Source organism: Mustela putorius, unplaced genomic scaffold (genome assembly GCF_011764305.1).
Source record: "Mustela putorius furo isolate JIRA1106 unplaced genomic scaffold, ASM1176430v1.1 tig00003937_pilon_pilon_pilon, whole genome shotgun sequence".
NCBI lineage: Eukaryota > Metazoa > Chordata > Mammalia > Carnivora > Mustelidae > Mustela > Mustela putorius.
Window position 1 is genome coordinate 2,403,261 of NW_025422082.1, and position 143,285 is coordinate 2,546,545.

The 143,285-nt window shown below is 52.7% G+C and overlaps 1 protein-coding gene across 1 annotated transcript; it reads right to left on the minus strand.

Annotated features, from left to right (window-relative positions):
- Positions 1 to 18,427: 18,427 nt before the first annotated feature.
- Positions 18,428 to 104,028, minus strand: GFRA2 (GDNF family receptor alpha 2). The gene is made up of 9 exons (XM_004763327.3): positions 103,255 to 104,028; positions 97,780 to 98,094; positions 91,472 to 91,555; positions 70,432 to 70,786; positions 32,837 to 32,946; positions 32,166 to 32,306; positions 30,159 to 30,331; positions 20,732 to 20,785; positions 18,428 to 19,844 (listed from the first exon to the last, which is right to left on the minus strand). Exons 1-9 carry the CDS (start codon positions 103,292 to 103,294, stop codon positions 19,722 to 19,724), a joined length of 1,395 nt encoding a protein of 464 aa, XP_004763384.1. The 5' UTR covers positions 103,295 to 104,028; the 3' UTR covers positions 18,428 to 19,721.
- Between the last annotated feature and the right edge of the window lie 39,257 nt (positions 104,029 to 143,285).

The window sequence follows — 143,285 nt, forward strand, 5'->3', positions numbered from 1 at the left end:
GAGATTTCCCTCTTTCTCACTGCTGCAGTTTTCCCCTGGGTCGACGTACCATAGTGTATTCCCCCCTTCCCCTGTTGTCAGATGTGGGTGTGTCCCCAGTGCCAGGGCAGCTGCAATGCCATCGTTGTACAAAATGACTTTGTTCATAGGTGACATCACACCTATGCAGCTGTGTCTGTGGGCTAGACCCCCACAAATGGGAAGGCTGGGTGGAAGGACAGATGCATTTGGGATGCGGGAAGACATTACCAGGGTCTCACCCAGGGAAGCACCCCACCTTACACCCCACCAGCGACAGCAGAGACTGCATGCTTCCCCACAATTAGGCCAGCACTGTGTTTTGTCAAGATTTGGGATTTTTGCCAGAGCTGAGAGGTGAAAACTGGTATCTCCTGGCATCATAGTCATTTGTATTCCTCCCATTATGAACAGGGTGTGCTTCTGTTGGAAGAGGAAAAGACCATTTGCATTTCTGTTTTGTGAACTCGGTGTTCATATGCCTTGTCCATTTTCCTACTGGGTTATGGAACTTCCTGATTTCTCATTCTTGTCATGTTAGAAGGATTAGCTCATTGTGAGATGCATTGCAAATACTTTTTCTCAGTTTGCCATTTGCCTTTTGACTCTACTTATGGTGTTTCAGGCATGCATAAACTTTTTTATTCTTACTTAATCAGATTTACCCATCTTTTCTTTTTTCATTTTATTTTTTCAGTGTTCCAAGATTCAGTGTTTATGCACCACACCCAGTGCTCCATGCAATACATGCCCTCCTTAATACCAACCACAAGGATTACCAATCCCCCCACCCACCTCCGTCCAAAACCCTCAGTTTGATTCTGAGTCCACAGTCTCTTATCTTTCATCGCCCCCTCTGATTTCCCCCAACTCACTTTTGCTTTCTTTCACCTAATGTCCTCTGTGTTATTCCTTAAGCTACCACAAGTAAGTGAAACCATATGATAATTGACTCTCTCTGCTTGACTTATTTCATTCAGCATAATCTCCTCCAGTCCTGCCCATGTTGATACAAAAGCTGGGTATTCATCCTTTCTGGTGGAGGCATAATACTCCATAGTGTATATGGACCATATCTTTATCCATTCGTCTGTTGAAGGGCATCTTGACTCTTTCCACAGTTTGGTGACTGTGGCCATGGCTGTTATGAACATTGGGGTACAGATGGCTCTTCTTTTCATTACATCTGTATCTTTGGGGTAGTGCAATTGCAGGGTCATAGGGTAGCTCTATTTTTAATTTCTTAAGGAATCTCCACAGTGTTTTCCAAAGTGGCTGCACCAACCTGCATTCCCATCAACAGTGTAAGAGGGTTCCCCTTTCTCCACATCTTCTCCAACACATGTTGTTTACTGTCTTCTTGATTTTGGCCATTCTAACTTGTGTAAGATGGTATCTAAATGTGGTTTTAATTTGAATCTCCCTGATGGCTAGTGATGATGAACATTTTTTCATGTGTCAGTTAGCCATTTGCATGTCTTCTTTGGAGAAGTGTCTGTTCATGTCTTCTGCCCATTTTCTGATGTGATTATCTGTTTTTTGAGTGTTGAGTTTGAGGAGTTCTTTATAGATCTTGGATATCAGCCCTTTATAGTGTCATTTGCAAATACCTCCTCCCATTCCGTGGGTTGCGTCTTTGTTTTGTTGACTGTTTCCTTTGCTGTGCAGAAGCTTTTGATCTTGATGAAATCCTAAGAGTTCATTTTCGCTTTTGTTTCCTTTCCCTTCGGAGACATGTCTTGAAAGAAGTTGCTGTGGCCAATGTTGAAGAGGTTACTGCTTATGTTCTCCTCTAGGATTTTGATAGATTCCTTACCCATCTTTTCCTTGGCTTCTAGATTTGAAATCATAGTTAGAAAGGCTGTCCTCATCCAAGGTGATCTCCGTGTTTCCTTAAAGCAATTTTATGTGTGTGTTTAACATTTAAATCTTTGTTCCACCTGGAGATTTTCCCAATGCATGGTATGAAGCACAGAACCAAACTCATCTTTTTCCAAGAATGGCTATTTTATGAAACCCATATCCTTTATTTAAAGTTGATCTTTGCCATATTGATTTGGTATCTGTATCACCTGTATCATTTATCATCTGATCTTTACCATATTGATTTGATATCAGCATCATCTGTATCATTTACTAATTTCTTATATATGTGCTTGGCCCATCTTAGAAGCATTCTGTCCCTTTGTCCCTTTGGTCTATTTTTCTATGCTGCTGCCACACCGTTCCAATTACGGAGGTTGTATCGTGTTTGCAAGTTGTCTGGTAGGACTAGTCTCCACTCCCTGCTATCTTTTTTTCTAGTTATTTTTTGGGGTTTAAATTTCCATATATACTTTAAAATACCTTGTCTAATTCTGGGGGGAAAAAAAAACTCATTGGTATGTTATTGAAATTACATTAAATATATACATTAACCCAGGGAGTACTGGCCTTTTCATGGTAGCGGAAACTTCCCATTCAAGAACACAGGTGGAGGTGGGGGCGGCAGAGATTGAGACTCAGCCTGAGGGTCTGGAAGCCGGTAAGGAAGGGGAGGATAAGCGTGGTGAGCGTGAAGCCTGAACTGACCATGTTTCCCCCACCCTTCCTGCTAGGATAGTGTTTTGTGGCCAGTGTTCATCCCAGCTGTCCCTAGTTTACTCCTATTACTTGAGATTTTTCTGAGAGGACGTAGGAGACACTGAAGAAGTTGAGCAGGACACACTAAATCCATAATCTCCTAAACATCCAGTTTAGGGTTGAGACAGCTCAGTATCACTGCAGTGATTGAGGGGCAGCGGGAAGGAGAGATGGAGACAAGTTACAAGTAATAAACTTATACAAGTACTAAACGCGCTTCCCATGTGCTAAGACTGGGGAGGAGGTTTTACAAGGAGGGAGAGATTCCCAGATGCTCCAGAGCACGCAGCTGGGTTCAGCAGCTTGCAATTTCTCAATGTGTGAGGTGAGAGGCTACAACACTGACACCAAAGGGGACCATATGTAAATGGGTTTTAAGTTTTAAAGGTGAAAAAGAAAGGCATTGATGGATAGCAGAAATGGGCTTCAGCACAACATTGGGATCCACGGACTTAAGTTTCCCCTTATCTTTCCCCTTATCTTTCCGTGTAGGCCCTCCCTTCCATCCATATAAGACTTCCTCCAGACATACGAGCCTGCCATTAGTTCTGGGCCTGTCACAGCCAGCCACACCAAACAACCCAGGGTGCTCCGAGGCAGCGCCAGCTCTCATCTCTGCGCATCCACACAGGCTGTTCCTCCTGCCGGGTGCCCTATTCCCCAGGGTTGCCTGGCATCTCTTGCCCACTCTTCCAGACTCAGCTCAAGCACCCCCTGCTTCCGTGAAGCCTGAGCCAACAGCTGCTGATGCTCAGCCTACCTTCGTGGGGCCCTCTGGGACTGTGTGCTCTGCACACCCTCTCCTGAGCACCTCCCCTTGGCTGTGCCCACATAGTGTGCTTTGAGGACGGCCTCCCTGCTTAGACTCTGAGCTTCTCCAGGGCAAGGTCTTCACCTGTATTTCAGAGCTGGATTTACCGAAAACATCCAGTCTGTGCATGCGCCAATGCACAAGCTAACAAGGCAATAAGCAGGAGGCCGCTGCTTCAAATCCTGGATCTGCCACCACCACTCACGACTAAGTGATGTCGGATGAGGTATTAAACGCGTCAGCCTCAGTTTCCATGCTCATGAGATGGAGAGAATGATGCCAACTCCTTATAGGAACATGAATAGGATTAAATAAGATAACACAGGTAAAATGCCTAAAAGGCACTCAATTAATGTTAGTTACAATCATTGCCATTAATGAGATCTTAGATAATGAGGTGTGAAGCTGGGGCTCTATGTTTAACAAAAGAGTGTGGGGCTAGCTTGGGCTGACATTTCCTGTAGGAGAACTCTTCCCACCATACTCCGACACTTGCCATAAATGTCCCTGCTCCCGCTGAGGCCTGAGCTAGGTGTGTTGGGCCCTGCCAACACAGACCCACTCAGGGGATTCCGAGGCTTGAAGAGGGGGCCCGCTGCTGTGGGGACACAGAGCACCACAAAGGTTCAGAAGCCTGACTTAGAGCCCCAGTGGCACACGGAGCCCAGCAGGCCAGAAGCACAATTACAGCATCATGGGCTTTCTGGAGCATTCCTCAGAAATGCTTACTGACGGGGCACCTGGGTGGCTCAGTGGGTTAAGCCGCTGCCTTCGGCTCAGGTCATGATCTCAGAGTCCCGGGATCGAGCCCCGCATCGGGCTCTCTGCTCAGCGGGGAGCCTGCTTCCTCCCCTCTCTCTGTCTGCCTCTCTGCCCGCTTGTAATCTCTTGTCTGTCAACTAAATAAATAAAATATTTAAAAAAAAAAAAAAAAAGAAATGCTTACTGAACAGCCAACCCCAACTTCACATAAGGTCCCATCAGAAAACCGCTGACAAAGGCCTAGTTATATAACTGAGACTGCAAATTATTAGCACAAATGTTCCCCAACAGAAGTAGCAGAAACTCCCCCTAAGGTCCAAGTCGTTCTCCAGAAGGACTCCACAGAGAAAGTCGCCCACATTAAGCCCAAGTATTAGGAAAGGGTTTCCTCCCTGGGACAGACTTAATCAAAAACCTTCAATGTACGGCCTGACCACCCGAAGGAGCTAAGCCAAAGCCTGGGGATCTTCCTGTGGGGCTGCCCCGTCTTTCTTCACTCCCCGGGAAGGTGTGTGTGGGGGGTGGGGGGGGTCTTAAGAATTCATAGCACCAGTCTCCCATGCATGCAAAGGGGGAGCCCACCTTGCAGGCTGGCCCATCAGGGACTTTTGAGGCTCGTCCTTCTTGGGCTCCCCCCTGGTCAGTCCAGAGTGGGCTCTAGATAAATAGTACTGAATGAAAACATTTTTCTACATATCAGGCTCCGGGCCCACAGGGATTTCCAGAGGACCAGGAGAAAAAACAGGTTATCAGGGCAAGGTAGAGGGTGCACGCAGATCACCTCCCCCTACTAGGTGCCCGTCTGCTCCTTGAAGGTGCACCGGCCCCTGGGCCTCCATTGTCTTGCAGGCCCCGGTTACTGAGACTGGCTGTGTCTGGGGAGAGAGGATTCTTCCACATAAGGGTTAACACCCAGCTCTCAGCAATGTGGAGTGAGTTACCGCATAGATTATAAATCGGTGAGGGCTTCATAAAGAGCCACTGAATAAATAGGCTATGCTTTAAAAGCCCTTAAATGTGGGTTTAATTTTATACTGCAGTTCGAATTTGGAAAGTTGCTAAATGCCAATCCGTGCGTGCGTCTGGGTGGCCATCCGATCGGAGGCCTGTGTGCATACACCACAGAGTTTCAGAGGCAAACCTCAGAGCCTCTGCTCCCCGTGCCACGCCACCCCCCAGCCCCTGCCACATTAATGCTGTCTTCGGCTACACTGCCTGTCAGAGCTCTTGACTTTGAACACAGCCCCAGAAACAAACCAAGGCCTTCAAAGCCAAGCCTCCTGTCTTTCCCTGACGCCATTAGCCCATGTAAACTACGGGCAGAGGTGGCCCTACCAGAAGGCCAGGCCCTCTCAGCTCCTGCAGGCTGGACTGGGATTCAGGCTCTGATCATCTTCAGAGCAAACTTCAGAGACCTTGCCAGCTGCTAGACGCAGCCCCTGGAGGCACTCCCACCAGGCGCAGGGCAAAGAGCCCTGAATCAGTCTCCTAGCTGCACTTTCTACTCCAGCCGTGCCGCTGGCTGGGTGGTAGATCTCCACCCCAGCACTTGACCTCTCTGGGCCTTAAGCTGCTTGCAGAGAATCCAGATGAAAACATCCACCAGCCTGCTTCCCGTAGTCCCCGCGAGGATGAAACAAGATCACGGCTGTGAAATAGCACTTCGGAAACATAGAGCTCTAAGCCTGTGCCACAGGTAATTGACATAGCTTCAGGATGGTACCCCGAAGCCATGACCTGGGAGGGCCAGTGTCCTCGGCCAGGTTCAGTCTATCCAGGCCAGGGGCCCAACAGAGGAGAAGCTGTTCTTGCCTGATGTCTGGAGCCCAGGGTCTGGGCTGGGCTGTCCACCCAGAAGTGTGGCCTGGTATACCTACCTGGACCCTGATTCTCCCACATAAAATGAGAGGTAGACTCCTGACTTCATGGACCCCTCCCAGGTCCACATGCCCCGAGTCCGAGAGCCAGACCAGTTATTTGTCTGCACGGTGTCTCCAATGGTGTTCAGTAGTTCATTTGGGGCTTTGTAGAACAAGTACGTCCGGCTTGCAGGAAAGGAGCGTCACCCAAAGTACGGCCTCAAGGAGCTTCCAGTGAAGTTAGAGGAGCAGGACACATCGGTGCTTCACATCCCCGCAAGGGGCTCCTTCATCACAAACCCTTGCTGAGTGCTCGCCACGGGCCAGACAGACACGCTTTTCCCACACGGTCTTAGTCTCCCACGGCCCTAGGAAGGAAATTGCTTCACCTCCACTTCTATAAATAAGACAACAGAAGGTCGGAGAGGCAGAGCCGTGCGCCCAAGAGCACACAGCAGTGAAGCGACAGAGCTGCAAAAATGCAAGTCCTTCTCCGCTCCAGAGTCTACGGGCTGGAGCCCAGGGCGCTCGCAGGCTAGAGCAGTGCACGAGGTGCTGTGGCCGAAAAGCAGGTTTTTCATGCATTCATTTATATACATTCCTGTCCCGACATTATTCCAAAAGCTTCAGAGTTGTGTTTACAATGAGAGGTGCGCAATAACTGTGGGAGATCGAAACATAAAATATCAAACCCCACTGAATACAAAAGATGAATCCGTCTGATGCCTGACGGAGATGTTTTATACAAGCACTTGTTTAATCATTTACCTTCAGTCGATGGGCATTTACTGAGTATCTCACAGATTTCAGATGCCAGGGGTTCTGTGCCCATGTACTGGGCTGAAAGACGTACTCTGGCCTCAAGGAACTTACAGCTGGGCATTGGGTGAGCACATGCGTGAGCCCGCACGCCTACCTGTGTGTGTGTGTGTGTGTGTGTGTGTGTGTGCGTGCACTCATGTGTGTACATGTATGTGTTGACTGCATTGTGCATGCGTGTGTGTGTGTGTGTGTACACGTGTGAGTGCTGAGAGAAAGGGAGGGAGGACATCAGCCTGACAGTGTTCTGTCTGAGGAAAGCCTGAACACCACAAGCACTAAACTGGGCCTCTTTCCCAGACTTGGGGAATCAGAGGTTTCCCTGAAGGATGTGTGAGAGAGGTCAGGTAGTACAAGCATTTCAAGCATTACAGCTCCTAAGCACAAAATTTAATTGAGTTTTCTGGCAACCAAGGCCAAAAGGGGAAATACGATCTGCTCCTTCGTGGTCTAACATAAAGGAGGACTTCATTTTTCCTGTACTAAAATCTAAGATAGTATATTTCAGGGACTTTGCCTGTAACGGGCAACGTCTTCCAGAATGGGCTTGCAGACAAAGCAAACCTCCTTCAAGCAGCTGTGACATACAGAGATCACCCAGGAGAGGCAAGAGTAGAATGCCAGAATATTCCTCAATGCACTTATCTACACAGGGACTCAAACTAATACGGGCGCCATACCTGGCTTTCCAATTCTCCAACCTGGTGCAGCAAGTGAGTGAAAAAAACTTGGGTGTGGACCATAAGGAAATAAGGACCCAAGAAGGCAACCTGTTCTGTTAAGAGCCTACTCGGTGCCAGGCCCTGCCCTACATTTACATTAGCTCACTCAAAATTGTCAACTCTTCAAAATAAGGGTGACTTAACCCCCTTTACAGGAGACAAATTGAGACTTACAGAGGTTTGGTGGCTTCCCAAGGTGACTTAGCGGGAGCTTGTCTTTGAAGGAGCTGGAAATGGACCTGGCCCACACTGAGACGGCCCATACGCTCCAGTGGGCCACCCACAGCTCTCACCCATTCGGCTCATTCTTGATTTGCCCGAGCACCTGCTCCAAACCACTCATTGACAGAAGAGGAAATTGAGGCAGACACAAGGAAGTCCCCTGGACCAGGACAAGAACCACAGCCTTGCCTTTCTGACTCCCAGATGGACACCGCCTTCCCCACACCTTTTCCTCCAGGCCCAGCAAAAACCCTTGCTCATCCTAGTGGAGCAGCCCGTCAAAAGCCCCCATCAGGGGCAGCTGGGTGGTGCAGTCGGCTAAGCATCTGATTCTTGGTTCCAGCTCAGGTCATGATCTTGCGGTCATGAGATCGAGAGCCCGGCATCAGATTCCATGCTCATCATAGAGTCTACTTGGGATTCTCTTTTCCTCTCCCTCGGCTCCTCCCCCTGCTCGTCCCCTCTCTCTTTCTCAAGTCCCCACCAATGACTACCCTCAGTGATGAGGACCTCATTGGAACCCCTCTGCCCTTTGCCTGTTGTCCATCTCAAGGACATTGCCCCTTCAATACCACCCTGAGGGCCATGCACAGAATTCCCTGAAGGGCAAATACTTCCTAGACTCCATTCAAAGGGATGCAGTGTCGAAATCCTACCCGTCTTTTATTGTGAGGCAATCTCCCCCATGTGCAGGGAAGCCAATTAAAGTGAAAGGGGAAACCCCTCTACAGCCTTCCTTCTGGATGCTTTTCTCCCTGTCCACTGTTCTTGTGATTTCTCTCTAAGGTCACGTGCAAATAGTCAATGACAGTTTTAAAAGCCAGATGAAGGCTTTAGCAAAATTCTTCACTAGTTGCCAATTATCGCAGGAAGAGGGCCATCACAGGGACCATTGAAAGAAATGCCCTGGACTGATGGGCTTTCAGTTGGGTTTGAGACAGGAAGTCAGATGGATAGGCAGCAGGACCCCTCTTGCTGCGTGCACTTCCCCCCTGCCCGCTGCCAGGCCCAACTGTGGTCCCCCTGGTCACCTGAGACCTGTGGTGGGTCTGGGTGGCTGCAGGGCTGGGTGGGTGAGCCGAGTCTCCATGGTCCCACCCTATCTCAGCCCACAGCCCTTCGACTTGTCAGTCAGTCGGCTTCCCACAAAGGAACTCAGGTACGGTTCAGAGAATTGTCAGAGTGAACGATTCCACCCACCCTCACTGTTCTGCAAGAAGAAATGTGTACGTATGTGCTTGTATATATACCCACTGGGGCACACACACCCATCCCCCGCTCACAGCAGAACAGGAGCACGGGGAAGAGAGACAGGGCCCTCCGGCAGCATGCAGCCTGCCTGACTCACCGTGCGTGGAGAGGAGAGCCTGGTATCATGCACACGAGGCATTTTTGGAAGTTGATTGCCAGTAAATTTCAAAAACTTAAGACCCAGGGTTTGCCGTTCCTGGTCCCTGACTTCTCCTTTGTCTTGAAAAGTCAGCAGCTTTGTGACCCCGACAGGAGGCCAGGGAGCTTTGTCTCTGACCCCTGACTTTGGGCCCCGACCGGCGCCCCTCACACCCTATCACCAGTGGCTGGGGGGATAATTATGATAAAGAGGCTGCTCACCCCAACAGACTTTGTATGAGGTTCTGTTTGTTCGCCAGGGCACTCAGAACCTTTCTGTTTTATCGCCTTCCAGAGATTATATCTATGTCCTCCCCACTTCAAGAGGCAGCTGTTGATCTCGGCTGTAATGGCCTGGTGATTTCTAATGAGCTCCTTGTCCCTCTGCCAACGGCCTTTCTCAATCACATACCTGAACAAGCAAGACTTAATTTTCCCCAGTATTATCAGTAGCTCCACAGAGCGAATAAGCCCCCTACCCCCTTTCTCTGTTTCTCCATTCCAGACCCCTCTTTAACCCTTCCCAGCTCAGCCTCCTACCCCGGGTGGGTTTTTCCTTACCAACCTCCCAATTTTTTAACTAGGAGAGTGAGGCTGGGTAAACCAGGACACACAGTGATTTGGAGGGACGGAATGGAGAAATCCAGATGTGTGCCAGCTTGATTATAAAATAAGCTTCCTGCAGAGGAACTCCCCTGAATTTGTTTAAAACAGATGTTCGCATCTCCATCGACGGCCAAAGGCTCTCTTTAGACACCCTCATCAAATCTGGCCAGCCGTAAATCTGCGCTCTTCACGCGCTCCATGGAAAGTTCCCTTTGTCCTACCCACCAGAAGAGTTTGCTAAGCAAATTAATTCTTTTAAATGAGATCGCAGGGTATATAGACAACCATCTGAGAGAAGAAGCCATTGCTTGGGATGGAAGGAGGGGGATCAGACTGACAGAGTCCTGAGCTCTAGGCTCAGCCCTGCTGTTAAGAATGCATGGTGTGGCCTTGGGAGAGAATACAGGTTCTGGACTTGTTGCTTTTCTTTTCTTTTCTTTTTAAGATTTATTTATTTGCAGAGAGAGAGAGAGCACAAGCCAGGGAAGCAGCAGGCAGAGGAAAAAGCAGACTTCCCACTGAGCAGAGAGCCCAAATCAGGACTCGATCCCAGGATCCTGGGATCATGACCTGAGCCAAAGGCAGACACTTAACCGACTGAGCCACCCAGGTGTCCCAGTTTCAACAATAAGGAAAAGCTGTCCCAGGACAGCACTCTCTGGAGACTTCTGCTTTGATATGCAAATTCAGGATTCTCTCTGTTCTTCCCACACCCTGTTTGCTCTCAGTGTGCCACCTGCACATTCTCTTGGGACCCACTGAAACTCCTGATCTACTTTCTTCCAGTCAATCAGCAAACCTTCGCTGAGGTTCTCCCTCTGCTAGGCTCTATTCCAGGGGCCTGGAGAAGGCAACAGAAAAACAACAGCCGAAGATGCTGCCCTCTTGGAATTGACATTGTAGTGGAAGGAGACAGGTCATAAATACCCAATACACATACACATACATGCACACATGAACACACATGTGTATGTATAGTCTGTCGGAAGGTGACGCGTGCTTGGAGAAGCAGAGTGGTAGGGAACAGGAAGTCCTGAAGGAGGGGGCTGAGAGAGGTGTCCTAGACAAGAAAGGACTCATGAACTGCATGACATGTGAGCGGGGACGTGAAGGAGGGAGCAGGGAAGGGAGCGATAATGATTGGGAGAAGAACAGTCCAGCCAAATGGAACAGCCACGGCACAGACACTGAGGGGGAGCCAGCCGGGCATGTCCAAGGAACAGCAAGGAGGCAGCATGGCTGGAGTGAATGAGCAGGGGAGAGCGGTTGGGAAGCATGGGGGAAGGCGGCCAGCTAGATCCTATGGGTCTCACAGGCCATTACAAGGGCTCTGTCCTACTACAAATAAATACTACAAAAAGAACTTTGTGGGGACACATCCCCCAAGATGCCGTTCAGGTGGGCCTGGCTGCTAAGAGGAAGAGCAACCTGACATGAAGGACAGGGCTTAGAGGAGGAAAGCCCTAACTTCCCCAGGGCCTACAGAGGCTGAACAAACAGCCTGGTGAGCAGGTGACACCAGAGAAAACCAGCCCAGTGGAAAACGGTGGAAAGGGGAAGGAGGAAAGACAGAATTGCGGGAAGAGAAATGACCGTGACAATAACCCCGAGTTGCTGGTGCCCCACAGCCCCTCAGACTCCTCTGACCTGCTGAGCCCCACCCAGAGTCAACATTTGCCTGCCCTAGGATAAGCTCTGGAGTGCCTTCCAAACAAGGACGTGTGCAAGGCCACAGCCCTGGCCCAACCACAGAGAGTGGAGTGAAGAGAAAAGGGGAGGGTCTTTGGGACATCAGCCCCCAGTGGAAGTTGGAGGGATCCCAGGGAGCCCCATCTTCTGCTCTCAGTGCCACAGCCCAGTTTGGAAGGAGGTAGGACCAGTCCTCCCACAGTCCTGATGCTATCAGATTTCATGTCACAGCTGCAAATCCCTGAGTCCACATGGAGACGCCCAGACCAGGCACATGGGGTCTTTGCCCAGCAAGCTCGGGGGCAGGTGCCAGGATGCATGGAGAAAGCCCTCAGCTAACACCCAGAGGAATGAGGGCCATGCATGGGCTCAGCCCCATACCCCCCGTGACAGGGACCAAGCAGTCCAGGCTGCCGCACAAGCTCTCTTCCCACTGCCTGGTGGTCTTTCTAGATGGGTCCTCTCCACGGTTGTGCAAGCCCCAGACACTGAGATGCACAGGCCTGGGTGGGTTTGAGGGGATGCTGAGGGGTCATCCCATCGCTGGAACAACAGCCCCTCCGGACCATTTTCAGGAGCTAATAAAATCACCTCCTCATTTGGAAGAGAAGATTATTTCAGCAGCTCCCCGGTCGAAATGCTATAAACGAAACTTCCAGGACGCAGGGATTTTGGACTCCTTCGTGTCCTGTGGCCTCACACTCGCCTGGCTTTCTAACACAAGGAGAATTAAGAGCGATTTCAGGTTGTAGAGGTCCCTGGAAAAAAGGCCTTTCATCTTCCACAGAGGATAAAAGTGAAGGATGGACCAGGCCAGAAGTGTCATCCCACAAGGATTTGTTCAGCCTGCCAGGCTGGACTCTGGTTTTTAAATGAAGTAGAGTGAGAGCAGCAGCCTTTATTTTAAATTGTCAACCTCATGCATGAGGCTGGGCAGGGAGGAGAGAAGGGGAGTCCACTGTGCACCTAGGGAAAATCACAGGGGAGGTTTCCCCAGATGCCTCTCTTCTGGCTGCAAGAGCTTCCTCACCCCCCGAATCACACTGGCCATGGTGGCTGGGCAAACTCATCCTGCGGAGATATTTGACAACGATGAGTCACTTCGGGCCTCAGTGGCCCAAGGGTAAACAGCTCCATGACCTCTGATGGCCAAGCAGCATCCAGGTTAGATGGGGACACAAGAGTGGCCTCCCCAGGAAGGGGAGGCAGGACCTGGTAGGCGTAGCTCCCTGTGGCCCAGCAGGTGTCAACTTTCTGGGAAACGCAGCCTTGAAAGGGGAAGAAATGGAGCAGAGCGTGAGGGATGTCACCACGGCCATACCCAGAACAAGCCCCACGGCAGCCGTCTAAAGCTCCGCACGAGACACTGGGTGAAAAATGGGAGCAACCAAGCGGGTGGCGGTGTTTATTGAGAGAGAGATGAATTCCGTCTCCTTCGAAGTCATTCTGTGCCGGGCTGGTGAGTTCAGAAATAGCCTGCAGTCATAAAAACCACAGAATCCCACTTGTGGAAAGGAGCCTTGGTGAGCCGTGCCTCTGACCCTTTCCTTTGTCGATGAGGAAAGGGGGCACCCCAAGCCAGGTAAGTGACTTGCCGACAGTCACACCAGGGCTCTCAGGGCCCCGGCTGCCACACCCCCCTTTCTCTGTGTGCCTGTGTGACTCTTCTCCCCTCCCGGCCCTGGAACGGCAGTTTCCCTTCATTGCTCTTGGCCACAGGTCAGCTGCAGCACATTCGGGAGCCCTTGTGCAAACCAGCAAGTGTGGCCCCCTGCTCAGGCCCATGGTGGGCCCACGGGTGGCTGAGTTGAGTGCAGGTGAGTATCAGCCCCATCTGCCGGCCTGGCCCAAAGCCCCTTCACGCCGGACCAGCCACTGTGAGCACAGCCCCAAAGGTTCCTGGTTTCCCTCCTCTTTCCCATCTAGTGCAGGGCCCTTCCTTCCCACCAATTTCGCCTCCTTGTCCTGGTTGCCCTTTGTCATCCTCCAACCCCAGGATGATTCCAGCCTTGCCTCCCCTCAGCACTCCCGCCACCGAAGTTCTGTGCTCAGGCTGCCAGGGATGGAGAGCTTGGTCTCAGAGATGAATGAGAGAAAGGAGTGGCAAACTAAGACCCCTAGGCTAAGTGCAGCCTGCGTCTGCTTTTGTAAATACAGTTTTATTAGAAGGCAGTCAGGACCTGTGATTTACATATTGTCATATGAAAGGCCAAGTTGGTAGTTGGCAGCCAAGACCCGCAGGACTTACAAAGCCTATGATCCTTACTGTCATGCTCTTTACAGAAAAAAAAGTTGGCTCAACTCTTATCTAGAGCAACCTTCCTGCAGCTCAGAGAAGTTCAGGGACTTGGCTGGTGGACGGCCAAGCAAACTTCACATGCAGGCCCCCTGACACCCTTCCAGATGTACCCTACATTTCTTGAGGAGAGCCTGTGAGGTTGAACATGGCCAGACTCACACCTCATTGCTAGCTAGCCTTGTTTCTACAGGGAAATTGCAAAGGAGAGCCAGTTCTGCTCAGCAAACCTGGAGGTGATTCAGACTTCATCTCAAAAGAGGAGCCTGGGGCTCCCTCCCCACAGGTTGTTCCCAAGAACCCATGGTAGCTAAGTAGCTCTGCTCTTGCCCTGGGCCACTGCCAGGACCCCTGTGGATGCTGACACTGCCCTCAGGCCCCATGATCAGTGCTTCCCGGTCTCCCTCAGAGCTCCCGGCCTCCCGGCCTCCCGTTTCCCTTTGGAGCTGGTGACCCGAGATTCATTTGCCCTGGTGTCCTTGAGCTGAGATGTCAGCACCTTCATGCATGGAGAGGGGGTGGCCAATCAAAGGACTCCAGAGAGCGTGACATTTGGCTGTTCTGTAGCTACTGTCCCAGTGACTCATAGATCAAGTCAACTCTGCTTTACAAATAACAAAGAAGTGCCCCCCCCCGTCCCCCCCCCCTCTCAATCCCAGCTGGCAACCATTCAAAGAGGGCAGTCCAGGGTCCTAATGACCACCATGTTCTTTGTTTGCCACCAGGAATCCAGCTGCTACGTGGAGGAGCCCTGGCGGGCTGGGCAGAGAATCTGCAGAGGTCCCGGGTGGTGTGCCCAGTAGTGAAGGGAGATGGCCCACCGTGGACCAAGCCCTTGGGCACGTAATCCCAACAAGTGCTGCTGAGGCAGGGACGGCCATCCCCATTCTACCGATGAGAAACCTGAGGCTTATGCTGGACGTGATCAGCCAGCCAGCCAGTGGCAGACCTGTCCTGCACACTCAGATCCACCTCACCCCCAGATGTACCCTCTTTCCTCTACACCACGGTGTCCCCGAGGCAAGAGCAGTCCAGCATCCAACAAGCAGCTTCCTAGATGGTGAAGCTCCTTCCTCAAGAGGCCCTCTTCCAGCCAAAGCTGTTTCCCCAAAGGTCCACACCCATCCCAGCACACAAAGAGGTGGACGGCTCCCTCCAAGGCAGACCTGGGACGAGCCGTGTCTGGAGCAGCCATGCCCGGGGAGCACGGTACTTGCAATTCTCCCCTTCTTGAGCCCACACGGTCCACACCTGGATCTCATGAGCTTTGTTCACAGAACTCCCTCACCGTGTGCCAGGTAGGCTGGAGAGAGAAGAATAGGCACGGCTATAAGCCCAGATTACCTAGAGCCCCCCAGGGAAGGGACTGCCTTCCTCAGGCCAGCCGTGGGCCAGCACCAAGCAGGGCACAAAGGAGGCAGCTCCGTTGGGCGGCAGCCTGGCCCCGCGCTCGAGCCCCGCCGACCCTCTGCCCGATCTGGGGCCGGCTCACCCCATCTGTGCTTCATTCTGCTCGTTGGCAGAATGGGGAGACAGAGCCAGCCTCGCTGCATCCGCGTGGAAATGAAATGAAGGCATGATCATGCAATTTTAGAACCGTGTCTGGCACACAGTGGGGGCTACGTAAGCATGCATAAATCTCACGTACATATCTTTTTAAATATCCACATTTTGTTTCAGTTTTGAGCAACGCTATTAAAATCCTCCTAAAATGTTAACTGCCCTTTCTCTGCTCTATAAGGTGCAGCCCAAAAAAGCACATTAGTTCAGAAATGGAACATGGCAAATCCATGTTCTGATTAACTGATGTCTCAGCCCTGAGTCTACAAACCACATCTTTGCGAAGGTTTCAAAGCCCTTTCCGTTCACTCACTTGTTTTAGGATAGGAGCGGAACAATGAAGTAGCATGGCCGGGTTTTTAGAAAACACATCTGAACTTAGAAATTCCAAATGGCCACGCGGGCAGATGGGGCTGGTCCCCCCTGCTCAGATCGCGGGGTGGCTCCCTGGGCAGGAAGAGCAGCTGGGTGTGGGCCTCTGTCTGTGTCTCTCTCCCTGTCCACAGCTGATGCAGCTGAAGGGCCTTCAGCCTCATCTAACAGAACTTTGCAGGTGAGATAACCCAGGCTGAACAAGAGGATAGCAACCAATCTTTTTAAACCCATTACTATGATATCAACTTTTTACCAGTTTTGGCTCCAAATGACTGGTTTTTCCTCAAAAAAATTAAATCTGTTTCTAAAAGATAAATATCTACTCCCCACTGAGACTTTAGGGCAACAGGCTATGAATACATTTACTGATATTAACACGGAGGGTGTGTCCAGTTTTATCCCCTGGTATCTTAGCCTACAAGAGAGGGAAGACCCAACTGCCACTCACTTCTCAAGTCAGAAAAGGCTGGCAGAGAAGTGGAGGGCAATACTGGGGTTTCGCGCTTACGTGCAAAAAGGCAGGTCTTTGTCTCCTGCAGGCATTAGGCAGTCTCTGGGACAAGGTTGGCAACTAGGGACGGGCACACGCACACACCATCCCCCATGAGGTCCTCGGGCATGAAGTTAAGCCATCACAGGTGGGCCATCAGACCCAGGGAGCCCAGGGACCAGAAGTTAAGCAGCATAGGGGTGGCTAACCAAGGGCCCCTGGGTGGGCAGGAGCCCAGACACAGGTGACAGCTGGTCACTCTGGCAGCCTGAAGAAGCCTGGCATCAAGAAGGTCTGATGAAGACGGCAGGACCCAGCTGGGGCCTGAGGATGGAGTCAGGGCTTATGTCTTAGAAGGATTTAGGAGAGCAGGGTTGGGCTCAGTCCTGCAACACCTGTGTTGGCAAACAGGTTAGGAAGATAGAAAGTGGGATGCAGGGAACTGATAATGATCCAGCGTCTGGTCTCTGAACAAGGCAGAGGTGCAGCTAGGCAGCCTGTCACTGAGGTCAGCTAGGCAGCCTGTCACTGAGATCAGCTCGGAACCTGGGCACAGATCACTTGATGTGGCGTCCTCTGTGATCCTGAACTGGCCTTCTTGGATCCACTGCCATTACAAGTCTCCACTGGGCCTGCAACCCAGTCTGAGTGCTCCCAGCTACGTTAGAGGAGGGCAGCCCAGTGTGAGCCAGGCAGGAGGCAGATGTCTGGGTTCTTAACTGAGCAAATTTGTCCCAGGCTGGGAGCTTCTCCAAGGAGGGGAAAAGTGTTCCTCTGTGGTCTCAGTCCTGACAAGGTCCTGGGGCCTCATTGCAGACTGATGCGTGCCCCAGACCCAGAATCCCCCAGGGTCAGTGACAAAGAAAGCACACTGTACAGACCATGCTGACTGGGGTAAAGGCACAGTGAGCCTACACTTCATGTAGCTGACTCTCCCCAGAATAACCCTAAAATGATCTCAGCTCTATCTCTGGAGCCCCCACCATGTTTCCCCTGATTCTGTTCCTGCTTCCCTTCACTGAACTGTCCCCCAAACCCAATCTCAATGTCTAGGTCCAAATGTCTAAATGTTAACTGAGATTCATTCCGACCATTAACCGACTTACCATTAAAGTAGTAGCATTTTTGCTCTTCCCAGTTTTATTTACATATTTTGAGAGGATCACGGAGAACAGGAATCATCCCAACCACAGGAATGAGTATTTAATAGTAAAATTCCAGCTATGTGATACCTGGAAAGGGAGAGGTTTTCAGGCAGAGTAAAGCTGTCCCACAACCGTTCCTCCTTCCTAATGGCACCTCCGTTTCATTTTGGGAGATTTCCTCTCCTTCGTTATGCAAGCCAAGAGCTTATATCACACTAGGAATGCCAGACATGACATATTCTCCTCTCCCACCAAAGTGCGGCAGGAGGTGGGCACAAGGCCCCAGTGCAGCCAGTTGGGCGACACTTGGTGATCCTTCATCCCAGAGGCAGCAGCATGCTGACCCCCCAGATCATGCCTCCTGTCCCTCCAGATGTCCTTTGGTTCCTGCCCTAGACTCCCCTGGTCCCCCCCCTTCCACTGATTCTGTGAGCCTTCTCCCCCCAAAGCTTTTTAAGTTAACCAGTCCTCGCTCTTCACAAAGAACATGGATTCCCAAGTAAACTTCACGGCCACCTCGACCCAGAGTAAGGCCAGCGGTGGCTGACCCAGAAGGCCGGATCCCTGACTTCACAATCACATACCCGTCATAAGCAAGAAGTCCCAGTGGAAAGATACCACCAACAGGACCACTTAATAGGACCACCCAGGCAGCCTTAAAACCCAGACTCACTCAGGGCATCAAGGTCAAGTTGTCCCCGGCCCTCCATCCTCCCCACTGCTTTCTTTCTCTTCAAGGCTAGGGCCAAAGCACATTGGCACTGACTGGTAAAGGGAGCAGGAGAGGACGGGTGAAGAAGGGCCCAGCAGGCTCAGCCTGGCCAGGATGCCAAGATCCACCAAGTGGAAAACTGTCTCCTAAAGGAGCTCCACCACCCACACCAAAGACACAGGACAGATGGAGACACGTGTGCACATGCACAGACATGCACACACCCTCCCCAAGGCCCGCCAAGGGCCCAGGTAAGTGGCCGAGGGGTGGCACTTGGCTAAGAACAAAACAGGGGGAGAAGGCACGCCCAGAGTGAGGCAGAAGGCAAACTGCTTCCTAGTATGTTTATTGGAGCCTTGGCTAAGTATGAATCCGGATCAGGAACCCCCTCCACAGCCCAGTCAGCCCGACGGGGGCAGAGACACGGGGAGTCGATCTTCTTTTTTTCCCCCCATTATAGACAACATTATTAAAAAAAATAAACTTTACAATAATACATTTTTGTTCATCTGTTGGGTATTATTTCCATAGTTTTGCTTCTTAAAAAAAGGAAAAAAAGGGGAAACCACACAATATATGTATATGGATGTGTATATACATATATGTTGAGAAAGGAGGCGTGTTATGTACACAGAGTTGGCGTTCGTCTGGGAAATGAGGAGAGAACGTGGAAAAGAGAGAGAGGGAGCCGAGAGGAGGAGAGAGCTGCAGCCACCAGAGCATGGGGCAGACAGGCGTCCCACCGGGCTCTTCTCTGCCCCTCTCAGGGCCCCCGCTCCCTAGGGTGGGGGAGGAGGGAGAAACCCACCAAATGGACCCACAAGAAACCAAAAGAGCCAACAAAGGATCATTTCTCTTTGATTTCAAATTCCTGCCACCGAGGAGGAAGCAGCAGCTTTGAGCTAGTGCCCAAGCTTTGCTCCCTCTGCCCCAGGAGATGTCCCAGGAGGGCTGAGTTCCCAAGCCCCCCGGAGCTTGGCCCTGGCCGCCCCCCTCCAGGTCACATCGGGGAGCCCAGTGCCACGCCCTCCCCAGGCCTTGCTGGGGGTTCCCACGTCAGATGCAGATCCACTCACCCCACAGACAAAGAAGCCCTTGGTACCCCATCCTCGAAGCCCGGTGGGGGTACCAAGGGACCCGGTGGGACCCCCAGTGGCCAGCTTCACTGCCCCACCCCCCAACACCCTCTGCCAGGCCCCCCGCAGGTCCCCGGAGTGGGTAGCTGGAGAAGGGCCGCCACCCTGCTCCCAGTTAGTATCAGCACAGCCACGAGTCCCTTGGGCTGCAGGGGTGTCATCTTGGTCTCTTACATCAGCAGGATCCAGAGAGGAAAACACCAGGAGAAAGTGAAGGGCTTTTCTAGACCCCCACGCCCTTCCTCAGCGCTGGGTTTCCCCTGCCAAGGGACCTCTGGGCCAGCTCTCAGGCTGCCCACCTGCTTGTCTGTTTGGTTTAGAAAAACTTCTCCAGAGAAGAAACCTGGGAGGAGACAGGTTCAGAGACAAGGTGGGGGAAAACATTTTTTTGCAAGGTGTGTATGTGTGTCTGTGTGTGTTTCCATTTTGCCTGGTGGGTGTTCTCATCTGTGCAGTTTCCAGAAATCTCCCGACTTGATTCCCAGAGCCTACAAGGCCAGCTTCAGCATCAGGAAGGAGACAGCGGTCAAGGCAGCCGACGGTGTGGCTCTGCAGGGGCCTGAGTTAGGTTTGATCACCTTGTTACTCCCTGGGATGATATTGGTCGTGAGCTACAGTCAGGTACATGGGAGGGGTGGGGGGACAGAAGCAAAGACACAACAGAGGACAGAAAAGCAAATGAGTCAGCAGGTCTGGGGTCAGGCAAAGAAAAGGACTCAAGAAGTAGAGTCCTCTATCCCCTGCTCTCCCGGGTCCACCCAGAGGCCCTGCTTTGTGCTCCCCTGGAGACGGAGCCGGGCTTCCACGGAGCTGACCTGAACCCTGGGCTCTGGGAGCCAGGGCAGCAGTGCCAGCAGTCCCCAGGAAAATGGGATGATGCTGCCAAGTGAAGCAGAGGTCTATGAACCAGAGAGGAGGGGGTATAGTACTAAGATCTCAAGAAGTTCCCAAGGTCCACAAGCACCCTGGAGAGGAGAGGAGAGGAGAGGGAATGGAGGAGAGAGGAAGGAGGGGAGGAGAGGGGAGTAGGATGGCAGGGGAGAGGGGAGGAGAGGGGAGTGGAGAGTGCAAAGGGGAAGGGATAGGTGGGGAAGCTCTGTTCTTCCTGATCCTAAATTTCTTTGAATCCCTCTTCTCCATGAAGCTTCCCTGCCCATCTCTGTCTGAGCTTTCCCCTCCTCTAGAAGCTGAAGCTTCCTTACCTCTCTAGCTCTTCAATATCACTAAAACCAGCAAAGAGCAGATGCAGACAATTGTCCTAAAGAGCCAGGAGGGCTTGAGAGGGCCTCTGCTCAGAGCAGCTGCTTGTGTCTCACCCAAGGAGATGGCCAAGGGCCCGGCTGCAGCCCTGCCTGCACCCCCAGCAGTGAGTGCCCACCCCAGCCTAGACCAAGAGCTCAACTAGCCCGGCCAATGCAAGTGAGTCTGAGACTCACCTGGGAAACATCCCACCTGCTTCTGGCCCCCACGCCCATCCCCCACTCTGCCCCTCACTCACCTCTGTGAAGCACATGCTTAACTCTTTGGAGTTATTGGCCTTCAGCCCCTGTTCCTGTGGAAGAGAAGGTACTAGTAAGGACAGACCACCAGAGCTGGCTCTCTGGCTGAGCTTTGCCCCAGCACTTGAACGAGACCAAATAACATATGGCTTTGCCTTCCACCATTGGCATCATTAAGCTCAGGGTGTGTGAGGAGATGCCAGCTGAATCCCAAGCAGCAAAAAGACCCTTATGCCTTTTTTCACACCATCAACACTTAGGTCCTGTCTCCCCTGGGCTCTTGGAGAAGAGATTCCTAACTCTGCTCCCCAACTTAAGGCATTATGTATTAATAAACCATTTGCATGTCTGTCAACTATACTCAGAGCTCTTTGATGAGGCAGGGACCACGGCTTCTTTTCCTTGCATTGGACAGTGCCTGGCTCATCACCCCAGCTCAGTGAATGCTCTCCTAGATACATGAAAGGATGAATCAATGAATGAATGTCATAAAGCAGAACAGGGATCCAAGTGCCAGCTCCAAGAAGATCATGAGCCCTTGTCTGGGCTTGTGGGAAACAGAACTGTAATTGATTAATGATGTCTGCCACTGGTGCAGGTGAGGAAGACATGGGCCACAGGGCCAGGTGTTGGCCATGCCACTCTAAACAGATGTGTGGCCTGGGGGAGCTCAGCATCCAAGGCAAGGAATGAGAAAGGAAGGCTGGCTTGCTGATGATTCCAGGATTCTCTGCTCCTGGCATAACCGCTTGGATGCAGGACCAGAGAGTGTGCAGGAGTAACCGTCCTTTGTTACCGTCATCATAATGATCCATGGGAACCAGCTGGGGGACATGGTGTTTCTACCCTGGCTTCGAACGGCTTGGTTCCCAAGGCCCTTGCCGAGAATCTCTGGCCACCAAAAGCACTGGGAAGCCCAAGAAATTATTCCTAAATTGCTGCTCTTGGCCAGAAGTATCAATAATCCCTTAAACATCACAGGCAATCTACCACCCAGGGCATCTGGTCAGCTAAACAGGACCCCAGCTGTCACACAGAGGCCAGCCAAAATCAAAGTCTCTACCAACAGTGGAGACGTGAGCACGGTGACGATGAGCAGGAAAGGAAAGGAACCAGGGACCTGACCCAGGAAGATCTCATTCAAGACTACAGTGTCAGTGACTTCAGCTGTCAAGATCTAGCCCGACCAAGCCCCCTACATTTGTGGGGCTCTTCGGAACCCAAGGACTGGATTCTACCACCCCCACCAAGTGGAGCTCCAGCCAGGGCGGTGGGAGGCCACTGAGGGACAGAGCCTGCCCATCCTGCCTAGGGGCTGTGCTGTCACCATAGTCTTCCATCCAACTGGCCTCCTCTTCAGCAATCTGCCCTCGGGCGCCAGCCTTGAGCAACTTGCAGCAGCACCTGTGGCATTTTGTGCCACATGGCCCAGCTGCCCCCCCCCGCCCCCCATCCCATGTTCTTTCTTGCTGTCACTGGTTCAGTGGTCTGGCAGGCCTCTGTCCCCTCCAGCACAAGTCCTCTCCAGTGCATCCCCTCCCCCAGTGTCCCTCACTATGCAACCTGCGTAGAATCAGTCAGTCAGAATCCACGTCCTCACCCCCCACGTCAACCAAACTAACTCTGTTTTGGTGTTAGGCGTTGGAGTTACATGCAAAACCGATCTTAAAAAATACTGCTTCAAAAAAAAAAATAAATAAGGTTTGAGAAAACAAGTGAACTACGTGACCTCTGAGGCTTCTGCAATGGGACGCCAGCTCTCAGGGTCCTTGGCACAGGTGCGGACCCCACTGGCTCTGGAGGGCAGCACCCCAGGTGACCCGGCAAACAAAGGAGCATGGGGACAGCACAGGCTCAGCCCAAGGAGAGGGGGTGAGATCTGAATGACAACCTGCAGCCAGCCATGGGCCTATGGCTGGGCTTCCCCTCAGAATGAGTGGACTCCACAGGCTCCTCTTAAAAGCAGAGAGGAGAGGGGGCTGGGCCTAAATATTTGAGGAAAACGGAGTGGGGGAGGAGCAGGAGGAAAGAAGTCAGGGAGAGAGGAAGAGAGTAGCAGCCTCGAAGGAGCCAAGGAGCACAGACAGCAGGGAAGGGGGCGGGGGAGGGCGGGGACAGGGAGGAGCAGGTGGAAGCAGCAGACGGATAACGGATAATGGAGGCAGTGAATGGACAGGAAGGGGGGGTGCAGCAGAGGAGAAGGAGGTAACAGAGGAGGAGAGGAAGCTGCCCAGGAAATGTTTCCATCCTCTCCTCATACCTGCATTAACAGGAGAAAGGGGCACAGCTCCCCGGGCCAGCCCCCAGGCAATCCAACCCCAGGGGGGGCCCTGGCAGGAGCCACAAGGACTTTGGTGTGAGAGGACTGGCTTCCATGAAGACCAGGGCTAGGACCTCTAGGCCTGCTCCCCATTACTCACTGGGCATCCATCATCCACAGCATGGACTTAAGTCCTTCTGAATCAATGACCAGTCAGTCCAGCAGGCTCCGGGCCCGCCGGCCACACACTGAACTGAACGTGTACTGAACGTGAGGGTGACATCCGGGGCTTTCGCCTGCTGTCCTCAAGTACTTCCTTCAGGTGCTCGGAGATCTGGCTCACAGACTTTTGTCCTCACAGACCCATCCAGCCTTTCCCTGTTAAGCCAAAGGGCCCTAATCCTTGGTGTTCATCCCCACAGGACCACTCCCGGATCCAAGGAAGGAAGAGCCTGAGAGGCCAGAGCCCCAGACTCAAGTTGTGTTCATCCGGTGACCCAGGCAAGTCACTTCATCTCCTGTGACATCAATTTCGCCATCTATAAAATAGGGCGAGATCAAAGCACCTCACTGACCCACGGTGACAATTACACGAGACAGAGCACACAGCCCAGCAAGACACCACACCGGTATAAGGGCCCCTTAATGCCACAAGGCATAAGGCTGAGCCAAGCTTGGTTCTGCGTCCTAAGGCAGGGCCTCAGGAAGGCAGGCCCGGCCCAGGATGGGGCCAGGAGGTGAGAGCCAGGGCCAGCTGGAGCCCGGGGCTACCCCTGCCCTACCTGACAGCCGGAGAAGCAAAACACAGGGGCTGGCCAGGAGCACCTGACTTCCAGCAGACACAGAGCAGACGCTGAAGGCTGCAGCAATCTTCCCAGGAGCCACCCCGAGACCCTCACCCAGCCCTGGCCACACAGAGCCATGTGGGGGTTTGCCCACCAGCTGACCTCTGAAAGCAGCCTGTGGGCAAGGTGCAGAGAGAAGGTTCCTCTACATAATAGCCAAATGACCGGTGGCTCAGATCCACTGCCTCTCTCACCCATCATTAACTTTCCCCCACGGCTCCCACAAGGGGTTCCAAAGATGAATGACTCACAGCACTGCTCACGCCCTAGTGAAAGAAATAAACATCCACACAAGTCACCTCAGGGCCAGCTCCGGAAAGGGGAGCGGAGAAGCTGCTCCCTCCCCGAATCTGCCAGCTATAGGCTGCCCTCAAAGGCTGGGCTCCACCCAGGCTGCCTGTGACACCCACTCATCCAGTTTTCCTGGACTCCTATGGAACAAGTTTAGGGGAACAGAGGTGAGTTGCTTCAACCCCTGCCCTGCCCCTGCTCCATCTCTGAGCCTTTTCTCTCCTCAAGGCCAGCTCAAGGGCTGTGGGGCTACTGTGTCCCAAAGGGCACAGGTCTGGGCTGCAAGGACAACAGGGGGCAGAGCCTTTGTGCCCTTGGCTATAGCGTGGGTTGCCTTCAGAGGATGAGAGCAGCAGGTGGCACTGGGGGACTAGAGCGGGGGTAGGGGCTCAGACACAGAGGGAGAATGGCATCAAAGGCAAAGCTGATCCTTCTAGAAATTTCTCCCAGAGGGGTTTTTCCCAGGCAGCTGAAAGAAATTACTGTCTTTCTCTTTCTCCCTGCCCACCTCTGTCCCCACTTCCAAAGCTGGGTCTGGCAGTCCCAGGGCCCTGCCAGCCTGGCCTAGGTGCCGGGGACCAAGTCCAGTGTTGCATCCATAGGAACACTGCATCTTCTGCTTCTGTTCCTGGCCCCGGCCCCAGATCTCAGTGTCTTTGGCCACCTCCCCTTTGATAGGCCCACCTGGTAACTCACGCCTCTTCCCCTCCTCTCCTCACCCCCTCCCCCCATCTAGCCCTACCATCTTGCCTATGACTATCAATGCTGACAAAAATCAGACAGGTCCACAGGTGTCTCCCCCTTACCAACCAATGTCTACCTTGGTCCCAGGTGGAGGTCTCAGACCACAGAGCTCATCCTCCCACCACCACACTCCCCAGTCAAAGGCCCTCAGAGCCCCCTCCACACTCCCCACTGCAGCTTGATCATCAGATTGTCTTCCCACCCATCCTTCCCATCTAAGTACCTGGTATTCTCCCCCAAACCAGGGCCCGTGGTTCTTCCAGACCAGGGGGCAATCAAACATTTTCTGCAAAGGGCCCAGTTCATGAGTATTTTTTTTTTAAAGATTTTATTTATTTATTTGACAGAGAGAGATTACAAGTAGGCAGAGAGAGAGAGGAGGAAGCAGGCTCCCTGCTGAGCAGACAGCCCGATGCGATGCGGGACTTGATCCCAGGACCCTGAGATCATGACCTGAGCCGAAGGCAGCGGCTTAACCCACTGAGCCACCCAGGCGCCCTCATGAGTATTTTAGACAGCTCTGCCCGTAGCACATGGATAATGTGTAAATAATGGGGTGTGGCTGTGTGCCAATAAAGCTTAATTTATCCAACAGGTAACAGGCCAGATTCCCTACTGGCCCCATCCTGCGCTATGCGGACCACGTGCCCTTGCTCCCACATGCCCCTCCGCCTGAACGCCCTCATCCACTCCACCCCAACTCCCCTCCAACACACTCAGCCCTCCCTGCTCTTCCAGGCCTAGCAGCGGGGTGAACTCAGCCTGTGAGTCCTCTGCATCCACTCCCAGTCCAGAGCAGTCCTCCCTCCTCCGGATCCCACGATCCCATTATCAGCCTCCCTGATGTGCCGATGGCCTCCTCCCCCAATTATCTGAGCAGGCCTTGTACCCATCCTACGTGTGGAACCAAGGCCCTGGCCCACTGAGCTGGGCAGCCTCAGAGCCTGGATCAGAGTAACACGCAGTGAGGATCCATGGTGAATAAGTGAATAAAGGTCCTGACGGACAAATAAATAAATGACCCTAAGGGAGTCAGAGCAAGGAAAGAAAAGCAGGAATGCATTCAAGTCTTTAAGCTCGGAAATGAGTTGTATTTGCACATCGGAGCTCTCAGACCACGGCCAGACCTCTCAGTCCTCCCACTCTGATGCCTGGGGAGCTGGGCACTGGCTGAGAGGTCCATCCTGACAGCCTGAGGAGACAAAAGCATCTGCAGGCTGCTGAGGCCCTTGTAAGTGTGTAGAGGGGGGCTTGGGTCACCCCCTCCAAATACATTTCTAACGCCCCCACATGTGATGGGAACTATCAAGGGTAAGAGCAAAAACTGGCTGGAAGAACCAAAAAGATCAGAGGAGACTTTGTTGTCAGGGCCCTGCAGCCCCAAAAAAGATGAGACTCCAGGGGATCTCATGGGTCCCTGCAAACTGGCCCAGAGAAAACCACAGGGAACACCAAAGACACTAGAAACAAACCATGAGCAGAGAAAGCCAGAACTGGTGGCCAATTTCCCCGCCTCCTCCATCCGCACAGCACCACCCTGGTTCAGGCCCCATCATGTGACAGAAGAGCCTTCTGGACACTCTTCACAAGTCCTCCACAAAAAGACTGCTTTACCTCCCTACCCTCATGGCAGGCACACAGATAGCCGCCATAAGGAGGTTAGCTAGACAGAGTGGCCTGCAAGCAGGAAAGCACACAGAGCCTGTTCTAGAATGGAGAGCGGGAAGTTCCACTAAGCCCAATGAACTGGGGACGCTGGGTTCTTTCCCTCAGCCTCTTTGGAGCACCTGCTCAACACCACGCACTGAGCGCTGGGGTACGCAGGGCAACGGAGAAGGTGAGAGGCAGCCTCTGTCCCTCAGGGATGCGTACCCGGGAGAGGGAGCAGAACACATCATAAGGGGGGCTCAAGGGAGGCAAGGCAGGAGCAGAGTCAGGGGAACACCCCAAAAGGTGAATCGAAGTAGGCATTTCGCTGCAAGGGACTGGCAAGTGCACGGGCCGGCATCTTGCTCACCACAGTCCTCAGGCTGACACCAGGGGACAGGCCGGCTCAGCTTCAGATCAAGGAGGGAACTCGTACAGGGGTGTGCGGAAGCACACATAGAGGCAAGGCCAGAAGGGACAGGGAGGAACCATTTTGTGGATCCTGCCATGCTCATAGAACATCCATGAGTTCTAGGATGGCAGGGCTGCCTGGAATGCGGCCACAGCCAGGAGGGGAAGCATATGAGAATAGGACTCAAAATAGCATCCAGGACACACAGACACAGGGCCAAGTTGGGGGCCTCCTAGTTCCTGGCTCTTCTGTGGCCACCCATGTTTTTGCTCAGTGGCACCCTGACATGGACAAGAGCTGTGGACGCCACTCCACACCATGGGAAAGCCCTCTGGGTAGCCAATCTGGAGGCGGAGCCCACACAATACAGCCAGGGGACACTGTCCAGGAGCTGCAGGTGGGGGGCTCTGGACATGTCACTGTCCTCCCCCAGTTGCCATCCTTTGGGGTTTGAGAAGGAGATCTCAAAAGGCCCTCTGGTCCTAACATCCAATCACTTATGTGGGTACCCAACTGGCTGCCATCTCTGTCAGTGAAGGGGGTCCCTAAGGCTTCCCCAAGGGCCTGCGCCTATTGATGGGAAGGAAGACGGAAACAGGTAAAGTGACCTTGCCTCTCCCTCTCCACAGGGTGTGTGCCACACACCCTGGCCTCTGCCTCTGCCGCCCTCACACAGGGACCCCCCTTCTGTAGCTATGGGTGGCTGTCATCCTCAAAGGCCCCACAAAGGCCACCATGGAGTCCTTCCAAGCCAGGAGAGCTGAGGGAAAGGGCATGAGCGGGGGACAGGAAAACCACCCACACCAGCCTCCGGCGGGAAGGAGGGCAGGGAGGGGGTTATTCACTCTGCCCTCCCAGCATCTGGCCCACAGCAGTAGGTGCTCACTGAAGACTGGTAAAAGCAGAAACAGGGCCCTCCTCCTTCAGGCTCCATGAGAAGGAACCAAGCGGGATGGTTAGTATCCCCCACCCCACCCCGAGGGTCTGCATCTCTTCCTTTCCTCCTGGAACCCCCATTCTCCGCTGTCTTGCCCACAGTGACTTAGTTACTGGACTGTGAGTGGGCGGTTACAGGGACCAGGGCTGGGGAGCCCCCCCACCAGTCAGCTTCCCCTGCCCAGCCCCCCCACCCCCAACATCCTTAACACCTTAACAGGCCTTGAGCTCCTCCATACCTACGGTGAGTCACAGCAAACATCCTGGGAAAGGTCAGCAGCCATCTGCTGAGTCAGCATCTCCCTGTGCAAGCTGGCCCCGTGGGGCTCAGGAAGGCTGACAGTGCCCCGACGGACATGGGTGTCATGGGCAAGGGTGGTGTCTGGTCATGTGACAGGGGGCCCAGCCCTGACCAAGGATCTGCTCGCCTCCATTCTAGCATGAAATTGAGCTAGGACTTCTGGGGCAGGCCCCCGAGCCCCCACCAGCAGCCACTCGAGCATGGCTAGTGTAATTAGGAGCTGCCCAAGGGTGACATGAACCCCTTAGCCCAGATCCAGAGGGGTGACCTCATGGACGGCCGCAGGGCACGGAAGGGCCCAGGCTGAGTCCCACACGTAGGTATTTGAAGGTCAGCTGTTACAGCACAGAGGAACCCACCAGGAGGGAAGCGGGTTGGGCTTCCCAATGAGGACAGGCACCCTCATCTGCTCCCACGGTTCAACAGGTCCCAGGGCACCGGAACGCCTCCCACAGGGCCACATCCTGATCAAGTCCTCATCCTGGCGCTGGGGGGTTTCCAGCTTTACTGAGGTTATGACTGACCAACAAAAACTATATATTTAAAGTGTACAACCCGATGACCGTATACACATACTGGGAAAGATACATATACACATATTGGGAAATATTTGCCACAAGCCAATCAACATAACCATCACTTCACATCTTTACCATTTGCCTTCTCTTTCCCTTTTTGTGGTGAGAACACCTGAGGTTTGCTCTCTTAGCACATTTCAAGTTCACAGTATGACACTGTCAGCTACGGTCCCACGTCTATACACCTGTCCTCCAGACCCGCCACGCCAGGCAGGACTGCTCCTTTGTAAGGAAGGGCAACTCGGGACCCAACTCCCCCACTATACCCCACCACCCTCAAGCTCACTGATGTCCTTCCTCTGCCCTGATATTCTGCACAAGGTCCTCTTGTACACCCTGCCCTAGTGGGATGTGTGTGTGTGTGTGTGTGTGTGTGTGTGAAAGAGAGAGAGAGAAAGAGAGAGAGAAAGCATATGTGTGTGTATGAGTATGTGGGAGAGAACGTGTATATGCAAGTTAAGTGTCTGAGAATGTGTGTGTGTGTGAGAGAGAGAGAGTGTGTGTGTGTGTGGGTGGGTGTGTTGTGTGAGTGTCCGTGAGTATGTATGTGCGTGTGTTGTGTAAGCATAAGTGATATATGTGTGAGTGTGTGTATTCTGACTGGAACCAACCTCCTAAGCAAAGAATCCACTGCAGCCACTGGCATGCAGGCCTGCGAGCAGACAGCAGCCAGGAGAACGGCTGAGTGGGGAGCCCTATGACATGCCCCCACAGTGCCACCTGTGTCCCCTGTTGTGGCACTGACCACAGTCCATGCCCAATGCTCACTGATTTGTTCGACCCCTGACGAGACTATAAGGGCCACAAAAGCCAGGACTGTGTCCTTTTCATTCATCAATGCCTCCCTTGCCTCTCCCATTAGTCCTGTTCACAACGTGTACATAACACATGCTAGGTGGATCGATGGACGGACATATGGACAAGCAAACGAACATCAAGGGTTCTGGAGTCTGACGTAAGTCTGAAATCTTATTCTACCGCTAACCAGCTGTGTGACCTTGGGTGTGCTACCTAACCCTTCTGGGCCATTTCCCGTGTGTAAAACAAGAAGCCCAACACCTCGCTGTATGAAAAGACAACGAAAGAGGTAGAGAATGCGCTAGCACAATACCTGGTCAGCAGCAGATGGCTTGGAACGGTAACCCTTACATCTCTCTGAGCCCCAGGGCATCTAGCACAATCCTCTGATAGGACAGGTGCTTCGCACTTGTAAAATGAATGCCCGGGGAACTTATGCACAAAAAACTAGCCCCAACAGTTCCACCCTGCCTCTTGGGTCCCAATCCAGAGGAAGGAACTCATGCGCCCGGGCCCCGGTCCCCGGTTCACTAACGTCTCACCCCCGCCTCTGGTGTTGTGGTGCTTCTCTAGGCCCTCAGCCTGCCCCCGGCTACAGAGCTGTACCCCCTCACCTGGACAGATGTGCAGGTGGTGATGACGCTGGTCCCCAGGCTGGTGCTGTCACTGAGGTCATCTGGCAAAGAAGGCGCTTTCTCCACCCGAGGGGCCTGTGTGGCCTGGAATGGGGGGTTCTTGGGGGACAGGTTCACATCTGTGCCATTGCCAAAGGCCTGGATGGCATTCCCTGTTGGGGGAGAGAGCAGGTAGGCGCAAAGGAATGGGGGCTGCTGCTCATATCCCAATGCTGCCTTCTCTAGAGCAACCCAGAGCCAGGCACAGGCTGTGGCTTGTCCAAACTTACCTTGTCCAGAGCTCGTATTCAGACACTACTGACATGTCCCATGTAGAGAAGAAAACAGCAAGAGGAAAAGACAAGAAACCACAAGAGAAGGAAATGTAGAAGAGGAAGGGAACAGGGTAAATGGATGTGGGGAGCCTAGACGGAGGCAGCAGGCCGGGCCAGGGGCGGCGAGTGCCAGCTTGTCTGGGGCACCACTCCCCTACACCAATCCCCCCTCCCCCAGAAGTCCCCCCCAGTACAGGTTCTCCTGGCTCCTTTACTACCTCAGATGGCTCTGAGTCCCACTGCTGGCATTCCAGGAGCCCCAGACTCAGTCCTCCTCCCGGGGTGGCCTCCCCCACTCCCACACCATTATCACCTGTGTACTGAGGACTGGTGGGCCCTCTCGGACAAACCTGTCCCCAAGACTTGACCCTCGAACGAAGTGCCTACAGACACCTCCACCTCCGAATTCTACACACACCTCAAGGTCATCACGTCCACAGCCCAACTAGTCATCACTCCCTCCTGTTGCATCACGACTTTCTGGCCCCTTTGAGGGGTCAACTCTCCCACCCAGGTCCCTCACTATGCCTCCCTAACTGCCCCCTTGCACTAGGGAAGCCCACCTCCTAAATATCCATCCACTCCCTCTCCCCCTCCTCCCCACCACTGTTCCAGTTCAATCATGCCGTCCTCTGTGAGCAGCATCTCCGCCCTCTGAGCACACTTGCAATGGGCCCCCTGTCAGATCAACATCCCCACCACACAGGGACTTCTGCAATGTGAGTCTGGAACAATGCTACCTTCTGACACCCCTTCAGTGGCCTGCACCACCATCTCTGCCACCGGCAGGACCACCAAACCCTAACATCGTCAGGACTGCAAGGCCCTTCCTGAGAAGGACTCCCCCTCCCTACCCAGGCAACTCCAGGCATCCTCACGCTCTCTAGCAAGACTAAGGGGTCTGCAGGTCCTATAACCACTTCTGCCTAAGGTGGACCAGCATGCCCCTGCCTCATAAGCAGACAGATGCCCACTGTCCCTCAATGGGCCAGACTCTGAGAAGCTTCCAGGGTCTGGAGAGCTCCTGAAGAGCCCGGCGCAAACCTCCACCCTAGCGTCATTCACCCCGTCCTGTGATCGCAGTGACCCCCTGATGGTGTGCCTCCATGAGACTGCGAGCTTCTCAATGACAGGCACTGTGACTCATCTCTTTGAATCCCCAGTGCTATAAAGAAAGGAAGGATGGACAGATGGAAGGAAGGAAGGACAGAGGAAAGGAGGGAGGGGATTTTCACGTGCACAGAAGGCAAGGCTGTCAGGCTAAGCAAATCCAAGCAGGCAGGACTTGTGGCTAACCTCCCTCTCTAGCCTTTTGAATAGCAGTCTGATGACTTGAAAAGAAAAGTCACCAATTCTAAAGGGGAGTGGATCCTTAAAGGGACAAGTGACAGATGCTGAAAAGAAACCCGGTTGAAGCTGTCAAGAAAACAGACCAGAAACTTTTGACCTTGACTTGACACAGGTTCAAGGCCTCCACTCCTAAACTGAGGCTGGCCTACTGACCATTCAGGAGGACGAGTCTCCAAGAGCACAAAACCCAAGGTCTCTATAGGTTGCTGGGGAAGCCCCAGCACTGAGCACCCCAGTGAAGAAAGAAGGGGATGGCTAAGGCAGCCATACACGGGGCCCCTCTGGGACGTCAGGGCCACAGGGAAGGACTGGGAGGACTTACGGAGGCACGGGTTCTCAGTGAAGTCCCTGAGGAACTTCTCACACTCCTCCTCCATGTTCCCACTCCCACGACAACTGCACCAGGGGGACACCACGATGCCTGTGGGGCTGGAGTCCACGTAGTTGGGTGTCATATCAAACCCTGGGCAGGGAGAAAGGGAAGGCAAAGGAGAGAGGAACAGTGAGCCTTCTCTTTGGGACCCAGGCCCCAGACACAACAGAGAGCTGCCTTCTCCAGCAAGCAGAGCGAGCATTCTAGAACCAGGGAGACTAAGGCTCGCATCCTGGGTTTAGATCCGAGGGACCACATTTATTAGCCAGGTGAACCTTCTCAAGTTACTTTAAGCCTCAGTTTCCCCATACGTAGAATGGGGATACTAACCCCTCCCTAGTAAGCCCTGTTGTGAGAATAAAAGTAAGACAATCTGCGTATACCGCTCAGTGCAGTACCTGGAATGTCTGAGCCATGCAATATATGTTACTTCCTCATTTCAAATGCCTTATAAGACCCCGAGGACCTCCCTGCCCCACACTAAAGGGCTGGCCTGGTTTCCCACAGCAGAGAAGCGCAAGCTCAGGCTGTCCACCCTCTGGCCCTGAGCCGGGCCCCCTGCCCATGGGGGACAGGCAGCCAGGAGCCCCAACGAGCCCAGGTGCACGGGGACGGCTTACCAATCATGCCAGCGTAGGAGCCCAGACACGCCTGGTAATTGTCGGCAGGGCAGCTGGTAAGCGTCTGGTAGGAAGCACGACAATTGGCGTGGAAGTCTGCCAGCCGGGACCTGGTGTCAGGAGAAGACCCAACAGAGAGAATGGTTTAGTCTGGCTGCCTTCCCACCTTTTCTGCGGCAAAGCAGCTCCTCCCTGCAGGTCCCCAGGGCAGGAGGAAGCTAGGAAGATGGAGAGGGCGAACATGGAGGGGAACACAAACCGCTGGGGGCTTCGGGCTGGGAGCTCCTTGAGGGCAGGACGTCCTGAAGAGCCAGGGACACAGCTGAGGCATGGCAGGCTCCTAATGGATCTTTCAGTCAGAGGAACACAGTCAGAACCCGGAGTGGGATTACCAAGAATGTCCGGGACCAAGGCAGGAAAGTGGGCTCGCTCTCTGCTTGGCCACACTCCCAGGTGACTTTGTTCTAGCCTTCTCATGGAGCAGGCTCCTCCTGCCTGCAAAACGCACACAGTCATCCCTGCCTTGCTCCCTCCCAGGATCTGTCCGAGGGTCACAGGAGCCAGCCCCCAGGCAGGTGAAAAGAAGAGTTCCCCTAGGGTTGAGACACCCATGGGCTTTCTTGACTGGCCTCTTCTGAATTGGGTCAGAGCAAAGCCTCCCCTGCTGGCTCTCCTCCTGCTTCTCTGTCCCACGAGGGCAGAATCAGCCCTTCCTTCCCCTGGTGGCATAAACCACTGTCACCCTTCCCCTCTGTTGGCACCTGTAATACTACTTCATAACTACCTGGGCACCTCCCTCCTCGACCCTGATCCCCCTGAAAGCAGATGCTCTCTGGTCCAGGTGTGTCTCTAGCACCTGATGTGCAAGGTCCCACAGAACCCAGAACACCCAAGTCTAACCTGCCCCAGCACCCTGGCTCCCATCAGCCTAGGCGAGGGGTGGCCATCCCACCTCCTGTCATCACTTCCTATAGGTGAGTGCCCTTTGCCATGGGTTCCTCCTGTATCGTACCATTTGTGCCTTGTAGCAGCTCTAAACAGGAAGGAATAAGGTCTTGTTCACTCGTATTTTCCCAATGGGTACACAGTAGGACCTCAACAAATACGTGCTCCATGAGAAGGCTATGGTAGCTACAGGAAGGGACAGAACACAGCCCTTGACGCCCTGCCCCCACTCTCTCCAGGCAATACCTCATGAAGCCATCCCAAAGGGTGCCCTAAATTTGGCCACCCTGGTCCTCCACTGGAGCTGTCGCACCTGAGAAAGGAGTGGGTAGACAGAGACAAGAGGTTGAGAGGAACTCCCTCAGAGCAGACAGCTAGATGTGTCTCATCACGGGACACATTCCAGTTTGTCCCGGGGGGGTGCAGTTTGGGGGAGAGAAAGCTCCCCAGAGGAATTCAACCCGGGGATGCTCAGACATCCCCAGATCCTGCAGCCCACAGAGGTGTAGGACACGGAAGACGAGCAACATACTCACTGGCCAGGGCCCCAGGTTCTCACTTCAGCTATGCCCCTAACTCATGGGGACTCAGGCAAACCCTTCCTTCTCTGGCACTCAGGCTCCTTAGTTATCCAGTGAATAGAAAGTGCTCTTCATAAAACATGTTTTCACTGTCTGGGCAGGTGAGAAAGCTCCGGAGGCAGAGGGACGCTGCTGCTGTTTGCACAACGTTGTAATATCCTTAATGCCAGGAAGCTGCACACTCAAAAATGGATAAAACAGTCCGCTTTATGTAATGTGTAATTTCCCACCATAAAAAAATGACTGACAGAAGGATACTTCGCACTCATCCGTTTATCATTCAATCCTCACCCGCACTGAGACTGAACTCCAAGACGGGACGCACGACTGTGGTTACTGCCCCACGTTATGGAGTTGGAAGCTGAGGCTCAGAGAAGCTATTACCTGAGATCACAGCTCCTGCACAGAAGCCCTTGACGGGTCCTTGCACAGACAACCTTTTGCGTCCCGGAGAAAGGGAAATCTGCAGGTGTCCTCCCTCTTGCTCCCACCCAGGAACACACTCTCTATTCCTCAACACCCAGCCCCCAAATAGGGAGAAGCAGCGTCTCTAACCAAGGCTTCAGGTTCTGCAGAGTAAGACTTGATCTGGAGCAGCAGGAGCAGCGTGTCCTACTGTGTGCCCTGCAGGTGTGCAAAGGTGCTCTGACCGTGTGAGCGGGATGGCCTCTGCCCACACCCCAGTCTCCCAGAGACCTGGGGATGGGGGCAGGGACTTTACTGGGTGGAGGGGATTTGGAGGTACATGTTGTGGGCTGAGGCGCGTCCTGACTCCCAGCACCCGTGATGGGACCTTACTTCGGAGTGAGCTCCCTGCAGGCGTGACTGAGGTGAAGGCACAGTGGTTAAGAGTGGGCCTCAAGCCAACGACAGCGGTCTTTATAAGAAGGCGGAAGGGACACAGACATAGCGAGAACGCATGTGAGGACGGAGGTAGAGACTGGAGGGACGCACCTGCAGGCCCCGGAAGGCAAGGACCACAGGCAACACCAGCAGTGAAGAGACCGGCCAGAGCAGAGTCTGTCCTTGAGCCTTTCGAGGGAGCAGGGCCCTGCCAGCTCCTCAATTTGAGACTACTGGCCCCCAGAACTGTGAGAGATTAAATTTCTCTTTTAACCCTCCCCGCCTGTGGGACTTTGTGACAGTGGCCCTGAGAAACTCCTAAAGCCCCTCTAGGGACATCACTGCTCACTTTGGCCAAGTGCCTCCCTCCAGAAGGAGCCAAGAGCACATAGTCAGGCCCAATGGTAAGGAGCTCTGCCAGGGGGGCAGGCAAAAAAATAAAGCCAGGATGAAGCCCCTGCATGGTGTGAGCAAGAAAGCCAGATAACAAGCAAAGCCCTAGTTTCCATCTCTTCCCTACCAAAGAGGAATGCAGGTCAACTCTTAGCCCAAATACAGGAGTGCATTGCTATGCCACTTGTTCATGCTAAGCCTGACTCCGTCTCAGTGCCTCCCCAAAGCCCCCCAGCAGCCCTTCCCCAGGAAGCCCTTTCTGGGAACATACATCCCCAGAGTGGCAGACTTCACCGATTTCTTCATCCTTCCTCTAAACACACACTGAGCCCCTGCCATTTGGCTGACAGACTACGGATGGGAAGGGTCTGTGGGTCAGTGCAACATCAGAAAGGAAAACCCAGCCCCTGCAGTCAGGACAGAATGGCCACCAGGCCAGGACCCAGGACTTGATGAGAGGTGTAATGCCCACCCCAGGAGACCTAAGGGGAGTCTCCCAGGCAGCTCCACTCCACATGGGCACACATGGCCTCCTTCCCTTCTGCAAGGTGAGTTTCCCACTCACGGGCACCGGGAGGCTCGAGGACGTTGCCTGACCCCACCATCCACAAAGCCTCTCAGAATGTCACGAGGCCCCAGAAGCTGGAGAAGGCACCAAACATGAGAAAGGAGAATGTGACTTGTCTACAAAGAGAAGAGACGAAAGAAAGAGAAGCCAGAGACTGGAAGGTAAAGGAGCCCCAAGTGGGTGGGGAAAAGACAGATCCAGCTGCCAGGAAAGGAGAGAGCATCTGCCCGTGGCCGTTCTCTCTCACTCATGGCTGTGTGACCTTGGGCAGCCCTGTCATGTCTCTGAGCACAGTGTCCTCAGTTATCTAACTGGGTGAGCTGTGCCTGCCTATCTCCCTCACAGGGCTACACTGGACAGCTGGGGCACTTAGAGGAGGCATCACATTATCTTCCTTCTCTATCCAGACATCTTGTCCCCAGCACTGTGCCTGTCAAGCACCAGCAAGTGAAAACAAGGAACAGCGTTTCCTGTGTCTGGGAGAAGAAGAAATATCTGTTCAGCCTGCTGAGGTGGGTCTGCCTCCCATAAAAAGCAACCCGGGAGAGATGGCCCCTCCCCCGTCCCTCACCATGAGGCTCCAGAGTCACCCTGCTGGCCCCAGGTGCATGACGGCCTCCCTACCCACTGCTACATTCCACATCACTCTGAGGACACAGGAAGAGGAACACAGGCCCCCGAAGCCAGACAACATGCACAAAACTCCTTCACCAGACCCCTTGAAGGCCATGGCCAACTTCCTGTAAGCAGGCTTACGGGCTCCATGCAGAGCTCATGGAGGAGAGGAGAAAGGCCCAGACCCCACAGCCAGCAGAGGGGCAGGTAAAGGGAAGGGCCGTGGCTAGGCCTTCTGTTCCCCCATTTCTCCGTTCCCAGCGTCAAAGTGGCCTTGGCAAGAGAGAGGGCCAAATGGGGCCCATTAGGAGGATGGCGTGTCCAAGTCTCCAGAAGGCCTCTGATTGCTCCAACTCTGTCTGCCCCTCAAGGCAGGCTGAAGTCCATGGCAGCGGCTCCCTCTGTCAGCATCAGAGACCAAGGCGTGTCAATTTCCTTCAAGCCAGCAACACGCAGGTTCCGAGCCCCATGCGAACCAGCCCCGGGAGGTGTGTTCTCCAAGGCAAATGTTATCCTCTTCCTAACACACCGCCAGCCAGTTGGGGCTCCCTGCCCCATCCTCGGGCCTGCCGCCGCATTTCCCTGCAGACACCATGAGGTGAGCTCTCTGGACTCTGCTCTCTTGGCTAGCAACAGACTTTGTCCTTGGCCCACCCCCAACACCCAGCAAACTTCTACCTTTAAGAATCCCCATAAGAAGGATGACATAAAAGGAAGCGCGAGAGAAAGAGACAAAGAAAAGCCCAGAGAGCCAGCAAGAGAACCAATATGAACACCAGCCAAGTCCCTCCCAGCAAGACCAAGTGAAGACGGCCAAATGAGCTGGGGGGCAGCAGGTGGCTCTGTCCGAAAAACACAGACCCTCCGTGGGCCGGTCACAGCAGCAGCTATAGCATATTCAATCACCGGCAAGCGGCAGGAGAAGCATGGAGAGACACTTGACCCGCAGCCTGATGAAACAGTTGCCAGATTAAATACAGGATGTCCGTTTAATTTGAAGTTCAGGTAAACAATGAATGTTTTAGTGTAAGTCTTTCGCAGGCAGTATCTGGGACATACTAATGTTAAGCCGAACACAACTAATAGTAACACTAAGCAGTTTTTCTTCGTTCATCTGGAATGCAAGGCCTGAATTTTTATTTGTTAGCTCTGGCAACCCTATTTGACAGGCAGATGTGTTCCCACAGAGGGAAAAAGAGGCAAGGCCGGATACGCAAAGATTAACCCACGCCAAGTGGTAATCACCCAGACCGGAGCAGTGGGGTCGACTCCCTGCAAGGGACTGGTTCTCAGAGTGTGGTCTACCAAACAACAGCATCAGCAACCACTGGGAACTTGGTAGAAATGCAGATTCTCCAGGCACAGCCCAGACATACAGCCACCCGTGCTTTCACCAGTCCTGCCGATGAACCTAGGGCAAGCTGACATTTGGGGGTGTGGCTGGCCATCGGCACAGGCTGCAGAGCGGGACTTCTGGGGCCCCTTCAGATCTCACTCCCTGTCTCAGCTGTAAATATCCCCACCTTCAGAGCGCCTACGTGGCTCTGTTGGTGAAGCGTCTGCCTTCCGCTCAGGTCATGATCCCAGAGTCCCGGGATGGAGCCCCACATAGGAATCCCTGCTCAATGGGGAGTCTGCCTCTAATCTCTGCCCCTCTCCCTATTCTCCTACTCACTCTCATTCTCTCAAATTTAAAAAAAAAAATTCTTTAAAAAATCTTTAAAAAAAATAAGTAAGCAAGTAAATAAAAAAATAAATATCCCCACTTTATAACCTAGTCAAGGAAGAAAGTAACGCTTCAGACCACGACCTGAGAAGGCTCTTGGTGACAAGGCAAAGAATGCTTGTGTACACACACACAGACACACACACATACACACACACACATCAATCCCTACACAGACATACACTTACACTTGGATATACTCTTCTCTGTACTTTGCTCTTAGCCAAGAAAAAGTACAGACACCTGTAGTGCCCTTGATCCAAAGTATAAATACCTTCCCAAACATATATGGTTTCTCAAACCTATCTACCCTAACACAATAAAAGGTGAATCACTCCACAGAATTCCAAAGCATTCCAATGCTGGCCAGTACATGGCTTTTTGGTCTGAAGTGCTTGTCAGCTGCCCAAAATTCCCATTTATCAGATTATACCTGTTATGCTGTTGCCATGGAAACCAGTGGGTTTCTCTTGGTCTTCTATAGAAGTGGAGAAGGAGAAAAGGAAGCTAATATTTATTGAGAACCTATTACGTGCCAGACACTGTTCCCTCAATTAATTTTCGAAACATTCCCGCAGAGTACACGTATTCCCCAGCAAGGCCACGGCAGCTCTGACACACAGGCCACACAGCTATATGCCCGCCAGCCCGCACACCAAGACCAGGCACCTGCTAACAAGGACACAGTCTTCCCTCCGGCTCTGCTGTCACAAGCCACCACTGCGGATGATGATTCCAGAGGCAGCCACCAGCCCTGCCTCATGCTAACGAATAGGACACTTGAATATTTCATGGAGGGGAAAAGGGGCTCCCAAGAAGTGCAAATTACTCATGATAGGCCTCATAGACAATTTATGGGAATGCAGAGAAAATGACTTTAATAGACCCAAGTGCTCTGGAATGGCTTTCTGAGGTCCCCTCCAGCAGTGCAGGGCTTGCCTAAGTGGGTTCAATGTTATGCGACACTGAGAAAGGGGAAAATGGATTTCACTCACGTGGCTGCTTTCTGACACCTCCGGGGCTCACCGTGGACAACCTGATCCTCCGTCCTTCCCAGGACACTGCCACCACTGATTTCATGAACTCAAGTCCCAACGTGGCTTCCTTCCCTTCTGTTTATTCTTCGAGTGTGCAGTGAATATTTATCTATCTGCCCAGAATAGCAGATAGGGGGTGGACTGAGGGAAGGGACTTCTTCCTCCAGCCGGGTAGTTCTAGTAAAAGCTGTCAACCATGGCACTCTATCATCCTGGGCCAAAGGTGGACACGTGACCCAGGCTGTCCCCAGCCACCCTGACTAGTGGTTTAGGGATAAGGAGGTAACACAAGCGAGGCTCAACAGGGTTCTTCTCTGAGGTTTTCCTAATGGAGCCAGCAAGGAAGAACATTCTTTTCTCTCCTGTTATGAGACACCACTGATGTGAGCCCAGAAAAATTGGGCCCACAGTTCTAGCCTCACAGTCACAATAAGAATAAACATTCAGCTAACCGCAGAGAGAAGCAGAAACAAGACAAGGAGAGATGGAGACAGGCCCCTGTGTAGCTGAGTGCTGGCATATACTCCCACCCTTTCTATACTTCACTGGAAGCCAATAAATTCCTTTGTAATTTTCTTAAGCTAGTTGGGGCTCTCTTACAACAGAAATATTCTTGACTAATGTTTAGCTTTAAACTAATGTTTAGCTTTACTCTCTGGTTTCATATGCTCTTCTCTGTCCAAGTTAAAAGCAACCAAAAAGGCATACACTGAAAAGGACAGAGATCAAAAACCAAACCCACAAAGGGTCTGGCTAACCCATATGAAAGGCCCAGGCTTTCAGGAGCACCTTAGCGAGAGCTTTGGAAAACAGATGCTAATAAAATTCACGAAGGAAAATGGACCTGGCCTTGGATCCTTTCCCCAGCTTCACTAGAGGGGAATGGCTCAGATGGATCCGCCACAGAAAGCTGCATTGCTATTAAAAATGACAAGGATGTAGATTGTGCCAACATATGAAAATTCAAACATGAAATCACGTGAAGGGATTAAAAATCAGGAGACAATACCGTCTGCTCACCCTGGTTGCAAAAACAGGGGGAAAATGGTAAATATACAAACTAATGAGATCCAGAAGCAAATTCCAAAGATGCTAATAGAAGACACTGTTCCTTATGTTCTCTTTTAATAAAGTTGCTTAAGATTGTAATTATTTCTTCAAGTTTAATTGAGTGAGGCCTCAGGAATCCTGAGTTATTATAAACAATGATGTTTCTAAGCCTTCATTTAGAGAAAGTATTACTGGTTCCAGGAGCATTAGCAAATTTAACTGACCCTCTGTCCCAAGACAAAGAGGCTGACAGAGAAAACCTACCACCTCAGAGAACCAGCTCCTCACTCCGGGGCATCTCCAACACTAGGAGCTTACAGGTCTGAGACAGAAGCTGGTGCCAGGCTGGGAAATGCAGAGCAGGCCCTTCTACACGAACATGACCCCAGTGCAGGTTGCCACAAGTAGAAATGTTGGCTCTCCCACCACAGGAGGTCCTGAATTCTGCAAGAGCCCTCGCCCCTCTCCACCCCAGCCAGAAGCACACTCGGCCCTAAGGTCCAATTTCTGACATCTCGCCTACCGACTGGGTTTGAGGCTTGGCTTTAGCCACTCACTAGCTGTGTAACCTTGAGTAGATCATTAAACCTCCATCTCTTCACTGGAAAATTGAGGTAATGATAGTATTTACCTCATATGGCCATGGCAAAGATTGAACGAGATGTCCAGCGAGCAAATTTACGTAAGGACTTGGATGGTGCCTGGCACGTAGCTTGCTGCCGCCGTTGTTGAAATCAGAAGACCCACGATTCACTCCCAAGCGTGCAACGTGGTGCGGCAGGCAGGAGCACTTTGCCTTCAGGCCCAGGCACGTAACATCTCTGATCTATTAACAAGCACCCCCCGTATTTGTACAGTGTCACACCAAGTACTTCTACTAACATCCCCACATTTTACCCTGACAACAATTCTCTGAAGCTGGCATTATTACCTCCGCTTCACAGATAAGGAAACAAAGACCTAGGGAGGTTAATTAACTCAGTTACTATCGCAGCAGCAAGGCCGGAAGACTGAGCTTCAAATCTCAGCTCCGAAGCCAATAGGTTTTCCCTTCCATCATGCAGCCCACCCCAACACCCTCCATCTTTTTCCCAACCTACCACCCCCTCCCCTTCTCCCAGCCTTCTGAAGCCACAGAACTCAGGTGTCACCCAAGGAAATCAGAGGCATGCCACCTTGCTCCTTGGCCCCCGCTTGCCATCCAGCCTGGAGATCCCACAGCACCCTCTTCTCCCCTCCAGGTGAACCCTGAGAGTATCCATAAGAAATGGCCTGGTGAGTGCTGTGGTAGGAGCCTCTGTACCTCCAACTGACCAGAAGCAATCAGCTAGACCCACGCCACCATCAAGAGACAGCAGTGACAACCACAATGGCCAACCCAAGCCTGCTTTGGGAGAGGATTGGGAGGGTCTGGATGGGTCTCCCACTTAGGGTCCAGAGATGGAAGCCAAGACCATATCCATCTTCCCAAGACCACCACTGGATATACTCCTTCATGTCCTCTGAAAACACAAGCAGATGGCCAGATATCCTTTTCTCCATTTTTCCCCCAATCCCTTCACCTAGGTTCCAAACCTATTATTACCCAGTAAGAAGAGAAAAGAATTAAACATATGCATCATTTGATTTTAATTGAAGGACTGTTCTATTTCATTGAACTGCTAAGTAAGCTGAACAAGAGATTGTGTTTACATAAGCAAAGCCCGAGTCACTATAGACTTGCTGTCACATTAAGTCAATACTTATGAAGGCTCTCTATTTAATTATTCAGTGAGGATTGACTTATTATTGTGTTAAGAGTGTGGTTAGCCTTGAGCTAGGTAGCCAGCCAGCGGAGAGATTTCTTTCAACTTTCTCTGAATGCTGATATGGTTCTTGTTGGTGGTATGAGGTTAGGTTTCCTCCCTCTCTCTCTCTTTCTCCCCACCACAGTCCTCTTCCCTCTTGCTCCAGAGCTCCAGATCCACCACCCTCCAGTTGGCGGTAGCGGGCGATCCTGCAGGGCCAAGCACTGGGCAAGGTCCCAGTTCTCAGTGGCCGGCCATTCACATGGTCTTCCTAGGGTTAGGAAGACCTAACATTCCTAACCTTCTAGGAATTAGTCCTGAGACGCTGACCCCCGAAGTCCCACTAGCTTACTTCCTCTGCTCTTGGTTCTAGCAGTTCCGACATTTTCTTCCCCTTCCTGATGATGAGGACCTCCTACTCAAAGACCTAGATCCCTCCCCGGCTTTGTTATTCTCAGCACTTCCCCTCCCTTCAACCTCCACAGAATGTGTTCCTCGGCCTTTGCAATCCATCCAAACCTTATTATTCCATGGCATATTGTTACAGAGATTCAGATAGATTCTTACATCAAATAACATTTCCTGAAACATAGCATACAAGAAAAATCTAGAGGTAGATGCTTAGCCTAAACTTCAGAGCAACAGAAGAGACAGAACAGCATTTAAGAGCAAAATCACCTTCAAACCCCAACTCTGCAAATTACAAGGGGTACGATCTTGCCTAAGTACTCACCCCTCTGTGAGCACCCTAATGCATTGAAAAGGTCTGGTAGTTTCTGAGAAGGTAATCGAGATTCCCATATTACACCTAGGATTGTGCCAGGCATGCTAGCATGCTAGGCTTTTATGAAGGGTTCATTGTGACCTTGTGGCCCCACTGATGCCCCAGGCTTCTTCAGCCCATCATGTACCACCTTGATCGCCACCCATAATCTGGACTCCACTAACATCTATCAACTCACCCCTCCTTATACTCCTCCTCTCTTTCACCCCAGACCTTGCAGCAATACCGAAGAGCACACATTCCCCAACCACGTTGCTTCACAGAACCTTATCCTATGGAGCTGCTTCCACCAGGAACACCATCCCCCAACCATGTCCTCCCTAAACTTCTCCCAGTTCACCCTTCTAAACCCAGTTCAGGTGTCAGCCCTTCCAGAACGCTTTCTGTGAATGTTCTGCTCCAACTCTGAACGTGTTTCACAAACTCCAATTCCTGAGCTTGCGCCACCAAGCATACCATAATTTATACTTTTCATATCTGTTTCTCCCATTAAAGTAGGAGTTCTTTCAGAATAGAAAGAGTCTTATTCATGTTTGAATCTTCAATGTCCAGAGTAATACCTGACATCAAATAGGGACTCAACAGCCACTAGATGGAAGGAGGAAGGGAAGGAGGGAGGAAAAGATGGATGGATGGATGGATGGATGGATGGTTAGGTGGGTGGGTGGAGGACTGGGTGGGTGGGTGGATAGATAAGAGAGTAGTTAGGTAGATGGATAGATGGATGGTTAGGTAGACAGATGGATGGTTAGATGGGTGAGTGGATGAATGGGTGGGTGAGTAAGATGAATGAATGTGAACTATTCTGGAAGCCTGGAAGACTTCCTCAAAGCAGGAGAAGAGCCAAGAACTCTCTTAATACCTCCTCTTGAAAAATAAAATTACTCCAGATTTCTAGCTGACAGCACGGCAAAATGCATCAACATTGCATTAACTTAGGAAACAAGAAAGATAGCCCTTTAGTGGGTCTGTCTTCCTCCTCCTCCAATCCTGGAGGCTGTTAGGAATTTGGAGAAGTATCTTCACTATCTCTGGTAATAGCCATCTGCTAAAAGAGGCCCCAGTGGCCTGCAAGAATTAACACACATCCTTAAGCACCACTTTAACATGAAGAAGTGCCTTGGGGCCCTAGAGAGAACAACACAATGGGTCCCTGTGGAGCAAGACTGGGCAAATTGTCCATTCTCAAACAAGCAGAAAGGCAAAAGGAATCCATGACGGGGTCGAGTTTTGGGGTCAAAATGCCGCTGCTCACTGTGCCATAAACTCTAGAACTATCACTGCCTCTCTGAGTTCCTAAGCGGCTCCGTGATACCTACACGGAAGAGTGGTTGGAATGAAACCACATACGCAAAAGTGCTTTGCAAAACAGAATTCACTCTATATATGTATACACTTATTTTTTTCCTTCGGCATAATAATAAGAACAAGGCAGGACTAAAGCACCCGAATTCTCTTCTTCAGCTGACTCAAAAAGACCAGGTCCCAATCAAAGCAGACAGCCAGACCCGGGGACAGGAGAGGGCTGGGGGGGCAGCATAGGGAAGAAGCCAGCATACCCCAGTCTGTACCCACCAGGAAGCAGGAAAGACCCCATATGCTTGGGGTCTGCTCTTCGAGAATGCTGGGAGATCACAGCCTCGGAGCCACAGAGCCTGCAGGGAGCCCTCAGCCCCTTCCCCGCTGCCCTTCATCCCAGGCCTTCTAGTGCAGACTGCATAGGCAAATATTCTTCCAATCAGGCAAATATCTGGGCAGCTCTGTCACCACTAAGAGTCTTTCTCATTATATAGACTAATGAGAACGCTATGCTTCTCGGGAGCAATTTATCAAGGCAACATCCATTATAAATGACGTTTTTCCTGAACTAACAAAGAATGTGAGGCTGGGGAAACTGGTTAAAAGGAAATGTTTAGCTGATTCCAGAAATCATTCGGAAATTAACGACCTACCCTCTTGCTGGTCAGTGTTCCCTCTGCTTCAGCTCCCACGTGGATCCCCTGCCCCGACCACCCATGTGCGCCCAGACCACCTGAGCCCGCAGGCTGGAGAAGGGGAGCGATGCTAGCTCCCAGGAACACCCTGCCGTAGGAGGGGCACGCCGTCTTGACCAGCAAGCATCACTGAAGCATGGAAGACCAGATTATTTGTGGTCCCAACTTGCTGAGGCAAGATGAAAAATACAGCAAAGTGCAGTTGCTGAACTCAGCTTTTTTTCTTTTTCTCCCTCCTTTCTCCTTCGCTGAGGTTAGTGTTTTACAAAAAGGGCTTTAAAAAAATAAAATCTATAAATGAGGGGGTTCCAACCTGTCAGCTTAAGGTCAAGCACACAGACTGCAGCATCCAGGGAAGAGAGAACACAGGCCCTTTGGTTCACCAGCATGTGGGACACTTAACAACACAATCCCCATGGGCAAGCCCACGGGAGGGCCCCGCCACCCGGACAGACACATGCCCCACACCCCTACACACAGGTCCTTCCCCTACGCCCTGACTTGTGTGGGTCCTCCCTGTTGCTACCCTCTAACGCCAAAGCAAGTGACAACTTCGTTTCCCTCTGATGTCAGAGGGCCAGGAGCCATGCCTCTTGCTGACCATAGGGAGCTGCGGTCTTTCAAAGGGTCAGTGCCTATCAGGGCCTCCCAAGGGAAGTGGGCAGGATGGAGATTAGAGGGACATGGCAAACCACTCAGAGAAGCAGATGGCCACTGGGTCCCACTGGGCCAGTCACTAGCCCCCCAAAAACCTCTACTGTAAGTCAATGAAACATCAAGACCCTCAAGTTTCTGAGAATTTGAACCAAAGTACATGGCCTCATCTGAGAAGGAGATAAAGGGGGCAGGTAGACATGCATACTTGGCGAGAAACAGATGGTGATTCCTATGTGAATATATAATGCCAGGTGAGGAGTAAGAAGACCCCTGTGAGCTCGTCAAGCATTTAAATGAATTTATCTTAGAATAAGCAGACTCTGGGGCCAAGTCAAGTTCCTCACTGCTTCTACTAAGGCTCTCACACATACCCTGCCTGGCTCTGCCAGGGCTTCGAAGGTTCAAAGGATGCAGGACAAGACACGGGAATACAAAATACCAAGGAAAGAAAAGCCTGAGTCAACAATGAGACCCAAGTAAGGGCAGCCCCAGGAGCAAAGGGAAGGCCATCATAGTCAATGGCAGGATGAGGAGTAGGAAGGGGATCCAGCAGTGAGTGGGAATGAGTGGATTCCTGAGGCAGTCTCTAGAGTGATGTCCCAGAGTCTGGATGCAACAGAGGACTTTCCAGAGCACCCATGCTCCAGCCCAAGCAGAAGGAAGTGCCTGAGGGGTCTGCTACAGACTGAATGTTTGTGTCATCACAAAACATGTATGTCGGAACTTAATCCCCAGTATGATAGCACTAGGAAGGTGGGGCACAGTGGGTGAGAAATCACAGACCACCACCCCAGGAAACAAGAAAGCCCAGGGGCAGTCAGTTTCCACTCAAAGAGAGCCACAAGAGAATTACAGCACAGGGACAGAAGCCGATCAGGCTGATACATCTGACCCCAGGCCCCAAGAAGCAGTCCTCCAGTTTCCTGCCCAGGAAAGTAGCCCAACCCAGCAGGAGAGACTGATGGGGTCCACCCACAGATGGTCTTCCAAGGGACATTGTGTTTCATGGTATTCTTCCTTGCTGTCCCTTGGCCTTCTGGACATCCTTATGGGCAACCTGTGTCTCATCTAGGTATTGCTGGTGATGTGGGTGTTCAGATAACAAAGGAGTAGAATCTACCACTGCACTGGAATAGGTCGTGATGAGTTTTGATATATACGAATCCATGGAAATGGGGAAGGTAGACCAGTTGTGTAGCTGACAAAGAGCTACTCTTTGAATATACAGTTGATATGTTCCTCTATAATAGTGGGTCTGCAGCTACTGGGTAGATACCGAGGCTATAGAAGAAGTAGATACCCAGGCCTTCTCAAACCAGGAGGTAAACTGGGAATGGCAATTTGAGATCAGGTGACTCGTGATCTGTAGGCCAAGGGTCTGCAAAGGGTGAAAGCTGCTCTTCTAATGAAGATGTCCAGGACCTCCAAACAATGGTAAGTTGACACTCACAGAACTGAATATATATGAAATAAAAAAAAATAACCATACCCTGGAAGGCATTCAGGAGCTCATAGGATGCACCAGACTCCTTAGCCTCCTGACCCACCTCTAGGCTCAGATACAGGTAGCATTTCTAATGCCATCACACAGAGCGTCACTCCTGGTAGAGGTCCCCATGGGACACATCCAACATCTTGACAAGGCTGCGACAGAGCTGTGGCCCACACATAACGTCTGGACGCCAGCCTTCCCACTCAGCTCCCTACAGCAGACCTTCTTAAAACCCATCCCTTTTGACCCTTCCTGCTCTGAAAGGGAGCAGAGGGGTGCAGCAATAGGCATAAGAGAGAATGAGATGCCACCCCAGCTTCCATCTTCAGAGCAGAGAGCCAGCCAGCCAAGAGAAGTTGAAGAGTCAAGGGTGAATACCAGTTAAGTACATCCCAAAGGAGACTTCTGAGCTTCTCCCAAAATTGAGACCTCAGAGCTGGGCCCCTCGAATCCAGTTCCTGACAAGGAGCTAGACTGGCAGCCACCCTGCTCCTCCTCCATGGATACAGGCTGCTGTCACAGCGGCAGGGGCCTAAAGAGGCTGAGAGGTTTTCAGGTCAAGGGCCAGAGCAGAAGTCCACTCCATGGAAGCCCAGCACCCAGCCCAAGGAGAGGGAGAGCTATGAGGGAGCTGAGCCAGCCCAGGCACTCAGGATCGGAAACCTAGACCTTTGAGAACCTACATTTTTATGCTGTTTCTGTTTTTTACAATTATTCCCTCTCAGTCTTGCCTTTGCATGTACTGAGGCCTACCCAAACTCGGACTAAATAGCAAGACACTATGTGTCCACTAAGCACCCCTGAAAGCATTACCTTGTTTACCCCTCACAACACCCTGAGACAGGGACCACGAAACTCCCACTTTCCAGAGAAGGAAATCCAGCCTTGGAGACAGGAAATGACCGGAGGCATGGCTGGGAAGTGCTGGGGCTGGGATACAAACCCAGGCAAACCCAAGGCTGCTGATCCTTTCAGGGTTTGGTGGGCTGCTCCCCTCTGGGATGGACCTTGCCCTTGGGGGTTGGCTATGATAGTGGTGGTGGTATCCAAGAAAGAAGCCCCAGGGCAGGGAATGGGTCACAAGGGCGGAGACAATGCCACCTGAGCTTGAACACACCCCACCTGCTTTCCACCTGCCCCCCCCCCGAGTCACACCCCAGCTCCACCCAGAGGGCCCTGGACTTCACTGCCAGGAAGAAGGTACACCCCCCACAGGCCTACTGCACACCTGCTCTTGGTCTCTGTCCTTGAAATCGTGGCCTTTCTCCAGCTCCCCTCTCTGCCTAGGAAGTCACAGTAACACCTCACCCCAAAACAGACCCAACCTCTGCTCTCCCAGCCAAGGATGGCACCCACCATCTCAATCCCACTCCCTCTCCTCAGAAAGCCCCCCTCGGGATTTCCTGGCCCTTCCTGAACAGCACCTGCCCATCTGAGCCCCCTCCTACCTGCCTCTCATGGGCTATGAACTGTCATGACCTTTGCCAGGGCCCCCAGCCCCTTGGGGCGGGTCACAGTGACAGCAGGAAGATGGCCTTTTCCTGGCTAATGACCACCCGCAGAGAAGTGTGGGAGACCCTGCCCCCATGCATGAGCATCCTAGGGCTGCCCAAATAGATTACCACAAACCGAGTGGCTTATAGTTAGAGAAATTAATTCCCTCCCAGTTCTGGAGGCTAGCCATCTGAGGTCAAAGGTCAGCACTATCTTGTGGGCCCTGGTGGCTCCCAGCAGCCTGTGTGTTCCTTGGCTTGCAGCCCCATCTCTCCAGCCTCTGCCGGTCTCCACTGGCTTCTTCCCAGCATGCACTTATGGTTATGTCACAAGGATGCCCTCATCCAGCATGGCCTCAGCTAATTACATCGGTAATGACCTTATTCAAACAAGCCCACATCCTATGTTCCCAGTGGATGTGGAATTTGGGAGGGATGTTCTTTGACCCACTTACACTCACCAATCTCCCTCCCCTTACAGCAGGTGCTTGGCTTCCCACCACCTCCCAGCTCGGTTCAGATGCAGGCTAAGACCCCAATGTGTGCCCAGCCTGGCTCACCACCCCTTCCAGGGCAGCTTTCACTCTCCAGGACATGACTCTGCTGTCCACCCAGGGATGGCCCAATCCCCCATCCCTGCTGGGGGCCTTCTCTGGGAACCGCCCTGGCGGGCCAGAACCCCTCCAGGACCAGGTCCCCAGGACACTCCAGGGAAGCAATTCTCACTGTGCTCTCCCTATTCCCTGGGTGCTGCCAGGAAAAGATAACTACAGGCCTTAGCCTCACTTCCTGCAAGTCCTCAAAGTCCAATCCTATGTCCCCTGAGGGCCAGGTACACCTCAGCACGGCAGTCAGAGAAGCCATTCAGGACACCATTTGGCTGCCAACTCGCAGTAACAGGCCAACCAGTGTCACCCGTCTTTGAGACAAGCACTAGTCTCCACACTGGGCCTAGCTCAGTCTCGGAGGCTCAGGCCATCCATCTGTCCCAGCCATGCCACAGTGTCTCTCTGCACTGACGTCCCACTTCCAGTGACCGTCTGGGCTCAAGCAAACACTCTGATTGTTTTCCAAAAGATGAACAAGCAGAGGTCATCTTCATAGTAAAAATGCCAGCTGGATATTAAAACAAAAGTTCTTGGATGCTCCATGCAAGTAAACAGCAGATACATCCAGGCCACTCTCCTGCCCGAACACACTCCATCTGCCACAGAAAGGGAGCTCTGGAGAACACAGAGAAGGCGAAGAGATGGGCACAAGAACAGCCCCTTGCAGGCGGATCTAGGAAGGAGATTCATCAGACCACACATCCCAGGACCTTCTCTTGAGCCCCCGTCCAGCACTGACCATGGGCACAGTGTGCCCGGGTGCTTCTATTCTTAACCCTCACTGCTGTGAGGACAATGATCCAGGGAGCCAGATGAAACTGGACTTCTGGGCCCCAAACCCAGAATTCTGTTTCCATAGGTTTTAGGAGGGACCCGGGAATCAGCATTTTCACCACAGCTAATAGAAACAGGGGCCACATCTGGGGAGACAAGGCAAAAAAAAAAAAAAAACAGTGAAAACACAGCCCTAGGAATCTGCCTGCTTCAGGCTTCTACCCGCCTTATTAGCTGTGTGCTCCCAGGCAAGTCACTGAAAATCTCTGGTCTGGGTGTCCTTCCCTGAGCATAGAGAAATGGTAACAGGGCCTGCCTCAAAGGGTCCTTAGAACATGTGAGGTTGGGGGTGAAAATTCCTAACACAGTAACACGGAGTCTAACACACAAGAGCTCCATCGATGTCACCTGCCTTCAAAGGCCACGTCCTGGGCAAGGCTGGCCTCCCTGAAGGGGTGGCAATCCTGCCTCAGTCCCGTTTGGCAGCCTTGCTCTCTGGGGTCTGAACAGCAGAGTCGGGCACTAAGGCCTGTGCCCGGGTAGTGGATTCCAAGTGGTGGGCACATGGGGCGGACAAGACCAGAGCAGGATGGGCTCTGGCGGCCCCAGAGAGCATGCTGGGCCCACAAAGCGGGTGACTCAGATGCACTCACTCCCCATGGTGTCTTCCTTTGCCTCCCCAAGGCTTTATTCAGTCCCTGAACATCTCAGCTGATCCCGACTGTGACTGGGGGTACCGGCAGGTGTGGACGCACCACCCAGCCCTGGAGCCTGCGTGCTGCCGAACCCTTCACACAGAGGGAGGAGGGCTGGCCCTCCATGGATGATCCCTGGGGAAGGGCCCCAGGAGACCAGGGTGGGATGTAGAGGCCCACCTGCCCCTCCTCCTCGCGTTGCAGATTTCCTCAGGGACAACGGTGGAGAGCGTGGGTTTCATTACGATGAAAGCAGGAGGCAATTCTGCCCAGAAGCGGCCCCTGCGGTTCAGAAACACTTTGGAGGAGCACGCTGACAAAATCCACAGACAACACACAGACCCACTCACAGAAGGATTCCCTCTTAATTGTGTATAGACGCATTCATTCCCTCACGCCCCTCCTGTGACCACATACTTCTCCTGCAGAGAACACACACCCTGAGTCTCCTTCCCTCCCACTGCCACTCCGAAGGGCACAGTGACCCAGGCAGAGTCACCAAGGAATGACTCTCTCTGGTGTGCTCTTCTGAGATTTAGGAGGCTACCTCCCACTCCGCCCTGCCTGGCCCTCATGTTTCTGAGTCTGGGAAGCCCAGATGCTACCAAGAATAGCCTCCAGGACTGCAGACACACGTTCATACCTAGAAAACCTAGACTCAGATATGGCGGCACCCACGTGGCCCCGGAGAGATGAGCCGTCATGGGCCACACCACCTGGAGGACTCAAGGACAGGATGGACCCATGGGCAGAACCTCCCTGGGCAGGAGGAGGAAGGATTGTAAAGGCATTTTCTCAGGCTGTCAGTGTTGTCACCGAAGAGGGACCATAGAGACAAGTGAGCGCACTCCTCTCACTCCAGAAATGAAGCTGTTGCCCAGAGGGGCAAGCAGCTAACCTAAGGCCCCTCTTTCAGCTCCTGTGCGGGGGCTAGCAAAGTTCGAGCCTCATAGATCAGGGCAAAACACAAGGCCCTCTCCTAATGGCTCAGAAGCTCCAGCGCAACCTCACATGCCCCGGGGATCTCTCTGTCCCCCACAGCTCACACATCCACACATGCACAGCACCCAGAAACACTCAGCACCCATGTCTTCTCACGCAAACTTACGGAATCAGAAGACAGATGTCAGTGAAAAACCCTCCATTGGTTTTTTTTTTTTTTACCTCACTGGATGGCAGAAACTTTACTGATGCTCTCAGCCTAGCGTTCTCCTCAGATAAACTATTCCCTCTCTCTGCCCCCAATTCTAGAAATAACACATACCAAATTATGAAAAACAAAAGCTGGGATGAGTGTCATTTCATTCAGCTCTGATGTTTTCTGTCAAAGGAGCAAAACCCCGACAGGTTCCCTAACATCCCTGAGGGTTCCCAGCAAGAAGGGCTGATATAGGGGTAAGGTCCCAGGCATTCCGGCCGAGGCCTTATTCCTTCCAGCAAGCCGCCCCCACCAGTCTAACTCGCACTGGCCTCCTATTTGAAATGAAGCTCTCACCTCGCCCCATTTCCATCTGGTCCTCACGGCACCCCTGCCTGACACGGGCATTGCTGTCACGGGAACTGACGCGGCGCTCACCGTCACGGGGTGGGGAAGCGACAGTGCCAGGAAGCCCTCGCGGCTGCGCAACCCCACCGGACACCAAAACTGCCCTCATCCCTATCCCTGGGCCCACGGGCAGTGACAAAAAGGGTAAAATCGTGCTGTTATCCAAGGTCATCACGAAGAACAGGACAATGAGGATTTGCTCACATTCTTTTGCAGAGAAAACAGAGGGTTTGCTTATCCTTATCCGTCTCAAGAGCCAACTCTAATTCCAAAAAGTCTTACTATGCTCTCTTGTCCCTTTTCCAAAGTCATCTCACAATATATATTTTTAATCTGAAAAGGCTCCAGCACAACAGCGTTTCTGTAGGTCACTCATCGGGCAGGCTGCCAGGAACACGGAAGCCGCCGGCACGGAGTGTAAAGTTTGCACACCGAAACAGAGATTTTACTCCTACGAAAATCCTTTCTCTCTTAGAGTCTAATGGCTCCTGGTGCATACGTAATTCTAATATATCGGTGATCCGGTTTTCTGTGCCACGGAAACCCCAAGAACGAGAAAGGATGACAGAAGGAACCTCCCAGGCAGACAAAGCCTTCAGCAGGAAATGACAGCAAACACCAAGAAGGAGACGGAACGCCTGGTAAAGCAAAACACGGTAACTCAAAGTTCACAGTTATCTGGGGCTAATTAGTGCAGGGCGAACAGTTCCCAGTCAGGGACACCTGAAGGCGTCACCGTGCGCTGTCCACACTACATCATTGGAAGTCACAGAGAGCACTGAGTGAAAAGGAGCAACCACCTTCTACAACCTCTATTTGAGGAGAGAAGGAGCTTTCGAGAACTCAAGTGCTCCCTGCCCCTTGCACTCTGCCAGGCCCTGGGCTAGATGCAGGGCTACATGAACAGGCCCCAGTGTGAGCTGGACAGACACATACCAGGAATGCGGTGGAAAAGGCAGCCGTGCCTCACACTCCTCAAGGTGCAGCAGAATATGAATAAAGATGATGAAAGGCATTTTCCTTTCCTCCCCGCACATGCATGTGCCCCTTCTAGAAGGGGAGCAGGATTCTGAGGCCTGGAGGCCTGGGCGTCCCCGCCACTGGAAGGCCTTATGTCCAGACACCTCATGCAAAGCAGGCCAAGAGCCAAAGCTGCCCAGGGCTTGGCAATCGGGGCAGGAGAGAAGGCCACCTTTCCTGGGCTGGACGAAGCTGGGGCCACTGCCCTGCAGCCCCGCGCAAGGAACACCCGGAGCAGTTAAACAGGGAGCCCCATGGCCTGGAAGGCCGTGCCCCTGGGCAAGACTGGAGTCAGTTGGGTTTACAGCTGTGGTGGCATGGAGGTACTGGGCAGATGCGGAAGGACCCAGGCCCATGGCACAGCCGGCAGGAGAAGCACCACCACAGGCTGAAGACAAGCTTCCGGCTTCCCCACCTGAGGCTGGGCTTCTGCGTGCCACAGACAGGGAAGCTCCATTAACTGGGACTGCATTTCCTGCTGGCCAGGATGGGGAGCGGGGAACTGTAGCTGGTTTAGAAATATCAGGAAATGTGATCTGACCCCAGAGTGTTGTGGAGTAACATCCACCCACTTTACAAATACAATGCATCCTAAGAATAGCTCTCACTGGTTGGGGACAAAGTCATGTTGGGAGCAAAGGCAACAGAACACGGCTTCCTGGAAGACGGAGAAGATTCAAAGAGGGGATGACCTCCAAGGGTCTGGAGGGCACTCTCCGTTTCACATAGAAACATAGCTTATTGAGGGTTGCGGGGGGGCTGTCCCTGCAAGATCCCAGAGACAAGGAAGGCTTGAGCACAGGTTGTCTGGAAAGAGTGCCGGGGAAGGGGGCACAGACCAGGTCTGAGGCAGAGGGCTCAAATCCCAGGCTCTTCAGGAACCTGAGGCAGGAGGGCCCCGGGGTTGAGTGCTTTGAAAAGTTCATTCTGAGGACTTATCTGATGGCTGCTCACTGCCAAGGTGTTTGATTGCAAAATCCATTTCCAAATAGCCTGCTCGTCTGTGAGAAGCTACAAGAGCTGTATATCAGGAGCAGCCGTCCTCCCAAGGTTCCACATCCCACCCCTCCCGCCGGCCTCCTCAGGCTGTGGCTGCCCAGGCCCCCCTTTGCCCTGCCCAGAATCTCCACAAATCACCAGGCCCCTGGCCTGCCCACTGCCCAAGATCAGGAGGGTCACTCCTCCTTAGAGTGAGATGACAAGCCCTGCATTTATCCACAGTATGTGGTTGGAACAGAGGGTTGAAGCCCACCGTCCCACCGCTGTGGGCCTCTGCCCAGCACCCCACACCTGAGGACATGCCCTCTCAATTCTCCAAGGAGAAAGACAAGGCAGAGAAGACCCCGTCTTCTCCCCCACACACCCCACCCCATTTGAACCACCTGGCAGGTTATCCCAGGCCCAGCAGGGCCCACAGCTGAGCTGGGGGGCCCCTTGGAAACCCTGCTCTAGTTAAAATACATCTATCTGCAGCATTCAGAAAATAGCTATCTACAGCATTGCTTTCAGCTATAATGGAAAACTGATGGCTTTTATCTCCCCAACTTTATGACTATTGATGGGATAGAGGCTGAGGTTTCATGACCATTTAATAGCCGACCCTGTGCAGTTAGAGGAGCATCAGAAAGCAATGAAAGCGCGAGATGATTGTCTGGCAGAGAATTCTCTGCTGAGGTCCAGGAAGCAAAACAACCACCCTCCCCAGGCTCCGACAGAAGAAAAAAAATCAAAGTCATCATCATTTCTGTTTCTCCCCTCTCCTTTCTGCCATTGACCTCTGGGAGGTTGATCCAAAGGGGAGAGAGGAGCGGGGGACAAGAGCAACGTAGGCGTGAGCCCTGATGAAGAAAGGGAGGGCGAGGGGGCCACTGACTGATGGACACTCCCCCTCCCCCCACCCCGTCCTGCCCAGCCTTTAGTCTGCCATGGACTGGCTGGGCTTCTGGCCGGACTGCAGGGGTTCCGGACTGTCTGATGGGCTCCCTGGGAAAGAACTGGAAGGAAAGGAAAGGAGTGCAAGTCTGGTCTAGCCCATGATCCAACTGGTCTTCAACCTTCTGTCCACGGCCAGAAGCCAAAAGCCATTTCAGGGCTCTGCAAGCACTCAAGCACCAAGCCTTCCCTGATGTTCCAGCCCTCCCCAGGTCTGAGGGGATCCACCCCGTAGGGCCATCAAGGCCTACCTTTCTCTCCAGGTTATGGCCAGGGCTCTCTCTAGGGGTAGGGGTGAACATATCACACTGTTTTTTTAAAGATGCATTTATGTGCGCCCACATGTGAGGGGGGAGGGGCAGAGGGAGAGGGAGACTTAAGCAGACTCCTCGCTGGGCATGAAGCCTGATGCAGGGCTTGATCTCCCAACCCTGAGATTGTGACCCAACCCGAAACCAAGAGTCAGTCACTCAACCACCTGTGCCACCCCAGCGCCCCAACATCACACTTTTTCAAATGTGCGAGGAGAGGATACTGGACCGGCTTCTTTGCAGCATTACAAGCACCTTGACTGATCTCTCCTTTTCTACAGCAGCCATGTAGGTGGACGGGAAAGATTTGATTCTGTATGCTCTTTTCAGTAAGTGAACAGAGGCTCAGAAACATTCCATGTCCCAAGTGTGGGACCCCAGTTTCTGACTCCCTGTCCAGTGCACCCACTGCCAGGCCAAGATGCTTTGCAGTGCTGGGGAGGTTCGACCTGACCTTCTGCCTGGGGTCTGCCCTTCCCTAGTTCTGTGGCTTCGGGCAGATGATTTTACCTCCCTGGACCCTGGAGTCTTCTTCTATAACTGAAATTTTGTTGGGATGAGTTTCAAGATCTCCTGCAGCTCTATTTCCAAGTGGACTCCTAGATCATTGGGGGCTCCACCCAAACACAATTTCGGGCACCAAGACTTGTTCTTCCCATAGCTGCCACCTTCTAGACAACATACTTTTCTTCCATCAATAGGCTGAGGAACACTAAAGACACAAAAACCAAGCCCCTACCCACCCCCGCCAGCCCCCCTTGCTCCACACCACCACACCAAGGTCCTTCCAAGCCACCCTTCCTTCAAGCAGCGCAGAAGAGAGGAGGGTGCTCAGGCCAGTGGACAGGGACCTCGAGGGCTCTCCCTTCCCTCCTTTAAGTTAAGGTGCTTAGGTTGGTTCTCTCTCTGAGGACCCCTCTCCCAGCCCAGCCTCCTCAAAGACACAGGCCTTAATTAAAGCAACCAGAACACAAAAGCAGGAACAGGCAGAAGAGGTAGCCAAAGTGCCTCCTCCCGGGGAGGAGCTTCTGGGGGCACGTTCCCAGCAGGGGGAAGGAGGAGGCAGGGGGCCCCCAGACCTGGCCAGCTTTCTCCCCACCCTGGCTACCTCTTGGGAGAGGAGAACCCACCTCTGCTCCAAGCACAGCTCTACACCTCGGTCCATTAGCAGGGAGAGCTGGCGGCTTAATCGCCTGGCTGCGGCAGCCCCCAGGTCTTCTGAGCTCACTGGTTACCACTCGGTAGCTACTAGTTGATTTCTCAGGGATTTCCAGTCATCCCTGCTGGAACTAGGGGAGAATTAGCAAGCAGCAGGCAATGATCCTTGCTTAGTTTACTTAAAACTCCCCCAGAGAAGCAAAGCACTTAGGAAAACCAAGTGGAGAAAATACACCACCCCCAGACCTTCCTTCCAGGCTCAGCCTGCCAGGACTCTCCAGGCCAAGCCTCTCTGATGAGCCCTATGGCCTCTTGCTCTCAACATCACCAGCCAGCTTATGTTTCAATGGTGCCCGTACCAATTCCTAAAATTTTCCACATTGGGCATCATCGTTCCTTGTCTTTGGATAGCTGCTGAAGAGGCCTCCACATATTCCGTTCTAAAATTCATGGGCTCTATTACAGTCCTCTCCCTGCATACTGCCTCTCAGAAGCTAGAGGAAACAGACCACACTCTCCTTAGGGACCTCCTCCAGCCAAGCAAACCCAAACCCACAAAGAGAAGCTAGCCACAAGCACGCATACCCACTGTAGAGACCCTATTCCATTCCAGTCCCCTGCCCTCCCCTCCACCTTGAGAAAGTCTTGAATTGGGCACCTGAGAGCTCTCTGGGGGTCTTGCTATCTGGTACCCCCCTCCCCTCCAAGGGCCTAGAATGTGTTGTCCCCTACCATCCCACAGGCTTGGATCCCGAAGAGGTTCTCCCACAAGAAGAGGGAACGCACACGTGTATGAAGAATGAGTGGAGCATGTCATCCCCAGGGACACAAAGCCATAGGGAAAACCAGACCTCCATCAAAATCCAGGAAACCTATACATACAGAGATGTTGACAAAGGTTGAATGTTAACAGTATATTTAGAGAAAAAAATAGTTTACAAAACAGCATGCACCGCATGACATCATTTTTTTAAAAATATGTGTATGCATATTTAAAAAGTCTGGAAGTGTATTTTCTCCAAAACGTTTGCCATGGCTTATTTCAGGGTGTTAAAGTTGAAGACGATCTCTACTTCTTTTACTATGCCTATCTTGCCTGAACGATGTGTTATAGTGAACACATATCACTTTTATAATCAGCAAAAATGGTAAAGTGAATTCCATTTTTAAAATCAGGGGAAAAAAGAAAGAGAGAAAGGCGAGGGGAGGGTCCCTGCTGGGTCCCACAACCCATTCTCTTCACTGGTCCCCAAGAGCCAAGAGCTGTGTCACACATGCTCAGAAGGAACCTACCAAGCCCATCCAACCTGACACTCATCTGAGGCCTGGTGAGGGGGCTCAAGCCTCTGCGTGGTACCTCTAAAGATGGGGAACTCACTACCTAAAAAAGCAGCCCATCCCAGTTTCCAGCAAGGTCTCACACAGTCCAGTAACAACAAAGGGTAGAACTAGGCCTGCAGCAATATTAAGATTTAGCATGACTCCTAATCCAGGACCCTTCTCACCTGATTCTGTTTCTTCAACTACTAAGCAACAAGTTTGGAAACTCCTGAGTCTGCTGGAATTAGGACCAACAGTGGGAGCCTGGGAGGGGATAGGGGAGACCCTCTCTGCTCTGTGTCTCCCCAGGGCATCTCAAAGCTCCTGCCTCACACATGTGTGTGTGCACATACACACACACACATGCACACGCACACTCACTCTCCACTCTCCACCTGTGGCACCTTCCACTGCTCCAGCAGGGCATTTCTCCCTGCCGGAAAAAGCCATGCCCGGTCCTGCTTCTCCCTCCCGCCCCCTCCCCAAGAAGCCTCTGCCCCCAAGGGCACCCTGCCCTCCCTTCCACCCCAGCCGCAGGACCCTGACTCCACACCACCTTTTCTGTGGCTCTTCAAGCCGCAGGGCTCCCCTCCTCTGAACGCCTGCAGCAAGCAACTTAATCCTTACAACACTTAATTAAGTGGGGCCTCCTCTTTTTGTATTTAAGGTTTTCACACATGTGAGCCTTGTCTCCCCAAATGAGCTTATATGCTCTTTGAAGGAACTAATGTTTACCTTGTGCCTATGTGCCAGGCCCCAAGCCCACTGCTCTTCCTGCCTTACTTCCCTTAATCCCATAATCTCGATCCCAGGCCGGCCTCCCGCATACACAAACTCTTCACTGGATTTCCACCTGCTTCCAACAACAGGTTTGAAACCCAGACGCCCTCCCTCTCTGCCTAGACCTCTTCCTCTTCCTCTCGTCTCTCAGGTGGTGCCTTCACCAATCAGCAGACATCCGAACCAGAGACCATGGCATCAATCTGGACCCTCCCTCCCTCTGGTCCCAGTCCTCTAAGTCTCCTGCAAGTGACCTCTGAAGGTCTCCAAAGCCCGTCTCTGACCCGGCTCCTCCCCACTAGCCCTTGGCCCAGGCCTGACCTCAGGGGACATCACCATGTGGTCCCAGCACAACTGTCTCCAGCCTCACTCTCCTCAGACTGCAATGTACACAGTAGCCCAAGAAATCTTTCCGAAACCCCCAGGACCATGTCATTCTCTTGCTTAAAAGACTTCACGATTTCCCACTGTCTTCTGGAGGAAATCAAACTGGTTCTCCCGGGCTTCCACAGGGGCCCCACTTAATAACACATACATTCTCTCTGCGAGGACCAGAGGCCTGCCTCCCCACGCAGGCCTATCCTTCCCTCATCCTCAGCTCAGCTATCCCCCCAAAGCTGTCTTCTGTAAGAGCCCCCCAGCAGCCTCGGTGGGAAGGCCTGGCCCTCAAAGCCAGTACCAGGGCGGGCGTACTGTTCACCTGAGCATCCGGGGCACCCAGCACCCACGGGAGCCCCGCTGACTGGTTACCAAGCCTCAGCCTGGTGTCATCACGCTACTGCCCTTATCTTGACAAGGAGCACAGAGGCTCTGTGATGTTGAAGAAACCACCCAGGCTCACACGACTGCAGAGGTGGGGGTCTGAAGCCGGGGCTGTGGCTTCAGCTGCTTCATTCTGCCCTTTGGAGAATACATCTGGGAAGTCTTTGCTCGAGCCAGTCACAGCGCTCAGACAGCCCCCACCGCCACGGGCCAAACACTGGAGAAGGGGCACACTCAGAAAGACCCCCGCCAGACTAAAGCCAGGCACCATGGGCAAGGCGGGCTGTGCAGAGCTACCCCCAAATTCCCTACTACTGCGTAATGAAGAGTGAGTATCTTAATCTTCCGTCATACCCAACTTGGTGTCCTGCTTCTACTCTAGGTGCGTACACCAACACTTATCAGTTTCCTCACCTCCAAGATGCTGGGAGAGCAGGGCCACTGGCACAAGGGCTGCGAGTCTTCCGTAAGAGCCCCCAAGAGGTCCTGAGGGGGACAGCCAGCTCCCAGATACCAGGAAGAAGGGGAAAAGGGCTGCCTCCCCGCTGGGGATACCCCCCCCCAAGAGGACAAAGCACAAATCCTGGCTGACCATGGAAAGTCCTGTCCCACCCCCTGAGCACCATGGAGAGGACTGCCCAGGCAGGTGGCCCCAGGGGCTCCTCTCAAACACTCCTCAGTGTTATAGTGTATGCCTCCTGGCTGAAGAAGCTGAAAAAGCAAGGCCCCTCGGGCAGCCCCAGGCTGTCTTCTCTGGGACGACAGATCATGTCCATTGATCAGAAAAGTATGGGGCTTGGGGCACCTGGGTGGCTCAGTGGATTAAGCCGCTGCCTTCGGCTCAGGTCAGGATCTCAGTGTCCTGGGATCGAGCCCCGCATCGGGCTCTTTGCTCAGCGGGAGCCTGCTTCTCTCTCTCTCTCTCTCTCTCTCTCTGGGTCTGCCTGACTCTCCACCGACTTGTGATCTCTCTCTGTCAAATAAATAAATAAAATCTTTAAAAAAAAAAAAAAGAAAGAAAGAAAGAAAAAGAAAAGTATGGGGCTTAACGAAAGATCTCTTCTGACATTTTAAGGACCCTTTCAGTCATGGTTAGAAAACCTGAGTCAATGGCAGCCATATCATGGCACCTCAGAGCCCAGGGAGAACACGGAAGGTGGGGCTGTTCAGGGTTCTAATCACAGCACAGTGCATGGGTCAGCATCAGAGACCACCAGGCAAATGGGGCCCACACCACGGGCTCTCCCCAGGGCTGAGAAGCCTCAGAATCACAGACTCCCCCTGGCCAAGGGTGTGGCCCCGGGCTGTGCAGAGTGTCATGGCAAAGCACCTGGGAGTGCCCATGGGGGAAATGACCCCCACCCCACACTTCTCAAAGCCAAGCCAGTGGGTAGGTGCCCCTTGGCTGCTGAACAGACAGATGAGCAAGTTCTCCACGCTGCACATATTTCCTCTCCTTGAGGAGCTATCCCAGGAAGCTCTGACCAGCCAACTGATGAATGTTTCCTTAGCTCTGATCAAGTTTCCATAAACTCCTTTTCCCCCAAACTGCTAGAAGTCACTAGTGCCTTCCATTTCCCCAAGTCCAATAAGGAGCTGTGTTTCTGTCCTCAGCTTTCTGGACCTTTCATGTGGCACAGACATCTATTCGCTGTTTCTCAAAAGTCTCCTTCTGACCCCTGGGGCACCATAGTACCACCACCAACCCCTTACCAGGCACTTACAGGTACCAGGCACATTCTCAGTGCCTCTGTCCAGGCCAGCCTCTCCCTAGGAGACCCTGCCCATTGTGCTGGCCTTGAATACCAGAAATATGCTAATGACCCCCAGAATTTATAACCCCTGTCAAGCTCCAGATAGGAATGTCTCAAAGGCATCTCAAAATTAACATGCCCAAAATGGAATCCCTGATTTATCTCCCTGCCCAAGCCTTTGCCATCTCAGAAAATGGCATGATCACACAGCAAGCTGCTCAAGCCAGAAGGCAGCAGGTTATCCTTGGATTCCCTCATCTCCTCACTCCCATCAAGGTATATCATTTCCATCTCCCAAATACCTCTCATTTGCTCACTTACCTCCCCACTCACGGCCACTTCCTGGCCCAAGAAGCCATCACCTCTGGTCTGGCGACACTAGGATAACTTCTTCCTAGGCTCTCTGAGGCCACTCTTGCCTCCTCCCTCGGCTCAAGTAATCTTTCCATATCATGATTTTAATAATGTCACTAGTGGGCTTCAAAGCTTCCTTCTAATTGTGCTCAGAAAATATCCAAACTCCTTGTTATAAAACAAATATGTCATGGGGATGTCATGTACAACACAAGGAACAGAGCCAATAATATCGTAATAACTTTGGTGACAGAGGGTGACTACACTTATCATGGCGAATGCTGTGTAACGTATAGAATTGTCAAATCACTGTCACGTTCCTGAAACCAATACAACATTGTATGTCAACTATACTTCAATCTACAACAAAATCCAAACTCCTTGCCGTAGCCTGCGAGGCCCTGCTTGACCCAGCCCTGCCTCTCTGCTCCCATCTCCCCCCGCTCCTCTCTCTCGGGTCCCCTCTGCTCCAGCCCCGCCAGCCTCCTGTCATTCCCCCAGCAATGCCAAGCCCCCTCCCTCCTCCAGACTTCTGCACAGGCTATTCTCTCTGTGTGAAATGTTCTCTCCCATCTGTCTTACCTCTGGCTGCTTCGTGCTTCAGGTCTTGGCTTAAATGTCATCTCCCCAGATAAACTTTTCCTGACCCCTGTCCAAGTAGCTCCCACTTCCTTCCCCATTATCCTCTATTTCTACATCCTGCTCATTTTGCAAACTTTTCCTCCTACCTCCGCCATCAGACTATATACTCCGGCGGGGGCAGGGACCATCTCTACTATGTTCTTCAGTAAGGACCTCATGTCTAGCACAGGGCCGGGCCCCTAATAAATATTTGTTAAATAAACAAGTCAACACCGTAGTAATATAAGAATGTAAGAAACCAGAGACCTCACTGGGAAGATAAAGTATTAAAGGAAAGTCATGTGATCACTGCCCCATGAAGGATACAGACAAGTTCGAGAAAGCATCAGTAGAAGATATAGCTAGGAGATGAGGACCAAGCAGGGCTGTGAATGAAGGATAAAGTCTTCATGCCTTAGACTGAATGTTCATGTCCCTCCAAACTGATGTGTTAAAATCTGGATCCCCACTGTGATGGCATTTGGAGCGGATTCTATCATGAGGGTAGAATCCCATGATGGAATGTGTGCCTTTATATAAAAAGGAGGAAAACCAGATCTCTCTCTAAGTACACATTCCAAGGGAAGCCACATGAGGACATGACCCCAAAGAGGGCCCTCTCCAAGAACCTATCCATGGCGGTACCTTGATCTCAGACCGCTAGCCTCCAGAACTATGAGAAGGAGATGTCTGCTGTTTCCGCCCCCCAGGCTGTGGTATTCTGTTCCGGCAGGAGCAGACTGAGACACTAATGAGCAAAGCAGGAGAGCGCCTGCGTCAATGAGTGCAAGTGGAAATAACCAAGGAGCCAGTAAATGGAGCAGGACAGGGGCAGCCAAAGTGTGCAATGGTCCTATGCCAGCAAACACACACACAAAACTGGAGTTTGATCCCTCTGGTGTGACCAAACCTGGGCTCCTCAAGAGGGAGCCTCAACTCAGCAGGGGGTGGGTGCGTCTCCACATCTCTGCGGGGTGGGAGCTTTATGGAGCCCAGATGCCTGGACAGCAAACCTGAAAGGGAAAGGGGAAAGGGAAAGGCACTCGGGGCCCAGCCATGCAAATACCCCTGGCGTGGGCAGAGCCAGAAGATGTAGACTAGACACGCAAGTGGCAGCTTCTCGCCCTGTTTATTTTCCCAGAGCCTTCAGCACAATAATGTTCAATATTCCAGCTGGGTCTTGAGGCCCACAGGAAATTCCAAAAGGAGTCATTTGGGCATCCTTAGCCCACAGCCCAAGGGCAAGCAGGACCCCTACTGAGGTCAGCCGCCAGGGCCAGGACGGGGTCCCTGGTGGGAAGATGGGTTTTGGGGTTGCCCGCAAGGCTGAAGATCCTAATGCTGCCCAGGTAAAGAGTCTTCCTCCACTGGCAAGGAAGATGGTGACCTCTCTACCCCACGGCACTCCTGGGCACAGCTTTGTTCTGGGAAGACAGGAATTTTCAGTGCTGAGCTCTCCTCAAGACCAGGCAGTTCCCTAAGCCAGGATCAGATGGGTGTGGCTCCTCTCCACAAAGGTTGCTCTCAGTGTAACCAAAGTGACCCAGGGAATATCTGGTAGGCAGCAGAGCAGAACTGGGATGGCAAGAGAACTGGCAGGAACTCGTAAGTGCCCGAGGGCAAAGACGTCCGTCTACTTCACTAACTCTCTAATCCCTGTACAAGACCTGGCCCACAGTGGGGAAACCAACAAATAGCTGTAAATGAACAAAGGAATGTCCCTACAACCCCCATTCCTCTGCTCTGAGTGACCCACTGGGCCCAGGCCTGCTGGCCGGAATCCATCAGGGCAGCCATTTTGTCCCACCCGGGCCTGTGGCCAGCATCTTGGATCAGTCACTCCAATCCTCCAGGGAGCCCATCCAAGCTGGCCATCCAGAGAAGGCAGAGGTTTGTAAGCTTTGAGAGGTCAAGAAACCCTTTGTGGATCTCATGAAGGTCACACATTTCTCTCTGGAACATACGCACAAAATTTTGTATATGATTTCAAGATAGTCAAGACCTTCTCCTCTGAGAGAAGGGAAGGCTTGGAAGCCCCAGAGCCCACACGCCCCCTACAAATAATCATTTGCTGCTATTTAGAGATAACCCACTAAAAACATCAGCCAACGGATTATTCTATAAAGAGTCCAGAGGACGCTGAGGAACCACTCCAGGGAGCCAAGAATCAAATGCGAACGTGTCCATATACACCGCCTACAGGCACCAGACATGCCTAAGCTAAGTAAGCGGGCGGGCTTGCCAGAAGGACTCCTCCCCACTCCCTGTGGACAGCCTTGGTGGAGAGGACCCCAAGCCCTCTGCCTTCAGCAGTCCTCCTGGACAAGGACAGTGGCCACTGCATGAAGAGACCCAGGCAGCCAGGGTAGCCCAGGGCTGGAGTCTATTTATACACATTCTCAGTCCCTGGAGGTGAAATTACAGCCTGGGATATGGCACAGCGCCAGCACCGAGTTATTTATGTCCTCTCCGTAGACCAAGAGGAACAGGGCATTTCAGAGAGCCTCTTCCAAACAAGGCCTGAAAGGGACACCGTTTACAGGACAACAGACTCATCCTCCCCACAGCTTCCCAGCCACACATACCCCGCCCCCATGCGCTCACACACACGCAATCCAGGCCATCCTTACAGTGAAGGTAAGCAGAGAGTAGCAATCAGAAGATTGTGTTTAAAGAAAAAAAAAAAAAAAGTAGGTCATGGCCCTTAGCGGGGCTGGGGTGAGAGAGAGAATTGAGCCAAATTCCATGGATTCATTCCAAGAGATTCTCTGGGCTTTTCAGACTCCATATCAGAACACTGTAAAAGGTCTCCTGGTCTGACGTTTACAGCTCTAGAAGCTCACAAGATAGGAACCAGACAAAGGCTAGAGACAGGGTATGCAACTTCTGAGTAGGAAGCTTCCACATTGATCCTGGTCCAAAGAACCAAGGGAGGGGGCGCCTGGGTGGCTCAGTGGGTTAAAGCCGCTGCCTTCGGCTCAGGTCATGATCCCGGGGTCCTGGGATTGAGTGCCACATCGGGCTCTCTGCAGGGAGCCTGCTTCCTCCTTTCTCTCTCCCTGCCTCTCTGCCTACTTGTGATCTCTTGTCTGTCAAATAAATAAGTAAAATCTTTAAAAAAAAAAAAAAAAAAAAAAAAAAAAGCTCCAAGGGAGGAGTCTGAAATGCCTCCATTACCCCTAGGCCTACAAGGAGATGTTCTTGTTTAACCAAAGGCTTCTTTAAACTCCAACACCTTGTGGTTACCAACATTTCATAAGATGGCACAGCAAAGTCTGTTAAATATCACCCTGGGGAGAGACAAGGCCTGCCTCTGGGTATGCCCCAGAGCAAACCAACAGGCCTGCTTTAACATAGTGCCAGGTGAGGTGGGCTCTGGCAGAGCTGCCCCCCAGGTATGCTGGGCCAATATTCACCCAGGGAGAAGCATAGCTGGGCCTGCTTTCCGTTTTCCTTGGCAATATAGTGAAGGGGGCTAGCCAGGCTTGGGTGCACAGCCCTGAAGCCCAGGGCAGGTTCTGAGAGATGCCTCCAGGCAAGGGTCCCATTCCCAAAATGTCAGCTCAAAGAAGCTTCCCCATGACCCCCATCAAAGCCAGCTTTGTCCATTAAAGTATCCAGGAAAGGAAGGCTTGGGGTCTCCACTTCCTGACCCAAACACCCCAGCACTGGGCTCTCCCATTTCATGGTAAAGATTGCCACCTGTTGTGTCTACCCTGGAGGACAGAAACCTAAAAGGATCCAGTGTCAGGAAGGGAAAGGAGGGTGCTCCTCCCTGGGTATAGAGGAAAATGAAGCCTGGGCTGCCTCTTTTCTACAAGCCCCCTCCAAGCCACCCATCCCCTCCTAGGCTCCTCCGCGGACGTGGAGAAAGCGTCCATAGGTCAGTAAGTCAGGCTTGCAGGTGCATGGAAAAACAATCCCTGCAGGCCTGCCCTGGAGTCCTTCAAATCTGCCCTCCCAGATCCTCTGCCCCAAGGAGGTGTCTCTGCCATGTCCTCCTGTGCCGAGAGCTCATCTCTCCAGATACAAAACCTCGAGAACAGCAGATGCGGTGGGAAAAGGCTGCCCCAGCAGACTGACTCACAGACCTGGAGGGGTCCCTGGAGCCAGGTGAGCATCCCTCGGTGATCAGTAAAGACAAGGAGAGCATAAGGAGGGAAACGGCCCATCCAAGACCACCCAGGAGACCAAGGGCAGGTCTTGCAGCTCAAGGGTGTCCACGATGACCACTTCTGTCCACCACCATCACTCTGTCTCACCCGAGGGCACCATTCCCACCCTGCCTCAAGCCTTGACACTGAGCAGTAAAGCTGCCCAGAGGACAACTGCCCAGGCCGGAACAATGTTCCAGGCCCTGTCCTTCCACTCGCAGGACCACACTTTACAACCATCCATGGCTGGGGGCTGGGCAGGGAGAGGTGGAAGTATGACCTGGTTCTAGACCAGGAGCTCACCCTGTCACACCCTGGAGCTCCTAGAACTTTTATCCTTGACCCAGTTCAAACATGCAGACCCACTATCCGTGGGTCCCACGGTGCCTGCTGTCTCAGTTTAGGTCCTGAAGCTCGGTCTCCCCCACCCGGCCCAGTGCCTCTCAGACACCATCAGGCCTTAGTTCCAGGGACGCTTCATTCCTGACCCTCCTGAAGCTTAAACCTGTTGAAACAGCCCCTGGTTCTATGATGTGAGGCTTACTCCCCAAATCCTTGTTCCTGGCTTCCCCCGCCCCTAGAAAAACAAATGAAAAGCCCCTCTAGCTCTTCAAATGACCCAGAGGTTCTGTGAGCCTGAAATCACCCTGCTCTAAAGTCTCCCCTCTCACACAAGGCTGCAGACCCCCCGGGAGCCACACATGTCGTCCTTCCATAACAGAGGACTCATGAAGGGGGTCCAGGGCTCCTCTGTTACCAGCCCCTCCTAGAGACAGCTGAGGGGGGCTTGCCCGCCGGCCACAGTTTCCCCAGCCCACAAGCAGGCACAGGCTCCTGAGGGCCCTTGCCTGTAGCTCCCGGGCTCAGACTCAGCGATGCTCCAGCTCCCTCCCAGGCCCAGCTCCTGGCACATCTGTCCCTGCACATACACTGTGTGAGACGGCCTGGCAGGCCATGTTAGCACCTAGAAGGAGGGAATCCATCTCCTTCTGAGAACCTCGATGCTCCCTTCCATCATGTTGTGGGACTCATAGGACCCATCAGGTCCCGCTCTATCCCAGCCACCACTGGGCTCAGAGCCCCAGCTCAGCAACTGCTAGACCTGCGGCATTCACTCCTGACTTCCTTGGTAGGGCCCTCACTTCCTTCTTCTAACCATGTTCCTGTTGTATGCACAGTTTCTTTTCTTTTTTAAGATTGATTTATTTATTTTAAGATTTTATTTATTTATTTGACAGACAGAGATCACCAGTAGGCAGAGAGACAGGCAGAGAGAGAGAGAGGAAGGGAAGCAGGCTCCCTGCTGAGCAGTCAGCCCAATGCAGGGCTCAATCCCAGGACCCTGGGATCATGACCTGAGCTGAAGGCAGAGGCTGTAACCCACTGAGCCACTGAGGCGCCCCTGATTTATTAATTTTAGAGAGGGAGGCAGAAAGCGTGTGTGTGAGCAGGAGGAGGGAGAGAGGGAAAGGGAGAAAGAATCCCCAGGCCAACTCCTGCTGAGCACAGAGTCCGATGTGGGCTTGATCCCAGGACCCTGAGATGTGACCTGAGCTGAAATCACTAGATAGCAGCCAAACCGATTGAGTCACCCAAGTGCCCTGCATAGTTTGTTTTAAATGGCCTCAATCAGTGTCTGTAGGTAATAAGGCCTATTTTTTTAAGAAAGCAAAAGAGAAAGGCCCCTCCTTCATAGCTCTCCAGAGCCCTGCAGCTGGCTCTGAGGATCAGGACCAGAGCCTTGGAACTCAGCATCTTGTTGTCCAAAGCCAACCAGCATTCCCCCTTCATCCAACATGGCCCCAGCACTCCCCTGGTACAAAGAGGCCTCCCTTCCCTCTGCAGCCTCCGCCTCAGTAAAATCCGCTTGTGCCTCCTGCCAGGCCCAGACCAACCACAACTGGCTTCAACCCTCCAACACACACTCACTCACTCACACGGATTCACATACTCCCTCACACATACACACCACGCACATACACTTTCCTACACTCTCACACTCTCACATACAGACACACTCCCTCTCATGTCCGCTCACAGCTATACATGCACATACACACCATGAGGCATCATATCTTAGTCACTCCCTCCCTCAGGAACCCCCTTCTCTTCTGCAATCTGGGCCACTCTCTCCTGGCTGTCCTTCCACATGTGAGCCTCCCTGTCACAAGCCCCCCATCCTCTGTCCCTCCCTGAAGAACCTGCATGTCCAGCAGAGCTCTAACTCACTATCCACACCAATGGCTTCTCCTATCTTCAGGCCTCTCCAGCCTAGACTCCCTCTTGGGCTCCACCAACCCACCCTGCACCATTCCACCCACTGCTGGAGCTCTATCCACCAATGAGGTGTCCAACAGTTCCCAAATCCACTTCTCCACTCTAGCCGCTTTACTGGGCATGCCCCCAAACATAGCCAAGAGGATGGCAATAGACCTCCAGGCACCACAAATGCTACGCATCCAACCCCGTTCCCCACACACACACTGAATGTCTCCTTCATCCCACAGTTACTTGACTAGGAAACATGGCGGTCATCATTCATTTATCCATTCCAGTGATGTTTGTGGAGTGCTCATCATGTGCCAGGCTCTCTGTGTAGGATGAGGTGTGGCATAAACAAAACAGAAATGACTTGTGCCTCCAGGAAACGAACATTCACCCAATCAACCAGTCCTGTCAAGTCTACTCACCAATCATATCTGAAATGGTACACTTCTCTCTGCTCCTACATCTGCTGGCAAACCAGCATCCAGTACATCATGAGCAAACTTCCGTCTCTCCCGCAGCCCCACTTGTGGCCTCCCCATCCCACCGCCCTCACTGTGAGCACCCACCATCTGTAGCGCCCCATAAGGCCAGGCTCTCTCCTACAGCCTCTGCACACGTTTTTCCAGCTGACAACACTCCAGGGCTTCCTCCTTCTCATTTTTCAAGTTTCAGCTCAAGACCCCCTTCCCTGGTCCCCCAGGCTGAGGCAGATGTCCCTCCTGATGCTGCCTCATCGGAGAGCCCACAGCCCTCACACCCTTGCACTGGGAAGGCTGCCTTGTCCGTCCTCCCTTCCAGACTGGCTGTTTCTCTCAGAGCACAATGTTCGCCTCTGCAGGCCCTGAGAACGGAGTGCTGGGTGCAACAGGGGCTAGATAAACACTTAACAGCAAGCAGAGAAGACAGAAGAACTGTGCAGAAGCACATTTCCACTCACCGTCACGACAACTGAAAAAAACCTTCCCGATCATTAGGCTACACTTACTAAGCATTTCCTCTAAGCCAGGCTCTGTGCTAGGCTTGGGGTACACATCCCATCATCTAATCTTCATGAGGACCCTGTGATATGGGCATTGTTAGTCCTGTTTGCAGGTGAAGGAGAGCCAACTGGACAAATGTTTACAACTTGCTCCCAGTCACACAGCGAGGGAGCAGAAAGTCAAACCCGGGCAGTCAGACTCAGACCCGCACTCCAGGGCCCCACCAGCCTGGCTCAGCCAGCCGGGCGGAGAGAGCTACCTCTGTGATGTAGAAGAGCCCCTTCCTGATGGCCACACCACGTCCCGGGGACATGAGGTGGGGACTTCCTTCAGAGGTGGGACTGAAATCACTGAGGGTCCCTTCTTAGTCCAGGCTCTAGGGGTCTCTGATTTGACATTCTACCCTCCTTGGCTTGTTCACCTTGGTTTGGCACGGTCCTAAGCACGCGCTGAGCACGGAGCTGGCAGACAAACCACAAGCCCGTGCACCAATGAATGAATGAATGAATGAGTGGCCGGCAGTTCGGTCTGCGCGTGTCCGCGTCCCCGGGGTCCCGCAAGTGCGGAGTCCCGACCCGCAGCGGCGTGCTTACCGGCACAGGTGGTCGGTCCGGCAGACGCTGCGGAGATCCAGGCAGTTGGGCTTCTCCTTGTCCTCGTACGAGCAGCTGGGCAGGATGGTCTGGCGACGGCGCTCGGCGCACGCCTGGTCCTGGCAGGAGCAGAAGAGCATGCGGTAGGTGTACTCGCTGGGCACGCGGTCGAAGAACTGGCGCAGGGCCTTGTGGCACTTGCGGCGGTTGCAGCGCTCGGTGGGCGAGATCTCGCGGTTGCAGATGGAGATGTAGGAGGAGCGCAGCTTCTTGCAGTTGTCGTTCAGGTTGCAGGCCTTGGCGGCGTCCAGGCAGTGGTTGCTCTTGGGGCTGACCGCGGGGTCTGCTCCTGTCCCTGGAGGGGGAGGAGAGAGCAGGTCACAGGCTGGCCAGGGGACGGAGGCCCACAGCCACCTGCTCCCGGGGGACACCTCCCAGCGGTCATGATGCCCTTCGCCTCAGTCTCCTCATCTGTGAAGTGGGGACACCTAACAGGCAGCTAGATTTAAATTAATGACTAAAGGGGTCCACCACAGGCTTAGGACAGCCCCTGGTACAGAGCAATTGTACCTGTGGGGAGCTCTGATGAGGAGGACTGTTCATTCTGTCTTGTTTAAAACTTACAACCAGGAGCACGCGGAGGGTTCAGTGGGTTAAAGCCTCCGCCTTCGGCTCAGGTCACAATCCCTAGGTCCTGGGATCAAGCCCCCGCATCGAGCTCCCTACTCAGCAGAGAGCCTGCTTCTTCCTCTCCTTTTGCCTGCTTCTCCCCCTACTTGTGCTCTCTCTCTCTGTCAAATAAATAAATAAAATCTTTAAAAAAAAAAAAAGTATCACAACCAAAATGGCAAGCAACTAGGGGTTTGCAGTCCTGTTCACCAACGCGGGTAACAGAAAATGAAGTGACTGGCTCTAGTCCGTACAACCGAATGGCAGCTGAGGCAGGACGGGCCCCCAGGCCCCCAGGCATCCAGCAGCTGCACATTTGAGCAGGCTTCTGATTGGGGTCCTGCTGGCGTTCAGGGAGGGACAGGTCCCATCACGGGATCTTCAGCAGCCACCACCACCACCATCAGGGCCACCACAGGACCACTGAAACTGTCCCTACACATTTCAGAAGGCGCCAGGGCAGGGGTGCTGCAGGGGCCAGTTGGTCCGGAGAACCATTACAAAGGATGGTGCCGGTGGGAGACCAGCAGGACGAGGGAGAGGCTAAAGGCCAGCTCGGACTCTAATAGGGCCGAGAGCATAGCCAGCCAAAGGGTAGGCATGCTGGATATGGCGACTTCGGCGTCGGTGCGCACCCTTGAGTTTGGGATCACTGCCCGTGGAGTGGAGCGTCTCGGACATGAAGCAGGAGTCTCGGGAATTCCCAGGCTCCCTTTGTGGTGGCTACCCTATCCCACAGGTCTCAGCTCTTCTAAGGACCACCTGACCCTCCCCTGCCAGCCCACCCCCACCACAGAGGGCCTCTTGGCCATCCTAATGACAGACAGTGGAGGGAGGCGGGAATCCAGTCCGTGAGTGCCCACCTGAGATGTTCGGACAGAGCCAGACGGCAGATCACCTAACCCTACCTCTTGATTTCGCAGATGAGGAAACTGAGGTACTATGTAGGCAAGGGCTTGGCTCGGGTCATCCAGCATATGGGGAGTAAACCAGAGCAGGGACCCAGTTGTGCCAGCACTGTGTACACCATCAGCTCAGCTTTTAGGATGGATGAGCTGCACCTTTTTCATTCATTCTTCATCTACCCAGTAAAGTCTTGCCAATATTTAGTGAGCACCACCCCTGTCGTGGTGTTGGGAAGGATGTAGGGTGAGGGAGGCTGACAGCATGCTCCTCTCCACACAAAGCCCCCCGCCCCCCGCCCTGGCCAGCATAGGTGCCTGAGCATTCCAGCACAGTTCCTGGTGTTCAGGTCTCTGGGTCATTAAAGATCTACTAAATGCCCCTCTGCACGCCCTCTCTCTGCTAGGTGCTATGTCAGATACAGATGTGTAAGAGCTGGTCCCAATTCTCAAAGAGCTCACAACTCTAGCTAGGAAACCAAGAGACAGAATAGCATAGCATAGTGGTTAAGACTGGGTGCTCTAAACCTTGGGCATCGTCACTGGACAGCCCTACTGTGTGGCTTTGGACAAGTAACTGAATCTTCCTTTGCCTCAGTCTACCCGTCTACAAAAGAGTGCCTCCCACATAGCATTGCTGTAAGCATGAATGAGCTGGCTCATTTTTTTCTCTTGCATGCATGGTAAATTTGCCCTGTCTATAAGATCATCCCCATCAGCTGTTACACCACCGGTCTTTAAGGGAAAAAAAGCCTCCTTGTGACCATACACCCACCGTTAAGGTAGCACCTTATTTTTCTGCTTCCTTGAAAGCAAAACCCCTCAAAGGAGTTGTCCATACCAACAGTCTCTTTCTCCCCTCCTGGTCTCACTTGGACCCACTGCAGCCTGGCATTGGCCTCCCGCTCTTGCCAGTGGTCAGGGATCCTGGGCCTTCCTCTTCCTCAGCCCATAAGGACACTGGACACAGCCAATGGCCCCCTCCAGCCCCCTTTCCTCACATCCTTCCCCTCTCTGCTGGTCTTCCTGTACTCACCTGAGCAGCCTTCGGCATTCTCCTCTAGGGTTCAGCCCCCTCTTCTCTCTGTGCACCCACTCATGGCTTGTCCCCACCCAGATCTCCCCCCAGTCCCCAGATTTGTATGTCCAACTACTTGCTTGCCCTCTCTACCTGAAAGGCTGACACCCGCATCTCAAACTTAGCCAAACCTACATGTTCCCCACGAGGCTGTTCCGCAGCCCCAGTCCTCCTCATCCCTCTGAAAACAACTCACCCTCCCAGTAGCTCAGGCCAAAAATCTTGGTACATCCATGACTCCTCTCACATTCACACACCACGTCAGAAAAACCAGGTAGTTTCACCTCCAAAATACATGCAGAATGCAAGCATTTCTCACCACTGCAACTGCTCCCAGCACTCTACATGCCATCCTCACCACATGCTGGCAAGAGCTTCGGTTCCTCATCTCCCTCTTCTGTCCTTATGCCCATCCCAACCCCTGCCTCAAAGCAATCTTCTCATCACATCTGGAGTGAACCTTCTAGAACCCAAGGCAGAGAGATAATGTTCCTGGGCTCCAACGCTTCTAGCGGCTTCCCCTCTCACTCAGGGTATGGTCTTCAAGGCTTTATACCTGTGCTGTCCAATATGGTAGCTGCTAGCCACACATGGCCATGGAACCTGAAATGTGGTTAACCCAAAATGAGAGGTCTACACCAGATTTTGAAAATATCCACAGGTTTTTAAGGCTTGCTAAGAAAAAAAAAAAAATAATGTAAAGCATTTCATTAATAATTTTTTAGATTAACTACATAGTAAAGCAATACTATTCTGGAAATATCTTAAACAAATATATTGTCAAAATTAATTTTACTTGCTTCTTTTTACTTTTTTAATGTGGCTACTAGAAAACCTAGAATTATATAGGTGACTTATATTTCTGTCAGCCTGCACTGTTCTGGATGACCTCACCTCCTACTCCTCCTGGTCACTTCCTCCATTCTAGCCACAAGGCAGAATGCTCTTCCTGGACTTGCTCTTCCTGGACTGTGCCCTGACCTCAGGGCCTTTGCACTTATTTCCTCCTCCTGGAAAGCTCTCCACCATCATCATTCCTCCCTTCTTTCAGGTGTCTGTTCAAATGCTACCTTATCTGTGAATCCTTCTGGACCACACTATACATAATAAGAAACCACTCCCCTTACCCCTGCTCTGATCTCTTTTTCCCACAACTCATCACTGTCTACCACAGTACACGCTTCCTTAGTCATTTGTTTGTGTCAAATACAAACTCCATAAAAGCAGGAGCTTTACTGGTTATACTCACTGCTGTATCCATATTTCCCAATGTCTGGTGCATGGTAGGTATTGAAGACAAATTTAACAAGTGAAAGAATAAATGTACCTAGAACAATATTTAATTCCTAACAAGTACTCAAAAGTTGTTGGCTAATGTTATTAAAGAAGCCAAACTGACGCAGAGTCAGCAATAGAGGTCAACATAAGACCACATGTAAGCAAGTATCCATGTGGCCCAGAAGGGTGCAGATGTGGAAGTTGGGGTGCGATAGACAAAGACGGGTCCTCACCCCAATACCCTGCCAACAACAGCACCACAAAGGCCGAAAGAGAAAAGTTCCCTCTCTTCTTCTCACAGAAACAAAAGGGGGATTAAAGCAGAAAGAGAATCGAGGTTGGTTTTCCCACTCACTGGATAAACAAATCTTTACTGAAGACCTACTGTGTGCCAAGGAGTTCCTCAGAGACCCAGCTGGAAACAAAGGGCCTGACCCGTGCACCGGGGAAGTCAGGGTGCTGTGGGAGCAGAGAGGAAAGCATCATACCCAGACCAGGGGTCACAGAAGCAGTGGTATCTGGACTGAACCTACAGCATGAGTCAGAGGAAGCAAAAAGGGTACAAAGCAGCTCCCGGTCTGAGTCAACAAGGAGCTGGGCAAAAGCTGGGAGGAGCTGACAGCAATTCAGGAAGCCTGGAGATGGAGACTGAAAGAGGGGCCCAGGAGAGCAGAAGAGGGGCTTGTCCACAGTGGGGTGCGGCCTCCCAAGCAGTCGCCCTGAGCTGAGGCCACACCATCCTGCCCGGGGCCAGGATCCAAGACGCCTGTCTGCACACGGGCTGTTCGGGGGGCACCCCGTCTACAAAGCCTTCTCTCCCCCCGCCAACCGGGCTCTGCTTCCATGTTCCCTGCACCTGTCAGGATGCCGGCAGGCAGAAGGGAAGAGCCAGCAAAGCAGCCTGGGGCGGAGGTGGAGGGGAGCGAGGACGTCTAGGGCCCCGGAGAGGAGCGGGGCAACTCGGCACATGGAGCAGCAGCTAATTCAGGCCTGCGGCTGCTTTTAGGTTCCCCAGGTGCTCTGCCCCTGCTCCTCTCAGCGTGTTCCTGAGCTAATGCCGGAGTAATTACAGCCTCAGTGCCTTCCATTTGGAGCTTGAATAGTGAAAGCTTGTGCTAGGGGGCGGGAAATGTAAACCCCTGGGCCAAAACTTGGTAAATTTCCTAGAAAAAACAATAAATGTGGCAACTGTAACAGCAATTGCTTAGTTGCAGGGAAGAGGCCCCTTCCGACCCTCCTGGAGCGGGTGCCCACCCTGGTAGAGAACGGGCCCCTTCAGACCCCCACTCAGAGCGGGTACTGGCCCTGGCGGAGAACGCCCCGGAGGCTGGCCTGGGCTCGGCTTTCCTTTCTAGCAAGGAGACACGTTCCTGGGGCAGGCAGGCCGACCAGACAGCCCCTTCCCACACGCCCTGCCTCTCTCTCCACCACTGAGCCACCTCTCCCCCGGCTCCAGAAGGCTTCTGTTTTCTCTTCCCACCAGTGGGGGAAGAAGGAGGGAGTGCTGGATTGCAAACACCAGCCTCCCCCAGTGTGGGGCTCAGCCCCTTGATTGAAATGTCCAAAGGGTAGGAAAGAGGGGCCCCTGCTACCCCTCCCCTCAGACCCCCTACAACCCTAGCAGAGACCACACAGGGCCTGCGAAGGCCTCAGGCGCTAGAAGGGGACATAGGTCTGGGCCAGCCTGCTCTCCACACTCACTCTGCTTACCCCACACACATCCAGGTCTCCCGGGCCTGCTGAGAGGAGCCCAGATGGGCCAAGGAGTCAAGGGAAACAGCTGCCCCAGGGAGAGCAAGGGGAAACCGAACCAGACCTGGCGCTTTCCAAAGCCTTGGTGAACACAGCCTCTGGGCTTCTGCCTCTGAGAGATACACCCTGGCTTCTTCCTGTCCTCCCTCCCTGTCCTTCCCTAAGGCCAGAGCCAGGGAAACTACCGTAGAGGGGCTCCCTCACCCCAGCCAAGCCTCACCTGCCTCCCCTCCTTCCTCCTGGGGAGCTGCCCTGAGCCGATGACCATCCGTCCCTAGAGCTTAAAACCAATATCCTTGAAATAAGTGTATGACCTTGTAAGGAGCCAAGTCTGCCTTGGTCCACCTCTGTCATTTCAGCCACGCTACCGGTACCACACGTACAAATATTTAATTAATTTCTCCTTTAAAGAATTCTCTTAATACATAAGTAAAATGTTTAAATTCTTTAATTGACTCACTTTTTAAATGTTTTAAAGATTTATTTATTTATTAGAGAGAGGGCAAGTGCCCGTACAAGAGGGAGCAGGGAGGGGCAGAGGGAGAGGGAGAGAATCTCAGGCAGATTCCACACCAAGCACAGAGCCCCACCCCAGGCTCAATCTCACAACCCTGAGATCATGACCCGAGTGGAAACCAAGAGTCGGACACTTAACTGACTGAGTCACCCGGGCACCCCTTTACATTTTTTAATACCTACCCAGATTTATCCTAAATGATAAAATCTATGTTAGTTCTGGACTTTTCTAATATGTGTTAAAATGCACTGCTATTAAAATAAAAATGTGCATTCCTCGCCCCTCTCCCATTCCAACAGCCTTGTGTGTGCAGTCGGAGGGAGGTCACTGACTGACAGCTGAAACTCTTCAACTTCTGTGCATTTGGGAGTCACCTGAAGTGTCCATTACATGCAAACGCATGGGCCCCCGCCTCCCCATCAAGAGCTCTGCGACGGTGCCTAAGACTCTGGATTTTGCAAGCTCCCCAGTGATTCTGAGGCTGCCTTCCGAACTTGCGGGACCACAGACTTGGAGCAGGGGCTGGGCTGGCAGCAGACTCAAACACGCAGACTCCCGATCCAACACACCGTTTACCAAACCCACCCTCAGCAGAAGGCAAAGCACTTTGCAGATTTCCCGCCCCCTAGCACTGACAGCCCTCTGACATCATCAGAGTATGCCCCCAACCCCACCAGGAGGCTCATCAAGGCTGACCTTCCAGGGGCCGACAGGCCTCTCCCTGTGGGAGCAGAAATCGTCAGAGCGAGTGTAGAAGGCGTTCTGTGATTCTTGCAAGCCATTGGGGCACCGGGTGCTTCTGTTCTGCTTCTAGCCTTCCAGGAAACTGCCAGCCTGTTGCTTACCCCTAATCTCATTTCTGACTGCAGTGTCCAGCCGCAAGCCCACCCCAGCTCCCTGGGCCTTACCCTGCAGCTCTGCCAGTAGAGCAGGAGTCCGAGGCCTGATTGTCTCTGCCTCTCCCAATGGGTCAATCCCCAGACAAAGCCCTGCCCTCTCTGGGTCTTAATGTCTCGCCTGGAAAAGGACAGTTTTTGAACTATATGGACTTCTACATTTTGTGATTCTCCTGCCTACCCTCACCCTCCATACACACACATACACACACACATACGATATGAGGGAGTGAGGAAGGGAGTACAGGGAGTGAGGAAGCTCCTGCCCCACCTCATTTAGAAACAGGCTTAAAGGAGTTCACCCTGGCCCCAGGCAAACCCAGCATGTATACTCATGGAAACGTGCTCACGTGTCCTAGGGCTCACAAGTGCCCCTGCCTCCTCCATGCCCAGACCCCAGGCCCCTGTCGCCTGGCAGTCAGTCACACAGCTGTCAGTCAACAAATATTTTCAGGTATTGACCACATGCCCTAGAAACCTAGCTGTGAACTGGGAAGACAGAGTCGCTTCCCTCCAGAGGCTTTCAGTCTAGTGAAAGACTGATAAATATATATATATATGAACAAATAAATAAGTGCCAATAAGTGCTGTGAAGAAAATAAACTAAGGGAATTCTGAAAAGAATAAATGGGGGATGGGAGGGCCTGTCCTAGGATACAACATCCAAGCTGAGAAAGCATGGTGGGCAGGAAGAGTGAAACATGCAAAAAAAAATCCAGAGTAAGAGAATCCCAAGCAAAAGGAAAAGCAGGTGCAAAGGTCCTAAGACAGGCATGAGCTTGGTGTGTTCACAGGCCAAAGGGAGGGTAAAGTGGCTGAGGTTTACCTTAATGAAGCAAAGTAAGAGAGAGAAGCCACTGGTAGCGTGGGTACTGTAGTGACTTCAAAGACATCACACACTGAGCCCACTGTGCATATAACTTGGAGAAAAAACCAACAGGGTCAGTTGGACACTGAACAGGAAGAAAGAAATCCAGGAAAACTCTTAGGTGTTGGGCCTGAGCACCAGGTGGATGGTGGAATCACTTGGGAAACAGAAAAGACCTGAAGGGGAGAAGGAGGGCAGAACTAAACACATCATGATGTTTTCACCTGAAGTGTGAGATGCCTACTAGCTGTCCAAGTGGAGATGTTGAAACTTCAGGAGGACAAATGAGTCCGGAGTGTAGGACGCAGGTCTGAGCTAGAGGCATAAAACAGCATGACTGATGTGGAGGCCACTTGCTGCTATAGGACTAAATGAGTTTGCCTAGGTTGAGGGGACACTAAAGTAGAAGAAAGGGCTCAGGACGGAGCTTCGGACACCATCATTCAGTGGACGCTGGGAAGGAGAGCACCACGTGGTGGTGGGAAGTCAGGGGTCCTGGGAACCAAGCCAAGAGCTTCGAAGAGAAGGACAGCTATTCAACTGAATCCAAATAATTAGGGACATAAGGGTGAACAGAGAGGCAGTCGACAAGGAGATACAGACAAAATGCACTCTAAATGGGGCTGGATAGAAGACAGGACCCGTGGGGAGCTAGAGGGAGCACACCTTCCCCACTGGGTTCCAGCCACCCACACCATCACCTCCACACCCCTCGGCCTCATGAGGCCATCCATGCCCAGCTGCCCCTCAAGATCCACTCACTCCCAACGTTGGCATACTGAGCACCCTTACATGCGGAGCACAGCTGGAGAAATGAACAAAAGCAACAAAGCCTCCTGCCCTCCTGGAGCTTACATGCCAGGGTAAATGAGATTATAATGAAGTAACTAACGGAAACTTACCCTTGGCCAGAGGCTTGCTCTGCAGGCTTAACCAGGGTCCCCCCGCATCCCTGCTCAGGGCTGGCTGGTGATTATGAGCAGGAGCTCTGGCCCAGCTGGGAGGCAGAGGACCTCGCTGGGCCACCCGCTAGCAGAGTGAGCATCACAGGTTACGCAACCTCTCTGAGCCTCGTTTATTTTCCTCATCTGCAAAATGAGGATGAAACCCCTAGCCTGCCAGTACACAGGACAGTGCTAAAGATCAGACAGGATAAGGTAGATAAAAAGTCCTCTCGTGGTTTCCGGGACACGGCACACACCCCATAAATGCTTGTTTACAAATGTGTTCCCCACCTGGAAAGATCTTCCCTCCTCCCATCTCTCCATGGTCACATAACCCTGCAGAAGAGACTCACCCCATGCACCTCTTGCTCCAGCCCCACACACCACACCCCACAAGATAGAAGGGTGCCCAGTCTCCTCACTGAGGAGCAGGGGGCAGAGTGCTCTCAGGTCATCCAGAAGCCTAAGAGAGTGGGAACTCCAGGCTCTTCCTCACCACTGGGAGTGGAAGCCAGGAGCCCCATACCATCTGCATGAAGTAGTACCTCAGCTTTCCCCAAGAGATGACCTTGCCAGTCCCAGTGCCTCGCCTGCCAGCCATCTGGCCTCACTCAAGGCCCAGGGATCCAGTGGGACCGCCACCTTCGTCCCCGCCACTGTGGGTGCTGCCCTCCTCAAACCAGCGGCAGTCCCAGGCTCCCCTGTATCCTCAACCTTTCCTGGGATCTCCCCCTCACCCCCAGCCCCACACAACACGCAGCCGCCCCAGCGCCCTCCAGGGTTGGCTGTGTTTTTGGAAGCAGGCCAACCCACCAAAAGTCCATTTGATGAATGGCAAATTCAAATCAATTCCAAAAATCGATTGCTCTTGAATATCATTTTATATTTTGTCAAATCTTAACCACTGTCAGAATTCTTTCCCATTCTTCAAAAGCCTTATTAGTCTTAATTTTGTGTTTTAAGCAATTAAAAATTAAAATTTCATTATTTCACATTGGAAGGGAATTTTTCAGCCACTTTCGAGGGCTCTGTGTCTTTTTAAATGTAGTTTGGATGGGTTTTTTTTTCAACTCAAATTTTTACCATACTCACACCAATTCCTGCAGTGGTGTGTTAGCTTTAATTTTGTATTTATAACAATTAAAAACCGAAATTGAAGCATTTCATAGTGATGTGATTCACCTAAATCCTTCATCAGCATTTTTTATTTGTGGTGAATGGATGCAGGATTAGATGCACCAACCACAAGCTAAAATTTTTTTACTAATTATGAAATACACTTTTCTCACCATGAGAAGCCCTTCTTCACCAAGAAATTCCAAAAAGCCACCTACCGCTGCTGTTTTAACCTTCGTACCTCACATCCTCTCTTCGATCCTGCCCAAGCCAAGCTTCCAACCCATGGCCCCACTGAGACATTCTGGTCAAGGTCATTAGTGACCTCTATGCTATCATATGTAAATGTAAACTTCTCTGACTTGACCTCTTGGCTACATTTGGCATAGCTGACCCCTTCCTCCCTCTTGAGACCAGCGCTTCTCTTGGCTTCCCCCCCACACCCCTGACTCCCCATCAGCCCTCATCTCAGCTTCTTCGCTGCTCTTCACCCCTGCATGGAGAGCCCAGCCTCGCTCGCTCTCTGTCCACACACTCTTGCTAGGTGACCTCATGGGTCCACAGCTTTAAATACCATCTATATGCTAACGACTCTCAACCTACATCTCAACCCCGATCTCTACTCAGAACTCCAGGCTTACATCCAAATGCCTACTTGGCATTTTCAGGCAGAGGTCTGACTAGAACTTCCACCCTACTGTGGCTGACAGAGGACTCCAGATTACTGTCCCCCAACCTCTCCTCCCCTGTTCCTTATCCTAATACGTGGGAGTACCATCGCGATTCAAGCCTAAATCGCCAGTTGTCCTGAGATCTGTCCCACACCAGATCCCAGATCACGCACCCTCTCCAGCCCCTCCTATCTTATAAGTCCAGCCAGTGCAACAGCCCCAAACTGCTCGCCAGCTTCCTCCCCTGCCCGTGCCCCTCCACTGCCCCACAATCCGATATCCCTAGCACAGGAGTAAGCTTTCCCGAGTAGAAATCATACTGTGCTACTCAAGTGATTAAAATCCTCCAACGTTTCTCACCACTCCTAAAATGAAACCCAGAGTCCTTAACTTGCCGGCCGCAGCCCAGGGAGCTGGCCCCTGCCTGCACCTGTGCCCACCTCCCAACCACCACCTCCCCCTCACTCACAAGGCCCCAGCCATATCGCCTTTCCAGGCCCCACCCTCCCGAAGGTCCTTGAGACCTTCTCCTAGATGTGCCCTCTGCCATTCCGAGATTCCATGGCTGGATCCTTCCTAGGAGTCCGATTTTTGGCCCTCCCCATTGGGAAGGGCCACCAGCCACCTCTGTCCTAGCCTCCTATTTAATCCTGAGTGGCATCTGTCACCATCTTTTTGTTGGTGGTGCTGTTCATTTGTTTGTTGGCTTGTCTTCTGTTTTTCTCTGTCTCGGACAAATAGAAATAAGCTCCATAAGAAGCAATGACTCCCTTGTCTTGTTCGCTGACATACCTCCAGCCCCTAGAACAGGGCACAGCACACACGGATGCTTCTGGAGTTTGAGGGATGAATTCACACACACCCCACATCTGCGAGATGGGACGGAAGCATCCAGAGTTCAATGATGTAACCTCCAGATTGTAGGAGGCCCCCAAACACACATATATAGGTTTATTCCATTAGTTATTTTTGTTGATCACGTGAAAATGGCCTTCCCATCTTCAAATGGGAAAATCTCCCATCCCTTCCCTCTGTATTCACCCTTACACCAGTGTTCCCAGGGCTCCCCTAGGAGGCAGGAAAGAGGGCTAAAGGCAGTGACTGTTCCACTGAGGGAAGGGCCACATCACCCCTCTCCACTTTCCCTCTCAGGACACACACACACACCGTAATGTGCACACCCTCATGTATATATACCACTCCACACGCCACACATATACGGCCCCCACATTCATATCATACATGCCACATGTACATACCACCTCACACACACACACACCAACTCATACACACACACTACTCCACACACAAACACATAACATGCTCACAACACACACCACCCCCACATATACATATACACCAAATCATATACACACACACTACCCCACACACACACCACCACCACCCCACACACACCAACTCATACATGCACACCACCCCCCACACACACCAACTCATACACATACACTACTCCACACACAAACACATAACATGCTTACAACCCACACACATACATATACCAACTGATACACACATACACCACCACTCCACACACACACATACACCAGCTCATACACATATACACCACCCCCACACACACATACAGCAACTCATACAAACACACACACCCCCACACACACATACACCCCAACTCATACACACACACCACTCCACACACAAACATATAACATGCTTACAACACACACACACCACCCTCCCACACATACACCAACTCATACACACACACATACACCAACTCATACGCACACATATTCCAACTCATACACACATACACCACCACTCCACACACATACACACCAACTCATACAGACTCACACCTCTCCACACACAAACATATAACATGCTTACAACATACATACACCACACACACACACACACCACCACCCCCACACACATACACACCAACTCATACACACACACACACCACCACTCCACACACACACATACACCAGCTCATACACACACACCACCCCCCACAAACACATACACCAACCCATACACACACACCACCACCCCCACACACATACATCAACTCATACACACACACACACCACCACCCTCACACACACAAACTCATACATACACACCATTCCACATGCAAACACATAACATGCTCACAGCACATACACACACACACGCACACGCACGCACGCACACACACCACCCTCCACACACTCTAACCTGACCCCCTTCAGACCCATTCCTTTCTCTCCACAGCCTTGGGATTAAAGGAGTCTATCAACAGATAGGACAATGAATCTTGGAACACTGAAAAAATAAAATAAAATATTTTTAAAAAGGAAAAAAATTCAACAGAAATGGTTGGAAGGGGCATTCCCAGGGCAGTTAACCAAACCCTGCCTTATACCGGGATAAGTAAGATGAACACAGTTCCTGACTAAACCAGGAGCATGCTTGGAGGGAGGGCGGTATGTGGAATCTTGTAGAATCATCTCAGGAGGCTCTAGAAAGCAGAGACCCAGCCCAGAACTCCCCCCACCCCCGTCCATCACCACTGCTGGCAGAACCTGTCTTACATACCTGAGAAGAAGCAAGTAGGTGCCCCTAAGAGATATCATTTTATTTTAAAGATTTTATTTATTTATTTGACAGAGATCACAAGTAGGCAGAGGCAGGCAGAGAGAGAGGAGGAAGCAGGATCCCCGCTGAGCAGAGAGCCTGATGTGGGGCTCGATCCCAGGACCCTGGGATCATGACCTGAGCTGAAGGCAGATGCTTTAACCCACTGAGCCACCCAGGCGCCCTGAGATATTATTTTAAAAGTACCAGGAGGGGCACCTGAGTGGCTCAGTCAGTTAGGGGTCTGACTCTTGATTTTGGCTCAGGGCGTGATCTCATGAGAGGTCATGAGATGGAGCCCCTCATCAGGCTCTGCCCTGGGTGTGGAGACTTAGGACTCTCTCTCTCTCCCTTTCCCTCTGCCCCACCCCCTTAAAAAGGGGGGGAAAATGTCTGCACTCTGAAAACCTCACCCCAACCATGACATCTCAAATCCTACCATTAAAAAGCCTTTCTTTGTTGTTAAACTTTGTTTTCTCCTATTCTTTCTTACTTCCTTCCTTTCTTTTTTCTCATAGCAATTTCTTCTTTAGACACAAAGGCAACAAAACATGATGTCACCAACACCCTGCTCACACCTGAGGGCAAGCAAATCCTCCCCCTGACTGACAGAAGCTGAGGTCACGGGCACTGATAGGAGAGAGCAGGAAGGGAAACGGAGAAAGAAACACCTCACCACCCCCCCTTGATGGCAGAGCCTGTCTCCTCCCAGTTTCTCCCAACTGCTGACCAGCACAGCAGGAGTCACTGGGCACCTGACTCCATCCACACCATCACCTCGCCTCCCCCGTCCCCACAGGCCCTATCCTGCCCACCCCAAACCCTCTCTCCCTGACCATGGGATGAGTTCTTCAGGAAAAGGGAGGGGTAAGAGGTGACAGAGCTGCAGCTAAAGCCCAATTTTCGTTGACACTCAGAGTCTCTGACAGCTGTTAGGAGAAGAATATGATTTTGAAATTTAAATAACACGCTTCTGCATTCGGCTCAGGGAGACAACCTGAGGATAAGCAGTTTATCGCCTAAGCCACCATGCAGGGGGGCAGGGAAAGAGGCTGCCTGCTTCCTCAGCTCCTCCCCTGCCCTCAGTCCCCAAACCTCCCCCACAGCCTCCTCAAAGGGACTGCCTCAGAGGGGGGCATCTGAGAGGCACCAGCCAACCTGCTGAGGCTGAGCCTATAAAGCCCCTTCTTGACAGCCTCCGCTAAGCGACCTGAGGGGAGGAGGGGCTGGGGGCACAAAGGCGCGAGCCAGGGAAAGGAAGGGGCCTCCTGAGGCATCTGGCAGAGCCAAGTCAGGCCCCGACTCCGGCCACTGAGGTGTCCTTCCCAGAGGCCTGGCTCTGGAGCCTAGGACCTGACCCTCTCCTGGACCCCTCCCCAGGGACCCAGGTCCCTGAGCCAGGCAGTCATGCTGAGCCCCGTCCTGGAGAAGTCCAAGGCAAGAGTCCCAAGCACAGAGATCCCAGAGAGGCCAAGCTCACCTCTGACCCAAGTATCTCTCTTCACTGTCCTCAGAGCCCACGGGGCCCAGAGGGTGTGTGGTTCCTCCATCACCCCAGCTGGGCCAGGCCTCTAAGCTATGATGCTGCCAGAAATGGCATTCCCAGAACCCTCTGTCCTCTTCTAATCTGCTCCTGATTTACCCAGGCTCCTTGATCTCGTAGGGCGGCCCTTGGTCTACATCACCACCACCAATAAGCCTCCTAGCAGGTGTCTAAGTGGGTGTCTGCTCACCCCACCAGACAGTGAGGACATGAGTCTATGTCACTCTAAAGCAGGGTCTGATGTAGTATCTAGAACACAGCAAGCTCAATGCTTACTCAACAGGTCGCCCCCACCATGAAGCACTTATGAGCACCCTGCCCTTCCCTAAGTCTCAGATACTCCAAAGATGTGGCACGCACAGGCCCCTCAGACTTGCTTGGACCTCTCTGCCACCTGCCTTGTGCAGTCTAACACCCCCCAGGAGCCAATAGCTCCCTCCCACCCTCAGCAGTGACACCCACAGCCTTCACCAGGGTGCCACCATGCCAATCCCAGCAGGGCAGACCCCAACTGCTCTGTTTGATGGGTCAGAGGGATCAGGTGCCCCACCTTGTGGTCACCCAGCTGATAGGGTAAGGCCAAGATGCAAACTAGCTCTAGCAGGCCCACCAAGTTCTCCAGAATCTTCTGTGGATTCGTATTAGGAGGCCAGCGCTGTACGAAGCACCCACAGGAACACGAGAAGCGTGGATGTGTAGACACAGACCAATACCCCCGATCACACTCGTGCCCCCAGCACATGAGAAGGCTGTGGTACCAAGGGGAAGGGTGGCTCTTCTCTGTCAGGCGCCACCTGCCAGGCTTCTTGGCAGGGATAGAGTCCCCTCCACTTCTAAGCGCCCAAAAAGGGGACCAGTGGAGCCCAAAACATCCTTAGGCCTTTCCTGCCCCTATCCAGGCAAGGCGGTCCCCCCACCCCAGAGGCTTATTGGTCAAACTGAGGCCGACGCCGCCCACTACATCTTCCTCCAGCCCACAAGAGTTCCCAGCCCAGACATTTCACTAGGCTCCATGTGTCCATCCCCACCCCTCCAAAGTGTGGCTCACCAAGGCCAGGATGCCTCAGCAGGAGCCCCTGCGACCTACTGTCCTATGAAAATTGCCCAGTCACCTCCCACTCCAGCCCCCACCAAGCCCTATCATGGGTGGGAGGCCGCCTCACATCACTGAAAGGCTTGCAACCATTTCCCAGATGCAAGCTTCCAGGCCAACCACTCCAGAATAAGTTTTTTTTTTTTTTTTTAAGATTTTATTTATTTATTTGACAGAGAGAGATCACAAGTAGGCAGAGAGGCAGGCAGAGAGAGAGAGAGGAGGAAGCAGACTCCCTGCTGAGCAGAGAGCCCGATGCGGGACTCGATCCCAGGACCCTGAGATCATGACCTGAGCCGAAGGCAGCGGCTTAACCCACTGAGCCACCCAGGCACCCCCGAATAAGTTTTAAATAGCTACACATTTCAGTGCAATATCCGCACACTGAGTCAAGCATTTACCTGCAGGATCTCATTTAGTCCCAACAAAAACACTAGAAGGTAGGTGTTTCTACTGCCGTGTAAGAGGAAACCAGGGCTTCCAGGCACCTGCCTGAGGCAGACCCTGGGCAGGGTGGTATCAAGGACCTGAATCCCAGTCTAGTCTGTCCCTGTTCTCAGGGTCTCCATTTCCTTCTCCTGCCAGGAGAAGAAGTGGGCCTAGGTGATCTCTAAGTCCCTTCAGAATGCAGAAAAGACATGTTTACATAAACATGCTCCAGGCCCAAGCACCTGGTAAGGCCCTCGGGGGATGCAGAGCCCCTTGGAGGCTCCCCACACTCACCAAGAATGCACAGCCCAGAAGAGGCGGCCACCGTCTATTCCTTCCCCCTGTTCCCCAGGCATGGCCCATGGTTACGAGGGAAACCATGGCCTGGGCCTCCCAGACCCTTCAGCCTCGGAACGGAGAACAGAACCCTTCCACCACCTCTCTCCGCCTGAACAGTCTCTCCCTTCCCTAACAAGACCTTCTTCTCACCTGTTCCATCCTCTCCTGCCTCCCCACGTGCGACAAGCTGGGGTGCGGTATTCACGGGGTCACGGACACCTGGGGATGGAGCGGCTCTCGACTTCAGCCTCCCCCCACCCAAGCCCCTGTTCCACTACTGAGCATCCTCAGCACAGGCTGGATAACTCTGTTACTCTACCTACATCCTTTCTCAGCGAATCCTCGGTAGCAGTCCTGCCCCTAGGGATCCTGTTCCCACTCTACAAACACAGGCACTATAGCTCGAGAAGGCCCAGTGAGACCCAAGGTCACGCTCCACTAAGTGGCCAGGTCAGGATTCAAACCCTGGACTGCCCACCTTAAGGCCCACACTCTTCTCATGCACTGGGCTACCTCCCTAAGCACACCACCCCCTGCTTACAAGTGCAGCGAATGGCTAGAAACAGGAAAAATCTCACTTCCCCATGAACTCTCCCTTTCCACCTGGACGCCTCCAACATCACTGCCACCATGGTTCAGGGCAGAGCCAGACTGCTCTACTCCCAGCCTTGGACTCAGGGCCAACGGGACACCAGTAATCCCGGCCCCAGTCACTGATCCTAGGGCCTGCCTTTGAACTAGGCAGAGAGGAGGGGAGGCTGGTCTCTGCCCCAGAGCCTCTGGCATCAGACAGTGCTGGAGGAATCCTGGCAGCTTTTTTTGCCAGCAGATTCCCAGTGGGACTTTCTGAGAACCCCAACAGAGAGAGGAGGCCAGAGATAAAGAACACATGTTCCAGGAGGCTCCAACAACAGGGACCCAAATTCTTAGACACTAGATGTGAAGGAGATAGTAGCAACTGAACCCCAAAGCTACAAGAGTATCCTTTTCCAAGTCCCAAGGGCCCTGACTGGGCATAGTGTGGCCCAGAGCGGGACCACAGAGACCCCATGCTCCCCACCTACAGCCTTTCCATGCAGAGATGATAGAGGAGGCAATGCACAGCCAACTCCAGGCCTGTGCACGAGTAGACGGGCTCCGCCCAGTTCTCGAGAGTGGCAGCCTCATCATGCCAGAGCCCCAGTACAGATCTTGGGTCCCGCAAGCCAGACCTTCTCAGCCAGCCAGCCACAGCTAGGTGACATGTGTGCCCAGATACTGACCCCACGGGGCAGCCACAGAGAGGCCCAGGTCCCCCTGAGCACCAAGATGCTCTGCTCACTTGAGCATGCCACCCGATACTGCCACTGTCTTTGTGCCTTGGTGGGAAAGATTGGGGAGCTCTACTCTAAGCTTCTGTCTTCCTTCTTCAGAAAAGAGACACAAGGTCTGGAGCAGGGAGGAGGACCTGCCCACAGCCCCTCAGGTGATCTGTGGCAGAGAACACACTGGCACTCGCCCCGGCCTCCCAGCTTGGCGTCCAGCCTTGTTTCTTCTCTGCGCCCCACAATGGCCCACTTGGTTTCTTGCTGGCCTGGCCAGGGCCCTCTTCCCAGCTCTGCACCCAAGCTTCCCAGACGGAGCCACCCATGCCCCAACTCTGGGGCTTCTCTGGATGGAGTTGGGTGAACTGAACAATGAGGGGGGGTTGTCACAGACCCTGAAGCTATGCCCTCTCCCTGACCCCAAGGATCCAGGGTCATGTGGAATCTAGTTTCATCTAGGCAGCAGGTAAATAAATCTGGCTCAGTGAAATGAGATCCAGTAACTTCCTCACTTGTCAATATCCTTACCCTGAGGAGTATCACGCCCATTACATAAAGATTTTCTGCTTGAGGGATGCCTGGGTGGCTCAGTCGGTTAAGTGTCTGCCTTCAGCTTGAGTTATGATCCCAGGGTCTTGGGATCGAGTCCCGAATCGGGCTCCCTCTCGACAGGGAGTCTGCCTCTCCCTCTGCCTGCTGCTCCCCCTGCTTGTGCTCTCTTACTCACTCACTCTCTCTCTAATAAATAAGTAAATAATTTTTTTTTTAAATCTAAAAAAAAAAAAAATTCTGCTCAAAAGAAGGAAAGATGTTTAGTGGAAGCCCGGGAAGCAGACCTCTGACCTTTACCCTTCAAGGAGCAAGCCTAAATGATTTCTTTGTTGGAGGGAAACCCAAAGGCTCCCACTCCTCCAACAGTACCAAACTGGCAGGGTGGGAACTGAGAACATCGGGGCTGGAGGGCATCCCCATGATAGCACCCCAGGCTGAGAATGTTCTTAACCTGTATCTGAGCCCCGAGGCCATCTCTAAAAGAGTGGCCTAAGGTGGAGTTCTAGCCAAAACCAATCGGGATTACCTCTGAAGTCTCCATTCCATCACTACCACCCCCAAACACCACCAGGGCTCAAGGGCAAATCTAGATGGCCACCCTTTTTGCCAATGCCTCCTTTCTCATGGGGTTCCAGAATTTCCCCCACCAAGTACCTATGTACTCTCACATATCAATCTCTTAGATATCACTCTCTTAGAAATTACCAGATTTCACATATTCTCAATGGAACCAAGGGTGCAAAAATTGGTTCTTGGGTAGGCAAAAAAAAAAAAAAAAGTAGCTATTCCTTGGTATTTGCTCCGCACTATATTGTACCCACCAAATTCATATGCTAAAGTCCTAATTTCCAATGTGACTATTTCCAGACAGAGCTTTAGGAGGTAATTAGGTTAGGTAAGGTCATAAAGGTGAGAAGGTAGGGCCATGACCAATAGAAATGGTGTCCTTATTTTAAAAAGAAGAAAAAGAAAAGAACCCTCTCACTCTCTCTCCCCTTCCCTCCCTCCTTGCCACCCCTCACTCCACTCTGTGAGGACACGTAAAAACGTGGCCATCTGCAAGCCAGGAAAAGGGCTCTCGCCAGAAACCAAGCCCCACCAGACCTTGATCTTCAACTTTCAGTCTCTATGAGACAATACATTTCTGTTGGTGAAGCTCCCCAACACAATATTCTGTTAGGGCAGCCCGAACAGACTAAGATGGTATTTCTCTACAGAGAATTGACTTTTCTCTTTAGGGGGGCAATAATGGAAAAAAGAAAGTTTGAGAAACAGTCTCCGAGAGAATTCTTCTTTTGAAAGGGTTTAGGGTCTCACTGGAGAGCCTTTCATTTCACAGTTTTAGAGCACTGTTTCTCAACTGGTGGCAGTCTTGTCCCCAAGAGACATTTGGGACATCTGGAGACATTTTCGGCTGTCACAACTCAGTGTGCTAGTCCTGGCATCCCATGGGTAGAGGCCAGAGATGCTGCTGAACATCCAGCGATGCATGGGCATGGGACAGCTCTGCCCACAGGAGAGCATTATCCAGGTCAAAATGCCAAGGGCGCTGCTGTTGTCAACCCATGGTTTAGAGCAAAAGAAACTTCAAAAGGCTTCACATACTGCCACGAAACTTCCTAGAATCCCGAGGTCTGGAGCCTTGAACCAGAACAAGCCCCCATGGCCACCTTGGAGCCCCAGTGATGGCTTCAGAAGGTGTTCATCCCCAGCAAGCCCGCCCCAGAGCGGTTCCCAAGACTGAAAGGCCCTCCCCAGGGCCCGAGCAGGAGCGGCTGCCCTGCGCCTGCAGGTCTCCCAGATGCCAGAGGGAACAGGCCAAGAAGAAGGAACCAACGGACTCATCAGACTCCTACACAAGGACCATGGCAAGCCAAGCTAGAGCTCCAGAGTCCTCTCACTTCCTGGGGCAGGCTGGGGCAGGAGTGGCCAGGGGACTCAGAGGCCTCTCAGTCATGCTCAAGAAGAAGAGCCCTCGGGGGAAGGGGAGTCCCAGAGCGGAGCGGGGAGAGATGACACTACTGCCAAGAGCCACAGCTAATGGTTCCTGGTTCGGGCCCTGAGCTGCACTGCCCAGCATCTCTCTGAGCCACTGACTCATCCAGACCTCATGCCAGTCCAAGGTATGTACTCTCCCACTGTGCAACTGAGGAAACCGAGGCACAACAAAGTTGAACAACTTGACCAAAGTAGAATTCCAAAGTGCAAGCATTGGGGACTGGAAAGAAGGAGGCCACAGGGCAAGAAAAACTCAGGGAGTGACACCAAGTTTCCAATTCAAGACCCACTGCAGGATAGATGCATTCTACGCAATTCCCATACATGCTCCACTCCACACACAGCCTCGGGACTAGGTGTACGGTTTCTTCTTTCATAGACGAGGACCCAGAGCTCAGAAACACAGAGGGGCTTGCTGGTGGAAGGCAGAACCGGATAAAGGCCTGGGCACCGGGGAGGACTGGGGAGGCCCTAGAAAGAGCCCACTTACCTGAGAAGATTGAAGCAAGCCTGAAGATGTCCGAGAGGCGGGAGGTCACCGGCTCATAGGGTGAGGCTTCGTAAAACTCCTCACCTGGAAGAGAGAATCAGCATCAGGCACTGGCTCACACCTCCCACAGTGCCAGACAAGAGGGAGCGATGCATGGGATGTTGAGTACTCCGCACACACAGGTGAGCTCTTTCTCTCCAACTGGAGTAGAGGTCCCCCACAGCAGGTCAGTACTGCTCACGCTTCCCTCTCCTGACCTCCCTGCATGTCCAGCCCTCTTCTAAGGACTTCCAAACGCTTCCAGAAATCAAGCACTGGGAAAGTGGACAGCCTGCGGAAGGCCAGGCATAAATTTGAAGCCAAAGGCCCTCCAAGGTTGTTCAGTACAGCTTCCTCATTTCACAGGAGAGGACTCTGAGTTGGCCCAGAGAGGTAAAGCAACCTGACTGAGATCACACAGCTCCCTGTGGCAGAGCTAAACTAGAATCCGGTCCCCTGGCTCTCACGCTTTGTCCATGCCACCTAAGGGCCCAGAACTTCCTCTTTGCTTCCGGTCATGTCACCAGAAGAGTCTGACTGGAGGGGCTGAAGGTCTGCTAAGTGAAGGCCACCCCCCCCACCCCCGCCAGCTTGTCTGACTGACTACCCACCTCCGCACTCCCTGCTGGGCCTCCCCACCCCCTCCTGGCTTCTCGGATTTCCCCTCAGGGCTTTGGGGTGCCTCAGAGCCTTGGTGAATGGGAAAAGCTAGCGAATGACAGGAGATAAATGGCACAGGGATGCCCTGGAGACCCAGCACCTTCTCGTCGGGACTCGTCGGGACTCCCGCCCCCTCCGCCAACACCTCGGCAGGAGAGGAAATATCCTCTTGAGACGTCACCGTGAGGAGAAATCAATGGGTAATCACTCAGACTATGTGTGTGCGCTGAAGGGGCGGAGGAGACCGGTGACGACCCGGAGTCTCACACATTGATTTCCCATCCACCCGGGTCTGGCACCTGAAGAAGAGCACACGTGCGGTGGCATCCATGGGGCCACTGGCAAGAAGGGGCCAGCCATCCAGAAGAGGGGACTTGCAATCTGCCTTTAAGGGGCTCATCCAGCCAGCCCCAGGAGGTCCCCCAGAGGCCAGCACTCCAGGCTTGCCAGTCCTCTGCTGGTTCACAGAGCAAGGCATCTGTCTGCTAGCAGATGCCCCCAAAATGGTGCGGACCCCAGATATTCATTTTCCCCTGGAGAACAGGCCCCCACCCTTCACTTCCCCTCATAGGAGCAAACACACCTCAGACCCTGTGACACACAGCGGAGCCTGAGTGCTATCTGCCCACTGACATCCTCTCAGGCCAGTCTCCAATCCCACCTTCCCTGGGACTGTCCAGGCCTGGACAACCTCAGCGTCCTCCTCTCTATCCACAGGCACCGGGGAAACCCCCAGCAGCTATTTGTCGGGGTCAAATAATGCAAGAGGTTAGAAAGCGTTTTTGTAATAAAAATGGTGTTATGCTGAGCCCTCTGTGTGCCGGCACCACTGAAAGCACTTTTGGTCTACAAACTCACTTCAGCCTCTTAATATCTCTATGAGTTAGGCACTCTTCCTCTCCCTGTTTTATTTCTAAAGAACTGGCCTGAAAACCAGTATGGAGGTTCCTCAAAAAGTTGAAAATAGAGTTACCCTACGACCCAGTAATCTCACTACTGGGTATTTACCCTAAAGATTCAAATGTAGGGATCTGAAAGGGCACGGGCACCCCAATGTTTATAGCAGCAATGTCCACAATAGCCAAACTATGGCAAGAACCTAGATGTCCACCAACAGATGAATGGATAAAGAAAATGTGGTATACACACACACACACACACACACACACACACACACAATGGAATACTATGCAGCCATCAAAAGAAAAATGAAACCTTGCCGTTTGCAATGATGTGGATGGAAGTAGAGGGTATTATGCTGAGCAAAATAAGTCAATCAGAAAAAGACAATTATCATAAATTATCATATGATCTCTCTGAAATGAAGAATTTGAGAGGCAAGGCAGGGGTTTGTGGGGTGTAGGGAGGGAAAATATAAAACAAGATGGACCAGGGAGGGAGACAAACCATAAAGACTCTTAATGTCAGGAAACAAACTGAGGGTTGCTGGGGAGTGGGGGGGAGGTAGGGATAGGGAGGGATAGGGTGGCTGGGGGATGGACATTGGGGAGTTTATGTGCTATGGTGAGTGCTGTGAATTGTGTAAGACTGACGATTCACAGACCTGTACCCCTGGGGCAAATAATACATTATATGTTAATAAATAAATAAATTAATTAATTATTGATGGGTTAAAAAAAAAAAAAATTGGCCTGAGACGGTACAGAGATAAGTAACTGGCCCAGTGTTCCACAACTGGTAAGTGGCAGAGCCAGGTTTTGAACCCAGGCAGCTGGCTCCAGAGTCCAAGCACTTAGCCAGATGTACTCAGTCTCCAAAATGAAAAGTGTTGATGAACCTAACTGTTCTTAAACAAGCACTGCTGCTGTTTGACTTTTCACGGGGTCAGCCTTATGCCAGCTGGATTGCTCCCCCAGCCCAGGGCCTGTCCTTCACTCCTGCACCTGGCACAGCAAGGGCCCTGGGTACGGATCCAGCTAGCATGAGTGACTGCAGAATTGGCGGGGGAGTGTCCAGGGGAAAAACAGCCCCTTCCAGGACTGGCTGACAGAGGCCCATCCTATTTAAGTCAACTCATGGGACCTGCTCCTGCAGCAGAATTCACAAGTAGGAAATCAGAGACCTGTCCCCTTGGGCATCCTAGCCACCAGAATGACCCAAATCTAGCATGTCAGATTCCTGGGCCATGACCTGTGGGAGGGGCCTGTGCTCTTCACATCTGAAGCACCAGAATGACCCTGAACTTCAGTGCCATCTCTGGAGAAGGCAAGAAGCCTGGTCACCAGTGCCCCATGGAACCATCAAGGGCAGCACCCCCCATGGAAATACTGGTGGTTATGGTGGTGGTGACAGAAGGGAAAGTTGAGCCCCAGGCCACAGCATCTCCCCAAAGCAGGTGGAAAGGGGGCTTAGAAAAGGAGTCAGAGCTCCTGATTCCACAAACCCTCTTCCCTGCACCTCAGCTTCCCCACCAAAGCGGGAGTGGGACAGAATGATCTCTAGGTCCTTTGCAATTGGGACTGTCCAGGAGCTCAGCAGAGGGCACATTCCTGCACCGCCACCTCTGTCTGCTGCTGAGGTTCTCAGACTCTGCAGAGTTCAGCCTCAGGTGGAGGGAGAAGGTGGGGCCCACCCTCCAGGGCAATCTCATCCGTGGGCAGGGGCCAAGGAGAAGCCGCAATCAGAGTCCAAACACAGATCTCTCCTCTCCACCATCCCCCACCCTGCCCCGGGCCCAAGCCAGGTTATAAAGTGTTATTAAGGAATAGGGAGGAAGTGCTTGCAGCCTCCCCCAGGGAGACCGCTCATCCCACACCGTGAATAATTAACTCTGGGGTGGATCCTGTCACTCACAGGAACATTACCTGCTGTTAAAAGGCCTCAGTCTCTCCTGGCCGGCTCTAGGCAGAAACTACCTCTGGCTCCCAAGAGCCAGGAATGGGGGCGGGGTGGGTTCTAAGGAATGAGAAAGCAGAGGCTCTACTTTTGGAGGATTGGCCCAGGGGAGGTTCTCCTAGCCCGGACACAGGCCAGCACAGGGACCATGGCTGAATCGGCACTCCCCCCAACACACACACTAATTCCGAAGCACACAGTCAGGGTTTCAGAGGTCTTTGCTGACTAAGAGAACCAGCAAGCCAGCTCACACCTCTCCAGTCCCCCATTCCTGGGTTGAGAGGGCCCTGAATTCAGACCACAGGGCATAAAGCCGGTGATGCGTACCATCGTCATCCAAACGCCCCACAGCCGGGCTTCCACCGGTAGGGGCCTCGGTGCTCTGGCCAGAGGAAGCCACTCCGGTGGCAAGGCTTTCAGCAGGCCCACCTGGCTCTTCCAGCTGGCAGTCCCTCTGTCCCCTCCCTGTGTGTCCTGCAGCCCTCCGCAAGCCCACCCCAAGGAAATGCCCCACCTCCCCTGGGTTGAAACTGAAGGCCTCAGGAAAGAAAACAAGAAACTAAACAACCCAGCCATGGGCTCAAGGACCTCAGTTTTCAGACCCTGCGAGGCATTCTCCCTCACCTCCCAGAGTAACAGACACCAGCTTTGTGGCACTGTTTCCCCCTCTTTCCTCACCTCTAGTTCCAGGGCTCGAGGTTGCTAGAAACAGGAGACTGATTAAGGGGAATTACTTTGCTATTCACGGTGGTGACACTGTTCATAATGACATGCCCACTTTACTCCCATATTCAGGGCATAATGGAACCATCGTGGTCCCTGATCGGAAATCACTCATTCTCTGGCCCCGTTTCCTCCTTCCCTCCAGCACCCTCCATCTCGGGCTAAGCAAGGGTGCGGCTCCACAGCGTACCCCTCTCTTCGCCTCCACACCTCCATCACTACTGGCCTAACCTTTGGATTCAAGCTGTTCTACCTTCTCACATCTTTAAAAACAGTTATCCTTTGTTCTCTCTCCTCTTCGTGGCAAAATTCTAGAAGTGGTCCACAGTCACCATTCCCAGCTCCCATTCACTCCCTAACCAGGCTTCTGCTCCCAGCAGCCATCTGCAGAGCTCACCCCAAGGGCACAGAGACACTGCCAGCCCCCTCCCGCTGGAGCCCAAGTACTGGAGACTGCCGAACCTGCTTCCTTCCCGGGTCATCTGCTGCCCCTCCCACCTCTCTCCCAGCTCCCCTGCAGGTGCCGCTCTGTGCTGGCCATCTTTAAATGTCAGTGATCCCCGAGGGCTCTGTCCCCGCCTCCTCTCAGTGTGCGCACACCCGCTATATGTGCAGTGCAGCTTCCCCACCTGTGCTCCAGCCTTACAAGGATGGCTGTGTGCAGGCCATGGCCAACCAAAGCCACATGCCCCAAAATTAAGGCATCATCTATCTCCCTAGCCTCCCCCTACAGGAAACCTTCACTGCCTCTTGTAAATGGCCTGATCACCCACCCTGTTGCCCAAAAGAGAAAAACTGCCCCCCTTGACTCCTCTCCCTTCACCAAGACCTGTTAGTTCTACCTCCCACGACCCCTGGCCTGGATCACAACAGCAGCCTCCAACCTACTCTCTCCCCTGGAACACAGGAGCACTGTCCTGAAGCCCAGATCACAGGGCCTCCCCTTGCGGGACTCCCTGAGGCCTAGTCAGTCCACACCCCTCCCCTCTCCTCACCCATCCCCACTTTCAACTCCCCACTTGACTATACTGAGTTACTTGAAGGTCTGCAGGTGAGTTTACCTCCCTCCTGGGGCCTTCGCCCAAGCTCCCCCTCCACCTCCCACACTTCCCGTATCCCTCCCAATGTAACCGCAGCTCACTCCTGGAAGAGGCAGAGGCTGCCTCTTCCAGGAAGGCTCTTCAGATTTTCTAAGATGCTGCCTTGGGGCTCCCACAGCACCAGTGCTTTCCGACAGCACTCATGCCACCAAATGACAGAAAGCCCCTCACTTCTCTGCACCATCCCCCCAACTATGAGCTCCTCTGAAGGCAGAGGCTATACCAGCTTATTCTCAAGTGTTCCCACAATGCCTTGCAGATAATACCCTCTCAATAAACAGTTGTTGCACCAATAAATGAACGTCTGACCAAGGTGTCCCATCCTCCGGCACTATATGCAAATTCTCCACACTGTGGTCCTGAGGGGGACACCATCCAGAGCCGGCTGTTAGGGGAGGGGCAGTTGCAGGTTCCACCTCCAGAGCTGCAGGGGCCTGCTGCCCACACACTACTCCAGGCCCTGTAGAAGGAGCCTAGGCCAGCCCCAGGGTCAGGAAGCCACCTGCAGAGCAAGCCTCCTGTCAGCAGGAAGAGCAAAAGTGGGGCTGCCCTCAGCTCAGAGCCCAGGGCTTGGCGGGGGCCAGTTTGCTTGGGGGCACAGCTCTGCCTGCACCTCATCTGCTGCCTACCCTTCTCTGTCACCGCTTCACAGTCCGTCCATCCGTCTGTCCATTCATCCATCCATCCATCCTCTCCCCGACCCTGACTCCCCTCCTTTCTCCGGCCTTTTTCTCCTTCTCCCACTTGCTCCCACTGTCACTCCACCTCCAACAGCCGCCCTCCCAAGTGGGCCAGCAGCTTCCTCTGGGTTCTAGGCTCCCCTGGCAGGGAGCGATGGAGCGGTTGCCAGCTCTCTCTGGTACCAAGTCTGCCCCTGAACCCAGGCCCCCACCCTCCTCGCCCCGCCCCGCCCCCCCAGGCCCCGCCTACCCTCGGTCAGCCCCAGGTGGATGCTCCAGTAGATCTGCAGACACTGCAGCTCCTTCTTCATGCCCCGCTTGCAGCGACAGTCATACAGCGGGCTCTCCTGCAGGACCTCCAGGGCCGCCTGGCACTCCTTGTTGGCCAGCATGGTGTTGCGGTCCCGGCCCGCCAGGCACTGCCGCAGTGTGCGGTAGCGGGAGCTGCAGTTGGATTCCGCGGCGCACAGCTCATTGGCCCGGACGCAGTCCACCGGGGGGCGCCAGCCGTGGAGCTCGGGGCCCTGCGGGGAGGAAGGGCTGGCCAAAGAGCGGAGGGTCTCGTCTGGGTGGTGGGGAGGGAAGACAAGCATGAATGAGGGCCGCCAAGACCTCCGACCCAAGATGCAGGCCTGGAGGCTGGGGCCCTTCTGGGAACTTCACACCCATCTCACGCCAAAGCACACCAAAGCCAACTCCATGCTGCCTTTCCCCACCACAGAGCAGGTCGGAGGAAGAGCCCGGAATGGATCCCCAAGACACCAACATCCCTCCTCAATCCCAAAGGAGACCTTGAGCTGTCACTGTGCCCTGACTCCACTAGATTCTCTTGGGATCCCACTTGGTCGCCTCTCAGCCCTGGGCCCAGAAGCTGACCACAGTAAAGCCGGAAGACCCTCGAGCAAGACCACAGAGGCCAGAGAAGAATGCCACAGCCTCAGAAGAAAGCTGGGGGGGGGGGGCTGCAGGGCCTCCCCGAGTGTGCAGAGTGGGACTCTCACTTTCCTGCTGCCCAAGCCTCCATCCACCTTGGTTCCAGCCAGAGGTCTGGCCAACATGCTGGGTCAAACGGGGAAAGTAGCAGGAAATAATTTTACTTTCCTAGTCTGTTAGGGCTTCAGAGACCACAGCATCCAGCTCCACCACCCCACCATTTTACCCTGGGGAAACTGAGGCCTAAAGAAGGGAGATGACAACTCAAGGTCACAAAGGACCCCTCGGACTACTGGCCTGTCCATTCTGAGTTTCCAGGCTCTAAAAGAAGACCCTGAGAGACAAGCCTGAACTGGTCCTGAGGCAAGCCCAGAAGGGGGCAGCCACTCCTTTCCAGTCCAGCCCTCCACACCTCCCAGTCCAATGCTACCCTGGCTGGACCCCTAAAAACATGCCTTCTGTGGCCAAGTTCTACCCCAACCCTGCAGAAAGAGTGCTGCAGGCATAGCTTTCCTCTGAGTGTGTGTGTGTGTGTGTGTGTGTGTGTGTGTGTGTTCATCCTGACAGGCTTTTCTCATCTCTCTCTCACACACTTCTCTCTCTGACTTCCTTCCTTCTGAGGTCTATTTCTGAGGTCTTGAATAGCCCTGTGCTGCTTGTGCTCTCTCTCTAGCACCACCTACTTCTTCTCTCTTCCCTTTCCTCTCCACCCTTCTCTGAAACCCTCCCCCCACTCCATCTCTCCTTTTTTTCTTCTTTCCAGAAGCCAAATAATAAGCCAATTTGCAGCTGCAAAAGGCAAGAGCTGCCCTCCCTGGGGTCTGGCCTTGCATGTGGAACCTCATCTCTCCAAAAGTGAACAGCCACCTTCTTACCCAGTACCCTCAAAGCATCTAAACCCGCAGTCCTCTGAAGGAAGGGGCTCAGGGGGAAAGACTCAGAAGTGAAGGGCAGGGAGGAGCCCACTGGTCCTGTCAAATCAAGCTCCCAAAATGGTTTCCTCTAGACAGGGACAGTCTCCCCTTCCCCTCCAGATCCTGCCCCAGAAAAAGCCCTTCCATATGCCAGAACCAAGACTGCCTTTTCCAAGACCCAGGAGTGACCTGGGAGGCTTCCTCCATTCCATCCAGCCCAAAGCATACTAAGATCTTGGGCCAGAAGTCCCCTCCTCAGAAGTCCACAGAATCTGCCCTTCCCCTCCCTTCATCCCTACCCACAAAGGCCACTTCTCACTCCTTCCCCCAGGAGGCCCTGCTCAGGGGGGGAGCTACCATAGAGAGACAGCGACACCTAGAGGCAGAGCCCTTCATCACGATCCTGTCACTCCAGACGGCTGCTGAGGGGAAAGGACTCCACCACTGGAGGGAGCCGACCTACCCCACAAGAAGAGGAAGTAGAAGAGCAAGGGGTAGGCCTGGAGTGGAAAAGCCCATAAGGGCCAGAGCAAAAGATACTCCTTCTCCCACTGACCATACCAATGGCTTAGGACAGGGAAGAGCTGAAGGCTGTGGCCAGGCTGAGAAAGCCCAGAGAAGAAGCCAGCTGTTGGGTGGCACCGGCTGGAGAGGCGTCCTCCGCCCAAGCAGAGGCAGCAGCTTTGTTTCTAGGTCCCCCGAGCAGGACTCAGTGCCTCTGGGCCACCCAGGAGCAACTGGGCTGACCCGGCCTCACTTGCACCTGCTACACCCACCTAGCCAGCCAGCCAGCCTGCCTTCTAGAGGCTCAAGAACGACCCAACCCGGGACTTCCACTGACTTCCCCCAGCATCCCAGCAACCTTCTCCCTTCCCACCTTGACTGTGCCTGAGGCTGCACTGTCTGTGACAAGTTAGGACACTGGCCTGGGGTATTGTGGTAAGAAGGACACTTACCCTGCCTGCCCTACAGGTGGGTTCTAGAGCCCCACAGGACAATCCTCGCAGTATCCTGGGCTCCTGGGCCAAAAGCAAGGGCCTTCCCCCATCTCCCCAGTGATGGGGGATGCTCTGTGGAGAGCCAGTGTATCCTCTCCCCAAACTCCCTGGCCGCACCCATCCTTGGCTCTTCTAGTTGGTATCATGACCCCCAGAACCAATCAAGTCCAGCCAGAGAAAGAAATAGCAACTGGGAGCCTTGGGCCAAGAATTCTAAAAGAGTAAAGGTCAGAAGGCATCCTGGTGTGTCCAAATTCTAAATCAGGAGAAAACTCAGATCCATCAAGAAAAGACAAGTGGAACAGCTGCTACAGAGACAAGGGGGGAGGGGGACAGAGAGACTGCACGGAGCTACAAACACCCTCCCACACTTGAGAGCCCCGCAAGAGCTAGAATGCACACTAGGATCCCAGTGGGAAGTGGGCCCTCTGACCAGCCCTGCCCCCAAGTGACTTGCCCCATCTCACTCTCTCCCTAGGTACGTCAGCCCTAGAGGTCAGGATGACTGGGCCAGAAAGGCCTTTCTACCTCCAGGCCTCTCTCGGAACCTTGAGGGGGGCACACTGAAGACCCATGTTCCTGGCACCACACTTCGCCATGCTCCCACACACATGCACTGAAGCTGCCTACCCAGGCTCAAGCTTCCCAAATCCTCTCCCCCCAAGTGGAATTTCCAACCAACTCCCAAACGGCGGGCTCCTTGCCAAGGAAAGTGGCCCTGAGGCTGAAGTTTCCTTGCTATCAACCCATCCCTTCCTCCTTGGCTGGCCTAACCCAGAGCCTTCTAATATCTGGTGGTCACTCCATTAACCCCGCCCCCCAGTTCTGGAAAGGGGCATCTCGAGGGAAGGGAGCTGAAGGGCTCTGACCAAAAGGACTGCTGTCCCTGGCTTTTCCTTCTCCTCTCACCTCTGTCCCCAGGGTCTCAGACTCCAGGTGCATCTCTGACACAAAAGACACACACACACACCCCTATACCATGAGAACAAAGTCAACTCCACAGCCCTCCCAGCTGAAAAAAGCCTGCCTGCAACATGGGGTTCTGGGCCTAGGAAGGACTAAGGGGCCCACACCACTCTTCTCCACCCCAGGACGTCAGAATTCACCTCTGGGGTATATACATACAGCTCAGCAGCAGACAATCTGGCTGCTTTTCCCGAAATACAATTTTCTTTTCTTCTTGGCCCCAGAAAGCTGGGTTTTCAAACCAGCAGTGGGAGAAAAGGTCAGGTTTTATAACAACCCCTCGAATGAAAGCCCACTTGCAGCGGGTTGCCAGGAAGGGCTGCAAGCTCACGGTGGGCCCCAGGGCACCTACCCAGTTTCCTCCTGCTGCTCCTTCCACCCTGGAGACAGCTGCCTCTGGCTTAGAGGGCAGGACCCGTGAAGGCCACACCCTAGAGCAAGGCCAGGCACCCAGGGGAATGGCAGTTTCTGAGAGGGGGTAGAGGCAGGGGGTGGACAAAGGGTCCAGGGCCCAACCAGTATTGACTCAAATCCCTTATTCAAGCCAGGAGAGCACTTACCAGACCACCCACATCTTTCTGTGATGGGCACCTACCCCCTCAGGCCTTCCCTTCGCTCCTCCTCCAGGAGAGAAAGAATACAGTCCTGACCCAGTCAGGCAGCCCGGCTCACCACAGGCTGTCCAGGCTGTTGACAGGCTGGGGGGGGGGGGGGGCGGACAGCACCCACACTCAAGTAGATGTGAGTACCCTCAACACACTCATTACCCAGCTCCCTCTCCAGAGCACCTACCCAGGACCAGCTGCCTCTCCAGAGCATCTACCCCAGGCATCAGCCTTGCCAGGGACTCAGGTCAGCACCAGGCCTTGCCAACACCTTCTTCCTCACCTCCACTCCCAGAATGCTCTCTCTATACCCACTTCCCAAGCAGCTGGGATTTCACACAGCACAAAAAGGCGAGAGGGGTTGGGGATTCTGGGTGGGAAAGAGCCTGCCCACGGTTCAGGGCACCAGGCAACCCCTCCTCCCTGCCCCTGGAGAAGGGGGCTTATAGAATAAGCAGGTGGTCTTGTTCAGATTCCTTTTTTTCCCAGCAACTCCTCTCTGTCTTCAGCCAAGGAAGCAAACTTTGACCTCCCTCCCTCCTTCTCCCACAAGCTACAGGGTCCCCAGGCGGCCAGAGGTGGTGAGGGATAGGTAGTGAAGGGTTGCCCACAACCCTCCACTCCTGCCCACGCATCTGGCTCGGAGGGCGGGCAAAGGGTGGGGAGAAACTTGAAAAGTATTCCAGGGAGCGGGGCCACTGGAAAGGGGTTCAGAGAGAGGGAAGTGGGATGCATTTCCCAAAGGTTGATTGGCAGGTGAGGGGATGGCTGCCAGCGCTGCCCCCACCAATGTCCAAGCTGGAGATCCTGGAGAAACCCACGCCGTCCACGGAGATCGATCCGGGAGCCGACCAGAAAGATGGAACTGGCATGATTTTTCTCTCCGTGACACAGAGCCTCTCCCCACCCTTCTCTCTTCCAGATCAAGAGTTGGAATTCTTTTTTCTTAAGTTGCCGCAATTTGAACCGAATATTTTGAGAGAAATGAGTGCTAGCATTGTGTGTGAGTAAGCGAGGGTGCGTGTGTGCGGCGATGGTTTGGGTGTTCCAAGTCTCCTTCCCAAGCCCCGCGCGTAACCAGCCAGCCGCGGTTCGCGTCCCTCCGCCCGCAGCCTCGCCGACCGGCCCCGCTCGGTTCGGCAGCGCCGGGCCCGGCTCGCTCCGCGGCGCGCTCTCCCCGCCGGTCTCCAGCCCGCGCCCCGCTCGCCCTCCGCGTTCCCGGCTTCTCGCCGGCGACCGAACGCGCGACCCCGCGCGGCCCCCCCAGGCTCCGGCGGACAAGCTGCCCTCCCCGCCCGCAGGTACTCACCTAAAAAGAAGAGGAGGCAGAAGGTGTTTGCCAAGATCATGTTAAATAAATCCCACAGTTTTGTGTGTGTGTCTTTCTCCCTTGGGTAAAAAATAACAATAACAACAACAATAATAATAGCCAAGCAGTGATAATCAGCCCCAAATCCAATGCGGAGATTCCAGCTAGTCCACCCGATAAGGATCCTGAGTCCTGCGATTCTCGCCTCTGGCCGAAGGGGGTGGGGGGGAAGGAGAGCGGTGGGCTACCTCTCGACGCCCCCCTTGCCCACTAAAATCAAATATACACGTAAATGAGGATATATCTGCTTTACAAGCCGACAGCTTGGTCCTCGCTCGGTCCTGCCCTCCGCTGGTCCGGGAAGGCTCGGGTCCCCACGGGTCCGATTCCCCTGCGCTTCCCAGGAGCGGACTGGGGAGGTGGGGAAGAGGCGATTTGAGAGTGAAGGGCTGGAAGGAAGCAGCGAGGGTGGGGGTCAGAATAAAATGCAAATAGGAGAGAAATCCACCGACGAGTGTTAGCGCCAGGAACAATCCAGTGGGAGCTTCGAAGACCAGAGCCCGGAGTCGCTTCTTTCGCACCCAGACGAAGAAAAGATTCAAAGAAAAAAAAAAAAAAATCTTCTCCTGCTAACCCCTGCTCGTCTCACTTTTTTCTAATGGAATTCCAGTGACCGTGTGTCTCTGCGTGCGTGTGTCTTTCTCTCTTCGCTCCCTCCCTCTCCTCTCCCTGGCTCTCGCTCTTTGCTCTCGCTCTCTCCAGCTCTCCCTAGCTCTCCGCTCTCCCTCCCCCTTCTCCCTCTCTCCCTGCTCCTCCCTCCGCCCGCCCCCTTCCCCTTCGCGGCTCCCTAGCCGCGGCTCTCGCGCCCGCGCCCCTCTTCTCCGCCCGGGGCTCGGCGCTCAGGCTCCCAGGCGGCCGGCGGCGCGGGGCGCGGGAGCGCGGCGGAGCAGCGACACTCTGCAGCGGCGGCGGCGACACGGCGGTGGCAGTGGCGCCGGGGAACGCTGGACGAGAGGAGTGCTTCGCCGCTGACTCCCTCTGCTCTGCCGCCCGCCCTTCCCGGGACTGACCTGCTGCCTTGGCCGGAAACTGACCGGCTCCCCGAGCTACCGTTCAAACCCATCAAAACCTCCGCACCCGCCTTCTCCACTCGAGGCGCAACACCGCCCTCCGCGCCCCCCCCCCACCCCGCGGCGGAGGGGCTCAGCCCTCCAGACCTCCAGCCCTCCAGCCCTTCAACCCCCACTGCCCCTGCCCCCGCCGCCTCGGCCCACGAGTCCCGAAAGCCTGGGGAAGCTCAGCAGAGGCCGAAGGGCGTGGAGTCCAGGACACCCCAGCCATCCCGGAGGCATGGGGGCGGGGGGGGGGGGGGGGGGGCTCGAAAATCCCCGGCTGGGTGGCCTGGGTCTAAAGAGGGGCTCCACCCTCCTTGGGCAGATGCGTCCTTGGGCGGGAGAGTGGAAGCAGAGCTTCTCCCCGAAGGCGCAAGAGAAAAGAAGGACCCCCCACCCCACCCCCACTCCACCTCCAGCGGCCAGCCCCCAGCGTCCCAAGCACCTGCCTGCCCAGGTCTAGCCCCTAGCACGCTTACGCGTGTGCTTTCCACGGGGAGCTCGAGAACTTTCCCCACGCGCCCCCAGCCCCCTCGGCCCCCTCACTCCCCGGCGTTGCAGCCCTTCGAGACACCCCTTCCCCATTCCTCTCCCCTGGCGCGGGAGGAAGGCCGCTGTGCCCGGGCGCCCTGACCGCCTCCTCCGAGGCCGGCTGACCTGCCCGAACTGCACGGGGAGGGATCTGTCGGGGGCTCGCACCCCGCCACGGCTGGCGGGAGCGCCCGAGACCGACCCGGCCCAGGGCTCCGTGCCAGGCAAGCTCCGCGGCCAGCGCTCGGCGGCGGGCTGGGCTCGGAGAGCTCTCCCAAGGCAGCCGGCAGCAAACCGCTTCGGAGGCTCCGGGTGGGGTCCCCCTCCCCCAGCCGAGAAGGGGGCGATTGATCCATCTGTCGATGGGCCGGGCTCACCGGCGTGCTTTAGTCACGGAATTTACAGTAAACGCCCAGAGGCACCAAAAAGGGAGCGTCTGGCTGGGAAAGGGCTGAAGGAGAGCTGAGGTTGCTGGCACGTTTCGGCAAGAGGGGGCGAGGCGGCGGGCCCGTGGACATGCGGGGGCACACGCCTACGCACGCTGGGCACCCCAGTTTCACTCTCACTCCCGGCACATCCTCTGCAACGTTAGAGCTGCCAGGGTCCCTCGGCTTTGGTGCACACATTCTTGCATTCTGCTCCGCGAGCACCCCGTGTGCTGGGGTGGGGTACATCTAGCGCCTTGTAAACTTTCTGTGCTACGCAAAACCGGGTCTGGGCCCGAATCTAAGGGGTATTTGGTAGTGTCTTTTACCATGCATTTTTAAATGAACAAGACTCTAGAAAATAGTAAATGTTAAAAGTCGACCCGCGCGAGAAGGGAGGGGTCACTCTCAAAACCAATACGCTGCGCTAGCGGAAAAGCTAGAGGGAGCAACTTCCATCTTGCGGATTTAGGCGGGAACTCGGCTTCTCCAGCCCTGCTTGCACAGCGCGCGGGTCTCCTCCGAATGCCTCTCTTATTTGGCTGATCCTGGCGCGTTGGCCGCAGCCCTATCTCCTCCTCACGCCACTGAATTATGCCCCATGAAGCCGCAGTCCTAGGCAGTTAGTGGAAGATCAGCACCAAGAAAGCTTGGGGATCGAAGCTGGGGAAAGCCTCCTCGGGGCAGCCCTCCCTGCCTTTACTCCGGGCCTCTCTAGTTCTAGAAACAGACTTCACATCTGACAAGGTCTCCCGGCTTCTTCTCCAAAATTTGGAAACTTAAGGAACCAGCTTCAGAAAAGTACAGATGAAAGGATGACAGGCCAATAGGAATTATACTGCTGGGGAGTCTTGGACTGGAGGCCAGAGGTTGGGAGCCCGCTATAAATAAAACTATAAATAACCTTTCTCCAGTGGCTCCCCCACTTCAGGGCCCTCTGGTGGCCCAAATACCCTCCACCATCGCCACACCACGTTATCTGATGCAGCTTGTCCCTCTTTCAAGGGCTCTATTCAATGCTCCCAAATTAGCACATCTTTCTTTCTCCTCCAAAAATGTGTTAAACTGTCTTTTAACCCCAGTGGGTATATGAAGGATAACTCCGAAACTTATGTCGAAGCTTTGCCTGGCCCCCGTTTCTGTGAAGGGGGCTGAGAAAGCAGCAATGGACACCCAAGAGTGGCTCCCACTGACATCTCTAGTTGGGGGGGGGGGGTGTAGCAAGAGGTGAGTGGCTGAGGCCCTTTATGGACTTGAGGTTACCATGCTTTCACAAGGACAGTGGACAACACCAGCCAGATTAACGTTCAGCTTGTTGGGGCTGTGGGGCACTCTGACCTTGGGCCCTCTCTTCCTCCCTATCTGTATAAGCCTCTTCCACTACAGCCCACCCTCTGCTGACCCCAGCCCTCAATTATTCCCTGAACATATGCTGTATGTAAGGCTCCCCTCAGCCAGGATCTACAGAGGAAATACAGATGAACACATACTAGTCATGGGCGATTTAATCTAGAAAATCTCTACTCTATAAAATGGGAATTAAAAAAAAAAAACCTTGAAGAAATTAGATGAGACGATATAGACAGAACAGCTAGTCAAATACCTGGTTCATAGAAAGTTGTTCATAAAATGTCACCCTTTTCCTCTGGGATCCAGGGAAAGGATTGGGAACCAATGACAAGACATAAAATTTAGTGGGAAATGAGAAGATAAAAGGCTGTGGGGATCCAAAGACCACTTTGTAGAGTATGAGGGGTAGGCGATTTTGCAAGAGGGAGTCATGGGAGAAAGGAGAGTGAGTAGGTGTGAACAAAAGCCCCAGGGGCTTATTGACACATTTTCACACTCAGGTACTATATCCTTCAGACCACCTGCAAGGGCCCATCCCAGCTATCCTGAGCTACCCAGGCAGGTAAGCCTCCTGCCTGCCCACCCACCCAGCCTGCCTGTCACTCCACCATCAAAGATGGACAAGTTATGATATGCAAAGGGGAGGGAAAGAGAACACTTAGACCTTTAGTTTCTTCCCTTTGCCTCATCTCTCTAGACCTACTTGTCTTGTAGAGTGGATTCTCTGGAGGGCAAGAGCAGTAGCAGGGAGGGAAGAAGGACTGGGGGGGGTTGCAGCCCCACCTCGGTGCACACACGTGCAGTGCACACACATGCATGTACATATACACACATAGGCATGTGCACACACACATTAGCCACAGAGCTCAGCTGACCAGACTTGGGCTGCCCTTAGCAGAAACTCATCCTTTCCTTTCCTTCAGTGGAGGGAAGAAGGCTGAGTGAGTGTTCCCTTGTCCTGGAGATAAAACCAACCAAGAATAAAAAGGTGCCAGCTAAGACATTTCAAAAACCAGTATGAGACAGCCAGAGACCCACCAGAGTCTCCTGCAGTCAACCAACCAGCACAGACTTACCTGACCCCTTTTCTGTCCCCAGCACAGCATCAGACTGCCCCTGCCACGGAAACATTTACAGATAGAGTTAGGGCATATACCATAAAAAGAGTGAGCAACCCAAAGTCATACTGGGCCAAGTAAGAGAAAAGAAGAGCACCACTGGATTTCAGGACTTTCTGGGGAGGCAGGATGCCAGCTGGACCTGGAATGATGGGTAGAATTTGGCTGCACACAAAGGAGAGAGCTCTGGGAAGGGGGCAGCATAGGTAAAAACACAGTGGTAAGAAAGGTTTGAGAAACACTCCAAGAGTAAGGGGCAACCATGGGCACAGGTCGGGACGGGCTAATGGAAGAGGATCTAGAAGGTCGCATCGGTATGGACAATGGAGGACCAAACTAGTGAAGGCTTCGGACTTGCTCCCCCTAGAAGCCAACAAAAGTTTCTGAACAGGCAAATGACATAACGAAAATGGTATTTTCGGAAGATTGATCTGACAACTCTGTGAAGGATGGAGACAGGAGAACAGTTAGGAGGCAATTATAACAGTCTCACCCGAAGTAACGAGGGTTACCCAAAACCCGAGGAGGTGGTGGGTGTGGAGAAGGAGGTGGTTGTGGACAGAAAGCAGTGGGGGTCGGGGTTAGGAGAATGTGGGCGTGGAGGAGGTGATGGTGCGAGTGACAGCAGATGACAGAAGGAGTGGACAAGGTGGTAGTGGTGGGAGTGATGGAAGGAGACAATAGGCGTAAACAGAAAGCAGTGGTGGGCAGGAATAGGAAGAGGTGGGCCTGGAGAAGGAAGTGGTGGTGGGCTTGGCAGGAGGTGAAGGTAGGAGTGGACAAGGAGGTGGTGTGGACGTGACAGGCATTGACAAGCTCCAGACAGAAAGCAGTGGTGGGCAGGGAGAGGAGCAGGTGGGTGTGGAGAAGAAGGTGGTGGTGGACAGCAGAAGGTGACGGTGGGCATGGACAGGAAGTGTCAGAGGCAAATATCAAGAAAACCTTCAAGCTCTTGGTAACAGATTTTCCATCACAGAGGGCCGGACGACCAGCACTGACTTTTCAGGATTTGTCACTGGAAAAAAATAGTTAAAGTAACCTGCTTTATGGCAAGATACATGTTGTTATTTAATTCTCTTTTTTAAAGATTTTATGTATTTATTTGACAGACAGAGATCTCAAGTAGGCAGAGAGGCAGGAGGGTAGGGGGGGTGGGGGGGGGGGGGAAGCAGACTCCCTGCTGAGCAGAGAGCCAGATATGGGGCTTGATCCCAGGGCTCGATCCCAGGACTGAATCCCAGGACCCTGGGATCATGACCTGAGCCGAAGGCGGAGGCTTAACCCACTGAGCCACCCAGGCACCCCAAAATTCTTATAAGAACTCTGTGGGGTAGGTACCATTAATAGCCCCATTTATGAGTAAGAAAACTGAGGCAAGAAAAGTGATTTAACTCTGCTGAAGTCCTATTTTAAGTGGCAGAATCATGATTTGGACTCTGGCAGCTGGGCTCCAGGGTTCCTCCCTGGTAATCTATGTGCCCTAAATAAATAAAGAAAGTGATGGCTCTCCAGCCTGTAAGTTTTCATGTCCCAATACAGAGCATCTTAAATATTCCCTTTCTCCCTGCCCTGCCCAGGAGGGACATTGTGAGGACATTGTAAGAACTGAAATTTCTTTTTTCTTTTTCCTGTGGTCCTTGCCTGGCCTCATCCTTGGAATTCAAGTAGGGAGCCTAGCAAGGATCCTGTCCAACATGGTGAACCTGCACAATGCCCAGCTCAACCATGGGCATTCCCAGCCCTGATCCAGCCCTCTGTCTCCCTGTTAATGGAAGGCTGAGCACCCTTACCAGCATTCCCTCCCCTACTCCAGATCCCTGAGGCCCAGCCTAGGAGAGAACTAGTGGGAATGGAGACCAGCAGGGATTCAACTAAACCATCTGATCCCCAAGGGTGAACAGGGCTGCTGGGCAAGGTGGGTGGGTCCAAAGTAGGAGAGAAGAAGGGCATACTGCACTGGGGAGGTGGGCATTGATTTCTCTAATTGATTTCGGTCAGTGTTCTTTGTGCTTCATCATTGTCTTTAGAGGTAGGCACCAAAGGGGGTGGGAATCTGGCTTTACTTATCCTCTCCTCAGGGCATCAGAGACTTCTGTGCAGCCCCACCCATGCCAGGGAGTCCCCAAGCTCCAGGCTAGCCCACCAGAGGAGGAGAAAGCTGCTGCTGCTACTGCAGCAGGGATGCAGGAAGGCAGATGGGATGTTACTCCATGACTCTCAGCAGGGAGCTGTCAGAACCACCTTATGTGGGTATAGGACCTCAGAGTTTCATGGCTTTCTCTTCCCTGATCTTGAAGCCCTTACAGCATCTCTGAGAAGGGAGTGTGGCAGGATTAGCCTCCCTTCCAAGTGAACCAACTCAGGGTTGATGATGTCCCACGATGTGGCCAAGGTCACAATGCAGTCTGCAAGTGGCAGAGCCGGGACTCAAAAGTAGGTCCTCCCACACTCTGGTCTAGTGAGTTTTCCCCTTGTAACAAGGAAACCAAGCACTCATCCCACCAGGGTGCCTCACCTCTCTGCTGCTTTCTCCCACATAGGAGATCATGGAGAAGAGGGAGAAGGCACCCAATATTTTTTGGCAGTGACTTTCTTTCATCTGGGACAAATGTAGGAAGGACTTTCTCTAAACTCCTCTTTCACCTGAAGTCACAGATATCCTGAGAAAACTGCAAAACCCCCTTTCTCCTCTGCCCCCTTCACAACTCCCTAATGGCAGCAGGAGTGGAGCTGGTAAATGGCCCCTCTATAGAAGCTACTGTCAGCTTAAAATATCCCAGCTCACTGTCAAGCCTCCTCCCCAACAGCTCTGACTGCGAAGCTTGCCGCCCATGTTGGCACCATCCAGGCCACGCCCCCCAGGATTGTCCTGGTGCCAGCACTGTGCTTGGCAGACCCCAGCTGCCTGGAACAACCCCACAGCCTCTCCTGAACATGCACACCCTCCCCAGCTCTCAGGCACTGGCGATCCGCCAGGTTACCCAAGGTCAGAGACAGAATCCAGGGAGAGGGGCAGGGATTGCTCCTGCTAAGCTGTGGGGAGCCGGCTCCTGCTGCCTGGTGCCCCCCAGGAGAGCTCTCAGACCCAGCAGCTCCCCACAGGGACTGTGTCTTTATTTAGCCAAGCCTGGCAAAGTGGGTGGGGCACCAGAGCTAGGTCTGAGATGGACTGTCACCTGAAAGTCTCCAGCGAGCTGGAAGGCAATTCACAGGGAGCTCTGGACAGAAAACGGGAGCAGAATGTCCTTCTTTGAGCAGAAATGCCTTCCCTGGACCCAACCTAGAGTTTAGACAGATGATCACATTTATCAGCCCACCTTCCTCAGCCCGACATCTCATCCTGGAAACTTCTTTTCCCATCATCCAAAATATTCTCTCCTTACCTCCACTGTCCCTGTGCACTGTGCTTTCCTACTATCCTCTCTCTTGCCCCAGCAGGAAAGTCTGAACCGATGCTGCTCCCAAGGGGAGGGGGAATGCTTAACCCAAAAGAATGAAGCACTAATGGTAGAATTTCAATCATCATGGGCCCTCGGGTTCTCAGGGTTGAAGGAAACTTGCAGGACAAGAATAAAGAGCCAACACATGGGGCACCTGGGTGGCTCAGTGGGCTAAGCCTCTGCCTTCAGCTCAGGTCACGATCTCAGGGTCCTGGGATCGAGTCCCCCATCGGGCTCTCTGCTTAGCAGGGAGCCTGCTTCCATCTCTCTCTCCCTCTCTCTCTGCCTACTTGTGATCTCTCTCTGTCAAATAAATAAATAAAATCTTAAAAAAAAAAAAAAAAAAGAGCCAACACATGCAGAACACTCAACAGCTTACAAAGTTTTTTTCTGTAAATTCAACTCCTTTGGGCTCCCGCAAACAGCCTCTGAGGTAGGCATTTCCCAGATTAAAAAAAAACTGGAAATCAGAACATCAGGTGACTTATCCCTGATCACATAGTGAGTTGCTGACCTTGGACTTGAACCCAGACTGAACTGATTCCAAATTGCCTATGTGTGAGGTAGCTTCTGCTCAAACACTTCAGTAAAATAAAAATGAAATACTTTTCAATTGTAAAAAAGTAAGACAGTTTCGCAGAAAAAGTCACGATGCTTTGGGGCAGCCCCCATCCCATGGTGAGTTCTGGAGGCCCCTCCCTGTCGGCTTCCAGATGAACCACCCACACCTGGTGCATGGCTTGAGACAGCTCTGGCTACTCCAGTGGCTTGGAGCTCCGTGGTAAAGAGGAATAGCCCCTCTTCACAGATGTGAAAACCAAGGCCTCCAAAGCTCAGCACTTACCACTCTACTGAGAATGCATGTTTTCTTGTCTATACTCCTCACCGCACTCAAAGCTCTAGGCAGACTAGACTTATATCTTCTTCATCCCCATATGGTCAGATGCTGGTACATAATCAGTGTTCAGGTAAGTGCTTGTTGAATGGATGGATAGATGGATGGATGGTTCCCCTTTCCTGACCTGACCCAGGCTCAGACCTGGGATCGCCCACCTGGGTCAAAGCTCTTCTTTTACTGGACTAGGCTTCTCTTTCCTCCCATTCTGTTCTCCTTAGGAAAAACTGATACATCTGACCAAAGGATTTTTTTGCCATTTAAGTTCTTTTAATTCAAGCTAGATTGGCTTATACTCTTCACTTTAAAGTCTAATTCTATAAAGACTTAGTACATTAACGGTTCATTAGAATTCCCGATCGACACAATGAACTGCCTGGCTTACTTGTTAGCATGTAATGCCCCACACCCAGCACTTCAGCCTAGCGACCCCAATAATATTTACTTGGAAGAAATGAAGTGGCTACAAAACTCATTCTCCCCAAACCTGCCCCCCCTCAAAGTGGGTGATAAAGACACAGCCCTCAGAGAATGGGCGATGGTGCCAGGAACACACAGTCTCCCAAAAAAGGGTTTCTGAACAGAAGGAGTAGAGCTGGTCTGTGCCCTCCCACAGGTCATGTTTCCATACTTCTGACCCCCAGTGTGCACCCCAGCAGGCTGACCTGCTCTCCCATTTTCTTTCAGCCCACTGCCACTTCAGAAGGCGGTTGATAAACAGATCCTAAGCCAAGTGATAATCCATGCATTTTAAGGTTGTCAGTGTGTTACATTTTCCAGAACTAGCAAAACTGGTAAGCGTCCTTTCTTCGTGATCAATCCTGATCAATCAATCATTGAATTCTTCAATACCTTCTTGGTACTCCTCTCTGACACATATGCATTTTAAAGAAATATGAACAGAGAGAGAAGGCCTTAATGCAAGGTAATGGTTCTCTAATGGTAGAAATCAGGCACCAAGAGAAAGGGATTCAAATGAGATCCGAGAAGGCAAATCTGCTGCATTCATGCACACTGCCCTCTTGTAACCACCGCAGATACTGTTAATTGACCGCAGCCAAGACTGCTCAGTGCAGCGCTCCAGGCAGCCATAACCAGTCCCTTGCAGTGGGCATGCAAGTTCATCTAATCCATTTGCAAGGGGCACTTGATGAATTCTGAGTGCCCTCTGGTCCTCAGGTCTGGGGTTCTGGGAGGTGTCTGAGAAGCTGTTCTCTTCACCCCTCAAATCACACTATGGCTGACCTCACGGTACCCAGCCATGCCAGGAGTGTCCAGTGGGGGGGTCAAAGGGCTTTTCAAAAGAGAAAGATCTTTCTGCTCCCCAAAGGAGGACAGGGAATGGGCCTTTTGGAAGAGAACTACTGTGCCAAGAAAAGCAACCAGCCCCTGTTGGAATCTGATGACTAATTAAGACCAATCTCTGCCACAGAAGAGCTCCCACATACCGTCAGCCCTGAGGGAGCAGGCATTTCTTCCCCAGGCACTGCTCGCAGCCCTCGCTGGACCACCACACCCGGATGCTCCATCCATCTGCTCCTTGGATGGGATTCAGGCCACCAGGTGTGAGAAAGGGACTCCCTTCCGCCCCCCTACCCTGATGAGGAACTAGGAATAGGGGAAGCCCCATGGCTGATGTTGTGTTTGTTAATGGGCGTTCTGGGAGCATTTAAACGGACGGCACAGGTGCAACAGTAAGCCGTCCACACATAATATCACCTGCTTGGCGGCCAACCCAGTCCCGGCATTTCCAGGGGCAGGAGACAGATGCCACCTGAGCTGCCGGGGATGCACTCAGTTGGAGGGTGGGCAGGAGGGAGCCTGCGCACCTTCCCCACCCTGCACACCCCGTCACAGATCTGTCCCTTCAGAATTCAAGTTGCAGCTTCCTTCTCAAACTCCCTTCACCTGTGGGTTCCTTCCCATTTGTTCAAGGGGGCACTGAACTGAGTGCCAACTATGCTCCAGGCCCCATTGTCCTGCCGAGGATATGGCAGACAAGGCCTCCTCCCCAGGGAGCTCCTGCCCCCATCCTCGAAACAGCCCTCTTTAGTCAACCCAGCTCTTCTCCAGCTTCTAACTTCCCCCTGCCCCACCGCCCCAACCTGGGACTCCCAACTTTCCTTTAGAAATAGAAAATGCAAACATAATGGGAATGCTTCACAAGACACCTTGGCAATATCTCATTTGGGTCTCGAATGAGTCAACAGGCTGTGGTTCTTAGTCAGGAAGCTGGCGCCCACTGCTGGCTGGACTACTTGGTAGCTGCGTGACCATGGGCCAGTCCCCTAACCTGGCTGCCCCTCCACAAAACAATGACGATAGGCCCACAGGGCTCACACACAGCTGTGGATCGCTCAGCCAACATCTGAGCACCTGCCATTGGAGACACTGACACGCAAAATGGACAAACACGGTCTTGAATAAGACAGAATCGAGGAGCTGCTAACCTGGCTGGATGTAAGAACAAAGAAGTATAACACCGTTGGGAAGCAAAACACTGGTAGAATTCGAGCATAGTAGGGAGAGGGATTGATTAAAACCTGGATGTGCGTAGCAGTGGGGATTTACGGAAGTCATTGCATAAAGAATTAACATTTCCTGAGCTCTCGCCAGGGACCGATTCCCATATATATGTAATTGCTCCTAGGATTGAAATGATGGTATGAACCTGCTCTCTAATAAGCTAGGGAAAGCTGTCCAGTGAAAGCTGTTAGGTTTACTGTTAAATAGAAGGTCAGACCTCAGTCTACCGAAATGGGTTGTTTTAGTTAAACTAGGCTACGCTAGGGCAGAGAACACCTCCAGGGTCTCCGAGGGTTACACCACCACAAAACAAAGATTTCTTTCTTCTTCACGCAACATGCTCGCCTCTAGGTCGCAGGGAGCTCTGCTCCACACGGTAGTTCAGGGATTCAGACCGAGGGACGCCCTCTCCCTTTGTGGTCGCTCCTCCTGGAACAAAAGTCCCCTCAGCCACTGAGGCAGGAGCAGAGAGGGCTGGCCAGAGCGATCCGTGTCACTTTCATCCATGGCCCGTTGGCCAGACAGGGACGTGGTCCCGTCTGACGCAGTGAAGCTGGTAGACATGTGGTGAGCCTCTCTGTCTTCGACATGGGAGCCAAAGAAAAACTACCTCCCACAAAACCCTTTGAAGTATCTCGTCGGACTTTTGCCAACTTAACGCTGTTATGAGACAGAAACTATCTGTGGATTAAATGTCTCCTAGGATGGGCGAGGGTCTGAGGGGAGGTCTCCCCTGCCAGGTGGAAGGCAAAGCAGGACAAGTTCCTGTGTCCCCTGAGGAGACTTGGCGTCACAGCCGGAACAGCCCCAGCCAGTCCCACTAGACGCAGCCTCCTTCAACTCATCCTCCAGTCCCGCACTCCTTTTGGCAGCTCTGCCACAGCTTTGTATTTGTTTATTTTTCCTGCCGGGGCTTTTGCAGTATTTCTCCTAAGTGGGACAGCTACATCAATAAGTTCCATTGCATCACGAGCGTGATTGAAGAGCGGAGGGCTGGCTTGCTGGCTGGGGCTTCTGGTCTGATGCACAAGGCGCTCTCTCACACACACTCCCCCTCGACCGCAGCTGTCTGGCCCCCTCTGCCCTCTCCAGCCCTTTATCCTACCTCCGGGCCACCAATTCCCTTCTGCTCCAGGACCCCTGCTCCAGCCTGCCCGGTCCACACCTCCATCTCCCGGAACCCCCACCCCAGGTCCTACCCTCCTCCAGCCCAGAGCTTTCACTCAAGGCATCGCTTCCACCTAGAATATCCTTTTGCCATCTTTGTCTGTCAAAATCCTCCCCAGATACACACAAAAATGTCAACAGCAGTTATCTCGGGCTGATGAGATTACAGATTATCTTTATCTTCTTCTTTCCAATTTTCTCTATTTGGAGATTTGGGGGAAGGAGTGCATGTTATTTTTACAATCAGAAAAACACAATGAAGTCATGCTTCAAGTCCCTGCCTTCCTGGAAGGCTCCCCCATCCCTCGGTTTACACTTCTTTTTCTCCTCTGAAATTCTGTGGCTCTTGGCCCCATCAAAGACTGCTTCGTAAACCAGTGAGTTTGCTGTGTTTGAATGCCTGATATTGGCAAATGGTAAGCACCAGCAGAGCAGGGACCCACCATTCACATCGGCCCTACCCTACATAGTCCTCGCATACACTAGGGCTCCAGGCAGATACTAAGCTGTGAGTGACATTCCCCCATTCCCGGGGTTCTAGGGACGGTCCTGGTGTGCCTTACATCGGTTTGGGGAGGTACAATCATAGGGAGTTAGAATGAAGGGGCCTTGGAGTGGAAACCTGCATTTATACAGACCGTTTCTGACATTTTATTTGCCCACTAATAGGGTTTTATTACTCCCACCCCCACTCCCATGTGAGCAGCCAGACTAAGGCCTAGAGAGGCGGAGAGATTTGGCCCAAAAGTCCAGAACCCACATTTCCTATTGCCCAGCCCTTGCCTTCACCACTAAACCGCAGCTGCCACTGCAAGACCTTATTAATAGCCATTTCTCCCCCAGTCAGCGGCTGGACATGGCTTGCCAGGTTAATAATTTGTTCATTAGGCGCCTAATGAATTACTTGTTAATTGCTAACTTGATGAACAGCCAGCAGTCCCCATCTGCCTGGAGAAACGGCAGCGACCAACCAACCACACAAGGGCCAGCCAAGCCCCAGCCTCCCGAGAGCAGGGGCTTTCGGCTGGAGGATGGTGGTGGCGGCTCCCAGGAGACAAGACTGGCCTGGCTGGCACCCTGATCATGGGCATGACACCCGCAGGAAGTTCGCTGCAAATGTCCAGAGCAGCCCAGATTGATATCCCCTGAACCGTTCTAGCCCCCCACCCCCACAAAACCTCCCCTTGTGATTCCCTTTCGGTTTTATTTTCTCTGTGCACCCACCACTGGAAGTCAGCACCACTCAATTTAAACTCCACCTATACACACAGAATTAGATGCCAATGTGCTTTCTCTGAGTGCCGGTCTTCAGTCCCCATCCTGAAGGCAGCAACGCTATCCTCTCAGACACTAACCTTGGTGAGAGTGCAAACCACCTCTTTTTTCTTCATGCTGGTGTCTCCTGTCCACCCAGTGCCCACCTCACTGAGTGGTCACTGAAGGCATGAATGCTTTGTACTTTTCTCTGTAAGTCTACCTGAGTCTGCTCAGGCTGCCAGAACAAAATGCAAACCTTAAGCAACAGGCATTGATTGTCTCACAGCTCTGGAGGCTGCAAGTTCAAGATCAAGGTGCTGGCTGGGTTGGCTCCTGCCCAGACCACCCTGCTTGATCTGCAGGTGGCCACCTTCTCCCTCGGTCCTCATACGGTATCCTCTCTAGTGCCTCTGTGTGGGACTAAATGTCCTCTTCTTATTAGGACACCCTTAAAAAATTGGATGAGGGCCCACCCTAATGGCCTCATTTTAATTAACTACCTCTTTAAAGATTTATTTCCAAATACAGTTACATTTTGAAGCCCTGAGTGTTAAGACTTCACCCAGGAAGTTGGGGGGTGGGGCCATGACACAATTCGGCTCATAACAACCCTCCCCTCAGAATGCCTACCTCCGTGCCAGGCACATATTAAATATTCCCTACATGCCCCAGAATTGATAGGCATTTCTGTTTTCTCCAGAGAAGGGCTCCTCTCTGTGGCTTGGGCTCCCAGTCCTGCAGAGGTCCCTGAAAGATTCTAGGACGGAGCATTCAAGGCGAGCCCCTTTGGTCATGTCGGCTCTGAAATCCTCACAGCTCTGTCATTTTCGGAATCATTTCAGAGCAGCATTGAACAGAAAGGATGACTTTTTACATTTGCATAGCAATTTTGTTTTATCAGAGCATGTTCCCATTTCTTCCTTCCAGCACTGCTGCGAGGGAGGAAGTGGAAGGTTATGGTGTCCATCCTAGAAACGAAGAATTGAATCAATGACTTTCCCAATCAAGCTAAGCCCCTGTGACTTTCCCTCCCAGAGTCCTTCCTCTTGAGCCCCCGGGTAGGACCCGCCTTGGTCATTTTCTTCTCTGTGTCTGCACAGCCAGGCCAGGGCCAAGTCACAGAGGAGATGCTCAAGGAAGGTTTGACGTGAATGATAACAGAGCTGCCAGGAAAGCCTCCATGCAGAGTAGCAAGAGGCTGAAGAGTCAGAACTGACCGCCTCACCACCCCCCTCACCCCCACCAAGCACCCCCAGGCAAAACCAGCCTTAGGGCCCAGCAGATGGCTGGCTTTGGTGTCTGAGGATCTCCCCCCTCCCCAACCCCACAGCCCAGCTTTTCAGTTAAGGCCCTGAAGGCCAAGGTTAAATTGAAAATGAGTCTGGGAAATAATATATCTATTATCACTTTCACACTGCTCCCAGGAACGATAAGGAAAACGTGTTTACAGTACAATCGCAAAATGATTTCACATATTATTTATTTTTATCCTTTATATCACAGGTATTTTTAGAAGCTGCCTCAAATCCACTGTGGAATGAAACAGGGTATGAATTTTAAAAATACACTATTTCATTTCATCCTCAGAACAATGCTTCGAAGCGGATTTAGAAGGATATCATTATACCCATTTGACAGATGAGTAAAGCAAGATAAGAGAGAGGTCAACTATTTGCCCCAAGTCATTCAGGGAGCAGATTAATGAACCAGACCTTCACTCACACACCAGGCCACTTTCCTGGAGCGACTGGATTGGGGTGGGAAGAACCCTGAGGAATAGACAAGGAGAGCTCCCTTCTCAGGGCAAGACAGAAGAGAAAGGTCAGCATGAGCTGCTGCCAGACTCTAGCTGCAGATCTATCTTCTTTGGCAGATGCCATTCTTAAACAACTTGTATCTGAATGACTTCCGCTGCAGTACGGACTCCCCAGCCCCCACAGGCCCCACCGTGCCCTGATGCACCCACCCCCAGCTGTCCCAGTCCACGTGGCCATCAGGACACTCAAGGTCTTTGGAATTGGCAACCCCTTTGGCCTATGACCAGCATCTTTGCAATGGGCTTCCTGGAGCAGCCTCCCGAATGTCAGGGGTGGGAGAGAACTTCAGGGATGACACAGAGCTCGGGAAGGGGATTGGAGGAGCAGCACATGCAAACCGCTTGCCCCTTCTCACTCAGCAACATGATTCTGCTAAGGTCAGACAGACCCTGCACCCCATGCCCTAAGCCCCAGATGCTGCTTCTCCTATAGTCCTGGGCATAAGCAGACCCCACATTTTTTATCTTCCTGATCATCTTCTAATATGTGGTATGCAATAGGCACAGAATTAACAAACCATGATCTGTCACCAGCTCAGCTCAAAAAGGAGAATTTGTGAGCCCTGTGGTCTCCCTCAAAAGCCAAATAAGAAAGGCACGTAGCAGATGGCACACCCCTCCGCTGATGAGCACAGGTCCCCAAACCCAAACAGGTCCCTGTTGCTGTCCTAACTCTGGACTTCAGGGGGTGGAAATGAGCCACAACATAGGTCTTCTCCACACCTCCTCACCAGGTATGTCGGTCTCTAGCTTGGGGAGAGTCACGCTCCTTTTTCCTCCGCCTCCCCTAATTGTTCTAGAACCTTTAAATGGCTCCTTTATCCCATACTGATGTCCCTAGTCTCTTCAAGTCCCTCCCTCCCCAGGCAGAGTCCTTCCTGGGTATGTGCTGCCCGCATAGATCAAAATCTACAAGCCCTTGGTGCCAGCTCCTTAGCACAATGAGGATATAAAAGGAATGGGCTCTGGGGTGCAGGAATATGGCACATTCCAACGGGGCTGGGGAACAGAACCATCAGAGGAGCTGTCACTCAGAGACCCAGTCTCAGCTGGACAAGAGCAGTGTCAAGGACCCAGGAGAATGTCATCCAAGGAGTGGGGCTCTGCGCCCTCGACAGAGCGATACCATTGGTGGGAGTGTCAGCTGCAGAGGCCTGATTCGCAGAGACTCTGGCGAAAAGAGGAGGTGGTTTGGGACCTGGTTCTTGGAAAGAAGCCATGGGAATGATGTGAGAGATGCACTGAGGGGCATCTAGTGCAGCTCATGCCCTAGGTACCAGTCTTGGGGGCTAGGAGGAGCCCCAGCAAACAAGCAACCCATGGGAGAGAAGAGGGCCCTGGAAAGCTACCAGGCCCCTCCTTCTCTGGACATCAGGGGAGAGGGCTGCCTCTTAATAGCCTGGCCAAAATACTTGACACTCCTGTCCTCTCTGGAAAATCCATTTCTAGATCCCACTGGCTTTGGGGGCAGGACTATGACTAGCTTCTGCTGGGCCCCAAAAGAGGGGTGGAACAGCATGCCGAGAGCAGTACAGTCCTAAGCCCTCAGCAGGGACAGGACAGAGGACACACTTGCAGCCACATCCTTGGAAGTCATTAGGGCCCCCAAGGAGGGTCGTCCTGGCAATGTCCTCCAGGGCAGTGCACACTCTGCCTCTCCCCTCCCCCAGAGCAGAAACTAGAGCTGGCCTCCCTCAGAGGTGGCCTCACAGAGCCCTACGCACAGCTGGTCATCACCTCAGCCTGCTCTGCAGGAGGTCTGGGCTGAGGTTGGCCCAGGGCAGGTCTCCCTAGGGCTCCAATCCTGTCTAAGTTCTCAAGCCAGGAGACCTTTACTTTCTGCTTTTCCAGCTCTTAGAGAACTTGGGGCAGGTTTTCCCAGGCTGGATCTTACCAATCGTTGAGTGTCCTCCAGGGATAAAATCCCCAAACACCTCTCCCTAGCAACCATTAACCAAACTCATTGTCAAGGACCCAGGAAGGGGGAGTGCCTCCGGTCCTCCACCCAACTGGAGCATCTGTGGGGTTGGGGAGGAGCTCTTATCTCCATCGTGCATAAGCTTTATATTCCCAAAGCCCTGGGCCTTGCCAAGGGCTCTTCAAATGCCAGTGACCCGGAGGACCTCCTGGATGGGAGCCTCCCCTCCCTCCCCACAGGCTGTCCTAACAGCTAGTTTCTGCAGGACTGAATGGAGATCTGCTCCTCTACCCCCATCCGAGGGTGTTCATCGCAGAGTCTGGCTTAGTTTTTCTCCTATTTTGTTTTCTTTCACTTTTTAAAAAAATAATTACAGATTCAAAGGAAATTGTAAAAAGTACAGATTCACCTCCTAGACTCTCCATGCAGTTTCCCTGAATGGTTACAATTTACATAACTATAGGACAATAACAAAACCAGGAAACTGACCAGGTACCACGGACACAATGTGTGTGTGCCGTTCCCTGCCTTTTTCTCTCACGGGTGTTGATTCATGGAACCAGCACTGCAATCAAGATACAGAACTGTTCCATCACCACAAAGGTCACCTCCTCTACCTCCTCCCCCTCAAATACCATGCCCCTCCTTCCCTCCCTACTCTCAGGCTGTCACTCATCTGTTTTCCATCTTGAGAATCGTGTCATTTCCAGTCTGTGCTCCCCACGGGGTTAGTGGGCATGGAAAGCCCCTTCAGAGACTGGGCAAAACCCAGCTGAGAAAAGGACTGATGAGGGCGGCGGCCTGGGACAGAAGTGACTCAAGGCACCAGGAGCCCAGCCTCACTTGGATTCAGACAGCCCACACACGTGGAGCCGGTGTGCTGCAGATCAGTCCTCCCCCCCCCATTCAGGGCCCCCTTGTCTCCTTGTGCTTCTGTGCCTCTTGCTGCCCAAACAGGCACCCCATACCTGCCTGGTCCACACTCCCTAGTGAGCTCCAAAAAGCAGCTGCTCTCTGCTGCCCCCATCAGGCAATTTCTGCTCAATGTGTCCCAGCCACCCAATTTTAATTTGAAATCCTGCTTCCCCATACTGTACCTACATAATTCATTTTTATTACCTAAATATAGGGCTTAATATTTGTCCCTATTAAATTTCATCTTGTTTGTTTCAGGCATCATTTCAGCTTATCAGGTTGTTTTCAAGCCCTCAGCTCTTTCGCCGGACCTCAATTATCCTTTCTAACTGTCATCTAAAAATTTAATAATCCTGCTCTCTGTGTCTTCACCTGCATCATCAATGAAATCATTGAGCTGAGGAGAGTTTAGGGCTGAGTGTTATGGCTCCATACTTGGAGTCTCCCTTCTAGACCGAGATTTGAGATTTAAGCCATCTCCTTTAGGGACACTATGGGCCCACCCAAGGGCACTACCAACGAAAGATCATCTTTTGTCATTTCTTCACAAGGCTGTCATGAGCGATTTTAACTTGTGAGTTCAAAGATTGACCCGCCCAAGTAGCTAGGTCTCATCAGCCTCTACATATAAAATGTGGTGACATTTCCTTTCATGCCCAAGTTAGTACGGCCCACCCACTTAACCAAGGATCTGATCACCAAAAATTCCCAGGAATTCCTAGGGTTGTATAAACTTGTCTAAAACTGTTGCTATCTGCAAAGAAAGCAGAAACTTGGAGGCTAGGTCCCCTCACTGGCCTTGCCATAGAGGTCAGTCTGACTTGCAGGGACTACGATGGCCCTCCAGGGTGAGAGAGAGGATACCACATCTACTCGGGACCCCAAGTTTTGCGGTATTAATGGGAAGTCTAAAGCTTTTCCCAGGCCCCCAGTGTTCTAAATTTGCCCTGGGCCCCTATGGAATCCAGAGCCACTTCCCCACCCCACCCACACATACATCCCCCTGCCTCGTACTAATGGTCTCAGAGGTCTGGGCCCCGGGGTCCCACTGCCCTTTATTTACTGGTGAGGTGCCCCCAGGGAGCCATGCTGCTCCTGCCTGCCCATGTGCCTTAGATGCAGCCATCCAATGTGGCAATGTGGCCATGGGGTCCGCTTCCCCAGTCTCTCTGGGGACCACCCCATTTCTACATGTTTTCAGGATAAAAATAGAGACTTGTGAGAGGGACAGTCCACAAGGCCACCCACCATGCAGTACCTAAGTCCCACGGGCACATGGACAATATGGGGAGAAGGAGAACTCTCAACTGCCACCCCCACTCTCCGCTGAGCAAAAGCGCCCCACCACACTGATTATCAATCCAACAGCTGTCAAAAGGAAGGAAAGGAGGTGGGTTGATCTGCTTTGTTCTAAGTGAACTCATGCTGGCTTCTAGCAATCACCTTTCTTTTCCAAGAACTCACAAATCATCAGTTTTAGTCATCTGTTTTGGGATTTTGCCAAGAATCAACACTGAAATTACTGAATAATCATTTCCAGAATCAGGAAAGGTTCCAGGCTTTCTGGGCCTGATGAATGAGTAAGATCCTTACGTGGGAGCCAGGCTTCTCCAAGCCCTGCCAGCTATGGCTTGCCTCTCACTCACCATCATGGTCACATGTGTGCACACACAAGCAAGGCATCCCCCCACACACCCAGAACTACACAGAGAGGACCCCGCAACCCCTATAACATGGACCTGACATCCAGTACAAAGACCCCAGCGTCAACGTCCCTGACTCTTCCCCACCTTTTCTTCTGTTTGCCTCATTCAGAATGGCTCTGTCCCCTCATGCCTCCCCACCAGGTAATAGACGTCTTCATAGCTCTGTAATTGTGGCCGACTGAGTAGCCATGTGATCGCAGGGAAAGGGGAGCCAGGCCTGCGGAAGGCGCTCGGCAGGCTCTGACCCATGCCGCAAACACACCTCCATCTGTCAGCGGCGGCCCTCCCTGCATGGGGAGTTGATGGAGCGTTGACTGCCAGTTTGCTAACGTCCTTGTCTGCGGACGCTGCAAAGACACGGTTTTCCGTGGAGGAATTCTGAGGCTTAGACTCAAGTCTTCTCAGAATTATAGTAATTAAAGTTGAGACAAGCAGCACGCCAGAGCCCTTCCTTAACCTATCATTTCTGGGCTAACGACAGGACTTCAGCTTCAAGGTCACGCTGTCCTCCTCTCAGATGCCCTCCCTTTTTCCTGCCTGCCCATTCTCTCTGCTCCAAGCCAGGCCTCACACAGGCAAGAGCCCAAGCTTCCCTAGTTACAAAGGAGAGGCCAACCACGTTCCCTGGGAAAGCAGACACCTTCGAAATTCAGCTCATGGGAACCAGTTGAGTCCTACTGGGCTCATTGATCTAGGCCTTGTTGGCGGGGGTGGGGGCTGCGGGGGAAGCTGGGTCAGAGACAACATCAGAACTAGAAGAGAGGTAACCCAAGAAACAGACTCTTAACTACTGGGAACAAGCTCATAGTAACCGAAGGGGAGGTGGTGGGGGATGGGTGAAACAAGGCACAGGCGTCAGGGAGCCCTTGTGATGAGCACGGGGTCTTGGACAGAGGTGAGGAATCACTAGCTTCTACGCCTGAAGCTAATATAACTCAATATGTTAACCAGCCGGAATTTAAATAAAAACTGCAGTGTAGGGAAGGAAAGAACAGCAGTTGTGAGCTGTAGGAAACCAGGCACATATCCTAGCCTGACCTGACCCTGACCCTCAACACTAACCCTTAACCCTAACCGGGACCCTAACCCTAACCCTAAACCTCACACTCTGGAGAGAACTCTTAGCTGCAGGTCACTGGGCACACAACTTCACCCTGACCCTGACCCTCACGGTAACCCCACTCCCAGCCCCCACCCTCACCCTAACCACCCCCCCACTTTGGCCCTCACCCTGACCCTAACCCAAACTCTAATCCTAAATCTGAGGTGGGAAAAGGAACTTGTGAGATATATATATAGAGAGAGATAGATTAGATATAGATAGAGATAGAGAGATATAGATATAATACATATGTGTATAAAACGGAATATTACTCAGCCATAAAAAGCTACAAAATCTCCCATTTCCGATGGCATAGGTGGGGCCAGAGAGTATTTTGTTAAGTGAAATAAGTCAGTCAGAGAAAGACAAATACTATATGATTTCACTCATGAGTGGAAATTAAGAAATGAAACAAATGACAAAGGGGAAAAAAGAGAGAGAGAGAGAAGGAAATAGACAAACCAAGAAACAGACTCTTAACTCTAAATAAGAAACTGATGGTCACAGAGGGGAAGCGGAGGGGGGACAGGTGGTGAGGATGAAGGAGGGCACATGTGAGGAGCAACAGGTGTAATATCAAAGGGTTGATCACCATATTGTACACCTGAAATAAATATTATTACACTGTATGTTCACTGGAATTTACATACATACATATATACATACATACATACTTGAAAAGAGAGAAACTGGAAGAGACCTCAAATATCATCCAGACCTGCTAATTCCACAAATGAGGAAACCAAGGCTCCAAAGATAGATCTGTCTTGTTCAAGTTCAGTTTGAACGGTCACAGAGTCAGGATGCAATCTCCGTTCTCCCACTCCTGGTTTATTCCCCTATCCCAGGGCTGTTTATTGAAACCAGCATTGTGCTGGGTGCTCTACCTAATCCTTTCTACTTTTCACAGCCACTCTTTGAGGTATCATTATCCTCATTCATGGGTTGAGAAAAGGGACTGGTTTGCCCAACAGCACACAGATAGAAAGTGGCGGATGAGGAATTCAAGCTCGTGAAGCCATCATCTCTCATAAAAATCTATCAAGGGTGGACAGAAGCAAGTCTAAGTAGGTTTGTGAACACATTAGAGTGTCCCAATGGGAGAAACCCTAAAAACTACCTCGTGGAACGTCAACTCAACGTGTTCTTCACAATACGGACAAGTAAGGATCCTACATGGCCAAATGTCGACAGACAGGGTGCCAAGAAGGAAAGATGCACCTGAGTACAAAAGACAAAGCAAAGTTTCATGGAGGAGGTGTGCCTGGAGCTCGATCTCCATGGTCAGGTAGCAGGGGCCTGGGTGGGGGGCGGGGAGCATGTCGGGGGCAGGGGTCATGGGCAGGATCTGGAAAAGCTGATGAAAACAGGGAGGACCCGGGAATTCATGGCATCTCAGGGAAGACCTAGTAAGGCTCACAAGCTTGATGGGTATTGATGACTATGTGTATGGGAAAGAGAAGGAACGCAGACTCCCAACGCAGCTCGCAGATGGCTGCCAGCCCCTCCCCTTCTCCAGGCCGTGTTTTGGATTAACTGGAGGATGGTGCAGACCTCAGAGAAAGTGACAGGATTACTCTGTTCCTAGGGCACTTGCTCCAGACACCACACTCCTACCCAAGGTCTTGGGTACTTAAGAGGCTTGACGGAGAGACACCAGAGGAGCGGGGGTGTGGGGTGGGAGCAGAATGTGGCTGTGCTTGTAGGGAAGATGGCCCAAGACAGCTGGGGGATGGGGCAGAGGCGGGACCTCACATTTGTGCCCTTAGGCCAGCAAGACAACGCCTGCCTGCAGGTGGAAAGGCACTGCACGAGGTGACAATTGCCATGTCCTCATCAGTTGAGTTATACCAGCTTTTTAGCCGTTTTTCTTTGTGAAACGAAGATGATAATAGTATGCACTGTACAGGTAGGTTGTGAGAATTAAATGAGATGCAAAGTACCTGGTCGAGTTGCTGGCACATAATCAACACACAATAAATGTTAGATTTTTATTATTGTTTTTATTTCTAATCTTGATGAAAAATGTATTATTTTCACACTGTTCTAAAACTACAAGAACCGTGAGTTAGGTCCCACCAATTTCCTTGCAGAAATCATGTACTTTGGACAATTCTATTACATTTGTGTTATTCAAACAAAAATTTCCCTTCTTAGGCAAGTCGGGAGGAAAGTGCTTCCTCTGCCACCTCAAGGCCGTGTTCCTGTTCGTAAACCACTTTTTCATTTCAAGGTGATTTCTGACTTCTCCTTGTCACATGCTCATGGTATAATTCTGAGGTCAGCGGGGCAGATGTTGTTATACTTCCTTTATTAGACCCTGAAACTCATGGCAAAGGAAGTGTGTTGTCTGGACCTAAATCCAGATCCCCAATGCCTCCCTCAGCCCTCAGTCCGGCAACACCGAACACAGTTGTCTCAGCAGGCTGTCTCCCGGTCTGCCCCAACATGCACAGGTGTTCCTGTTTGTGACCTGCCCCTGACCTTCACTGAATCCTAATCTCTCCCAGGCTTCAGCCAGACAGGATCCTCACCTGGGAATGAGATGTTCAGAATCCCGAGGGGGTTATAATCATATAAAAAGCTAATAAGATTATTCTTTAGAAAGGAGCATAATGCAGAGATGTTTTTCCATCCCACAAGGGCTTCTGGTCCCCAAACCTGCTATTTCCAGCTCCACCACCATCCCCAAGCCCTGTTCAAAACCAACTCCTTTCCTTGCATGTCCTATTTCCAGAAAGACAGTCAGGCTAACCTTGGTACCATCGCTCTGGCAGGAGGGTGCCCAGCTGGTGATGTTCTGATTGGTCAAAGCCTGTGTTCATCCAGGGGTCAGAGATATTCCAAATCGGAGCTATTTGGAGTATCACTCCCACCTGTTTCCTATTTCCCATTACCCACATAGGGCCCCTCTGCACAGGTAGGCTAACCCTAACATGTAGGCTTATCCGCCAAGGTCTTGCTCAGGCTTCTCTCCTAGGATGACTTTCCCTTACTGATCCAGCTCCTACCCCTCCTCCAGGACCCTGGTCAAGGGGCTCTTCCTACAGGTAGCACCCCTAGACCCATCCCTGGGCCACAGTGTTTACCACCACTTTCTAGCTCCCTAAAGTCCTACCATATAGACTCATTTTTTTTTTTTAAACTGCAGACTCATTAGAGGGTCATGGAAATCAATTTAGTGGGCCACCATGAGCATTCTTCAACAGAATTAAATAGAATACGAAATACCAGAATATATTTCCAGTGATATTGATTCCATCCCTGCACATACATGTTGCATTCTAATGAAATGTAAACTGTATTTTTCACTCTGAGTTGCAATCAAAACTTTTTGAAAAACATTGCATATTAGTGCTTTCAAGCCTCAATCGCCCCACAAACTTATAATCTGCCTAATTTCTCCACCAAAGAGTCAGGAGGGAGGTGGCCAAGAGTGAGAGCGGAGTCACGCTAGAACCACTCCTACCTGGGAGAGAAGGCTCTTGTCCCCCATCTGGGGTAGGTAAGGAGAGGACAAGACCCTGAGGACAGGGACTCAGCCTCTCCACTTGCCTCTCTCCCCAGCACCAGGAACCAAATAGCAGGAGCTCAAAAGTAAGTGTTGGTGAATGAATCATGCAGGTCAGCCTAGATGACTCTGTAATAACAAAAAAAGAAACTCCCCATGGCTTAACATGGCTTGCTTCCCACTCATACAAAGTTCACCCTGGGTCAGGTACCCTCCAGGCAGGAGTTCAGACATCTAGGCTACTTGCATCATGTCACACTGCCTGCTGGGTCGATGCAGGGATTTCAGGTAACCATGGAAGGAAATACAGAGCTAGAATGCTGTACGCAGGGCAGTGTTTCAGGCGTCCTCCCGGCCATTGGCCAGGGCTGACCACATAAATCCCCCCAGCTACAAGGAGGGTGGGAAATGCGGAGAAGCACACAGATATCTGAGGGGAAGTCAATGTCTCTACCACAGTGCTGCATGAGACAAGTCGCCTTGTGACGATGCTTAACTCTGTGTATTACCTCCCCTCCCTGGCTACCCAGTGCTTCATTCCACAGAACTTGTGGGGGTCTGCTCTAAAGTCAGTACTATGCTGACCTTTGGAAATACCCAGATGACTAGAACCATGTCCTAGTTTGGATCACCCTGGAAGCGCACCCTGGGCCAGGGACCAATGTGGCTAACCGGGGAGGTCCCAGGAACACCAGCGAGGTAGAGGGCAGTGGTCCAGAAGTGTGTCTTACTAGGCCTGCGACCTCAGTGTGTGTCTGAAGCTCAAGCCCACAGAGAAGCTCTGGGAAACAGTGTGAATCACACCTCCAAATTACCCCCACTTAAGGGCTGGGGGAGTGAAGGTACCAGCCCACTGCCGTGAGCCACTCCCTAGCCAGATTCTTGCTTTTCAGGCTCTCGTATCCAGCAGTGGCCACATAACCCAGTTCTGGCCAGCGAGAAGGGAGAGGAGGTCTGTTGGAGAAGGTTCTGGGCCAGCATTTGCTTTCCCGAGTGAAAGAACAGATGGATTTGTGGCTGTCCCTTTCCTTCCTCTTGCCCTGAATGCAAATGCGATGCCTAAAGCCACCACAGCCATCTTGCGACCACCCTGTGGGAAGCCAGACAACAGAATGCCAACCAGCTAAGCATGGCAGAGTGGGAAGGGAGAGCAGACCTGGGATTCCAACGATGCTGCTGAATAGCCGAATGTCTGGCAGTGGCCTGTCTTCCTCTTGCAGGAGAAATAGAAGGTCCCAGAGATGGAGGCTGTGCTTGCATCAGTGTCCTACACATGCCGCTCAACGCCATCCTAACCCACCCAAGTGGGAGGTTGGACGAAGGCAGCTCTGCACTGGAAATCACGCCCACGGCTGGGGGGTGGTCTGGTCTGGCCAGAGTTCGGAGGCGCCCTATGGATTGGCAAGAAGGAGGCTGCGGAGGATGGTCTGGACAGGACTGTAAAAGGCCTTCTTTGTCACGCAAAGGAGAGGTTTACGGAGCTCCGAACAAGAAAGAAACAGCACTGTGCTGGAAAACAACATCGATCCTGTAAAGGAAGAGCCTGTCACCCCCAAGAGACAGAGACGATCTCCTCAAACGCCCAGGACGATTTGGCTCCCCAGCTCCCACTGCTACATTCACATGTCATACGTGTTGACTTGGATGGCAGTGAAGTTAGCCCAGTTATTTTTGTGATACACACTGCTTCAAACAACGGCTAGGGGGTTCAGAAAGGTCTCAACCATGCCTCTGGCTCTGCCCCTAACCCAGCCGTCAGCCTCAGCCACGTCCATCCCCGGTCACCTGCACAAGGCAAGTGGAGACACGGCTTTCACTCTTGGCAGTGATCCTGGGGACTGTGGCTTATAGCATCCGGCAGCTGGGAGAGGGCTCCAGGGCTCCCTCCTCTTTGCTCCCACAAAACGGGCAGGGGAAGTTGCTGGGACAACTTTATCAAGCAGATAAAATGGGGCCGTAGCTATGCCACCCAAGCCTGACTGGAGAGAGAAAAACCACAGAACAAATACACATATTTCTGCAGAGGCCTCAAATCACCCAGGTCCTAACCTAGATCTTTCTCTACGTGTAACATATATGCAAGTTTCTGGTTTTGTGTTTGATTTTGACTCTTCCAACTACTTTTTTTCAAAACCAAGGATGAGAGGAGAAGGGAAATCAAATGCTTTCTCCTGTCACATTCAAATAAAGAATGATCAATTAAACCCCCAAACTGGGTATGACGTGAAGAGACCCACAAAGAGGAGACTCTAGACTCCATGTTCATACACCCATCAGGACTGCAGTCTTAAATTATATTTGACATTTAATTAAAACTCCAAGGCAGTGAAGTCAAGAGCTGAACTGCTACATTTCTAGAAAAGGAGCTGCTCTTTAGGATGGATTCATTTATCTCCTGTCACCAAAGGCATCAACACCCACCCCCTACCACCACCCCCTACACCCCGGCCCAGGCCCACTCATGACTGCCAGGAGAAAAACAATAGAGGCAGTGGCTGACCGAAGGGACCCTCCTCGGCTGCTCTCCCCTCACGGGCTCACCCTTCCTCCGACTCTATGATGGCAGAAGAGAGCTGATCCATCCCATGTTCCAAGTCACCTAGAGCCAAGGCCCTTCCTGGCCTCCCGCCGTGCCCTACCCCCTGTTCCCACTCATGGCCTTTCCTAAACATAGCGCTTTTACCTGTCCAAAGACAGGAAGGTTTTCACCACTGAGCATTTCTTCCTTCTTCCCTTCCAACCATCCTTCCCCTCTTCCCTCCCTCTTTCCTTCCTCCCTGAAGAAGTTCTGCCTTCAGAACCCCCTGAACAGTCTCCATCTTTTAGGGGCGCCTAGGTGACTCAGTCAGTTAAGCAGGCGACTCTTGGTTTCAGCTCAGGTCATGATTTTAGTGTTGTGGGATCGAGCTGGTGATGGGCTCCATGCTTAGCCGGAAGCCTGCTTGGGAGTCTCTCTCCCTCTGCCCCTCCCCCACTGTCTAAAATAAATCATCTTTAAAAAAACACTCCACGTTTTAGGGCTGTGCTCAGTCTGATGGGGACACGAAGACCTATAGGACTTAACTCCTGACCTGGTGATCCTTGGGTAGAAACCACAGAACTCATGAAATGCTGACTGTGGGCACTAGATGTAATGCAACTGTGTAGTTCCCCCTGGCGAGGGCTCGAGACAGCAGAAATTTTGGGGTGGGAGGAAGGAGAGACTCAAGTGTGTAGGAAGGGTTTCGGGGAGGAACTAAGACTTGTGCTGGGCCCCAGATACTGACAGGATCTAGAAAGATAGGAGGAGAGGAATTCCAAGAGAGAACAGCATGTGCAAAGGTCTGGAAATGGGAAATAGTGAGACGGCTTTCTGCTGGAGGCTCCGTTAGAAGAGTTCTAGAACGCACAGGGTGGGAGAAGCCCGGCGACAGGAGCTAGTGCATGCCGGCTGTGGGGTCCATGCTTCCTCTAGGATCCTGGAACCCTGCAGGCCCTGGTGGGAATCTGGGGTGTTGGTGACTGGAACCCCGCAGTAGACTGAGACTGCGTTGCCTTCTGATGTGGCGGGAGCAGGACTGTGTAGCCTTGGGCAGTTTGCCTCTGCTCAGAGCCAGATTGTCTTCCCTCTGTGAAACAGGGAAGAGTTCCCCCAGCCTACCTTTCAGGACCAGGTCGGTGCCAAATGAAACCATGTACCAGGTTTGGGGAGACAGGGAGTGTCCCCGGATGCTTCCTCTGCTTTGAGGTATCAGATCACATGGTGCTTTCCTAATACAGACCACAGCCCCAGGACAGGATCGAGACCCAGTAGCAATGACTCAAATACACATAAATCTCATTCTGCTAAACACAGAACATTTCATAGCCTCCAGACTCGCCTGTTCGCAATTTCATCCCCAGAAGGTTTAGGCGACAACAAAGGCAATAGCCCGTTCAGGCTTATGTCTGACCCAGCAGGAAGAAATTACTGAGCACTGGAAGAGACAGAAACTGTAGACAGAGGGACAAGAGCTTAGGAGAAAGTAAGCATGTCATCTTAGAGTTCAGAATAGCCCAGAAAGAGAACAATAGTACAGTCCCTTAGAGAAAAGGTGGCTACAACCGTATGACCAGACGCTCCAGAGGGGAGACAGCTGGAGAAAGACGACTCGCAGTTCCTGGAGACACGATTCTCACTATGTGATTGCAAAGTATTCCAGCAGAGAACAGAGAGGAGAGAAAGCTAAAGAACACAGGAACAATCTCGGCCATACTAGCAGGGCTTCCACAAGAAAGCAGCCTTACCAAGCTCTGTCTCCGTCTACGTCATGTAGAGTGACTTCTGCCCTAAAAGTCCAGTTTCAGTAATATCACTCCCCAGCTCTAGAATGTTCGTGGCTTCCTCTTTCACTGTGAACGGCCTGTCCAACAGGGCCCTAGCTCACCCTCCCAGCCATAGCCCCATGCTCACTCCCGTCACATCGGATGCCCTAGCTGGGTACGGACGGGCTACAGTCCACAGGCCATGTGCAGCTCACCACCTGCCTTTGTACCTCCCACAAGAAAGGAATGGTTTTTGCATTTTTAAATGAGGGCGGTGGAGTGAAATCAAGAGAATAATATTTCGTGACACACACACAAAAAATACATGTTCAAATCTCAGTGTTCACAAATCAAGTTTTATTGGCACAGAGCCACACTCATTTGCATACATACTGGCTTACTGGGGCCGCCGTAACAAAGAACAAAATACCACAGTCTGGAGGGCTTCGTCAATGGGCACTCATTTTCTCACAGTTCTGCGGGCTGGAAGTCCAAGATCAATGTTCTGGCAGGGTTGTATTTCCTGAGGCCTCTCTCCTTGGCCAGTAGACAGCCATCTTCTCACTGTGTCTTCACGTGGCCTTCCCTCTGTACATGTCTGGGTCCAGATTTCCTCTTCTTACAATGACACCAGTCATATTGGATCAAGGCCCACCCTACAGACCTCATTTTAACTTAATCCCCTCTTTAAAGACCCTATCTCCAAATGCATTCATACTCTGAGATACTGGGGGTTAGGACTTCGATACAGATTTCGGGGGAGACAGCACGGTCCATATTACTGCCTACGGCTGCTTTCGCGCTATGACGACAGAATTCAGTCAGTGCAACAGAAACCACATGGTCCACGAGGACTATTACACATAGATTTGACTATCTGTAGACTAGTTACTTCTGGTCCTTTACAAAAAAAGTTGGCAGACCCCTGTCCTAGACAATGTGTACTTGCTACAGATTCCCGAATGGTATGCCTTGTTTCTGTATTCTGAACTGATGCTAACATTAAATGCCCTCTCATTCTCACTAATAAAGCCCTTCCTGCTCCTCAAGACGCCCACACTGGCAATGGCCTTGTGTGTGAGCACTCCGGGGGGCATTTGCATTTAAGCCAAAGAAATGAGTGTGTGGTGAGAAACTCCCAAGTTGTCAGACACTCTGAACAGAAGTGTGATAGCCTCAGACACACTCCGCATGGTCCCCACAAGGGTAGGCGTCAGGATTGGAGGTGGTGGCCCCAGAACAAGCATGGGGCAATAGGAAACATGGCTGACACTTAGATGTGGACGTGGCTGTCACCACCGTGGAAATGAGTAGGTCTGAAGAATGAGCTTTGGAGACGCAAGAGGGAAGAAAACATGGCAGAAGCTTCTAGTCCAGAGAGCTCTAAGAGGTGAGTAAGTTTCAGAGTTGAAAGGAGAGGGGTGGGGAGGGGCAGCCAGAAGAGCAGGGACTAGGGAGGGAGCTTGAAAGCAGCACAGGGTCGTCTTGGCATCCCCTAGGGACAGGAGGCTTTGCCGCATCCAGTGTCCTGGCACCTAGGCTGAGATGTTGGCATTTAATGGGAGGGTGGGCTGGAGAAGTGACGCAGGAACCTGGGGTTCTCCCAGGTCCACTGGGCATGAATCCGTAAAGAGCATATCCATGGGATGAAGAAGTAAAACCATGCCAAAGAACTCTGGTCCCTCCACACGGCTTCTTCCATAACTCGACCCCCGCTCCTACTGCAGCGGACGAGGCTCAGAGGGGGCAATCCCTCAACCCTTCTCTCCGCACCACCTCCGACCCCACTACAAACAGCAGGGGACAGGTATGTCACAAGGTCCATCTCAAGGGCACCGAAATAGAACCCACCCAGGTACACACAGGACCGGCCCAGGCCCCGACCTCAACCCCACCAAGCCTTAGCTCTGGAGCTTCGGACAACAGTGTCCCTCCCTCAGCCTCAACATCTTCATCCGAAACACAAGGGGCTGTGCCAGCTCCTTCCCGGCCCTTCCAGCAGTAATGTCACAGGAAGGGATGGTTGTAAGGGACTGGGCACAATGTGGGCCTTGCAGAGGCCTGCCAGTTGCAGGAGAGGCCTGAGGAGAGCAAGAGAGAAGGCTGGCTGGCTGCGGCCCAGAAACTGTCCCTGTGTCTTATCTGCTCTGAAAGCCTGAAGACGGTCCGCAGCAAAGAAGGAGAGTGATCTCGCAAATGGGGACCCCTGGCAGAAACATGGTATGCTTAGCACACTGAGCTCCATGTGAATGCACACACAAACGCAGCTGTGTCCCCCTGTCTGGAGCGTGCCTGCCCAGCCCAGGAGGAAGGAGGGGCTTAGCAAGGAGATAGAGTTAGATAAGGAAAGGACAGAGGGAGACCGGAGGATCTCGTCCTGCTGTATAACTTTCTCTGTTTTATCAAGAGAGAAACTGAGGTTATCCTCAGTGAGAGTATTCCCTGGAAGAATAAACTGGAAACAGGAGAGAGGCCTCCAGCCCCGAAGAAGGTCTGGATCTCACTTTGACCGGCAGGGAGTGCCTGTGGTAGATGAAGATGGTTCTGATAGCAGGTGTGCTGGAAAACATCTCATTCTTCATAGAGGAAAAAGCCACAACCAAACAGAGCAGCCATCAGCACGGAGGAAAGAGAGGAACGTTCTGGGCACAGAGGTTGTGGTCAAATAAATGGCCCCACAGCCTCATCCAGATGCCCAGCCATTTCCCCTCTCCGAGAGGAGCAGGAGTCGAGGGTAACTCAAGCCCAAGGTTTCTGTATCCTACCCTTCATGTTAAGATACTACACCCTTCACCCCCGACATGGCCAGCCTGGACCCCCACAGAGATTTCTCAGTCTGTCACAGACCTCTCTCAAAACAAAACTCATGCCTGTCTCGTTCACCGGAGTCCACGAGCCATGGGAGAAACCGGTGTGAACACTTGTAGATGCGGGTCCCTTTCCTGGGGTCGTGGAGGGGCAGGTGCATCTGGGGAGACCCTTCACTCCTCCAGGACCACTGGCCTGGATTCACAGCAGTGTGGGAACAGCCACCAGAGGGGACAGCCACCTTCGCCCGCCCAGACTCTCCATCAGGAGGGGGTCCTGCGGGCTGAGTCTGGGAAGGAGCTCACGGAGGCCAGTGTTGCCTCATCCTCAATATCCTCCCATACCCATCTGTGGCGCCACCACCCACGACGTGAGCAAAACACACTTACATCTTCCCAGTACATGGGTTCCACTCTTCAGGGTGAACTGCTCCATGTCTGCACTGCCCACAGTATCCAGGGGTCTGCTTTCCCTGTGGCCTAAAACCGCCTCCCTCATGCTCCCTGGGACCCCTTGTTCTGAGATCCGTCTCGCCCTCTCCACCAAAGGCAAGGGGCGGGGGACTGAATTCTCTGTCCATCCGGGTGCTGTGAAGCATGTGGGGGAAGAGGGTGGAGCCCACTTGGTCTCAGGGTTCTCCAGTGGGGAGTGTGAGGGCCCCAAACAGCACTGGAAGAAGCAGCTCCCGTGCCTTTGCGGGTTGCCACTCCCGTGCTGGACAGATGCTTTCCCGCCTCTGTCAGGATCCTGCAGTTGCTGAAACAAATTACCTCAGGCTGAGTGGCAGAAAACAAAAGAAATTTGTTCGCTCATAGTTCCAGGGGCCAGAAGTCCAAAATCAAGGTGTTTGAGGTGCTATGCTCCCCGCAAAGGCTCTAGGAGGAGATCTTTTTTTGCCTCTCCCAACTCCTGAGGGCTCCTGTATTCCTTGGTGTGTGGCTGCATCCCTCTGGTCTCTCTGCCTCTGAGGTCTCTGGGTCTCAGATCTCCCTGTTCTTTCTCCTATAAAGACCCCAATCCTAAATCTAGAATGATCGCATCTCGAGATCGCTAATTACACCTACGAAGTCCCTATTTCCAAGCAAGGCCATGTTCCTGGATACTGGGGGTTAGGACTTGACCTGTCTTTTGCGGGGACATGATTCATCCCATTACACTGGTCTACTGGTCATTATCTTGAAACTGATCCCATCATCTTGGAGGTCCAAACTCCCCCCGTGAGTTCTAGGAGGGCCCATCTTACTCAGGGGCTTGGCAAGGAGATAGAGCTACTGGGACGGGGGAGATGGAGGGAGGAGGGAGAGCCAGTCCCACTGCAGCTCTACACAAAGCCCATTTCCCAGGGGCCCCAGAGCTTGCCCCACAGCAGTCCTCCCGTGTGCCCCTTTCAGCATCCTCGTTCATACTACCAAACCCTGCTCAACCTGAGGTGACCTCCCTCCTTCCCTCTGTCCACTAGGTCCTGCCTCAGAGCCTTCCCTGACCACCCAAGCCCTGAGAGTGAGGAAGGAAGGGCTTGGCCCCAAGGCCCTAACTACTGGCTCTGTCACCTGCCGGCTGCTTGAGCTCAGGTAAGCTTCTCAATGTCTCTGGACCTCAGTTTCCCCATCTGAGAGTGTAGACAATCCCTTCCTTACAGATTAGTGAGGAAAAAACAGCACAACACACAAGAAAGAATTTCCCAAGAAATGTTTGTTCTTCAGTTATTTGATCTTTCCTTCTCCGAATCTAATGCGAGTTGTGTCATCACTGCCCTTAACTGTGTCATTCTGTTGGCCTTGTCTCCTAAGGTAGAGCTTCTTGAGGAAAGAGACAGAATTTACCGGCTTCTCTGGAATCTCCTACAGCACCTGACAAAGTCTTCAGCCAATAAAGATCTTATGTGGGAATAAGCTCCCTGGCGATGCCTGTATGTCTGTATTTCAGACTAAGGAGGCAGCCCTGGCCTGGGTCCCTTCAGTCATCTCCCCAGTCTGCTTACCCCCAGGGCCTCATACCTCATGGGAGAGGCCGGGCCTGCCTGGTTCCTGCAGGCGTCAGCCAAGCTGGGGGAGGCAGGGCTGGCAGTAATGGAATGAGAGGCACTGAGATCCAATTCCGAAATGATTAAGGTGAGAGGGACAAACTCCAGAGGCCAGTTGTTGGGTGTAATCAGGACGAACAGCAAATCACGGCCCCTGAAAAGCCTGAGGCCAGACAGGCTGGGCCCATCCCTGTTCCAGGAGGACCCCTGTGGTCAGCCGGGCTGATCTCTCTCCATTAGGTCCTGGCAGGGAAGGGCAAGCGGACTGCACTGTATCATCTGGGTGGAGCAGTTGAGTGGATGTGACATAATTGAATGAAGCCTCCGCATCCTCCACCCAGAGCGGGGGAATTAGCAGGCCGGACCCTCGCCTCTGGAGACAACATTCAGCCCTCATCTGCCTGCATTGCTTTGCTCTGAGGCCACCTATCTGTCAGGGTGCTGGGAAGGGGTGCCAGGAGAGGGCTCCAAGAAAGGCTGTGGGAGGGAAACGGGGCGGGGTGGGGCCAGAGGGAGATGGGCAGGGGGAGGGCCTCCACCAGGGAAGTCCCAGAGGAGGGTGCGGGGACGGGAAGAGGTGACAGTGATGGCCAGGGGCAGGGAGACAGAGTGCCGGCCAGACTGCCAAACAGATGGCAAGGAGATAGCCAGAGCGAGAGGGAGGATGGGGGTGGAGGGGCCCGGGAGGGATGGAGACAGGCAGAAAGCAGGAGATGAGAGCAAGATAGGCAGAGTGATAACGTGACAGTGGCCAGAGATAGAGAGATGAGCTGAGCGATCACGGGGAAGAGAAAGGGCAGATAAAAAGGAGCTCAGTAAGAAAGATAGACTGATGGGCAGCAGGAGGAAGAGGCAGATGCGAAGATAGGAACCTCGTGGAATAGCGCTGGAACCTTCTCCCGCAGTAATCCCAGGATACCACGTTCCTCTGTGCACTCGCTATGCGACAGGTGCTGTTCTAAATGCTCCACTGTATCTCATTTATTCCTCACAACACACTGCCTTACCGATGATGACGAGGCTGGTGGAGAGGATAAATTACATGCCCAAGGAGACCCAGCTAGAGAGCAAAGGAGCCAGACATGCCCCCAGGCCTTGCCTGATTCCACAGCCCCTCACCACCCTCCCTAGCAGTGGCCCCTCTGGATTCAGCCCCAGGTGACCAGACACACCGGACCAGATACAGAGAATGTTCTGGTGGCTGCAGGCAAGAATGTGGTCAGGGAGTAGTGTCTTTTACACCTCTTCTGGTCTCTGTCTATCCCCTTCTCCTGAGACCCTTGGCACTCCCCCTTGCCATCTGCCTGGGCCTCTCCAGGTCTCCCGCTAGCCATCACTACATACGCACAAAAGCGTGGACCAGCATCACTTTAAGGCATGGCCTCTGGCAGGAAGGCTTCACTTTTCGGGGGCTCAGAGTGTAATATGGGAAACACTGGGGAACAGGAAGTATTCCCTCTAAGCTTTAGTGACCCAGCGTGCACAGGTCCCCCATGCATACGCATCGAGCCAGTTCTGGCTATGTGACCTGCTCTGCCCAGGTGGGAAGGAAAGATGACTGGATACACATGACTTGTTGCCTTTGTGCCCGCGACTCTACCACAGAAGGTTCCCAGCCATACATAGCCACCAGCTTGGAAGGCTTTGCCAGCCAGACCGACCCCCCCTCTCCCCAAAAGCCAGGGTCTTGCTGCTAGTGGGGCCCACCAAACAGTGCTCTCACTCACCAAAGGAGCTCTGCTGTCCTCCCTGGCTGCCCTCTGTCAGGATTCAGAGGGGCTTCGGGCTAAGACGGCCCCCATGCCTAGCAGCCGGGCACTCTCAGACCCAGTCAGATGGCTCTCTGGGTCTGTCGAGGGTCCTCGACCCCTCCCAGGACCTCCCCAGTCCCCTGTGGGGAAGGGAGAGGAGTGCCCATTTCCGCTCACAGCTTGCCAAGGAACACTGAAGGGAGGAAGAGCCGGTTCACCTTCACGGGCTGGTAGTTTGCTAACAGCAAAGCTGGGACGCTTAGCACCCAGGAAGGAGGTGCTGATCCCTCCGTCCCCTCTGCTCTGGTGCAGCAGGGGAGAAAGCAAATTAACCGCTCCACCCTGCCCACAGGAAATGGACTGGCGAAGCAGGCAGGGAGAGGCCCAGAGGGAAGGAGGCAGCGCAGGAAGAGGCAGGCAGGAAGGAGATTGGAGAAGAAACACCAACAATGGAACTCCAAGCTAGAGGGGTAACTTCATCCAAGTGCCTCTACTTTCACCTCTAAGGACCCAGCTCCCCCAAGGGATTCACCCAAATTCATCTAGCTCATCCTGACCTTGCAATCTCATTATCAGATCCCAATTTGCAGCTCCAAGAGGAGCTCATAGTTTAGTCACCAAAGTCCTTGGTATCTAGCTCTGCTCCAGGAACCAAGGAGCTAACTCCTCTCCTGCTCAAGCCCCCTGTGGCTTCCTTAACCAAGGCTCCCTACTGAGCCCGGCAGTCAGGGCTCTCCCGGGCTGGCCCCAGCCTACCCTCCAATGTGTCTGCCACCAGTGCTCCTGGCATATCCCTGGTCAAGCATGCTTCCCTTGCTGTGTAGTGATGTCCTGCACTCCCTCGCCTTGACTCATACTGGAATCCCTTTTGCTTCAATGCTTCTGCAGATGTCAGCCACTCTGGGAGGTCTTTCTAGAGGCTCCGGAACCTCAGGAAGCTCTCCCTGTCCTTGGCTGCCATGCCACATTTGTTGTCCCTATCTTTCATTTATTTATGTTTATTCAAGGATAATTAACCTACAGTTATATAATAATATATAATGTTATTGTGCATTGTTATATATTATATATAATATATCATAACAGTGTTATGTTATTTTCAGGTGTAGAGTATAATGACTCAACAGTTCTATATATTTCTCAGTGTTCATCAAGATACTGTTGTACCTCTCTTCCAGAGAGAAGAAAGTAACCTTTATTGAGAATTATCTCTGCATTCAATACGCCTAGTGTTATTATCTCTCTTTACAAATGAAGAAACAGATTCAAGAGGTTAAGTAACTCACTCAAGATCACACGACTATCGAGCCAGTGGTGGAGGCAGAAATCAAATCTAGGGCTAACTCTAAAATACTATTGTGCTTTGTATTATAGATGCTGTATAGAGCCCGTTCATAGCCTCTTGGGCAGTTAAGTTCTTGTGTGTATGGGCTATGCCTTCTTATCTCTTTATATCTAGGGCCTAATGAAGTGCTTAGATAACCATTTTTAGGATGAATGGAGGGATTGTGGGATGGCTGGATGGATGATATATGGATATATGGATGGATGGATGGACAGATGGACAGATGGATGGACGGATAGATAGATGGATGGATGGATGGATAGATGGTTGGGCAGGTGGGTGGGTGGGGGGTTGATAGAAGAGTATGATATCTCCATCTGAGAAGGCGGAAGTGGCCTGGAAAGGCCATGCAGATTTGTAGAATGAAGTTTAGGTACCACACCAAGAACCACGATTGGCCATCAGCTCTAAGCAGAGCCTTAGTAGGGGGAGAGCTGCTAAACCACCAGAACAGGAGACGGCTACCCCAGCAAGGGGCAAGGATCCTTTGACTTGAAACTTCATCATTGGACTGGGGAAACTGAGGCACCAAATAGCACTGGACAATTTGTCCAGGCTAGCCCAAGAAACAGAGGCACAACTAGAACCCTTGGACCCCTCAGTCCCAGCAGATCCCGCCCTGCCTGCCCTCTTGGTCTCCAAAAACCCCAAAGGCATGGCTGGGCTGAGAAAAGGTCCTCCCTGAGAGAGTATCTGTCCTTCATCCCCTTTAATTCCAGGGCACATCTTTTTTTTTTTTTTTTTATTTTTTTTTTTTAATTTATTTGACAGAGAGAGAGAGAGCGCAATCACAAGTAGGCAGAGAGGCGGGGGGTCGGGGGAGCAGGCCCCTGGCGAGCAGAGAGCCCGATGTGGGGCTCGATCCCAGGACCTCGAGATCATGACCTGAGCTGAAAGCAGAGGTTTAACCCACTGAGCCACCCCGGCGCCCCTCCAGCACACATCTTTCTTTTCCTCATCTTCCTCCCCAAGTGCTTAAGCCCTTGAAGGAGCTTCAGATGGAACCCCCCCAAATTCCTAGATGAAGGGGAGCAGCTGGGGCGGGCCCCCAAACCAGGAAGGAACAATCAAAGGCACAGGAAAGAAGCAGAGGCACTGGGTGTAAACAGCAGGAAGAGGTGATGGGGCGGAGCGACCCCCTGGGGCCAGAGAAAACCCACAGCACCCTGTTAGGGGCCCAGCGGGGGCTACAAGGCAGGCCAGCGCCCCCTCCCACCTCCAGCTGCACTGAATGGAGCAGTGGAGTCTGCAGAGGCAAAGGCCTGGGGTGTAGGCTCTGAGAAACCCTCGAGACAAAGCAGCAGCACTGTCCTCCCCAACCCCTCCTCCTGAACCGAATGAGATCCCGAGGCGGAGAACTGTTGTCCAGATCAAATTCTTCTTGGAACCATGCCTGCCTTCCTCCCCTCCTCTCTGCCCACACACCTCCTTCTAACGAGCTCCCATTCCACTCTTAAAAAGGTCAATGGAGACAAACGCTGCAGCCCCTTGTATCCCAAAGGCCCTGGCTGTCAAGGGCAAGGGGAGACCTACTTGTCTGCCGGCTGCCCCAGAACTCATCCCAGGGGCACCTTAAAAATTCGGGGTCTGGTCAACAGGGTCAACCGGGGGCATCTGAGACTTGATTTCCAATTCTGCCTCTGCTACTACCAAGCTGTGCAACTTCCAGCAAATCCCGTCCCTCTCTGGGCCTCAGCCTGTCTGGATAAAGAGGGAGCTCAGATGTGGCTGAGAAGACAAGGGGAGGAGTCACCAAGGCGACTCTGGGCCCTTCATCTTATCCTGCACCTGAGCAACCCTGCTCTTGTCTCATTCATTGTTCAGGCTTCAGGTAAGATTTCATTTGAAAAAAAGATTTGGTAACTGTGAAAAAAAGAAGAAAAAATATTAAATCCATAGGCCTAGTGGTGACCTCTGTGATTCCTTTCTGCTCTCTGTGTCATTCTGTGACCCCATACATATGCCTATGCTAGTTACTGGCTTCCTTAACCAGGATGGCTCTGAGTTCACACATTCTTTCCTGTGGTCCCTACAAGACGGTTATCACCACCTAACTTCGTGCCCCAGTTTGGATTCAGCCCCAAGCCTCTGGCTGAGTGTGTAACCCCCTAAAGTTCAGGAAACAGGTGCCCCCTAAAGAGCTCAGTCAGGATGTCACTGTCAAGCGTGGAGTGAATGTTTTAGCCAAGTAGGACAGCAGGGGGAAGCAGCGGGGGCTGTGAGCTGGGGTGCACAAGGCAACCTTCCCAGAAGTGGATTTCACTCAATAACACCAAGATTCCAAGAAAGGGGTTACACTGGGCATGCGGGAGGCTCAGCAAATGGACTAATCAGGCTTCAGAGGTGGGCAAGATCCTGAGTCAGAATGCCTGATCTGATTCAGTCATAGAATGTGCCTCTCACTCAGGCAAGCCACTTACATACTTAGCTTTAGTTTCCCCAACTATTCAAATAGTACCAAGGATTCTAACCAGCTCCCTAGGATTCTCCCCTGCTTCTGCCTCAGGCTCTTTCCTAGGGGTGGCCTTGGTCATGATTTTCATGGGAAAAGAGAAAGACATGGCTCTGACAGGTCAGTCAGAAACTTGCAAATTAGAGACCAAACCTAGAACCCAGGCCACCCTCCCCTGGTTCTGCGCCTGCCATACTCCATGGGTTAGGAGGGGACGCGAAGAGGGTAGGAGAGACAGAGGCATAATGGAGCCCGACCACATCCCACCCTTTGTCTTGCCAGGTTCATTAGCAAGCCTGGAGGAATTCCCACTGCTCCTCCGAAGGGAGGACTCCTCATGAATATTCATAGTCACCAGAGGCCTCATTTGCATCGTCAAATTCCCTAAATGCCAGGAGAAACAGCAGCCTCTGTCCTCTCTGGCTGGCCCCCTCCTGGAAGAGGGTAACCTGCCAACCTAATCATGATCACTCCAGCAACCCGCCCACCTCCCTCACTTCATCCTGCACTGGCCTTCCGTTTGCCCCATGATCCCAGGCACGTGTCCAGACCCTCCACTACCAAAAACTCCCAGGCTGA

What these genes read in the sequence shown, in the direction of transcription:
- GFRA2 (XM_004763327.3), bottom strand. Translation starts at nt 103,294, where the DNA reads ATGATCTTGGCAAACACCTTCTGCCTCCTCTTCTTTTTAG. An exon ending in CTGCCTCCTCTTCTTTTTAG is followed by an intron (nt 98,095 to 103,254) that starts GTGAGTACCTGC and finishes CCCACCACCCAG; the next exon opens with ACGAGACCCTCCGCTCTTTG. An exon ending in CCACCTGCACATCTGTCCAG is followed by an intron (nt 20,786 to 30,158) that starts GTGAGGGGGTAC and finishes TCTCTTCCACAG; the next exon opens with GAACAGGGGCTGAAGGCCAA.